Below are 110671 nucleotides of genomic sequence, written 5' to 3' on the forward strand. Positions count from 1 at the left end.
GACTTGCCTTCCACTCCCTTTCCTAAGGAACTCATAGTGCCAATATATTTCTTAGCATGCCCCTCGTTCAACAGGCTAGCCTAGCTGAATAACTGCTACTACAATAACATTTAGTGCCTCTTGTGCAGCATTGTTCACATCAAAGGGCATTTAGGCGTATTAAGTTTCTGTAGCTCCAGGTTAGAGACATTTATGATGCTTACAGCTCTATGTTGTAAATAGTTTTTGAAGATGGTGAAATGCATGCAGAAATAAAGACCAGATTATGGGTGTAAAGCCACTGGCAGTTTGTGGAATAATGTAACACATACGCGTCCTCTGAAAGTAGCGGGACAGAAGAGCCTTTGCCACATTTTCAATAAGAAAAGCTTACATGTCTTCGTACAGAAATATCCTTTCACTGCTCTTTTAGAGCATGGATGTGATCACGTTTCATTCATTTCCTCTGCAGACCACAGGGTGGCAAAGATTGCTTGGTGCTTGGCGAGATGACAAGCTGGAAAGCCGTGTCCTCAGCACCCAGACGGGTAGAGCCCTATGAAGCTCCAACTGCCCTTCAGTGAACAGAAACTGCGACGGCAGCACCATGTGCTCCATCGTTTGGATATACAGATTCTATTCCCTTCCCATGGGAGGGACACAGGACGAGGAACAAAACAGAGATTCAGATGCTACAGCAGAAGATGGGCTTCCAGGTGGAGTCCATAAAAGGCCAGCCCTTCATGCATCCCGGGTCTCCAGAGCCTAACATGGACCGATGGCACTTCAAGGCCTCGCTGATGATTCACGCTGCAAATAAACTTCAGAAGGCAGCAGGTGCTGGCGCTCGTCAGAGGACGAAGCGCAATTGTTTTCTAGTGAACAGAGTAATTTGAAAAGTATTTGTGCCATCTTGCCAAAAACACAAACTGTGCCATGTTTAATTTTAGATCCAGATATCCCTCTGGGAAGAAACCACACTGGTTATGTCACACATAAATCAGAGCTACCTGCTGGTCCCATCACAGAGCTCACTACAGTGCTGTTTCGAATGGCTAGCTACCCGAACCTGGGGCTATATTTTTCCTTGCCACATGGTGAGCTAGGATGTGCTATTAGGTATGCAAAATTTAATTTACACCTCCAACTACCTGCTTTCTCAGTGAGCAAAATGCTCACTGGACAGGGAAGAGAGAATATGGGAGAGCGAGGCTGCAACCCTTTCCTCCTCAGCACCTTTCCATGCTGCACTTTCGGCTCCCTGAGGAGTACTTTGTGCTCCCTGATAGAGTGTGATGATGATGATGATGATGACGATTATTATTATTATTATTAACAATAACAACAACAACCACAATAATAATAATAATAATGTTTAACATTTCTCCTGTTGGGTGAATAGTGCTGTGCAGAAGGGAAGGGGATCTATGTGCTGGCCTCAGGGCTATTAAAACACATAATGCAACAGGGAGGATGCAGGAGTATTGGGGATTTAGGTGGATGGATGCTCAATCCTGCCATGGCAATTCTGGGTAGTTGTGTAGCAGGCAGCTCTCATTATCCTCTGTAATGCATTGGCCACTGGAAGGGCACAAATGTCTGCGCTGGGTTGTCCGAATTACGTCTGGTTGTGGCTCGGGTTATTTTTTCTGAGGCTTTTTTTTCCCAATCTGCTCTCAGAACCACACTGTGCTGAGCCCCCTTCTGCTCCAGCTGCTGGGCTCTGGCTTGTCACTGCACTAACATCTGCATTCAACCCTGTTACATTATTCACTCCTGGATCATTAACAAAACCCCAACTTTTCCTATATCAGCAACAAAGCTTGTACTACTCAGCAAACACAGGATTCTTAGAAAAGGATGTGTGAATATATGTGTATAAAAACAGAGAAGGGTTATGCTGAAAGAAATAAGTTTCTGCAAGACTTCCTTAATGTTTTCTCCTTCTTCTTGTGTCATGTTCTATGGACAGTACTGGTTATCCATTGTCTCACATTTCCTGTCTTAAAAGGCTGTTTGACCCTCAGCTGTTTCCTAAAATAATCATGTTATTCATGGTGCAAGGTTGTGCTTTCACTATTCTCACACACACACACACACACACAGAAGTAGCATTTTTCCACATCCTCTTCACTATTTGGAAAATAAGGTCTGCAAATCCAGTGTGACTGAGTGATTTAACTCATCAAGGCAATACGCTTTCTGACTACATAACTAGTTTTGTATACATAATGTATTTTTAATGCTTAATCAAAAGATTAGTTGTAAACCTGTGCATATCAGTGGCTGGCGTTAAGCGTTCCAAGCCATGGTTTAACTCAAGTGTTGCTGAGGTTTAAGAGTTTAGAGCTCTGATGTAATTTTGTCTTCTCATTCCTCCCAATTTTTATCATCACCCTTGCTTTTTATACCTACATAATGAGATAATTACGATGCAATTACTGCACTGACAAAAACTTTTGAAAAACTCATACAAGAGCCCTTGATAGCTGCACAGGTGGTTGGCAACAGCCTTATGGATGAAGTTTGGAGTAGATGATCTCCAGGGACCCCTTCGGACTTCAGCTTTCTTAGGGTGTTTTAACATACACACTTATCTGCCAGCACTTAATATTACCCTTCTGCATGGCAGTTTGTGCAAACAGAAATACCCCCACGGGGCAGACGGGCCTTGGAGGCTGAAATTCCTCTGCTAGATCACCTCCTGCGCCTTGCCAGCCCGAGCTCTGAGGAAAGGCGATATGCCGCTCTCTAAATATCACACGAGCCCCATCCTTGGGGACCTCAGAGGCATCTGGGAGGATGGATGCACACACAGACCGGGCAGCTGTTGGGTTGAAATGACCCACAGAGAGAGGTGGTTCCTCCAAACACTGAGCCTCACTTTCTCCTTGCAGGGCAGGGATCTCTGTGCTGGTGCTGCTGTGCATCCTCACACCCACCCGCAGTGGAATTCTCCAGCATGGGGGGATGCTCGGGGTACCAAGTGCTGAGGAGGGTCTCACCAGCTTCCTTTGCTCCTTCCCATTGTAACTTCTTGTGTCCGCCCTTTGCCTCCCCCACACCTTCAGTGGCCTCCACACCACCCTTCTGATAGAGCCTGAGCATCTCTGGCCCCTTCACGTTTCTGAAATCCTTCATCCTTTTGCTCCAGCCCTTAAAACAACAGACAGAAGCCATTTGCACATCGGCTCATGAGAAAAACAAGAAGGTCACTTCTGTCTGCTAAAAGTGGCTGTTCCTCCAAGATCAGCCCTTCTGCAGCACCTGGAATATTGTGTCCAGTTGTGGCCCCTCAGTTCCAGAAGGACAGGGAACTGCTGGAGAGAGTCCAGTGAAAAGCAACAAAGATGATGAAACATCTCCCGTGTGAGGAAAGGCTGAGGGAGCTGGGGCTCTTGATCTTGGAGAAGAGGAGACTGAGGGGTGACCTCATTAATGGTTACAAATATATAAAGGGTGAGTGTCAGGAGGATGGAGCCAGGCTCTTCTCAGTGACAACCAATGATAGGACAAGGGGCAATGGGTTCAAACTGGAACACAAGAGGTTCCACTTAAATATGAGAAGAAACTTCTTCCCAGTGAGGGTGGCAGAGCCTGGCCCAGGCTGCCCAGGGGGTTGTGGAGTCTCCTTCTGTGCAGACATTCCAACCCGCCTGGACACCTTCCTGTGTAACCTCATCTGGGTGTTCCTGCTCCATGGGGGGATTGCACTGGATGAGCTTTCCAGGTCCCTTCCAACCCCTGACATTCTGGGATTCTGTGATTCAGCGTGACACAGAGAATAGATAGGCACTGGTTTTGTGTTGTGTTAAGCTAATGCCATCCTTGTCATGCTTCCCAACCACGCAAGCAATAAACCTCTGTGTGGTCCTTGTGTTTCCAAGGCACAGTCCATTTGGGACACACAAACTCTAAAACCAACATGTTCCAAATATCCATCAGCTTACTACCTGCCCGGTAGCCAGACAACACCTTGCAGCCAGGCCAATGTGCCTGTAGGTACCTCAAACAGCTTCCCACTGCCCCTGCCCACTGGTGTTTTCCTCCTCTTGGATGCAAGTACAAACACCCACATGGGGACTTGTTGTTATCCAACATCATTTTGTCAGCTACGAATTTGCAGCGGAGGCCCAGTTTCTCTACTGCAGATTGTATATTGCTCCAGAGAGGCTTAGCATTACGATTAAAGAGCTATATCATTTTAATTAAGCCTAAAATGAAGATTTTTATTCTCAATCTAATGAAAATATACAACCTCTCCCGCCATTCTGGAAATGGTATTAACTAATCACTACTCAAAACCAGAAGCAAATCCATCTGATTTTCTTAAGATATAGGTTGCATTAGGAAGCCCCAGATTGACATGTGTCTAGAAATTCCCATTTTATTTTTCTCTCAATGACATTAACCTTGAGGAGGAGCAGATACCATGACCCACAGATACCGAAAGCTATTTAAATATAGTTGAGACAAAGTACTTACTGGGACTACAACTAGCCTCTGGACTTTTGTTTTTGCTCTGTCTCTCACCTCTCCACACTAGGTTTTTAGTTTCTTCCATCACTCCCTCTTCAGCTCTTTTACTTCCTATCTACCCTGTAATTACTCTTTTGCTGTAATTACTCATCTGGCTCCTGCTCATTTGCTTGCGAGTTTGACAGTGCATGCACTATGCTGGAAGAAAATACCCAAACTTTCCCTTGCCCTGACGTGCACCCCCAGCTCACAACCTGCCTCCAGCACCCCAGCCCCCCAAGCAAACTGGTGCATTGCTTCAGCACTTGGGGCTGCTCTTATTCGTCTTTGCTCTGTTGGTGTTACAGAAACACATCTCCAGAGCATCATTTCTCCCCCTCACCTCAGACAGATTTTTCCCAGTGGTATCTAAATGCACAAATCCATCACACATAGTTTTTTCTACCCAACAGTTTCACAATCAGATATGTTTTATCTATTCTAATGTAGCAAGGAACAAAGTACTTTTCTGATGCTTAGTTAAAAAAAGTATGCCATTGCTTGCATTTTTCTTTCAACAATTTTTCTCCTTCACTACTACTTCAAGTGGGCATGGTAAAAGCATTTAAAATACAGTGAAAGAGTTAATCAAGAAGTTAAAAAAGGAGTATGTTCAGAAGAGTATTTTCTGCCCTCACCTCCTGCAATTCCTCTGACGTGACTACTGTTTTCTTAGCGCCACGGAAATACTCAAAGGCTTTGATTTTGTTTTCTTATGCTGTGAATCCACACAAGTGGTGGAGAACACCTTACACTTGGTTCCAAAAGACCTGGGCTCTAGTAGGAGCTCAAAGCACAGCTGGTTTTTAAGGTAGTAGCTGCACCTGCAAGCCAGTGAGGCTGGAGGTGTTTGCAGGGTCTCGGCGAGGTGTAAACCTGCAGGGAATGCAACAGAACCAGTAGGAGGACATTTGGGAGAAAATACTTCAATGCGAAAAAAATGCCCTCTGTGTAGGGGAAACGACTGATTTTTGAAGCTAAAATCCTTTTGATTCCAGTTCCTTCTGCTCTTTCTCTCCAAACACATCCTCCTTCAGCCAGCTTGACCCCGCGGGGCTGCAGGAGTGAAACCTGTAGATGCCAACATGTGCAACCTTTATTGGGGAGCAAGACAAAGAGGCTCCTGCAAGCCCTGCTGACTGGTGGGATGCAACGCGGAAAATCCCACCCTGGCAACCACTCACTGCTCTGGAAGCACCTGTCAGGTAGTTTCTTGTAAGAAAACTTATGTGTGAGAGCAAGAGAGTAATGTATTTCCCCTTCCTCAGCAGAGCTGGTGACTTAGGGTGGCTTGACTCAAAAGGGACACTTTATTCTGCCTTCAGAGAGAAGGTAGAGGTGCAGTCCAGTGCAAACAGGGCTGCTCACCCTTCATTAAAAAGGCAAACCCCATGGATGCGACACCCTGAACGTCTCATTCTTTCCGCTCACCTCCCGCAGGCTGAAGCAAAGGCAGCTCTGAGGTCTGGATGCAAAGTCACGAACAGCATCAGCCACACTCCCTATGTTCAATCTGCAGTATGTGTCCTTTATTTTCTATTCCCGCTCATAAGGTGCTGGGATGAGGCGAAGATGCTACAACATGACAACTGCACAAAGAGCACAACTGCCAGCTGAAATCCCATCTGTGTTTCTCTCCTCATTAAGAAATAAAATAAAAAACCCACCCCAGATTAGGTGATGAGAAAAACTGGGAAACTCCACAGCTGTCAGACAAAGCCGTGTCAAGAAGGATAATTCATTTTTCCACTCCTCTGGGTTGAGATATCCTGTGTTAACCCCACCTGCAGAAATTTAAATCTCTTCTTTAAATTTAGGTGACAGGCCACCTTCATGGCTCATCTGGGCAGCTGCAAGGCAATCCCAATTGGAAAGGAGGGAGGTCAGAGCAATCTCTTAGTAGGTGAGACTTTAGGTACCGCCTGGAAGAGCTTCAGGTCTCTTTCATACCCTCCACAGAAATTACAAACTGTCTTTGCTGCCTCTACTCTTTATTTTATTCCATATAACTATATTAAAATTATACTCAGGATTACTCACAAAATAGTGTCTTCGTTTGTGCATGCAGTATTTACCTTTCTGATTAAAGCTCCCCAAAAGGAGCTCAGAGAACAGAAATTAAAATACCATACTCCAGCTTGCCCCCACAGATGCCCCAGTGCAAAACCAAATGGATTATTTACCCCTGCGCTTTTGCATTTGGCTTAATAATTGAAGCACCAGAAGAAATTTTAGCTTCTTCAACAAATAATTATCCTCACTAAAAATAGCCTCCATTCCTTGCTTGTACTGTGTAATTACTCAACTAAATTAGCAGAACCAATTGAAGAAACTCAGTGATATTGGAGGGGAGAGTGTCAGACCTTTAGCTGATGAAGGAAGAACCAACACCCTGAATTCTTACATTCGACAGGTCTGATGTTGAAACTTTCCTCCAAAATAAACCCAGTGTTTTATATTCACTTCCCTTGGGGATATTTCTGGAGATTTAAAGCGGAACCCTGTATTATTTTTTCTCCTCTAAGTTTTACAAGCTTTCCTATGTAGAGACTCCTAAAGTAGCCCAAGCATTTTGATAAAGCTATTCCAAGTTGTACACATATATCATAATGGAAAAAGATGGTGGGTTTTTTCCCTGGAAAATGAAACCAAATAAGATGAGAAGCTCAGCACGTGTGCAATGTGCACCTTAGACTTATTTAAACTTTCCTGTGCTACCAATCCCTCCATACCCTGAACCCGCCACGTGTGAAAACCAGTGGCTCTGCAGCTAAAAGCAGGGTACCCTCTGCTGAACCCCCTTGTCCTGACCATGACCACCAACACCACCCCTCCAGCAGCCTGTTGTCAGTAAGAAAAGCGGTTTGCCACAAGTTTTTCCCAACCCCTCTCAATGTACGCGCAGGCATAAAGTCCTAAAGAAGTAGCTCTGTGATGGAAGAAGTCGCAATGTCAGAAAGCAGCCCCAAACCCTCCCTTCCACCACAGAAACCCATTGCAAAATGGTATTTGTGCCACTCTCAGTGACAAGAGTGATATATAGCCGTCTAGCAGTATTTATACCACAGCGGCCACTGCAGTATCTGGGGAGCGCAGTATAAATACAGACCGAGCCACAGCCAGGGAAGCCCGAGGGGTGGGCGAGGAGGGCGAGTGGCCAAAGCAGCTGAGAGACGTGCTGATTCAGTGCATCTCCTTCAGCTGTCCTCAGCACCGCGTTGCTGCACAACCGAGGTCGGGGAGGTTAAAAGAACCAATTTTTATTCCCCCCCCCTCTTGCCCCTTTTACAGCCTGTTTCTCATGCTTTCCTTGAGCCCACGAGGTTCTTCGTTTGAGTATCCGATCACTGCATTTTGCATTGTTATATAGAGTGTAATAAACACATAATTATTTCTTCTAGAATTTCTGCAGCACTCAGCAGATGAGGTTGGCGTTGTCATCCCTGTCTTACAGATGGGGAAATGCCACACACAGGGCCTGGCGCTGGGACAGAAATAGGGGAGACCTCTGTGTTCTCACCCCAAAATCCACCCACGGGGCTTTAAAGATGGCATCTCGAAACATACTCCTGTTTACGTGCGAGAGAAATGGAAATAGTTGCTTAAAAAAAACTCCTGGATGTGCATCTCTCAGCTCTATGTTTAGTATTTTCAGCTGACTGAAAAGGGACTTTCAGCAGTGAAATCAGTGAGAATTTGAAATATAAGCTTCGCATGTTGACTTCTTTCTTCTCTATAGATAAATTACAATTCTCTATTCCCAAATGAGACCTTTGAAATAAAATCCAAGCAGGGAAGAACCTCTCATGCAAACTGGGGGTTTGCAAGCCCATAGCTGGTTTAGGAGAGCTTCTTCCCATCTGCTCTGGCAACACTTAGGCACCTCTCCTTGCTAGGGGAGAAAGGCTACTTAGTTCTATGTTTTTCAGAAGAAATGTGAGGACACATCAGCCTACCTACTGCTCTCAAGGGTGAGGTGGGATTTGGAAAGCTAAGATCAGATTTGGGAGCCCCTTTTCGCCTGCAGCAGTGGAAACGGAGGAGTGCGTGCTACCGCACTTACGGTGCAAAAATTACCTTTACAGAATTATTATCATTTGGCTAATTTGGGCTGTTTCTGCTCTTACAAAAGAATCATTCAGTTGGGGTACTGCCTGGAAAGCACTGTAATTACTACTCATCTCTGCACAGCCACTCATTCAGAAGGGCACATGGACACCGCATGTGAACAGCATTTTTCAAGCTGTGCCTCCTGGCTTGATTCACTTAAGGGCCTGGCAAAGGACATTTGGTACTCCAAGCTCTTTAGGAGATGACCAAGGTAGGCAAAATCAAGTCCAGCTTTATATGAGGCCCTTGTTTCTCTGCATATGGACAATTCCCTTACAGTCAGTAAGCTGCCACAGCACCAGCTTTGCCATGGTTTCATGGCAATGCGTGCTCAATATTACTTCGCAAGCACAGGTTATCTTTCAAAAATATCTCCATTCTAGTCATCTTCTCCCCATTTTTGCAGCAGGCTTCAAAGGCCGTTTTCACAGCAACTTTGCTGTGGACTCTATTCCCTCACAAATTAAAAAACTGCAATAAGAAAAATCTATCAGCCTGGCAATACAGGGCTTCCCGAACCCACAGGTTTTGATCCTGAAAGATGTGATGCAGCCTTTACTTTCCTTGCAGTTTTCCTTGTGTACAAGGCTCTGTGTCAGTTTGAAGGACCTCACAGTACCCACTGTAACAGGAATGTGCCAGCTCCTGGATAAGATTTCCTCTTTCCTCCCCTACTGCAGTGTATGCGTTTGTGCTTGGACATCTGCGAGACTGCTCTGCTTCCATGTGTTGTATTTCTATACATTTCTAATGCTAAAGAACAACAGAATTTAAGAGCACGACAGAAAAATGGAATATAAGAGCAGGACAGAAAAATGAAGTGTTTTCTGGTGTCAGGCTGTTTAATTTGCAAAGAGGACAGTTTATACTCCCAGTGCTTTAAATCCTAAAGGAGGCTGGTAGCACAGAGCAGCCAGTCGAGCCTGCTCCTCGCAGTGCAGAGCAGCACAAAAATGTGAGCAGAACCTATCGCTTTTAACCCCGAAAATCAGTTTTCACCTTGAATCCCAAACAAGCAAAAGCTTGTTTTTCAACATGCTCACCGGCTGCTGCTGCTGAGGTTATTTCTTGTAACCATGATAGCAGACAAAGAATCAAAGTGACATTTTCCTTCTTGGCATCAACAAAACTGCCCCCACCTCCGCCCCCACATCTGACTCCACAGGTTTTTTTCTGGAGATGCTGAGTGTGATCCCTATTTGCGCACTGGTGAGACATCTCCAAGGTATGCTGGATGTGCAGCTCTCCCTTGACAAACGTGATTACGAACATGCATCTGTTATTAAAATGGATTTTTATCACTTGCAAAATATGCCACAGATTAAATGCTCTCCAGCTTCTTGGGGCTCTACTTTGTTACACTCAGATTGAATTGCTGTGATTTCTTTCTCTGCAGCTTTGCCAGGAACACTCTGACATGACTTTCAACCAATAGAGAAGTCAAAATAATTCTCACTACCTGAAGCAGATAAATATCTTGCTCTGTTCTGTAATGTCTACATAGATTCTGCATTTTTTTATAGAGAATTGTTTTGTTCAATGGACTTTTCACGTACAGAGCTTCAATTTATTTCTGTCTGCTGTTAAACCTGCACTAAAACAACTATGAATTTCAGGAACATTTCCTAAACAACTGACCTTGACTTTTGCAGTTTAAAAATAGTTTCATTCTCATTAATACTTGCCATTACCACACCATTTCCTTCCAAGATGCCAGGAATTTGCTCTGCTTCACCAAACCACACAACTCGTCCAGATTTCCGACCGTGTGTCTTCAATAATTTGGTGCAATTTTGTGCACCACAAGCACAACCCTCTATATTTTTACACTATTTAGTAAAATGCTTTCTATGGGTATAACACATTTACTGTGGCCAGCACTGGCTGAAGTGACAATCTGTGGTTCTTTTAAGGCTGCAAAGATCTGGGTTATTATAGACAAGACATATGGTTTAAATAACAAAAAGTTGCTGGATATAGAGTTTTTTTGCCTTTATGCATGATTACACTTTTCAGTACATTACAGACCATGGGCTTTTGTTTTCATTGCACCTCTGGCAAACAGACTCCTGAACTGTCAAATGCTTTCAAAGCAAGGAAGTTAATTAAATTTTAACATTCATAAGAATAGTGATGTTGAGAGCGAGCACCTCAAGAACTTCTTGTCTCCAATTTAGGATCTCCTGGGAGCACCCACATAATCCACTCCCCCTCTAATTCGTGTCATAGACTATGTGCAAAAACTGGAGAAATGCCAAGAAATTGGCCAACAAGAGGTCCCAAATTCTGGTTCCAGGTATGATGATCTTAGGTTCTGTCAGCACTGAGAAAGCTAGCAGGCTTGTTGATTGAATACATGTGCAAAGTGAATTTCTGAGTTCAAAAGAGGAGATTCTTAACTTCCTGAAATCAAACTAGGCCATAATGACAACACAACCCCCACATTTCTAGGAGTCTCCTCCGTTTTCTGTACAGTATCAGCTCCCTGTCTCGAATCTCAATTTCCTTAATTCTTTCTCTTCAACCAGAAAAATCCTCACTGGTTTATTCTCAGGTCACAGGCAAATTCTCTCTTTGTTCAATCACAGCTTCTGTTTCAGTCATCTGTCTTGTGGGATACAACTGTCTTTTAATTAGTTTTGCCTATCTGCAGTGAAATTAGATCGGTGGCCACACTTGGAGCACATCCATAGCATTGACAAGGTCTGAGCTATACCAACTTTGCAAGAGATAAACAGGAATGAGACCTATTCTGCTGTAATGTAACATAATCAAATACAACAACCACTGCTCTGCAAATATACCACATGATATTCCTTTCTTGCACAGCTAATTGTCTTCAGTTTAACCAAGGGGTTAAGCGAAAAGTGCTGCAAAGTGAAATCACTATATGAAAGTTGTATTTCCTTCAAAAAAGAGCTGGACCACTATGCCAAAGTCATGCTGGCAAGGACACATCAAACCCAAACTCCTCAGCTCCTCGCTACCTTACTTGTTTATGTCAATCAGTTTGGGGATTTTTAACATTTGAGTTATGTTTATCTGAACTGGTTTTCAAGGTCTAATTATAACATGTGAAGCAGGGTGAGATTGCTGCTATGAAAGTCGCAATATAAATAAGAGGACTTGACGAGCTGACTGATATGTTGGCACAGACCAGACATGTATGTCACGTGGGGGCCCAGCGCAGCTGTTGTAGCCCGTGGTACAATAAATAGCTATGGGGAAGCGGCGCGGTCATGCGGGATTTTTTAATACCACCTACTGTGCTACTTGGCCGAATGCACTTGCCTGCAATGGGCAGCATCTGCAGTTTAAACACAGCAAAAACAACAGAGCAAGGCTGGTGCACTTTGCAAGAGAACATGGCATGGTTGTCTACCTCCCCTGCCCATCCTCCTTTCACACAGTCCTCCAAAGATGACCCAAGCACAACATCCCGCCCAGCAAAACCAACTGAACACGTGCTCTCGGCTCTTTGAGCTGGGAGAGCGTGCTGTGCACAATAACGTTGTAGGAAAGATCCACCGTGACCATGGGCACGCAAGGATCATGCCTGGTGGTGCTTGCAGATGGGTGTCCCAGGTACGACTCGGCTTCTGGAGAGGATCCCTATTTATAACCCGGACCTCGGCTGGTCTCGGGTGTTAATGTGACAAAGTGTTGGTTTTTAGAGTCGCTGAAATGCCTCAACACAAATGGAAGGTGAAACCGCAGCTGGCTGGCAAATGGTCATTCATACCATGTGCTGGTAAGAGAAGAAGCCATCAATACCAGGCATTTAAAGTGCAGTGGAAACCGATTAAACCAATTAAGGCCCATTAAATATTAATTATAAAGCACCTGCACCCTTTCTAAGGTTTGGTTCTTATCCTTTTTAGAAAAAATCGTCCTGCTGTGGGGCATATATACCTTTAAATCGGCAACTGACAATGAACTGACAAGGCTCTGGAAAATGCCTGGCATCCATAATTCCAGCAAAATGCCTTCTGAGTCTCTGTTACACAGATGTGAGCAGCGTATTAACCCATGTTTCCCCAGCAAGTAAAAGGCATGATGATCACAATCATTGTCCTCACAATTTAATTTACAACCCCTTTTTGACCCAGATTCTCAGTATCCTGCTCATGCAGCAATAGCACCATAAAACACAAATTGATGCAACATTCAAAGGTTTTCGGAGCTACTGACATAACGTTATTTTATTGGACTAAATAGTTTTTTCTCCCTAGCTCCTTTCTCCTCGGTTCTCAGTGTTACTCCTAAAATTTATCCCTGTATCCATAAATAGTTGCACAAAGTGACAGGGCTATCGAGTTTGATCGTGCATGCATGCATTTCAGATGCTATTTGAACCTAGACTTCGAAGCTACAAAAAGCCAAGGTGGCAAATTTCCAAATGAAAAGGAAAAAAAAAAAAGGAAAATACAAAGCTTAAGTAAATGAGCTATATTAAGATCACAAGATAAACCAAGTATCACCAAACAGCAAGTAGAACTATTCTCCTCCACCTCCCCACACGTGCTGCCGCTAACAGCCACTGAAACTCATGTATTTTCATTTAAAGATAATTCCTAGATGTTTGGGTTTATTTCTTGAGGTTGGGCTGGATAGAAGAAAGCATTTGCAACACACACCATCTATTTAGACTGAACAACATTGCTCTAAGGTGGGAAGTTTTAAAGACACTTTGTGTCTGAGGAGACCTGAAGAACATGTTGAAGGCTTTGAGCACACCCATGCATTGAACAGTGGATTGAGAAAGTTTCCTTGTAGAACTAAACCAGGGAATGCACAATCTTTACATTGTTATCCACAATTAAATGTGTAAAAACCAAACCAGGTGAAACAACACAGATGGCCTAACTAGAAGCATTTAATCTCCCACTATCACCCCAAAATATACGTGCTCCAGCTCTTGGTTATGCACACAGCGAGCAAGAAGTAGAAAAAATGAACAAGCACCAAGCGAGATTTCTCGTACTAATTTCTATGTCGCTGTTTAAGCTCACAAATCAGAAAAAAAATCCTCTTTTATTTGCCCCTAAAGGGGTAGCTGAATTCCCTAGGGCTGAACAAACAAGGAGAAAGCGTTACATGGCTAGAAACACTAACTGTGTCTGGTCCCAAATGTCGCATCTTTCAGAGTCTGGGGAATATGAAGTTTTCTACTAAGAGCAGAGTTAAGAGAATTTAAAAGCTGAATTCTTAAATACACAGAATCGACTGCGTTGGAAAAGACCTCAGAGATCATCCAGTCCAACCCTTGGTCCAACTCCAGTCCATTGACTAGATCATGGCACTAAGTGCCATGCCCAATCTCAGTTTAAGAACCTCCAGGGCCGGTGAGTCCAGCACCTCCCTGGGCAGCCATTCCAATCCTGACCACTCTCTCTGCACAGAATTGCTTTCTAATCTCCAGCCTCAATTTCCCCTGGCAGAGTTGAAGCCCATGGCCCCTTGTCCTATTGCTGACTGCCTGGGAGAAGAGACCAATCCCCACCTGGCTAGAACTGCCCTTCAGGTAGTTCTAGAGAGTGCTGAGCTCAGCTCTGAGCCTCCTCTTGTCCAGACTAAACAAGCCCAGCTCCCTCAGCCTCTCCCCATAGCTCTTGTGTTCAAGTCCCTTCACCAGTCTTGTTGCTTAAATACATATCTCCAGGATCCCACACGTAATTGTATTTGCATGTGGCATGGCTGTGCCCATCCTGTTTGGCAGGAAACACTACAAAGGTTTGTGAGGACACAGCTGCTGCATCTCTTGCCGTACCCCAGTGAAGATGTGGTCCTAACCCAAATCTGGGGAATGGGAGCAACACAACCACGGTGATCTCCAGGTACGGAGGCACTGCCCAGCCCAAACCAGAGGAGAAAATGAGGGAGGAACAACCCTTCCTTTTGCCCAGCTTATCTTCAAGCTGCTTTTCCATAACAACCTGGGTAATTTCACATCCCTTTTCTCACCTCTGTTGTGTGTTTCCTGTCTGAATAGATTGCAGACAACACAGGGTTAGCTGTTGTGCTTTGAAAGCGCGTTGACAACAGAGATTTGGAGTGCACCAAATAAACATGCCTCAGGCACCTCAAAATCTGCAAAGAAAACTTATACTTTTCCGCATAGTGCTGATACCCAAAGTGTCAAGTGTTTGCCAACAACAACAAATTGTTTTCAATAAACACTCCAATCTGTGACACATTCAGAAGTGATGAAAAAGGCTTTAATTGCAGAAGATTATATTAGTGTGTATACGGTGTGTGAACACAGTGGAAGGATTTCTGTGGTTGTTTTAGTGGGTTTCATGGCATTCCCTTGGATCACACCTGAGTGTAACAGGGAGTAGACCTGTTTCATTTGGATGAAACCACTCCCTTTGGGTTTGGTTTGGTTGGTTCACAGCTACCTCTAATCTATTCAGACTATCAAAAGGTGAGGTGAAACAGGAAAAAGAAAGAAATTACAGTTTAAATTATTTCCTGCCAAGTAACTGGAGTTATTTAATCACATTTTTGAGGCAGTCGTGCCTCTTTACCAGCTTTATTAGCCACACAGCTATCTAAGCCAAATTCTCCCTTATTACATTAGTGTATCTGGAAACCCAAGTACCAAATTACACCTATCTGAACAAAACTGAATTTTTCAAATAGTTTTAAGCAGTTGCTCTGTAGAAACTTGAAAATCTGTAAGAACCATTGTGATCCTGGAATATGACCACTTGCAGGACACGCAATACAACCTGCCTAGCGATCCCACAATTTCTGCCCAAAGACAAGTGCATCATCTCCAAATCACTGTCCTAAAAGAAAATACCTGCTAGTCTGAGGGACCTGGTGGCTGCAAGGTAAAGCATTTATGGGAGTTTGGCAGTCAGGGAGAGCACAATTAGAAGCTAAACCAGTCTGATGTGACATATGGAAACTCTGTGCAGCTTTTCCCATTTGGGAAGTTTGAAAAGCTCTTCCAAAATTGATTTTCAGGCTTTTTATGAGACTCTTCCAAATTACTCTTAGCTCCACATTGAGCTTGCTGGTAATTACAGCATTCTGTAATAGCCTCGCATGACACACAAGACAAGGGATAATTACATATATATTGATCATTATTGGCCCTCCCCTTCTGTTATTAATGATCTGTGAAGTTAAAACAGAAGGGTTTGGTGTTTGATTTTGTGTTTCATGAGATGGGGCAGTTATTCAAGCAAGACTTCAAGGCTTTTTCTTTTGGTCAAATCACACTTTGGTTCATAATGACTGACAGATGTGAGGACACGAGCAGAAACCCAAACTATCCACTGATCCTCAAAAAGGCGCCTTATTCTGCTGTTTCTTTGCATGCTGCTCTGTGCTCAGCAGCGCTGGGGCCGAGCGGCAAGCACAAGAGCGCTGCTGCTATCTACAGGTCTGCTCCGCACAGTGCTCAACCCAGACGTGGAACACGGTCCTGAGACGGGGATGCTCGCTCTTGGAAAAGTGAAATGGAAAAAGAAACTTAGCAGCAGAGGCAATTATACTGCTAAGTGGTGTTCTTCTATTGACAGTGCCGGGAAACATCTGTAAGTGCTCCAAAGACTGGATGCTCTTGCGTTGCTTATATTCATATAATTATTACATTACAATTTTTGAAAATTTTGACATACATCTATACTAAGACGTTAGTTATAATTGTTCATTTTCTTACAATACATCTATTAATTATTAGTTAAATACAAACTAAGCACTCTGCTTCTAAACAATATATGACTTAATCTTCTGTCTCTCTCTTGTCATGCAGAAGTATCTAAAACTTGAAAAATATCCCCTTGTTTTGCTGCTGGTCAGAAAGCGTTTATCATGTTAACTGGTTAATGATGGGCATGTCTTTTGTAACTTAATCACAGCATACATTAATTTAGCAGCTTCTCTTCAAAACGAACCAAAACCCTGGCACTAAAGTATGTGGGGTTTGGGGAAACGTGAGCTGGAAATCTGCAGCCTTTTTGTCCTGTAGCTAATGCATGTAAAAAACAACAAAAAACCCCACACAAAATCAAGCAGAATTGGTCAAAAGGAAGGCTGAGCTGTGCTGCACGAGAGCACAATTTCTGCTTTTGTTTCTTTTTTTCTGCGAACAAAGAGGAAACGTCGTGCTCTCAGGTGCAGAGTAAGAGGAACTGGGAACCCTCCCATTGCAACACACTGGTGCACAAAACACGGTGCGGTACCCAGGGGCTGGAAACCCCCTTTGAGCCTGCAATGCTGAGCATTTAAGGCAATTTGTGATGTCATTAAGATTCACTAAAATTTAGTTGTGGCTATTCATCGTTTGGAATTTGCTTGATTTTTCTTTCTCTGCTTTTTCCCAGGAATGTTGATAACAGCTTTTCTGTGTCTTTCAGTAAAGCAGACAAACCTAGGAATAGGTTCAGCGCTGCTGAGAACAAACAAAGCAGCTTTCAGAAGAGGAGAACAATAATACATAAATCTATCCAGCAAATACAAGCAAACCGTGGAGATGTCAAAAGCACCTATTTAACCAAAGATTGTGGATTTGGGGATCAGTTTACCAAAGACAATATGAGACCACGCACTTCCAGCAAGCAGCAGAGGAAGAGACAAACTCAGAAAGAAGATTTTGTTTTTCCTAACCAAAAACAAGTAGTTTTTTTGAGATGAACAGTCAAGTACAGGTCAGAGCACCTGGTGGTCAGGGAGAGCACAATTAGAAGCTAAACCAGTAGGACAGTCTGATGTGACATATGGAAACTCTGTGCAGCTTTTCCCATTTGGGAGGTTAGAAAAGCTCTTCAAAATTGATTTTCAGGCTTTTCATGAGACTCTTCCAAATTACTCTTGGCTCCACATTGAGCCTGCTGTTCATATGATTGCTTATGAGAAAATAATAGCTGTTCTGGCCTCTTTAAAAATCAATTATTCTGGAAACAACTTATTTCCAATACCGGATACCTGGTGAAAACTTCAGTGTCACTGAAAAACACAGTTCCGCCACTTATTTGTTTTCTACATTGGAGTTTTATCTTTTTATAAAAGAAGTTTAGTAAAGAATTTGCCAGACCTATAATAATTACTGCCCATGAAATACTGGGGAATACAAATAACCTCTAGCATGCTGCAGATCGTTTAAGCATTTGGATGGACAGGCACCTGTCAATGCTCGGAAATTTCTCATCCACAGAGCTCATTCCTCTGACACAACTTAATTCCCTGTTTGATAGCATCTTTTTGGCAATCTTTTACATTATGTTCCTATTGCTATTTTTGGAAGATGGTGTTTAAAGTCTGCATGGAGAGGGATGAGGGATGACCACAGAAACTGGTCAGTCGAGATGCCAGATGCCATGGTGAGGCAGGGCCAGTGGCTTCCATGGCAAAGCCATCCCCAGCGATGGTACCACACCTGGGAGACCTGCGCTGCAAACCCCACGGGTCACTCGGCATTGGGGATGTGCAGTATTTAACACCTGACGCTCACAGAATAAATACAGATTTCACATAGACAAGGTCCTCAGGCACATGGTTTAGTGCTAGAGTTAGGTTACGGTTGGACTCGATGATCTTGAGGATCTCTTCCAACCAAAATGATTCTGTGATTCACCTTAATCCAGAAACCTCCACGGATTTCCTCAGTGAGTACTCTGGCTGACACAGAAGGGTTGAGGCGCATCCATTGCAAGAGAAAAAGGAATATACATGAAAAGCTGCAGAATATGAACTTCTGGGACGCACGGATTAAAGTAATAGGAAATATTCGTGCCAGGAGAGGTTTACATTGGATATTAGGAAACATGTTGTGCCTTGGCTGAACGCTTGCTTCTTGACATATGTCTGATGAGGAGCGGAATGAGGGAGCTGGGGCTGTTCAGCCTGAGAACAGGAGCTGAGGGGAGACCTGATCGCTGTCTGAACTGCCTGAAAGGAGGTTGGAGCATGGAGGGGTTGGGCTCTGCTCCCAAGTAGCAAGTGATGGGACAAGAGGAAATGGCCTCAAGTTGCGCCAGGAGAGGTTTAGATTGGATATTAAGAGAAAATTCTTCATGGAAAGGGTTGTCAGGCATTGGAACAGGCTGCCCAGGGCAGTGGTGGAGTCACCATCCCTGGAGGGGTTTAAAAGGCGTTTAGACGAGGTTCTTAGGGACATGGTTAGTGCTGGAGTTCGGTTTGGTTATGGTTGGACTCGATGACCCTGAGGGTCTCTTCCAACCCAAATGATTCTATTGCTAATTGTTCAGGGAATAATGCATTTCCAGTACGGGAGACACACATGGCACACACCGGGCACCTCCAGCTTCCCCGGATGGGCTCTGGCCAGCGCTACTGAGTGGCCCCGAGGATCCCCGGGTCAGTTCCCTTCCTCCCCCCGGCAGCGATGCGGGGCGGCCCCTCCCGGGGCGGTGCGGTCGGTCCCGCTGCCACGGCCCCGCCCGCTCCCTCACTTCCTCAGCGGCCCGCGGGGGCGGCCGCCGGCAGCCGCGTCCCTCGGCGGGGCGGGGGCCGGGACGAGAACCGGGGGGGGACCATGAGCCAGCGCCGGGAGCCGCGTCCCGCCGAGCCGCCGGGAGAGGAGCTGGAGGCGCTCGGGTAAGCGGTGGTCGGGGGTCCCAACCCCGGGGGGTCCCTACGCGAAGTAGCCGGGCTGCCCGACGGGGCAGGAGATGCTAGTTCTTGATGATTCTATGAAATGAAACGAGGTGTAAGATAAACTGGGGTTTGTTTTAACGAGGCCACTGAAGGGCTCTGTGAGCCCAGGAGGGGGTGCAGCCCCTCGGGGAAGCCCAGCGACTCGCCCCTGGGGGTTGTTTGAGAGGCCGGCAGGCTCCTGTGCACAGAGGATGCTGCGGATGGGTCGGAGAAATAAATTCTTCCCGAAAAGGGCTGTCAGGCATTGGAACCGGTTGCACAGGGCAGTGGTGGAGTCACCATCCCTGGAGGGGCTCAAAAGCCATTTAGACAAGGTTCTTAAGGACATGGCTTAGGGCTAGAATTCAGTTATGGTTGGACTCTATGATCCCAAGTTTCTATTCCAACTGAAATGGCTCTGTGATTCTATGAAATTAAAGCTCAGGCAGGTGTTTCAAATGTAGTGGACCGTTAGAGGGCTACAGCTTCCCCCAGAGAAGCTCTGCCATGTTGAAACCTCCTGAGTTGTGTGTCCCGGGTTGTGCCATGTTGTTTACCTGCCTCTCAAGGCATCACCAAACCCAGAGCTTGTCCTCAGAGCTGCACTGTCCCCTTGGCCATCTCCCCACAGCGATCTCCCACATCCCAGCTGTGATAAGGGTATGGCCCTCACTCAAAAGCAAAACCCGAGGAGCGAAAGAAGGAAGGCGGAAGGTTTCAACAGAACTCGTTCCCCATCCAGTGTGACTTGTGCGTTGCCTGCCAGTTAGCTTTGGGTTTTACAGGAGGAAGGTTTGGGTTGTGTTCTCACCAGCAGCATTGCCATGGGTGAGGAGAAACACGGGCTGGAGGAGCAGCAGAGGTGGCACTGGGAGGCCAGGGAGGGAAGGGTCGGTGGCAGCAAAGCAAAGGGAAGACAAAGCATAAGAAAGGACAGTGAAGATACTGGAAAAGCAAAATGTCTCTGATGTAATTTCTGCATTCAAAAAAAAAATAAATAGAAAATTAAATGTTTATTGGTTCCTGAGTACTTACAGATAAGGACCAAATCATGGGGGGTGAAGGGAGGGGTGTGATTAATTCACGTAGTGAAGAAATTGGAGCGTAATAAAGAGACTTGAAATTAATATCTCCACACTGCTGATATTTTCCCATATTTAGAAGAACCTGTTATTTAAGTGCCTGTTTCTGAAGCATATAACAAATATGAAATGGAAGTAATTTTGCAATGGTACCCAGTGGCCATTGTATACTTTTATTTTACATCTGTAAGATAACACTCATCCTAAAAAAGTATCTACGGGGGGGAGAAAGAAAAGGGGGAAAAAAAAAAAAAAAGAGCTGCAGCTGCTGTAGGAAGGATGATTCCTAATTGCCAGACTTTTATTCATTTAGACTATAGAGTCTGAGTTGATTTATGCCAGTAACCTGTGCTTATGAACAGCCTCCCTGGTTGGCAATGAGTTCAACCTCCTAGATGATCTTGTAGGACTGCAGCTTGACGTGCTGCCTGGTGTGGTACCAGTACGGATGAGAAGGCTACAAACATGCATTTTTTAAAGCTGTCACTTCTTTATTTTAATTACACTTGTATTGAAAACCCAGACTTTTCACCCTGCCACAAAATACTAAGCATCTCCGTCAGTTGAGTTAAACGCACTAAAGAAGAATAAGCAATGCCAAGCACAGATCTCCTTCAGATTATTAAACAAACAATTATTTTTGGCTAATACTAAAGCCACTTTTTTTTTTTTTTTCAAATAGAAGTCCTGACACACCAAACATCCTGGTAGCAGAGTCTAAAAGATCTCTTAATGTAAATACTTCCTTGGCTGTGAGAAGTCAGTGTGTCACTCTCCTGACCATAACATTCAATTCTTAGCCACCACAATGTTGCTTTTACCCTAAACTTAGTCCCTGGTGCTGTCACAGTGCTGAGTTCCCCTTAGACCTGACACAGTATCTAGCACAACTGAGACCAATTCTGGTGAGGAATATATGTCATTGCCACAGTAAAGACCAACAGACAAGTATCATTCAAATGAGCAGCTTTGACATTCACATTCCTTTGGGGAGGAATCCGAAACAGGTTATTTTAGAGCTTCTGCTTTACTGTTCAAAAATTAAAGTAGCTAAAGGTTTGAAGAAGTGTAAAATGGGAAGTGCTGCTTTACTTTTAAGAGAAAGGAGAGTGGGTAGCAGGATATCCTTGTAGTTTACTCAGAAAACTGGTCATCAAAACAGAAAGTTGACTGCAATGTAGATGGACATAGAGCATAAAAATCTCCCTGCTGGGTACCTGACCTGGTATTTGCTGGGCTGTTCTAGATTAATACTCCTATAATTAGACTGAGCATATCAGAGCTGGAGGAAGGGAGAAGAGGAAAAGAAAAAGTCAATGGATACAAACTACAGCTTTATTTTAGCCCACTCTAGAGATATCCCATGTGTCACAGGAAAAACAATCAAGAAATAAGATTTGAGCATCCCACTTATAATTTAGATTACACAGTCACTGAAAGATCTAGACATATCTACAGCTGTTTCTCAGATTGGATTGTTTTTCTCCAGAGCCTCAGTATTTGTAAGGATGAACTTTTTGATCTTTTACATCACAACAAAGGAAATCAAGAGTGATGGGTTTGGCATTGCTTAAAAAAACCCAACCAAACAACAAAAAACCCCAACAAAACACAGAAACCAAACCAAACACAACCAAACCAAACAAACACAACCAAACCAAACAAACACAACCAAACCAAACAAACCCCAATCAACTCACCCCCCCCCCCAAACCAAACCAAACAACCACCAAAAAACCCAAACTATTTTGTTCAGTCTGAAGTGGCTTGTATTTATTTGGAGAGTTTGGGTGGTCAATCAAGAGTTCAAAGTGGAAATTCACATTCTCTCAGCTTCCTTGTCAATGTGTTTAGAGGTGGAACTAATGGCTAGCAAAAAGCTAGATCAAAATCAGAACACGTTGTTAAAAACGTGTTACCTCATTCATTAACTTCTTCCCTAAATCTACCAAAATACTTAAAAAAGGGGGCACTGAAGTTTCTCAAGGAGATACAAGCATCTTAGCCTAAAGGAAAAGGACATTGTGAATCTTCTTTGAGGGTCTCTCTGGCTATTTCTGAGGCCAATTATTTTCCCAATCACATTATTGCTGTTACTGCTCTAAGGACACCCTGCTCACTGCAGTGGCTGGTCACACATAACCTGAGTCTGGGAAATTCCAGACTGCAATTCACTCTATTTGCACAAGAGACGAGAATGTGGACTATCCCGTCATACGAGTGGTTACGGGCTGGTCTGGTAACACGGCTTCTGTCCCAACATCGGTGACGCTGTTTGTCTTTTGGAGGTGAGAGCGATGGGGCAAGAGGAAACAAGTTTTTGTAACCTCTTTCCTTTCGCAGTTGAAGTGGTTTTTGTCATCCCTTGCAGCACAGTTTTTACCTTCCTCCAGCTCCAGGTTTGACAATACACTGACAGATGGTATTTGGTAAGACTGGACGATACACATTATGCTTAGTTTTAGCAAGAGAAGAGAAATTAGACCACAGGCCTAGACCAGGTGATGATAAAACTGGAGAACTGAGGAACTGATGTGACTGGGACAGGGCAAAATATCCTAAGAATGTTTTTCTTTCATCTATATTTCTCACGGCAACAAGGGCAAAGTTACAACAGCTAGAAAGCGGGCAAAAGAAATGGGTGGAAATCAGAACAAAGGCAGCTGAAAGAAGGGAGTGAGAAAATGGAAGCGAAAAGCAGAAGCTGAACTAGTGAAAGCCAACAGTTAGAAGACATGAAATTTGAGACTGGATACACCGATGTTACTTCCTCATAGTTCTATTTTTAAATTATTTTTCCTGTGAAATGACACCCTTGTATTCCACCAAAGTACTTTGCATAGGTGTATGCTTAAGCGTTTCAGCGTGACACATTGATAGGACGTCTGATAAACACCAATTTCGGTTGCATGCCCCCTATCTTGGCATTCTCACCCTTTTGTTGGTTCCCTCGACCTCTGTCGGGTTGTGTGCCATTAAAAATGTTGCTAAAACTTCATTTTTCCTAATGAAAAAGAGCCCTTTGTGACTTCCAGATGATAGGTTACACTTCCAGGGTTTGATATTAGGAACAAAGTCAAAATGAAATAAAACAAACAAACAAAACACCCACCAGAAACCTTGACAGATCTGATCCAAGATCGAGCATGTTGAGAATAGAGAACTAGGGAGGCTATTTTGTAGGGTCAGTTTTGGAATAAAGCACATGAAAATCATTGTGTCCAGCCAAATGAAATAAGTCAGTGCTTTGTTGGTCACTCCATCAAACAGTGCAGTGTATTTCTCCTTCAAATTAAGACGCGAATACATCCTTGAGGCTCAGTGTTATTCAGAGCAGTTATTTACCCTGGGTGGTTTTCTTATGGTGGTAGATGTTGGCAGGTCTTGCATCTTTTTTTTTAATATTAAAAAAAAAAATCTACCACAATGAGTTTAATTTTCTTACACTTTGAAACTATATATCACTCAACATTCATCCTCTTGTTAACCATAGATGAGTGTTTGTGTTCCTTGTGCATTCGGATACTTTTAAAAGTTAATCCACCTGATGCCAACTGCACGTTTATTCACCAGCTCCTATTTACATAAGCAGAAATGTTTTGCAAAATATCTGTATGGTTTCTTTGTCAACAGCATTAGCAGGAACAGTTGCCATACCTAAGGGCTGTCTGATCTGCAGGCGACGTGGAAATGAAGTTTCATTAACGTTTTTCTTTGAAGGATCTTGAATTGTTAAAGAAAAGAACAAATGAACACTCCAAAAAGCAGGAAAAATAGCGTGGTCCTTCCACAACACAAACACGCTTACAAGTATGGGACAGAGAGATCTAATGTAATTCAGGACAAAGTCAAAGCACCAAGAATGGATGGCAGCAATTATCAACTCTGAAACTGAGATTGCTAGGCAAATCAGCTATAAGGAACCAAAAAAGGGGAGCGTGCGGGGTTTTTTTAATAAGAGAAATGAAATAATTAGAAAAGAAAAGCCTCCCAGAAGTACGTATGTGTACAAGACAGGAAGGTGTGCAAGGCCAAGGGCACCCAGGAGAAGCAGATTTGAAGCAGGGAAGGACTTTCCTCTTTCTCCTTGTGATTCTTCAGAGAAATTTGAATCAGGAGCCCCAGGCAATTTCTACACTACTGGTGGTTTTCAGTCTGTTTTTTGTAATGAATACAAGACTCTCTAAGTTGGGTCAAATGAAGTTGACTTTTGGAAGTACCTTCAGAAAGATATGCAGGATATCTTCTCCCAGGCAGTCAGCAATAGGACAAGGGGCCATGGGCTTCAACTCTGCCAGGGGAAATTGAGGCTGGAGATTAGAAAGCAATTCTGTGCAGAGAGAGTGGTCAGGCATTGGAATGGCTGCCCAGGGAGGTGCTGGACTCACTGGCCCTGAAGGTTTTTAAACTGAGATTGGACATGGCACTTAGTGCCATGATCTAGTCAATGGACTGGAGCTGGACCAAGGGTTGGACTGGATATCTCTGAGGTCTTTTCCAACCCAGTCGATTCTATGATATGCACAGTGGTTCAAAATGAAAGAGTTAAGATAATTCAGCTTTTTGAAGGACTTGCTAGGGGCTTCAAACAGATGCATGTTTGTAACACCTTTTGATTTTATAAATTGCTTGTTTTAAGAAGGCAAGAAGATATAGTATGATGTTTTCTACCAATAGTTTCCTCCACCTCCACACAGAAGATAACCAAAGCTAAAGGCGCCGGCCCTTTACAGCATCTTGCTGAATGAGCTATATCTCCCACCTTGATTTGCCTGCAAATTTCAAAAGAACTGCCTAAAAGATCTTTTTCTAAACAAGATAAATAAAGATAAACCCTCTGGCAAATACTTAAATTCAACTGAAGCGTATGGAGTAGTGTTCTAGTCGGTTTCTTTTTAGTCCTGTTTACTGCTATTTGTGCCATTGGGCAGGCTTGATTGGGAGAGCAGCCTGTTTGCATATCGATTTACCTTCCTGGTAGTCAAACGCTATATTTTCCAAAACATTCTTAAATTTTACCTGTGTTCGTGCAATTGGAACAAAGTTTGAGGGACCATTTTCACAGCGGAATATCCAAGTAACCTGACAGTTGTTACTGATTGAACCATCTGTGACAGTCAGCAGGAGAATAAAATATATATATATATATATATATATATATATATATATATATATAACACAGTGACTTGGGCACTAACATCTGTGTTATTGTCTCACATCCACTTCTACTTTTTAAGCTGAGCAAGAGGAACACGGTAAAATTTGAGGCATTTTTGTCCGAGACAACATATTTAGGCAAGAAGAATGAATGGTACAGCCTGGTCAAAGATTTAAAACTGCACTTTGAAACGTTATTCTCCCAATTAAGTGGGAGTGTGTTTTTTTTGTATAGCAGTAAAATTTTATTAGTCACTGGAATTTTATGTGTAAAGCGAGAGTTTAAACAGAACATTTTTTAAGCTTAATTGACTTCTATTTTAAAATCTCAATAAAAGGCTTTTTGGAAATAAGGTATGTGCTGATATGATCCTCATCGCATCAGGACTCATCTGACCTTTGCCTGTTACTTACTTGGGCAGTTAATCCCAAAGCGGATTTTGGCTGACAGGTGTTTCAGAGGATGACACGTTGATCTTTAAACATTCATTATTTTATTCTACTGTGTAGATGGTCCCTGGAGCACGTTCTGGAGCCAAAGCAGCAACATGCTGCCCGTATTGAGTTTCACGTGGGGCTTGTCTTCCACAGGGTTAACAGCATGGAGTCTCTTATATAGCAATTTATCAGCCAGCTGGCCTTTCAAATAGGCAGCTCAGAGTTAAAACTTTGTGGGAGATGCCAAGTTTAGTGGCGACTTGCAATGAACAGATAAGGAGAAAGAGGGTACAATTGCACCTCCTCGCAGTTTGAAGATTGTCATGATACAAGGGGCAGAAAGAGCTGTGATCACACTATTGCTTTTGGTCAAGCAACATCCCCTTCTGCACCAGAGCTTCTGGTGCATGTATATAATTATCCTTAATATCTGCACGCAGCATCTCTGGCAGGATTTACCATATTAAAATAAATAAATGAAACTAGTTTTAACTGAAGTATAATGAAGCAGGTGTTTAGACGTTCCCCTGCATAGTTCAGACCACCTATAGCCAAGCGGGAACAATGGCAAGATTTCCTAAATTTTCACTTCAAATTCCGTCAGTTAAACTTACTCTATTGCTACTTGCAAAAAGATTATTCTGCACATGAAATTTTTAAGCTTAGGCAAAAAAAGAACGTGTTTGAGTGCAGATCTTAACAGCGCATGTGAACTGAGCTCGGGAAACAGAGTTTGGGAGGAGTTTGCCCCAAAAGAGGAAACGTAGCAAAGCGTGTAGATATGTCAGGAAGTAAAGATTCTGAAAATAGGCAAAAGATCCTGTATACCCCCCCAAATTGCTTTCACCTTATCAGCAGAGACCTGGGTAAATTGTTGCTTTTGCAAGGGTTTTTTTTTAGATAAAGCAAAATGTCAGCTGCTTGCACACAACTTCATAGTTAAAACCAATAAATAAGTTTTCTGAGCTTGTCAAGAGGAGCATGCTGAATGGGGTAGAGTTCTGTGCAATGTGAGAAGGATGGTAACTCAAAATGATGCTTTGCTAATGATGCTCTAACACCTTGTGTCTTCCCAGGTGGTATCACGGTAACCTCACTCGCCACGCAGCAGAAGCGCTGCTGCTTTCCAATGGGCAGGATGGAAGCTACCTCTTGAGGAAGAGCAATGAAAGAGAAGACTTGTACTCCCTCTCTGTACGGTATGGTGTGCACACGAGTCAGTTTATCTAACGGTTTTAAACTCTTCACTTACTCTCAGTTTGTCTCACGCATTGAGATGACGTGCAGATTTCTTACTATGGCTCGAACTGTTTTAAAACATGTTCCTAATGATATAACACAGCTGAATGTTTTTTTGTTAGAAGAGAAATAAAATTGATTTGGTTTGGAAATTGCTCTCATTTTTGCAAACTATGAGTTAATCTTATTGGCAAAAACCATAATTCAATGGGTCTCCTGTAGATGTTCAGTCTGCATGGTAAAAACCTCTACGTCAGTTACAAGAGTTTAAGAAACAGCTGATGGGAATAGAGAAGTTTTATGATGAGTGTTGTAGTAAATATACCACTTAATAGGCAAAAACTTCACCAGTTTCTGGATCACTGTAGAGGAACCATCATCCGAGGGACAATACGATGTTTTCCTGGATTATTTTACTCCTCAGTTTTGAGCTAAGACTCTGTTTTAGCCAGTAACACACAACTAGTTCAAACAACATCTCCCAAGATATCAGGCCCTTGAAATCATCAGAATTACAGCAATTTACATCTGATCAGGATGCAGACATTTTGGAGCACAGGTAGCCTATAGACCTGGGCACTCACAACTCAATCACATTCAAGGAATCTCCCAAGAAGCCACAATATTTTAGAGAGACCATACGAAAGGTGCTTGTATTAGACACACAAGGTAGTTGCTGCACGTCAGCTGGATTGAGGTAACCAGCCCTAAATACATTTTTAGTCTTTGGTAACTGTATGAGATATTAAGCCCCTTCAATGAAAGTTAAAGTTAGTGCCTTTAAGGCCATTTCTGCTTCAAACTGAACAATTAGTGACCACAGCTCAGCTGAATCCCCGTAACTTCTTCAGCTAAAGTCACTTTGATCAATATAATGGTGGTAGTTATTCAATACCTTAATAGATGGTAGCACAGCATACGCCCTTGAAATTGTGACTTTCTGCATGGTCGGTACGGAGAGCTGTTATAATTTGGAAGTGTAGTCACTTGGAAACTGAGGAAAATGCAATTTGCATGTACCCTGTTATAAAAGGCAAATATGACTCACTTCACTCATCTCTGATAAGAAGACCCAGGAGCAAGTGTGCCCATACATACACTGCTGAAATTATTACTGCTATAGGTAGCCATTCATACAAGGAGCTTGGGGGGTGCCTGGTAGATCTGTAGGTGATGCTACAAAATAAGTATTCAGAGTAGCAATCACTGAATTGAATGCAAGTCTTGGGAAAGAGAGTAGTCGCATTTATAAGTAATAACATTCTGTTAAAAAAATATATATTTAAAATGAATAATTGTTTTTCTGGTTAATATTTTTTGACTGTAAAATGTAACTGAATATTATTTAATCTACCTCTAACAATTAAAAAAAAAAAATCTGTCTTGAAGGCAGTTGCCAAGGGCACTCAGGAAACAACCTATTGTAATAAAACAAAATGTGAAGAGCTGTTCTCTTAATAGGAAACAAAAGCTAAAGTGTTAGTTAATGAGAATAAATTTGGTGCTTTAACAAATTATAGCCTTAAAAGACCTGGCAAAGACCTACAGGCCAATTCCAGTCTTTAGTTTGGCTCCCCATGTAGGAACAAGAGTCACTTTCTGCATTACCATGTGAACTGAACGTCCCAAACTGGTGTTTGATCTTTTATTCTCTTACACAAATTTCTGGTGAAGCTGCTCCCTTGAAATACTGAATTAGATTTTAAAATGTTTTAATAATTTGCTACTGTTCTCTTAAGTTTTCCTTTCCATTTTTTTGACTAATATTGAAACTTCATTTTGGAATAAGTCACTCAGTTTTGTTCTGATACTTTTTTGTGTAAACCCTAATTTTAGCAATTTTAGCAGTCATTTTCTTTCCTAAAATTCTACAGCTTTACTTTCTGCCTCACAAGGAACTTCAGTCATTACTATAGGGTTTTTTTTAAAGGCAACAATGCTCAGAGACATCCCTTGAGGGTTTTATTGACAGCTGCAGGGAGATGACACATTGCCTGAAATCCCCTCCCCAGCTGCATTAGCCAACTTTAAAAAGGAACTGGGAAATGGAGTAGAAGTTGCTCTCATTGCAACATGGTGTTTCCCGTGAAATTAAATGAAGAGATTAAAACCCTGCGGCAAAGTCACATCAGCTATTTTGCACCTGGCTTACACATGCGGGAGGTTGATGGAGGCATGTTCTATTATACAATATCAGGAGTACTACATGATGTATACTTGAGTACTGTTGAAATACGTGTTTGAAATGATAATCTCCTGTGGAAGTGACGATAATCATAGAATTATTTCATTTGGAAGAGACCCTCGGGATCACTGAGTCCAACCATAACCCAACCAAACTCCAGCACTAACCCATGTCCCTAAGAACCTCGTCTAAACGCCTTTTAAACCCCTCCAGGGATGGTGACTCCACCACTGCCCTGGGCAGCCTGTTCCAACGTCTGTCAACCCTTTCCATGAAGAATTTTTTCCTAATATCCAATCTAAACCTCCCCTGGAATGAAAGAGACACTATAAACACCTTTCTTCGCTATATTTTCAGTATATTTGCTATGTACACTTTCCCTGAGACAAGGTTTTCTCTGGACTGTTTTGGGTGCTAGTAACATTAACAGAAGTAACGTTTTCACAGGAGAGATACTTGCACTTCACCGACTTCTGAAATCTAAATAATTCCGGGAAGCGAGTCCTTGCACACTTCTCTAAATACCATCAGCTCTCACAAACAGGTGCTGCTACTTCCCTGACAGAAAAAGAACCAAAAAGGACCCTGGTTCATATTGGACAGTGCCCACCATAGAGGAACCATTCGCCTGAGTACAGAGACGAGCAGACAAATCCTAAAGCCTTACGTATCTAAACTTAGGTTATTAAATCTCCATTTGCGTGCAAAAAGGAGGCAGCCTGTTTTTGAAAGAGAAACAGAAGACATTTTTAATGAGAAGAAAAGACACATACAGAGTAATACAGCTACACTATCAAGACTAAGGGCTAGTAAGCAAAGGGATATCATCCTGCTTAGACACAGGGCTGCAAACCTCATTTGTAAGTCTTTTTACTGATAGCCGCAAGAGTTAAGTTAAATTGACCTTTCTAGGCTTTCATCATCTCGTATCTGTAAAGCAACAATTAGATTTTTCTTAATAAACCCAAGTCTCAGATGTGTTGAGTATTAGTGAGGGGCAGCAGTATTTCTGCTAGGACAGAGATTTTCAGCCTGTGACCTGGGCCAGATTTGCTGTAGTGGAAGCTGCTATTTGAGGACTGTACATGCCAAATGCCTTGACAAATTTTCCTTTTTTTGTGTGTGTTTTAGGGGAAAAGATTCTGTGAAACACTTCCACGTTGAACACGTAGGAACCTCATTCAAATTTGGATTTAATGAATTTTCTAGCTTGAAGGAATTAGTCATGCATTTTGCAAATCAGCCTTTAATTGGCAGCGAAACAGGTAAGGAGAGCCATATGTTTGTATGAACATATTTGTAGTCGTGCTTCACGCAGGTCTAAGGATCTTCCCATGTGTTATCAGGTAGATTTACCACTGAAGTGTTCATCCTCAGAAATTCACATTTGTATTAAACTCAATTATCTAAGATGTTCCTCTTCAAAAACTCTTTTGAGTGTTCTGAAGACGAACTACATGTAAGCTTACTGGGTTTTTGCTAATTGGGGCATGAGCTCCTTTTGATTTCTCAGGGTGAGAGAAGGAAGCATTTCAAAATACACATGTACTGGGAGGAGTGCAACTTTCTCAACAAGGGCAAAACCAAAGCAGGGCGTTCAGTGAGGAAATACACGTTCAACTATGAAGCTGAAATCCCCCCAATGAGATAAATGGAAAAGAGACTTGAAATCATTTAGCTCCACTATTCTTCATCCAAGGCAGAAATCTACAGTGGTAGGGGATGTGCCCTGTATTACCTCTCCCTTTCTGTCTACAGTAGATCAACCTACTGGTACCATCTGCCATCACAGGGATTTGTCTTGTTTTTAGGAAAAAGGAAAGCACAGGCTTCTTTAGCAGTCAACGTGCTACCAAAAGATTAAACTTGGTTTGTACAAATGTGTTGAACACCACCAGACCGGAATCCCCAGAGAAGCAGAAGTATATAACCATGACAAGACCAGTTTCAGGTTTAGCTTCAAATGTTAAGAGTTGAAGATGCATCAGCACAAGTTAGCGCCAAAAACTTCAGTATCCTGTGTAGAGAGTATACGCAAATAACTCATAGACTAGTAGTAATTATATATGCAAGCGACCAGTTAAATAATAGCTGGTACATGCAATAACTAATATGCCACACACTAAATACGCACCAGTGCTCTTGTAACGCAAGCATTAAATTCAAGGTTTGCTTCACAATTTTTTTCCCCCTCAAGAAAAACGCAGCAGCACACTCAATATGGCACTTGTATCTTTCAAATCATTCTCTTTTTAAGTTGCTTTTAGGAGCGTTTCAAACACAGAGTTGCTTACATGCGCCTTTTGCACAGTAAGCTATTTTTCCTGTGAAATCAGACATGCACCCCCAGGCCTAACGCTGTGAAGATTATGGTTGACATATAAAACTCGTATTTCCCCATTCCTTCACTGCATGTGTTGCAGACATTAGTACTCAAGGCATTGGTGTTATGTGACCTCTGCGGACAGGATCAGCACTGCTGAATGATGGGCTCACTTGTCGCCTTTAAAGCTCCCTAATCAGATTCTGCTGGCTCTGTGAATCCTCTTTAAGTTGGATGTGGTACAGAACAAGAAAAGCCATTTGAACATCACATCAAGAAACCTCCTGCCCTCCCTTACCGTGGATAGCAGTAGAGAGGAAGACACAGAGACCCACAAGACAGAATATATAATGGTTTCCACTATTTTCCATTTAAGTTCTGTCTCACTGGAGCCAGTTTTGTGTCTGAAGAGACACACCAGACTTGCATCAGCACTTGAACACACAGCAAACGGGTCTATGGGGCACAGCGGTTCCTTCTTACTGGGACAGCTGCAGGTTTGTGCTTCAAGCCCAACAAACCGTGTCTCACTACAGCTTCATTTGACACTCCAAAGGGCTACATGGCCTTGCATCTATTTTTCTGCAGAGTAATACGCACGCTTCCTTCTGAAACACAGATAATTCAAAGGAAATTGTGGCTACTATGTTCTGCGAGATATAACAGCTTATTGAACAGCCAAGCTGAATCTAGTCAGTAACAAGGTTGAAGCAATATACTATCATATTTCTATATTTCTATCTTTTTCCAAAGTGACACAGCCAACGTGTCATTTTTACATGTTTGCTTTGTTCGTTTTTACCTAAAATATTTTGAAAATGTATAAAAACATTAAGTCATTACCCAGACCAAAAAAGCCAAAGTCACTTGAAGCTAACATTTCCAGCAATGGGACTGATTGTCATTCTTCCTTAAAAATAGATATCACACACAAACGTGCAAGAATAATATTGCTACAGTGCAGCTTTTACTAGTTTTTTTTTACAGTAATCAAGTGATTCTGTACAAGTATCTTTTGTGGAGAAAAAACATGGAGAACTTGCTAGGAAACAAAGAGTGTACAAAATGTTGAACTAGTCCTAGTTCTGCAACAGGGCTCTTCGTGCGTGGTGTACAGATGATGCTACTCTGATTCTTTGCAACAGCTTGAGAGTAGTTTGTGTAGACTGGTGACGGGAGTGTTCTCAGTTTCATTTTAAAGGATGACGCATTTTTTTTCTGCAAGGCCAGAGAGAATTAAACTGATTTTGGCTTTTCGATGGCTGCCAGTTGAATAGATCACCTTTGCATACACCCCCGGTGCCTGCAAACAGATTTCAGTTGGGTACTTCAAACACGATTTTTCCACTTCCCTTTGTCCCCCTTGCCATTACAAACTATACTTTAAACGTTATTTCACTTTTAAATTACTCAGTCAGCTGCAGGTTTCAAATCCAAGTTCTTACCAATTCTATCATCCCTTCTCTTTGAAGAGCTGACAGTATCAGCATAAAATGCAAATGGAGCCGTGTCTGGTGTGGCGTGACTTTATTTTTAAAGAGTGACATTAGATGCTGTAGCAATTACTGTTTTAAGAAGGTTCTTCACTATTGTGAATAGCATAATAGATTCACTATTGAGAATCACGCAGAGAACGTGCAATAAACACGACCTTTTTTTGGAGAAAAAGGAAAAGCTATAATCAAAGTGTTATTAACTGGAAAGAGCTACAGTAAAACAGTTAGAGGTGGTGGCAATGTGTGCTTGCTGTTGGGAAGCCTGCATCCGAAGCTCTGACAGATTAAGTGATTTACACAGCAAACAGTGGGTTGTTGGTCTGCATTTCAGCTCTAACTGGGAAACCCGTGGTTGAATTTGTTCTGCGTTACCCACTTAGTCCCAACTGGAAAGCAGGTTCAAGCAGGACACGACACTTGCCTTTAAGGGTTGTCTGATGGTCCTGATCTGTTGTTGTCTTGATTTTTCACCACTTGCCATGCATTGCAGAAGGGGTTTAATTAGGCACTGCTTAGAAGTAGTGAAGAGGGTTTTCAGTCTTGTTTTCAGAGATGTAAGAACAAATTGACCCCCGCTGTACAGGGGTAAGGGAATTAGGCAAGGTACAAGTGTCCCAGCCATTGAGGATGCTGAGCAACACAACAGAGCCAAGAAAGTGAGACTGGGCAAATGAATCCAACTCTGCGGTTTGTGTGGTGGATTTTTGTAGAAAATACCCTTCACAGAGTGTAACCTATTAATATGATATATGTTAGAAATATTCGTCTAGTTTTATCAGGATGGCAGAGTAATTTAGAGCATCTGATTGTTTTCTGGGATGGATGTGGCCCAAGTCCTGCCCCTTTCCAAGGAAAACCCCTTACAGGGAGTGTCACAGAGATCCTGAGGAGTTTAATACCTTTCCCTAGAATTAAAAAGGTGCTAAAGCTAATCCTTTAGAAACAGGCAACTACTACCAGTTATTTTCTAAGACTGTCTTGCCAGATGACTCAACCCTGCTCCTTTTCTCTCCAGGAACCTTAATCGTATTGAAGCATCCCTACCCGCGCAAAGTGGAAGAACCTTCCATTTACGAGTCTGTCCGAGTCCACACGGCGATGCAGACGGGAAGGACAGAAAGCGATCTTGTTCCAAACGCTCCCTCAGTAAGTTGGAATAACAGCAGTAATTCATCCCTTTATGTGTTCATAAACACACAGAGTGTTGCACACCAAGCCCTTGTTTTGCCAAGCATCCTTTACAGCCAGTGGGAAATCTCTCCCTTGCCCCCCACAGGTGAGGGTTACACTAAATAGCAAAATCAAAGCTGCGGAATTTGCCACATTTTGTCTCACTCAGTGAACATGAGGATTAGTTGGCAGGAAACGGATAGTAGTCTTGACAGACAAACTCATTATTTATTAGGGGTTTTTTTGTAGTCTTTTTGGTTTGGTGAAATTGTTGTGCCCAGATAGCAAAATACAGCATCCTTCTTAACTGCAAGGAAAGAAGGAAAGTGCATCTGAATTTCTAAGTCAGTTTAAAAGTGATCTTCTGAAAAAAAATAAAAATAAATATATATACACATATATATTAAAAGATGTGCAAGACAGGCTGAGATGCATTTGGCATAAGAAACTCCAACTGAAGCATGGTACAACCAAGTTAATGACAGTACCTATATCCCAATAGATACATTACTCAAAAGGGTTTTTTGGGCATTTTCACATTTGGACTTTATTACTTCAGACTCACCTCAAAGCTGGAGATGGCATTGCTGTATTCTGACACAGACTTACACCCACAACAGAGCAAAATGACAGAGAAGACCCTCCAGCCTTTCAGCCCTAGTGGTTCTGAGCCCAGTGAAAAGCTGTTTCATGTTAAACGCTACACCGTGCTGGTGCGAGAAACAAGAGAACATCTTCATATCCATTTGGGCCACCTGTTCTGACATCTGTGACTCACGCAGACAGTAATCAGAGACTTTAAATCCCCAGTAATTCATATCTAAGCGAGGCAGGTGGTTTGTCCAGAACAGCGTTGCTCAGAACAGAAAGTTTTAATGACATACTCTATTTTTAGAGAAAAAGAGGAAGAGTTACATTAATACGGGTTAATGAAGTTGATAAAAGAACATCCTCTATGTCTCTCTTCATGGCCAAGTTCCACTTCAATTTCCAAAGGAGCTCTGCTCCCACATACAACCAATAAAAAGGCAATAGTTTATCAAGAGCAAGTAGCAATTAACTTGGGAAGAATTTGGTTTTCAGAGGTCAGCAGCCTCACAATTAAGTCTTTACACAGAGCTTCAGCGAGTATCTGAGAAGTCATAAGGCCACTCATAGGGCAGAGAAACAGTTCAAAACCCAATTTCTCAATATTCAGGCCAGCAGCTTGCTGGGGAGGCATGGTCTGAGAGATTGACTTCAGTGGCGGACCCATCCACGCCGAGTGACAACAAGGCCACAAGAAGGTTCCCCCAGAACAGGCTGCTCTTCCATCTTAGGGGTGTGGGCAAAAGGGGGGACGTGGGAAATAGAAGCAGAACTCAGTCTCTAACCTGCATCCTTTGTTACTTCACAGCTTGGCACAAAAGAAGGATATTTGATAAAACAAGGCAAAATAGTCAAGGTAAGGAAAACTCTCACTCCTTCCACTTTTCCATCACCCGCAGAAGACACAGACAGTGCAGAGCTGAAGCAGCTCCACCTGCAGAGGGGAACAGTGTGTGTTTGGGCAACAACAAAGCACAACTGTAAACCAGAACAAGTCAACAGCTTTAGAGGTTTTTCTTTCCTCAGAGACATTACACTAAATTCTCACAGGACAATTACCATCTGTTCTTGCTCTTTCAGAACTGGAAGACGAGGTGGTTTACACTGCATAGGAATGAACTTAAGTATTTCAAAGACCAGACAGTAAGTAGCAAACATCAATTCTACTCTTAAAACCTCTACAGAGGCAGCTGCAGCCTCCTCGTATCTCTGGCTTCTTGCAGCCACGTCACAGCTTCCCAAGCTAAAGCTCCCACTCTGTCAGAGGGGTTGTACCTTTCCAATGAAGTCAGGGCTTTGCTGATGGCTTCAACAAGAGGAAGTTTTACAGTTGGAAAACATTTACTGTACTCTGTCAGTCTCACCTACTTGATACAGTTGTTGTTAACAGTGTGGTTTTGGTTGCTTTGTTCCATGGATTTTAAGCTACCAGCACAACACAGCTTTCAGCAGCACCTTTGACACACAACCTAACAAGACAGCAGCACTACTAAAACATTGCAAAATATACTACTAGTATTTGCAGAATTACTTGATTGCATCCTTTTATTTCACACAGCATACATGGAAAACCATTCAATTAAAAACCATCCTGGCACTCTGTCATAGATTAACCTGCTGCACTGGGGAAAACAGCGTGTCCTTGCAGTTGCTGTTCCATTTCTGTCTTAAACAAATAAATACCTCTAGAGTTTCTCCACCCTTGCAATACCTCCAGTTCAGGTTCCTTTATAAACACAGCCAAACTGTTTACCTCTGCCAAACCCTGTTTCAAGTCTCTAACACATTTTAATACAACAACATACACAACTGCCCTCTTTCACCAAATATATAAACAGTATTTACAGGATCTTCCATCAGTTTTCATTTCATTTCAAGCCAACTCGCATTAAGTTTCTGGAATAACGTTTCAAAGGGCAGCTATCAAAACATTTGGGCAGCATTTGTGACTTACCAGGCAAGAAGGTGTCATTGTTGGGAACACAGCCGCCTCTTCTGGTGGTTCCTGACACTCCGGTTGTTGCTGTGGGGTTGCAGATACCAACAGATGAGCAACGTGGTGGCCATGAGATGGTGTTTGTTAGCACACCCCAGCACAAGTGACTTTCCTCTGGCTTGGTGGCTGTGAAGTATACACTACACCAGAGGAAAACATTAGGAGAGGGGAGAAAACACCAGGTGCCTCCAAACACCTGATGGAGGACCATGGGAACAGCTGAGAGTGTTTGGGCAGAAAACGAGCTGTTCTGCTTCAGCTGCCTCCTCTGAGGTGCTCAGGAGTGCCAGGCTGAGAGGAACAAATCAAAGGAGGACCCTCACACTTCAGGGAAAAGCAAAATTTTAAGGGAGAGGTGTTGTAGTCAAACACAGTTTATATCCCTGCACCTGAGCACTCTTGGACCTGTCCCAAGAGTCAGATGAACACACACCACTCATACAGCCAGGCTCACCACTCCCACTTCTGCCCCATTTGCCACTACCCAGCTTCATCCTTTTAAAGCACTTGGGAATTAATTAAATGTCCAACAGCTGGCTAGGCCTCATAAGACCTATAACCATCCCCTTGTTTCCTCAACACGATACCAGATTTGCTGCTGTGTCAGGTACATTTGAATGTATTGACCAAACCCTCAACAGTCTGCATCCAGCTCCAACTTTCCTGCAGTAGAGATCTCCTCTGTTGTTTGTCCAGATCTGAACTGACTGTCCTTTTTTTTGTATATATTTACCTCAATTCATCTCATGTCAGGACTGATATTACATTTGCTAGTTTGGATTTATGTCATTAACAGCTATTGTGCCTATCTATGCCTGGAAAAACCTAGTGTGCCTCTAGAAGCATTGAACTGAACCAGCCTTATCTTCTATTTTCATTTGTTCCCGTGTTAAAACTGTTTTATTTCCAAGGCCACAGAACCGATTCGAGCACTTGACTTAACTGAATGCTCAGCCGTGCAATTCGACTATTCCCAGGAAAGAGTCAATTGTTTCTGGTGAGTTGCTGAGCTTTTTCCACCTCACTGGAAAGGTCAGAATAGCCAGGGAAGTTTGCAGTGTAATGACGGGACAATTCTGAAAGCTGCCCTGCAACCCTGATGTTCCTCTAAATCACAAGTGTCCTTCTGTCAGCCAGCCTCTGTCATTTCTGCATGGCTTTGCCAAATTACTGCTGGCAAACGAGTGTTTCCTTGGCAGGGAAGGTGTAGGTCTATATGTAGTGGGCATTTCTTTTCCTAATTCTGTAAGCACGTATAATCATCCCCTAGACCCGTGGAACTTAGGTACGGTCCAGTTCGCAGTTCAGACATGGCTACGGGTCACACAGTAACCACTTCTGTGCCCAAATGTGGGTCTTTTGTCCATATGGGCCTGGGGAAGCACATCCCTGAGCTGTGAGTGACTGTAAACCATTCTTGCCTGTAAACCTGGCGACTGAACAGCAGCGCAGCCTCCCTGCCCTGTCCAAAAAACTGTTGGTGCAGGCCAGCTGCGTTGAGCTTTAGGAAGAGCTACTGTTTTCTTCTAGCAATATAATGAATATTTTTAATGGTTTACTTACAGTTTAGTGTTCCCGCTAAGGACATACTACCTGTGCGCGAAAACTGGAATAGAAGCTGATGAGTGGATTAAAATATTGCGATGGAAACTGGTGAGTGATGTGCACCCTTGATGTGGCCATCATCAACCCCCCAACACTGCAGCTCCCAAGTGCTACAGTTCTCCTTGTCTGCAAGAAGGGAAAAATTGTTCTGGAACATGTAGATTTGCTTAATGTATAAACCGGCAAACGCACTTGAGCATTTTTAGGATGCACTTTTAGCATATATTCATCATGAAGAAGAATTGGCTTCCGTCTTTAAGGATGTCATTGCGTAGATGGTAAACAAGGTGGAACATCAGCACAGACCGCATGTGTCAGGTCACGGAGGAAACAATGAGAAGACAATGTAAAGGCTTGAAAACATTGCTTCCTTAAAAATACTGGTATTTGGGTTGGTCGTGCTTGCCCACATCCACATGCCTGCAGACAAACAGTAACGGGTTGTCTTTCTGTTCTAGGCACAAATCCGGAAGCAAGTGGAGCAGCGTAACTCCGATGTCAGTTCCTAGCGTGCCCGCAGCGCCTCTGCTCCTCTTTGCCAAGGGGAGGGCATCGCTTACAAGAGGATGGTTTCCAATGTCCCCAGTACTCACGGTGGGCACACGCGTGTGTGGATACTGCACACGGACACTTGCTTGCAGCTCTGCACACAAAGGATTCGTACAGCTGAGCGCTCTGGGGCTGTCGAGTCACACATGGAGGCGGTTGCAAAATCAGCGTTGGTTTGATATGCGTGGTCCATGTCTGCAGTGCACTCTTGATTCAAACAGCTGTTAACTCGTCACAGAAGTAGTCACTGTTTAAAACTTTTGTGGTTATTCAGAGCACTCTTGATAACTTATTGCAGGCTCCATCACAACTAACCATTAGCAGAGTAGTCTGTAACCTTGACCCTGTTGTTTAAAACCAGTCCTTTCTGGAAACATTAAATATTCCTTTTGTACTACCTGTTTAGGCTCCAAACCCAAAGAAAAATGACAGCAGTAATTACATCTTTGTAAACAGTATCTGTGTTACAATCCAGAGAGTATTTCAAGGCCCTTTTCAAGCTGATGGATGAGTAACGGTTCTGGTCACGTATGTTTTTTACAGTTCAGAATTATACCGCAGTGATGGCTACAAATGAACAGTTGTTTCAAACAGCATCTATAGGTAACGGTGAGCGGCACCACACGAGCACAGTTGCTTACAAATAGGAACAGGCGCCTGCTTCCCAGCACACGTGTGCCAGAGCTGCCACAGGACTCCAGGGTGGGTGACGGCTCTGCAGAAGCCTGTGGCAGCCACCAGCATTGTTCACAGCTTTACAAGTTGGGCCCCTTACAGTCCCCCTTGAAAATGGGCTGAATTTTGTACTTTTTTGCCACGCAGAGAACTCAAAATGAGGTTTTGTCCAGAACTACGTTCTAGAATTAAGCGCTGCTTGCTTTATATTAAACGAGTAACAGAAAAGCACCACATAAAGATGTGGCAGGGCAGTGTCCAAGAGATGCCTTTACTGTGAGAAGGCTGAAGAGGAGAAAGGGTAAAACTTACTGGAAGAAAAGAAAAACACAGATTTGAACATAAGAATAGCATTTTATTTCAACTTCAAAATATTTGTAAATATTTTTTTTATACAGACTGTTTTCTGAATAAAATGTCATTATAAAACTACCTAATGTGTTCGATATTCCTGTTAAAGCTTTGTCCTCCTTTCTCCCTTAAAGAAGTGGTTTAACAAAGTGGCATCTCATTTAATTAAAAAGCTTTGATGAGTTTGTGTGAGAGAGAGGCAAGATAAAGGGAAGAGAGAGACTATATTCTCCAACAGCATCACTCTTCTATGAAAACGGCTTGGAAATGGAGCTCCAAGTGTAACCACAAAAGCAGCCTTCCCTTTTTCACAAGAACAGGCTGTGCTACAAAATATTAGAAGCAAGTTCAGCACATGGTGTCAGGAACTGAAGCCATCAATAGAAAGTGTGTTTGGCTGCTCTAGGAGGCAGAGTCAGACCGAGGCATTGAACGGAGGCTCAGCAAGAACAGGCCTTAGCTGGAACATGAACGTGTTTTACCAGAAATACACACAGAAGCTCCTTGGGGCTCAGTTTCCAGCTGCTTCTGTAGTGACCAGGAACAAAACGCAACCCAGGAGCTTATTTAAAGGAATACAGGTTGACTGACAAATTTTAATCTCTGAGAGCGCTTTTGAGCCAAGAATTCCCAGTCCTTATTTTCAGCACCACCTTCTCCCCTCATCCTGCCTGATGCTGAAGGTGGTCAAGGTGTGAGCAAGGGAGGATGATGCCCTCTTCCCCAGCCTGAGGCAGAAACCTGCCACGAGCTCTTCCCTCCACCAGCAGTGCTCGGTTTTAGCGCTGGACGTCTACACTGGAGGCATCACGAGGGGAATGTGGAAGGGAACGAGGTGGGGCAGGCAAGGAACAGCGGATCGCAGTCAGCACTAACCTTGCACCGACACGGGACTCTGTGTCCGTATCACCCAACTCCTGCATTTTGTACATTTACAAACACTGAGGCCTGTTCTCGCCACAAAAAAGCTGAAGTGCAGCAGAGTACTACGGTGCAACAGAAGACTGAACCAGGATCTGTCATTTAAAAATACTGTATTTTATTTTTATTTATTTACTTAGGAAAACCTAAGGGTAAATGAGCTGAGAGTGTCACCAGTGATGAACCCACACAAAGACTATGAGGCATGAGATCTTCACAACCGTATTACGCAAAAAACCCATGAAGAAGTGAGACATTTATTGGGTGCTTTTTTCTGGGCATCAGGAAAACCCCTAAAGCAACAGCTTTCATAGAAATAGTTTTCTTCTTAATGGAAGCAGGATGCAGCTAGCATCCATAGTAGCGTTCCTTTGCCAAAGTATCACCCACGTAAGAAAGCTGAGATATTTATTGATTGTACCAACACATCACTGCTTGTAAACTTGCTCTCACAACACTCCTTCAACCACATCTTTCAGAACACCATACAACCCATCTGCTTTCCGACATGTAGTGGTAGCTGGCCTGAGGATAAAGCCCACGCGTGCCTGGTTCCCTGTAAAGCAAGAGATCTGTGGGTTGCTCGTGTGAGCATCATGCACATCTGGCTCAGCTGGCTGAGCTAAACTCCATGGGAGCTATTCCGGTGGTCTCTCCAGTACTGCACAATACAAGAAGCATGGCCTAAAGTAACATCCACCTACAACACACTAGTAGATCATTTCAGATTCAGTACTATGTACAATTTACTCTTACTTAGTATACTAAGGAGCTGTGGTATTTCTTCCGAGACGTGTTATTTGACTGAGGATTATTGAATCTTTCTGTCCACTGGGCTGCAGAGGGATGCTGCACTCCGGCTAGACCATCAGGTTAAGAAACTTCAACAACCTGCCTCAGTTCTTCAAACAGGGGCGTGAGCTCCTTCTCCAAACTCACAATCAGCCCTGGAAAGAGAGAAGAGACAACATCCCATGAAACGACATGACCGAGAAGCCTCTCTCCAAACCACACTGCTCCCTCTCCTTCCAAGTCACGGGCAGAGCTCTCCAAAACACAAAGTCTTTCCCTTGAGCTTCTCACCCTCCACGGGAGGAGCAGCTGGGGCTGTTCAGCCTGGAGAACAGGAGCTGAGGGGAGACCTGATCGCTGTCTGAACTGCCTGAAAGGAGGTTGGAGCATGGAGGGGTTGGGCTCTGCTCCCAAGTGACGGGACAAGAGGAAATGGCCTCAAGTTGCGCCAGGGGAGGTTTAGATTGAATATTAAGAAAAAATTCTTCCCGGGAAAGGTTGTCAGGCATTGGAACAGGCTGCCCAGGGCAGTGGTGGAGTCACCATCCCTGGAGGGGTTTAAAAGCCATTTAGACGAGGTTCTTAGGGACATGGTTTAGTGCTGAGTTCAGTTACATTATGGTTGGACTCACTGATCCTGAGGGTCTCTTCCAACCGAAATGATTCTGTGATTCTATGAATGGTGGGCAGCACCCTGAGGGAAGGTGCCTGCAGCCCCCAGCACCAACACAGGCACAGCCCTGTAACGCAGTTCCCCTCCACGCTGCTGCTTGCTTCCACTATTGCTCCACTGCTTCCTGCAGCTGCTGAGGCCCACACAGCTGTGTGAGAATCAAATCCCTTTTGCTCCAACTCTCATTAACCAACGCCCTCAACCAGCAAGCCCAGGTGTCCTGGTGAAGGATTTCCCCACCCCACAGAACTGAGAAGCTGCATGTTACTGCAGAACATAACTCGGAACTGACAGAAAGAGACCAAACAACTGGTTTGTACAGTACAATAACTGCTGGTGCAGTGAACACTCACACAGCAAAGGGTAAGGTTAAACACAGGAGAAATATATTTCTAACAGAACAACTTCAGCAAGTCACCTAAAAAAATCTATGAATTTTCACTCACACTTTCCCTTCTCCCCTTCACAATACACTGACAAAATTCATAGCAGGAGCAAAGTTAATATTCCTTGATGTAAATTTGGGCAATTGATTTTCAATTATTTAAACACCCGGGCATTAAAATACTGCACTATTTAAAATACGCATTAACACATACCAGTATTGGCGTTGCTGCTGGCAATGAAGCTTACTACCAAAGGTAAGCGATTGAACTGCACCACCTGCAAGGAGAGAGAACAGTGTTCAGCCAGCAGCTAATACACGTTGGATGTCAGAGCTCCAGCACACAAATTCATCCCTTCCAATCCCTAACATTCTGTGGTTCTGTGACTTCTCTGTGTTATCGACTTCATAAAGTTCACAGTTAAGAACACCAGCAGAACTCACACCACAGTACAGGGAGCTGCATGTGGAAAGCCTGGTGTCTCCCTTTGCCCTGTGTCCTGCAGCATCATTCACCTGCAATCACTCCAGAACACCCTGTGGAGAGCACGGTAACGAGAGGGCAGGCAGGTTTTGTCGTTTTAAACTGCTATTCTGTGTACAGCAGTACCTCTTCTTCCATTAACAGGAAACTGGAACCTCGAGCACGACAGTAAGCTGCTAACACCAAGAGAAGCAAAGCAACGTACGCAATGTGTGTCAACTAACTCATTCACCCATTTGTTTCCCAAACAAAGCTAGATACTGTGGACTAAACAGTTGGCCAGTTTACTGCAGTCATAATAAAAAGATCTCAAGACCCCTAGAACTTGATAAGGAGAAGAAACTTAGTAGACGGTGGATTTTGGGACACAAATAACCGGTTTGTAAAAAATGTGAGTGGTATTTCAAAGCTTTCTTACCTCAAAGTCAGACTAACAGCAAGAGGAGCTATGAAGTAGGCTGCATGTACTTATTTAAATTTAGATGTCACTAATTACAAACAATATTGTTTGTAAGAGAACATAAACCCTTTGTAACATCCTGAAGACCACATGAGCAGTACCCGCTGCAAATTCCTGATTACTACCTGTTCATAAAAAGTTCACCCTTTTCAACCAGTACATCTCTGTTTTGAGAAATGTAAGAGAAGCTTGACAAATAGTGCAAAAGTTTAGCTTGGCCATGTAAGCAATATAAGAACTAGAACAAAAATACTTCAATAGCAGTGAAGTGGAAATCCAGCAGAGTTTAAGTCACCTCTCCCTTGCTCAGGAACAGCTCAGGCCACATGGAAGTTACTCACCTGGTACGTATTGTAATAGCAGATGATGCTTTTGTTTTTAGAAAGTCCTAGTTTACTGCCCTGATCTGTGGCAAGGGCAAAGGTGGACAGAAAGCCAGGTCGCAGTGCATGTTCTGGAGCATTATCGTTGGCAACTGGAATAAAACAAGAAAGTATTTTTACATGATATGTCTGGCTGTATCACAGCTCCTTATCCAGCTCAGTGCTGGTGTCGGGGAACCATAACACATCTTACACGCTTCCGCAACAAGTACAGGACAATCTCCATGAGCTATACATCACTTAATATTCTGTACACAACTAGTGCTCATTATCCCAGCGTTCTCCCTAGCACACGTAAGAAACAGGCTTTTCCTTTACGATATTCAGCCTGTGCTGAAGGCACTTTGGTTCTGTGGCCTTTGCTCTTCATACCAGTTCCAGCTTTTGAATTCATTGCTGTCACCAAGTCCCCTGAATGAAAACAGGTGAGGATGTGCAAGTTCTGCTAGGTGTTTAAATACTTTGGGACATTAAAAAAAAAACCCTCCAGGACTTGAACCAGTAGTCTTGAGTACTCTTAAACTAGTTTACCCACAATGTAAAAACATCTTAAACAAAGACTGCAGAGATAGGATAAAAATTACAGTACCAAAAAGGAAAAAAACCCCATAGTATAAAAGTTGGATGCAATTGCGTCTGAGTACATACCAGCCAAGTCAACAAAAAACCTATAAGCTCTCTCTAGGACTTTGTATCAGGCTGCAAGTGACCTAAAGATGCAACCAGTCCAACACTATTCACCAAGGAAAACTTGTCACCTGCAATTATTGAGGACACCGCATACACACAAATAAAAGGATAAATTCAAAGAGATACACAGCCAACTATTGAACTTAAAATAGAAATCTAATTTAATTCCTCAGCTTCGGATATTCAGGTATTGGGCGTAACCAGAGAAGATTCTGTTGTACTTGTCCACCCTCTGCTGTTCAATCAGGATTTCGGTCGCAGGGCACAGTAAGAAGTTGAAGTTACCTTTGATAACAGGGACGCCGTCTCTATCCGAGACCACAATAGCGTGAAGACCTTCAACACTGCGAAAAAACGGGGAGACCGTTTTAAAACCAGAATAACTCGTAGCAAAGATTATTTTGAACAAATAATTAAAGGCGGGGGGGGAATATGGAAAAATGTGATGTGTTCACTGAATTAATATTTTACTGAAATGGACTTGTACTGTTTGGTACAGGTGGTTTCTTGGAGCAGCAGAAAAAGAAATATACAATAAGAATATAGAAAAATAGATAGAAACATAGAAGAGGTATACAGAAATATAGAAGAAATATATAGAAATATAGAAGAGATATAGAAAGACACACGGAACCTTCCACTTCAGAAAGAACTACTAATCAAATGTAATTTCTCAAGGAAGAGCCTCTGAACGTTGTTCTCACTCAGGCAGCGCCCGGTCGGCTGCATTCACACACCAGCCCAGTCCGCGGCTGTTTGAGGGGATGATCCCGGATCACCAGCCGTGTCAGGAGGGATGTTTTGCTCACTCCCCAAGGCGGAACTTCAGTTCTTCCCAAAGGAGCCCCTGCCAGGCTAAGCTGCCTTCACCTCCAGCTCGTTTAATCAACAAAAAGAGCCGCCCCCCCCCCCCAACAAGCCGGACGCGCCGGGCAGGCCCCGCCGCCCCGCACCACTGACCTCGGCAGCTTCTTGTACAGAAACCTCTTCAGGTCCTGCGGGCAGAGACGGCGGCTCGTTACGCGTTCCCACAGCGGGCGGCTCCCCCTGCCCGCCGCCCCGGCCTCCCCGCAGGCCTCCGCCCGCGCCCCAAGCCCCCGCACTTACATCGGCCATGGCTGGGGCCCTGCCGGCGCTCCGCCACCTCCGCGGGCCTGCGAGACGAGAGGGCGCCCGGTCAGCGGCCCCTCGAAGGAGGGGAAAGGCGTAGTGGGGGGGGCGCCTCCCCCCGCCTAGCCGCAGTGGTACAAGCCACCCCCACCCGCCCCAGGAAGGGAGAACGGTTGGGGCGAGACCACCGTCGTACCTGGGGGGGGGGGAAGTCGCTACGCAGAGCCCGCAACCCTGAGCGCCCACCCGCACGGCTCCGCCGCTTCCCCTTTAAGCCTCTGTCACATGACAGCGCAGCCCGGCCGGACCCGGAAGCGCTTCCCCGCCCCGCCCGGTTGGTCGCTGGGCCGGTTTTAAAGCCGGTTTAAAACCCGGTTTAAAACTTGATTCTGGCGAGCCCGTCACGGCGCTTTTTGTCTAAACGCATGCCGAGCAGCCTAAAGTTTTGCTTAAGCAGCAGTCTGAGGGGCAACCTTGGCCGATTTATTAAAATACCCCCTACCACGCACACACAAAATGTTTAAAAATGCAACTTTAAAAGCAAAAAAAATGTAGGTGTGGTGCTCAGTGATGGATTTTACTTGTTTCCCTGCGACACTGGCTAAAAGACATGCAGAAGTATCTGTATTGCTGATATTAAAGGGAACTTTGTCTCCGTTTCCATGCTGGATAACAACATAACTAAATGTATTTTATTATTTCTAAAAATACAGAGAAATCTGACTATTACATTTTCCTTCTCTCTTTGACAGAACAAAGAACAACTGTTTAGGGGATCAATGACATTTCCTTAAAAACTCTATTCTTGCCCTCTCATTTTAAGCCTTTTACAGCATTCATTGCAGAATTATATTTAAAATGTATATAATTTAACCTTGGCGCTGCTGCCTATTTAAATGCATCTGCAACATTTTAGTGATTATGATGTTCAGCCTTTTCTTGGAAACTTGTAGAAGAATCAAGACCGTTTAATACAAACTTAATCGTGTTTAACATAAGCATAAACTTATTTTAACGATAACTTCACCTTCTGAAGAAAGGTCATCCGAGAAGGTTCAAGTGCTCCAACCTCTTCAATTAGCATCTTCCTCACAAGAACATTTGCACTGGACTTCCCAGCAGATTCTTTCAACGAAACCAGGGGAAACAATGACATTTTTGAAGAAAAAAAACCTTCAGACTATCCCAAGTATCAATCCCAAGGAGACAAAAACCCACGTGGAACATTAAAACAATGTTTTCAGGCCATATTTGGAGCAGGTTCATCTTTATACTACAGGAAATAATAACATTCTGCATCTCACTTTTAAACTCCTGGGATGTCTGTGTTGCCATAGGATGCAGCTATAACTGCGTTATTTGTTTGTAGAGATCCTGACAGCAGTTGAACCAACAGCTCCATTATACATTATACACCTTTTTTCTTCTTAACTAAAAGATGGCCTGCAAGCTCAGACTCATTTCTGAATGAGAAGGTCTATGTACTTGTGAAAGCCTTGGAATAATTCTCTTCTATCAAGAAGACACAGGAGTACCAATATGTACTTTGATAGTTTGCTTTCATTAGTATAATTACAATACATTCTGGACAGTTACAAAATCCAGGGAATCACGTTTTCTCCATAAATTTCTATTGCAAACTTCAAACAATCGGGTGCCTTTCCATCACTTCTTCACATTTTTCCCCGTGAGCTTTGTAAGGACACCCAGTACCGCAACCTGGTTTGGTTTGTTTCAATAGCTTTTAGCTCTGCATCATTCCCCAGGCTCTGATGTCCACCCTGAACGCTGGTTTAGCTGCTTGATTCTCGTGTTGCGCCAATTCAATCGAGGACAGTTCAGAAAATGTATGAATGCAAAATGATTTCTGGGTCACTTAAAGCATTTAGTGCATTTCTAAAGTCAAACCCTGCTCTAAATTAGAAGCAGTTCCAATGGAGTCAGTCAAGTATTTAAAATTTCAATTCAGGAGGAGAATTTGGCTTCACATAAACCCATAGTGTTGTTCAAAGACCGCAGTTTTCTCAAGCAAAAAAATACCGCTCGTATTACAAGCCGCCCGGCATTCTCAAACACAAGAAACATTCTCCTGGTAAAATGTACAAACATCAGCTACTGAACCTAAAAACATTTTTAACCCACTTTTGATTGAGTACATTGTACTCAGCCGCTTCAGAACACCTTTGCACCGGCAGGCGCGGCTACGTACCAGTTACGTGACCTCGCAGGTGCGTTTGCTCCTTCCTTGGAGATCAGTGCAGCAAAGTTCTGGTCCAGAGAAGCGCACACCCCCCAATACCGGACTGTGATACTGGAGGAGCACACTGCGAACTAGCAAAGCATTTAAACAGTTGGCAAAAAGGCACATAGTCCTTAGCAATATCTCCCTGTTCCGCTTATGGTGCCCATCGATTGGGACTTAGCTTGAAATAAGAAAAGAGTATGAAAATGGAAACATCTCAGCAAAACAAAAAATTAGGTTGCCTTTTCTTTGTTGAGCTTTAAGATTTTACTATTGCATGTTTTCCTCTACTTTTCCAGCAAAAATTAAGGAAGCTATGGATGCATGTCAGCCATACGTATGGACTTGCTACTACTGGAATACCAAACAGCAGAGCTGCTGTAAACTGTTTCAAGTACTAAAAGCAATGCATATAATGGTCTGTACAGCGTGTGCAAATATTTACTTTGAAAAGAGATCAGTGTAGTTCTTAGTCTTCTCAGCATTGCTTAGAAACGCTAAAAACTACAACAGCAAACTGCTACTCTACACCAGATCAATATACCCAAACAAATATTTAGGAATATATGCCGTTATATTTAAAAGTACCAAATTCCTCTAAGCTGGTAAACCTAGAAGATTTTACATAGAGATAAAATATTAAAAATTCTTATTCCAACTCCACACACTTGACATCTGAATAGGAGTGATGTAATCATACTATTTATTCCATCAGTGAGACAAAATGTTGTATGGAACTAAATTTCTGAGATTTTAAATAGAAAGTAATTTAACTCATATATACACAGTGTTCTTTCCACAGATATTTACATGGCAAATATGTTAGAGGAGAACCACTATGACTAAGTCTCTACAAGTATAGCATCCTTTCTGAGCTATTCTCTCTGCTGAAAGAATTCACAGAAGCTTTGAAGTAAAATCTAGACAATTAAAGTACCTATATTTCACAGTAGGTAAAGAAGCCATTAAATGATATTTCAGCATAAGGTTTCTGGAAACAGCTACACAGTAGAGTTTTACATCCACCCCTCTTCTCCAGCATTCATGGTGAAACTAAATCTCTTCTTAATTTACAAGAGATAAGGGCATATGTAAAGATATATGTCTATAATTGTAGTTCATCCTCCTCGATAGAGGCTGGTCAGCCGTTCTAGTTCTTTGCAGTTGTCCATGGCCATGGAGTCTGCTTTCTTTCGGAGACGGTCATCTCGATATACTTTTGCTGCATAAAGTAACTCTGATTCTTTAACGAACAAAAGAGAAAAGAGATTTTTCAGGTTAGAAACGCGATACTCCGCACATGATACATTCCTGCTCAGAGCTGTCCAAAACACCTCCGGCTTAATCCTCACCCTTTTTTCCTTCTGCTTATTCTAACTACCCACAGACAGCACCTAAACAGCACTGCTACAGCTTCCCCGTGCTGGATCTTCACTGTTTTTGAAGAGTAAAAGTGGTTACAGCTTTCCAGCACCCTCCTATTTCATACAGCAGCATCTGATTAAAAAAAACCCCAACCAAACAAAAAAACTTGTGCCAGACCTCATTAACAACACAAACACAGGCCACGCTCAGTGATCGTGCGTGTTATTGACGGCTCCAGCGCCTTGTTTGTGCCCAAAAATCCACTCTGAATGTTAAGCCCATTACTTCGACTCATGCTGCTTCAGACGGCTGCTGCTCAGAGGCATTAATAAAAGAGCTCTCTGTATTAAACTGGAGCTCAACAGCTTGACATTGCCGAACGTTTTAATTCTATGAAATATTTGTCAGCCCTTCAACTCAAAATGGATTAGCAAGGCATGCTTAAATGTCAGTCAGCACTGGAAAGATTGTGACTGTCAAGGAGATCAAACACACAACAGGTATTTTGAATCCTTAAACCCACAAAATCAGCTGTTTCTATAAATAGAGAAAAATCTATTAAGGGCCGCTTTCTCAAAATCGATGTGGGTAGTTTTCGCAACCTGATAAATTGCAAATAGCAAACAACAAGGCAGTCACCACCTTTGGGTTGTTTTTTTGCTTTATATCGGGGTGAAATGTTTCTCTAGTAATCACATTTTTCCCACTAAACATCTACATATGGAATCGTGGGCCTCTCTACGTTGTCCAGGACTCTGATCAGGCTTAAAGTAGTTCTATCAGGAATAAGTGCTGAAAAATGGGAAGGGTGTTCTTGCTCCTCTTTTCATCCCCAGGTAGAAATTACATATCAACTAAAAATTTTCAAAGGTATTCACACAGTAAATATGTTACAGGAGACACAAACGTAACATGTCAGTAAATCTAAGTGTAACCACTCAGTCAAAAAAGGCAAAATATCCTTCCAGATCTACACTCTGCTGAAAAAATGTATAAAGAATATGTGCTGTTTTATTGTGCTGGATTATATCTTGTCTTTCATTTTTTGTTAACAACCACAATCATTTTTGTAAACTGTTTTATTATAAGATTACTGATGATTCATCTTGCAGCTGAAAAATTAGGTATTGATTTCATTAATAGTAAAAATAAATATTCAAACTTTTCAAGAGGATCAAAGAACAACCTGGCTGGAAAAATACAAGTTTTTGTGTATTTGCTTATGAATTATACCCAAAAATTCTCTGATGCTTTTGCTCTATTTGAAAAATCTGGGGAAAACTATCCTGATAAATCTAGTACTCTTGGCAATAATCTCAGAGTTGTCTCCCAATGTACCGGTGTTTCTCTTGTGTATGTGTGACCAGCAGCACACGTTTCTGCCCACAGTTCTTTCCTGACACTATTCAGCACTCTTGTGCTTTCACACTGAATTTTAGGCTTCTGAAAGAAAATAGCTCCTTGTATAATATTAAATTAAACAGACGGTAAACTAAAAAAAAACCCAACAAACCTGTTTCTGAGGTCTGATAGAGCCAAAGTACCAGGCCCAGGGAGAACAATGATTCAGCATTAGCAAAAGACTAAGCACTGATTTACAGCTTATGCAGTTTTACAGGACATGCTGTGGAAAAGCGGTATTTGTATGTACAGTGGTCCAAGGCAGATTAGTTTTTTCCTTCTCCAGAAACACCTATGTAAGCTTTTTAGCTGAAATGGGTTAATGGGTTAAAGGGTTAAATGGGGTTAATAGCAGTTAATGTGGGTTAATGGGATTGAATGGGGTTAATGGGTCAAATGGGGATAATGGGGGGTAATGAGGATAATGGGGTTAATGGGTGAAATGGTGATAGTGAGATAGTGAGCCTCGGGGGGCAATGGGGCTGCCAAAGAGTGAGCCTTGGGGGGGGGCAATGGGGCTGCCAAAGAGTGAGCCTTGGGGGGGGGCAATGGGGCTGCCAAATAGTGAGCCTTCTGGGGGGGCAATGGGGCTGCCAAATAGTGAGCCTTGGAGGGCTATAGGGCTGCCAAATAGTGAGCTAATGGGGGGCTATGGGGCTGCCAAATAGTGAGCCTCGGGGGCTATGGGGCTGCCAAATAGTGAGCCTTGGGGGGGGGCAATGGGGCTGCCAAATAGTGAGCCTTGGGGGCAATGGGGCTGCCAAATAGTGAGCCTTAGGGGGGGGCAATGGGGCTGCCAAATAGTGAGCCTTGGGGGGCTATGGGGCTGCCAAATAGTGAGCCTTAGGGGGCTATGGGGCTGCCAAATCGTGAGCCTTGGGGGGCAATGGGGCTGCCAAATAGTGAGCTATAGGGGGCTATGGGGCTGCCAAATAGTGAGCCTTGGGGGGCAATGGGGCTGCCAGATAGTGAGCTATAGGGGGCTATGGGGCTGCCAAATAGTGAGCCTTGGGGGGCTATGGGGCTGACACAAAGTGAGCTATATGGGGCAATGGGGCTGCCAAATAGTGAGCCTTGGGGGGCTATGGGGCTGCCAAATAGTGAGCTATAGGGGGCTATGGGGCTGCCAAATAGTGAGCCACGAGAAAATAATGTAGAAGAGATTAGAATTCATAGCTTTCATCCTTAACTTAGAGCAATTTCTTTCTCATTACCAATTCACTGTAGTGTTCAGTTTTCTGAGAAGCAGGTTAAAATTGCTGATGATTTGCAGATGGTTTTTAGGTCACTGAGTAAAATACAGAAATTAAGTGACACTGGGGACACTTATAGAAGTGAGAAACAGTAGGGAACCCTACACTTGCTGTCTTATTCGGGTATTTGAATAATACAAGCACTTTGTTCTTTCCTGAATGAAGAATGCGTGCTTTCATGAAATTACACGTATTACCACACTTACTTTGTTGCCTCTCCTTCCAACAATTATTACGAATGTTGGACACATAATCCTCTTCCACACTCTTTTCCACCTTCTGTAACGAGGCTCCTTTGTATTCATTTCTAAAGTCTTTGTTGACATAATAAACGACGTGCAAGTTTTCTGTCTGCATTTTTATGGTCTGCCCTGTACTTCTGCAAAAAACAAGGGAGGGGGAAAGAGCGACTAAATATTTATTTGATTTTATTTTTACACTACAAATACACTTTTAAAAACATTGCTATTCCAGAGGAATGGCATATCACTGAATTTGCCATTTCAAGGCAAGTAATACAATGAATGGCTATATAATCTGACAGAGAATAGAATTACTACATTTACCTAAACGTTCAACTACTGCTGCTTAAACCTTTGATCTTGCAAAAAAACAACGAAAACCAAAAAACCAAACCAACACTTGTGTAAAACACTTGACTTGTTTCATACCTCTTTAGTTAAATATAAGCTTTGTTAATAGAAAATTACATTCAAACTCAACAGAAAGAAAAAGAGGTCACTATTCTGTAGCAACCCAATACTGGCATCTCCATTCTGAAGTGTTTTCTACCAGCCCTGGCAAATACGTTTTCCTGCTGGCATTCTGTGGATTGAATATCAAATATTGTGTGCAAACATTTTGGCAGAGAAGCGTTTATAAGCATCGTAACAGCTTAGTTGCAGAAGGGAAAACCATCACACTCTGGAAATAAAGAGCTCTGAAAAATAAGAGAGGAGAAAAGAAACCTTTCTGTTGGGGGGCTGAGAGCTCTGTAAGGAACTAAGGCCTTTTAAAGCAGTTGTGGTGAGTTGGTTAAGTCTACTTGCTAGTTGCATGCTTGATTAAAGTTATGTATTTCTCTCAAGAAAATAAGGTTTATATATCCTATTGTACAAACCAGGTGAGTCTCCCTAGTAGAATTCCGTGCTGAAAAATGAAGATAAACTATTTTACCATCACCTGGAAAGAAGCAAAGAACAGACAATTTCCGCAGCCCTCATCTAGTTCAAAACTTAAATAAGGATGAGAAAGTTGCTTTCAAATACTTCACTTCCTACAAGCACAGATGACTCCTAAAAGAATAACGAGGCTTAGCAGGTTTGAGGATTTTATTAAATATGCTGGACATGCAAACACTTTTACACTGCATGGACCCACTCCCTTGTATTAGAAGACCTTCCGAACTCCAGGTATCACTGACCTCTTTTCTCCACAACATTCTCACAGGATGCTCTTAGTACATAACTTTGAAGTTTTGTTATGCTTCATTTCTGCTCCATCTATACCTTTGCTCGCTTCCCTCGCTGTGGGAAATCAAGGACCAACTAATGGAAGCCTCTTTGAACACTTCGAAGTGGGAGAGGGTGATTCCAATATCCTGCCTTGTGTTTGAAGCTGATGTAATTGAGCATTACTTACGATCTTGGGTATAAGGCGTAAGGAGGGTTCGATACCATCAACTGGCTCAACAAGGAGACAAGGATCAACACAATAATAGGCATCAGCTGAATGAACATAGAGAAGCCTCCCTAAGGAACAAAACAGATTCAGATATTTCATAAAAAGCATCGGTAAACAGGTAAATTTGACAAGATTTAATGCTTAGCATGACTTTCTGCTTTAAGTGTCAAAAGCTGTTAGAAAAACTAAAGCCACAAAGCTGCCAACACTGTGATGTTATCTTAACTTTCCAACGCATACACAATATTCACGGAGTGCTCAGACCGCAGGAGCTGACAGGCTGGCATGCACCACAATCAAATTAATAACTGGATTCAGTTACATTAAACACCGTGATTTGGCCTCATCTATGCAGCGATACGTAATTATGCACAACTATATATAATTCATATATATGAATACTGAGCCTTAAGTACAATTTTTTCCTCAGCCCAAATGATTTTTAAACGCAGTCAAGGATTAGTGACGAGAACCAGTTGTCTATTTAGGCTAATACTACCAGTCACTAGTAAGCTAGTGATATACAACAATAGATTTACAAAACCAGGCTATTATAGTTTTGAATTTGCACGTCTATTTACCATCAGTAAGACCCGCCAAAGTTTAAGAATACGTAACTGGCAAGTCCAAATCCTCCTCTACAGCACAGAGCTCCTGGACAATCACATCACTGAAAGCGACTACCAGCAAATTTCACAATCCACAGTTTAAAGACAGTGGTGCTTAAACATACATCACCCCTCTCTTCTTCCCGCTCATGCCCGCTCTGATGGTGCTGATTAGGGTGACTGTAGCCAGCACGACCGTTAGAAAATGAATGTACACTACCTAAGGAAAGAAATATCCACATTTAAGTAACGTAAAAAAATATATTTAGAGGTCACTGTGGAAGCAACGACGTAAAGCATTTAACATTACTGCACAATGACACATAAAGTAACTCCACTTTAAGATATCTTACAATTTCAAAGTTGTTTAAACAAAATATTTAAGCTCCAAGACAACTGGTTTGTTGTTTCACATACTGCAGAATCACCACTCAAAGAACTGAGTTCACATTTTTGGGGTTTAGCAACACTTGGGGCAAAATAAACTGTGAGGCAGCTTGAAGAGTTGAGGCCCGAGGCAGGTTGGAGTAATTTTACTGTTTTATAATGTCACAAAGTCTGATGTTGCTCTGTGCGGTCCCACTGTAACCTGATGGTTATACCAATACCTGTTGGAAAGGCCCCTCCAAAAAACATGTTGAATAGATCCTCTGGAGTGATATCTGCCTCGCAGCCTCTGTGGAAGTTGAATCTGCCGTTGCTTGGGTGGCTGCAGGTCTGCTCTTCGCTGCCCGTCAGGTCGTACTGCTTTCGCTTTTCTGGGTTACTCAACACAGCATATGCGTGTCCGATCTCTGCAGCAAGGGATAAAATACAGCTCCCATAAATGAATGGTATGAATTCCAGTATGAAAATTGCAATTTCAAAGTCAAGAATAGGCAGCAAATTGTGTCCTTTACTGTTACATTACAGCAGTAACACTTGCTCTAGCAGTTTAGCTTAAAGACATCGTAAGACTCAGTAGGTTTTCTCTGGTTTCATTTACTAAGTGGTGACTTCAAATACATCAGCTTTATTGTCTAAAGGAGCATGAGCAATCCTCACTCAGTCAGTTCTTCATTAAACCTGTCCAGGTTTCCTTTTCTTCTCTCTCCTCCAGGCCCCTCCAACAAAAAGCTTCTTCAGCAGCCAACGCAAGGCACAGGGATTGTGTTTTTCAGCATCGAAAAGCCATCAGTCATCAAAATGTTGTGAAAAGTGCAACAGTATAAGCTCAACACGGGCAAATTAGGCTATGACTTCGCATAATTAAGGTTTTCAACATTATCCAATCTAAGAAAAAAATGTCAAGCCTTAGCTTTGTGCCTTTTAAGACGCCCTTAGAAATAATCATTAGCGATCTGAGTGGAGAAGAAAACACAAACGAAGCCTGGTAATTTGCACTGAGAGCATGATGTACACTACTGACACCAAATATTGCTAAAAAACCCTCTGTTACTCAGCACGAGGATAAAATTAGTAGTAAAAATTGAGATTTTTCCCAACAATTAAGAATTTAGAGAGACGTAAATCAGGCAAATGCGCATAAAGTGAAGACATCACACTGGTATGGTACGGTCAGCAATCTTTTTTGACTATCTGCTTTGGATTATGTGATGCCAATTCAAACCAGATTTGATTCAAATATAGTTTTCTTTAAATAAAGGACATAGAGAATGAAAAAAACCCACAAACTTCCCCAAAGTTTCAAATGAAAGATTTCTGATGAAGTTGGTCAAAGAGATTTCAAGAGATTAACAGTGATTATATTTGCACAAACTTTTAAATCCAAAAATATAACTTCTGGGAGAAAACTTAATACAACGGAAGAGTCCAAGGTAGCTTGAGATCTATATAAGTACCTTGCCTAACATCAAACTCAATTCTGTCTTCTAATGGGACCTTTCCTTAAAATAAAAATAATTGTTATGGAATACTATTATTATGAACCTCCTTTTCTCAGCTGGATGTTAGAAACTCATAAGACACCTTTAAAGGCAAACTAAATCATAAAATAAATTTAAAAAATATAAAAATTCAATAATTTCAAGGCAAGAAAAATGCTGAAGTTCATTAATTTTTAGCCAAAAAGATTCCCCTCCAAAATGTTCTGTTCGTTTACCCATCTGGCCAAGAGCCAGAAAATGAAATTAAGCTGAAGAAATCAAACTTGTACAAAGTGCTTGTGCTAAATAAAACATGAAATAGTAAGAAATTGACTTCTTACATGCTCAAGATTATTTAAAATGCTCTTAACAAAGAAGAATTATTCATAGCGCTGGAAATAATTTTGTAAGATTATCTTTTTTAGATAAAGCCATCACATAGCTGTGTTAAAACAATCATTAGCAATCAACTTTCCTGCTGTGTTCTATCTACTTTTCATCTGGAATTAGTGATATATTATTACAATTACCCCTTAAAATCAACAGACTTGCTCAGGACTTTTTTTTTTTTCCCCTTACCCAATTTAAGAGTTTTATCTGATTTATTTATGCATGAATACTTCTTTATTTATGCATGATCGTTTCTTGCAGATTCACCTCTTAATTCATCTGTATCTGAGATAAAGGGGCAGTTTTCTTTAAAAAGCTTTTCCTCAACAATTTTCCTTGTGCAGGGCTAAGCTGAGCAGCCTTAGATCAGGTCAAATCAGGCTGTAAATTTTACCTAAGAAATGGTCAAAGGCAACTATTAATAAGGCCGGGTTTGAAACCAAGTGGTTTTGTATGGAAAAAGGATTAAAGCCACACACATACAAGGAATTCTAAGGAAAAGGTAACGTAGCGTGGCACGTGATTCAGTAAAAACTGCATTCTGCTATCAAGTATTACTCTGGTTTTCTCAAGCTCAAGATAGTAAGATTCAATTGGCTACATTAAGTCAACAACAGTAATAAAATGCAGTTTGGTTTCACAGATTAAGTATTTGCTCCCTGTAACCGAAAATTACAGTTGATCCTCTGAAACTGAACCCTACTGCAAACCCCCGCATTATTTATACTTCTAGGTATATGTTAAGATAATAAAGGTCAAATATTCTATTGGATAAAAATGTCAGTTTAATATTAGCTACGAAGCACCACATTGTTGTAAAAAGACAAGTGATCAACGTGGATGAATTTCTTTTAATCTGACAAAGTTTAACCATAAAAGAAATTGTAAGTAAAACTAGTATTTTACTTTTAAAAGCCTCTGTTGCTCCAGGTGCGTGGTTTTTGTCTGGGTGGAATTTCAAAGCAAGTTTCCTATAGGCCTTCTTGAGGTCTTCTTCACCTGCATCCTTTGACACCCCAAGGACTTTGTAAAAGTTTTTACATTTCTTTATACTGCAAAAGAAAATGAAGCAAAATGTTGTCAACAAGAAGATGTAAAAGTAGCATGTTAGAACACAGCTGCAGATGAGGTAATACATTGTGCTGATGCAACACATTACATCTCTTGCTTTCAATACAAAATATATTTAAATTGCACTCTAGAAACAAAGAATGCAATTTTTCATAATAAACTCGCTATTAAGCACAATAAAATATTGTACTCAAAATTAGTTACTATATACATTTATTATATTTCTTCTACAGTAGAACTACTACAGTTGCAATAAAAGGTGTCAGTTTATGATTACTGTAGCATTTCCTCAGCCCCAATTCTATGAATATTGCTGTTAATAATACATAAAATGAAGATTCCAAATTTACTTCACAAATGCATCTTGGTATGCATGATACAAACCAAACACCAGCTCCCCTTCTCCATTAACACCATTTAAACATTGGCTTTTTAGGGAAATAAGGCAGGTGAGAACACCTCTGCTGCTGGGAGCACACCTGGAGCTTAACAAACCTTCTGTCAGCGTTTAGATAAATCCAGAGAAACAATAACAGCTCCAGCAATTACAGATTCACCTCAAATGTTCAATGTAGCAATTTTAAAAAGTCAGAAATATTCTTCCTCTCATCAGTCTCAGACAGGAAAAGCAAAATCTGGAAGTGAGGTAATAGTTGGGTAAGTTGTTCAATACTCAGAAGAGACAAAGAGCAGTTACAGGGGTGGAAAGAACATTAATTTTATGTGCACGGGAATGCTGACCAAACCAATAAATACACCTTAAAAAGAATTCAGAAACTTAGAAAAATAAGGCCGAATCACAACCTTGCATTGCAGAAATGAGGCACATTGATGCTGGGTGCATCCCAAAAGAAAAGGGCTGGTTTCAGCAAGAAACGGAATTACACCCATGAATACTTTAAAAGCTTTCTGTGAGTTTATTCACATGGCTGTAACTGTGTCCACGTTCTCTGAAATGCACAGATTTCTATGTAAATATGGGTTTAATGTTACAAAAACCATACACAGGGCAGCCAAGTGTCAAAAATAAAAAGGGGTAAGCGAGCTTTTGGCGTTTTCATGAAAGAAGAATGGGTACCCTGTAATTAGGGCAATGCTAACATGAAAAATACAACCCCACCATCGCCTGTGGTCCTTCACAGTTCACAGATTGATCAAATCCACTTGCATTTGAGGGATCCCTTTTCCTGTGTTCAAATAACACGAGCTTTTATGGAAGTCTCGGTGTAATGCTGAAGTGAATGCATGCAGGCAGCTGCCAACACAAACGTCCTGTGAAATAAATATAGCTCATTACATTGAAGCAACATTTAATAAGCTCCAGTTAGGAAACTGATAGAGCTAATTAAAAAGAACACAGTAAATCCATCATCAAGACAGAACGGAAAGAAAATACATGAAATATACTCTGAATACTGGAAAATTTTGTTTGTTAATTTGTACAATAAGAAATATAATTTGATAGTGTAAAAACCCCTTCATCCTTACCCTCAAGCACTGGATTAGTTATGAACTATATTAAGAACAGATAGCTGTATTTAAAAGTGTAACAGTATCAAACTAAGCTTTTATTTCAAGAAATTGCTATCTTGGCAGCCAATCTAAGGTCATCGCCAATAATTCAGCATCTGAATTATCTGTTTGTGGACCAGACTCCTCAGAACTTTAGTTGATATAAAATTAGGTAGTGAGTCATCCATGTTTAGCAAAGTTGTTATTTTGTTAGCATTAGAATCATAGTGTTAAATGTTTGTTCAAGTGTTTTTAAGCACTGTGCGTCCTCAACAACTTTTTTCCCCCAACAGCATATGGTCATTTCTCATGGAAGTAACAAACATGAAAAAAAAAGTTTACTTCTTTGCAGACCTGATATGCATTTATTTACAACTCTAAGATGCAGAATGGAAAATAAAAAATAAAAAAAAAAAAAAAAAGAAAGAAAAAAGAACAACCCAAGAAATGCCAATCTCTTCTTCTAACCCTCAAAAACTCACCCCAGAATTTGTTCCCATTGGCAACCAGTGAAAATCCCCCACTGGGAAGCCCTCACGGGAGAAGCGGGAATGGTGGGTATCAAGCAGAAGACATCCAAGTCAGCACATGACCCACCAGCTGGTGACACCAGGATCTGCTCAGAGACAGCGCATCAAATCAAAGCCACGTCCTGGTGGGGACATGCAGGGAGAAACCTGCCTGGTGGGCGCACAGCTCCTGTCCTCCAAAGGGACGAACGTCACCACACATCAGCTGTCCTGGACCTGGGCCACAAACAACCTCTTGCTGTTTCATAGAATCATTTCGGATGGAAGAGACCCTCGGTATCAGCAAGTCCAACCATATCCCAACTGAACTCCAGCACTAACCCATGTCCCTAAGAACCTCGTCTAAATGCCTTTTAAACCCCTCCAGGGATGGTGACTCCACCACTGCCCTGGGCAGCCTGTTCCAATGCCCGACAGCCCTTTCCACTAAGAATTTTTTCCTAATATCCAATTTAAACCTCCCCTGGTGCAACTTGAGGCCATTTCCTCTTGTCCCATCACTTGTCACTTGGGAGCAGAGCCCAACCCCTCCACGCTCCAACCTCCTTTCAGGCAGTTCAGACAGCGATCAGGTCTCCCCTCAGCTCCTGTTCTCCAGGCTGAACAGCCCCAGCTCCCTCAGCCGCTCCTCATCAGACATTTGTCAAGAAGCAAGCGTTCAGCCAAGGCATAACACATTTCTACTTCAGTCTTTGCTAGCAATTGCTTTGATAAACAAAATATTCTACAAACACACATTCCTGACTCTGTACGAAGCTGGGATTCAATATTCCAACCCCCCTCATACCCTGACCTGCTGCCCTAGGCTGAACAGCCAGTCTCTAACACAGAAGCCCCTGTGAATTTATGACGGTCACCCCTGGCTTCTACTCTCCCTCGCGTGTTCTTGTCAGGATGGGCACGCTCAGGGCTCGCTGCCTGCAGACCTGTAACCGATCCTTCAGATCATTTACACTGCCCTCCTTTCTTCTGCACAGGATCAATGCTGAGACACACAATCCCTGCTCGGTGTTCAGCCTTGTTGGCGTCTTCAGATCTCAACCCAAAGCAATGACTGAGCAGCAATGTGAACGTTAGTGACAAAGAGCTGAGCAGGAGGAACCTATGCTGGCTTCTGATCCCAGAGCCGAGCAGAAAAACACACTAAAACGCGCATCAATTTCTATGTAGGCTCAAGTTTCCAATGATGCTAAATGGCATCTTGCAGGTGAACTGGGAAACGTGCCAGTCACAGTTTGGATCACCTAAATGTGTTCTGCAAAAAGTGCTCTAGATTGGCAAGAGTTACAGTATTGTTGAAGAACTCAAGCTGGTACCAGCATACCCACAGTTTCTGAAACAAATGCACCAGAAATGTCAGGTCTCTGTTTTATGGATAGATTCAACAACACATTAGGGTTCTTGGTGTGGTACCTTGCTCTCGGGTGTACCTGGTCAGTTTGTTTCTCCTGTGTGTATTACATGAATTATTCACGGCTGTGTTCACATCAGCATACTGAAGCTTTCATTTCAGCTGTAAGAAGTGTGGATTAAAGACAGGAGCTTTCTGACTAAATCCACTGTATCTTCTGTGCCACTTTTCCATGACAGGTGCCATGACTGTGATTTCCACCTTGACTTTCTCAAGCATTCAACTGAATATTTCAACAGTTCACAGCAGTTCTATCAGCCTAATTAAAGGCACGTCCCCATTTCTTTGCCCCTTTTTTCTCCTCCGTTTTAGCACATGTGGACTGCTCTTAGTAGTCTACTTCCAGTTATTTATCTTCTTGAGACAGGGTTAAAGTAACGATATAACTTCTGCTGAATTTGCAGAAGTCTCAGCAGGAGGCCTGGAAAAATTAATGCAACTGACATTCCTTCTAGTTTGATCCATGAAATGTGTAGAGGCAAATTCTTGGTTTACTCCATCAATTCAAATCAAGCTGCTGATTATTCTTGACCACTACCGGACGACATTTAATCCTGCCTTGCAAGGTTGCTACAGACCTCATGCCTCTATTGGTTTGGTTCTAGCTCAGAGGCCTGAACACAAAATTCCGTTCTTGTGCTCCCTTCCTTGGGGCAGGCCCTGGAAAAGCAGTATTACACCACAGCGTTCATAAGGCAGCAATCCAAGTCCAGCCTGCTACCCATGATGGTGGTTACCTTTCAGATATCCAAAAGGTTATATAGAATTTATGCTATGCTTTATTTACTAAAGAGGTACATCAGACACCACATGAATTTTAAGATCATTTAAAGGGAGTCTGTGTAAAGTGTACAACCTATATCTCCAAAACTATTTTGTTTAATCACGTAGTAAACAACAGATAATACAGCCTTGACAGCATGAAAAGAAGTGGGAAAGATTAATACAAAGCAGGTAACTGATCCTTTTTTAATCTTAATTTCATGCCAATCCACAAAACCTTTCCAAAAGGTCTGCACACTTGGTATGAGAAGGCAGATATGACAAACAGAATTTGTTGGAAATTAAGAACTCTTTAACTATGATACTGATCAGCACTTCTTCAGTTATTTTAAGTGAACTAGAATTAAAAATAAAAAAGCTTAAATTTCCTTTCTTGTACAAATACTTCATTTATCTAGCAAGAAAATGCCAATAACCTACATCAAACAGTGAAGGAATTGCTTTAAAGCAAAGACCACAGAATCCCAAAAGCAAATTCACCATTTTTTGTCGTGCATATGATTCTTGTGCACTTATCTTAAGCTGACATTGCTCAAACAGCATTCAATTGCCTACAGACTACGAGGGCACTTGCTCTGAAGAGACCTAAGTCTACTGTGGGTCCTAACATAGATTTCTGCTGGTGTCCTGTCAATATCTGTGACACACAGGTCACCTGAAGCATTAAGGCAACTTGATCCAGCCTTTGCTGAAAAGATAAGCATAATTAAGAACAGGATGTATGCGCTACAGGTGGTATTTTCAAAGCATTTCCATTCAAAACTAACAAAGTGGTTTTTGATCTCTCAAGCTTCAAAGTGCCACACTGAAATAGCGCTGGTTCCCACAGAGCATCACCCAGCACTTATGCAATCGGTGGAAAGATATTGCATCTCCCACTTCTCCCTGTCGAGCAACTTGTTTGCAAGCTCATGTAATGCTCAACACAAGTGTTATGGTAGCTTGCTAGTGATCACTGTCCCCTGTGTACATGGAAAAAATAAACAGCACAGAGGTGTTGTTTGTACTCAGACCTACCCGCATTACTAGAGTAACCTCGATGAAATTAATGCGGTTAAATTAGTTGTAGCGCTCCAAGTGTGTCTTCACTACGCTTCTTAAATCTGTGGTCAGAAGCAAATTCAAGACAGCTGGACAACTCCAGGAATACTCATGAGTGATCCAAGTCAGAGACCTCTGAGTCAGCCCAACCGCTCACTAGAGCTTATAAAAAAGGGTTGGAAATGGCATGTGTAGTTAGATCAGAAATGTTTTCTCTCAGTCTATATTCAATTACTAATATAGAACCAAAAACTCCTAGAGGGAAGAATACCTGAGGATAATGACCACCTTTCAAATCATAAGCATACAAAGCAACTTAGTCTGACAGAGTCAAATTCATTGTAAGGCTCAGAATGGATTAAAAGCTGTCACTTTTGCTGCCTTGCCATCTAGAAATTTCTTCCCTTATAGGAAAAGAAATCTATTTAAAACCACTGCTTTTCACACAGTATTTCCTTAACCAACTCAAAGGCCTGAAAACCATTCCAGTGTGGTATGGCAGAAGCATATGGTGGTGACAAGCTTTACTCTCTGAAGAATTCCCTCCCCAGAGGGTGCGTTTCATTTAATCGGAAAAGCCTGAAGCAGTAACACATGCAGCCCGTCGTATTTCCAACTACAAAGCTCATTCTCACTGTGGTTTAAACACTGAATATGTAATATTTTTCCATTAAGTTTTAGCCCACTGTTTGTATTATATTTAATCCTATTCTCCTTGGCAAGGCGCATGTGCTTTTAATTCCTAACTGCACATTTTCTAAGTAGCGTGTTGATGTCACTAACTGACATCACGACGAACTTCACAAAAGTTCCAATAAGAACTGGGGACTTGTGCTGATTACTGCACATCTAACCCAAAATTCAGTCTCTCCAAAGGTTTATAAACCGATATACCAAAGGACTGCAGAATCACTCAAGCTAAAGTCAAGATATTAACAGCTGGTTTTCTAAATGGTGTGTAAATTACAAACAAATAAGCAATTGTAATAGCCTGCATAACAATCCATATTTGCAAAAATGTGGGTACTTTTTAAAAACTCAAATTTTGTACCCACAAAGCAGATCATTGAAATAGGTACTAAGAAGCACTGTCGCATTGAGTTTATCCTTAATATGCAACTTCCATGAATAACCCTAATTCTGTTTCTGATCTCAACAAACTGGATTAATTTTATAATATCTGGTATCTAGTGAATTCCTTCAAGGAAGCAACACCCCATACCAGGAAAGCATACCATGGAGAAAAGTTGGCTCTACAACATCATTTTACTCATGAGAAAAGTAGGCAACACGACTTTCTGGTAAAAGAAGAACAACAACAACAAAGAACTTGCAGGGAGCCTGATGTGAAAGCAGACTGCGGCTCGGAATGGCACGTCACGGGCGAGCAAACACTGGCACTCATACAAACCTGCCTTATATAGCAGCTTTCTGGGAATGCATTACATGTCTTAATTCGATCTAAGCCTCGTTTTACAGAGGACTTCTTTCTGGATATTTTGTCTCACACAAGCGTGCACACACATTTTGCGTTCGCTTCAACAGCTAATACTTCAAGGTGGCGAAAAAATGTACACGCTTATTCAGGTTTTACTTCAGATATATCACAAAGGGCAATAACGTTAAGCAGAGATGATGGCAAATGACAAGCTCTACTAAATAACACCATGGAAAGGATAACCGTGTCAGAGATGCTGCTGTCTACCTGCCTGAATGCAGAGCTGCTGTATCAACACAGAAAAGCTGCTTTTTCCTCACTGTTAGCACAGATGAACAGATTACTCAAGTTCAGGAAAGGATCCCAAGATAATATGAACAGTAACGAATATTTCACACAAGAAAAACCCCACACAATTTTCTGTTTGGCACAACAGTTCACCCATCCTACACAACCGAGGAGACGAGGATCTCTTGAGTTCCACTTCTTTGAGCTCCCTTGAAAATATTTGGGCTAGGTTTATCTGAAGATGCGGGCAGATTTTGAGGTGTGCAGTTTTAAAGTGGCTGTATTCATATTTCTTTAGCAGAAATCAGGGCACATACCAAACAATATTTTTCTCACTCCTTCAGCCCAATAGTTTGTAATGATAACATAAGAGTTTCTCGCCTCAAAAGGACATTTTTATCCATCTTTGTTTCTTTTTGCACATCCTCCTTTTCCTGATATTACCCCATCTTAATACTACCATGCTGCACGAAGTCCAGACAGAGTTTTAACGCAACTTAGACTATGTGCTTTGGTGCTTCTCAGATACCTGTATGTCTAGAATGAAATAATTTTAACGTTGGTCTAAGACCAGCCTGTACAGCAAGATTAGCTTGAAAATAACTTCAGGAGTAAGCATGTAAACTCAGATTTCACAAATACAAAAATATTTCAGAAAAGAAATACTGTCCTGCAAGTTGTGCTGCAGAATTTTCACCACTTCTTCTATTTAAAAGAAGATGTACTTAATAATTATTTTTGAGTACTTTATTTTTAAACCACCGAGGTTACTTTATATAAAGCCGAATATCCTTGTTCTAGCAGAAGGCGACAGTCTCATAGTGTGCTTAAACACAGCATAACTCTCCTCCTCCTTGCAGTCACAGCTCAGTACAAATAAGCCCTCTCAGCTAACCTTGAATTTTCCGTTGCTTCTTTAGTTGCCAGAGCTGAAAGCATAAGCACATGATACACAGAACAAAAAGCAGTGATGTATTTAAGCAAGTCCATACCTGAATACTCCTTCCATTTGGTCTTTGGTGTAGCCTTTTCCACTTTCACCTGCAGCAGATGCATTGCTCTCCTTCGTGCTATTGGGCTTACTTTGATCATTGCTACTGGCTGGTTTTCGGCAGTAAGCGCCTCCCCCAGCAGTACTTCCATTCTTCATAATAGCTTCCAACAAAACTATAAAACAACAGTATATCATAGTATCATTATAGGCATTAGCGATTAAGTTGGGGCTCGCAAGTGTTTTAAATGGGAGCACCACATTGTAAAAGACTATCTGCTACCTTCTCCTTCCCTGTTGAGCGCCGCTTTGTAACACAAATGTTTCTGAAGCCAGCCTAGAAACTCCTTCTCGTGGCAAAACAACGGAAAAACGTTTCAAAATTAGTGGCTGGACTCCCCTCCATCTCTGCCAACGTAATTTAATACTGGAGAGAATTTGTCCGGGTCCTTCATTTCTACATAATTTTTAGAGGCACTGAATCCATTCTTTGGGGTGAAAACATCAGAATACCCGAATAAGCAACTGTAAATAGAAAATAAGAACTGAACTAACACTCTAAAGAACCTACAAATTATTCCATACGGAGACGCAGCACTTTTAGGTTGCTACAGTACATCACTATTTGCAACCTGAGCCATTAGTGGACACAAACTGATGCTCTATACCCCTTGCAGGCAACACCAGTTGAAATTCAAACTGCTGTTAAACGTCACAGATAAGTCAGGACCAGCCAACTACACCCAACTCTGGAGACTTGGATATTGAAAACCAGCAGGCGTTCGCTAGATCTTGAAAGCATCTTTCCTTCCATGTTCCAACGAATCTCAAAGTTAGCAGTTTTAATACAGCATCAAACACTCATTTGTATTTTTCTTTGGGGATATAGGCCTGTATTTTGGGGTATGTGTCTTACTGATAAATAAGAAACAGTACCATTCTATCTTAAGAGACTGCACACGAAGCATAATGTGGATCAAAGATTATTAAATAGTCTATCCTTCCTGAAGAGAGATCCCTCTGGAGCAAGGTGGCAAAATACACAGGCCAAATTTGCTTCATAAACAACTGAGAGTTACCATCTGCATTAAAAAATGCCTGAATAAGGACTCCCAAAGAAAAATGTCCCACTCACTGTGAAAGCATGTTACAGTTTACTGATAAAAAACCACATTTTATTCTAGAAGTTAGTGAGATGCAGCCTGAAAGTTCTTCTCCTAAATGTAATTTTAAAATGTCTCCTCTGACTATCGTGGTTTCCTGCAGAGCAGCAGAAAACCAGGATCCTACACATCACATCTCACAGAAGCACAGGCAAGAAAAGAAAGCGGAGCTTTGTTTAAGAGGAGAAGAACCACTTCCCTAAGATGCGCTTCTTAAAAACCCTCCAGTATTTGCTTTTACTTATTAATTCACTTATTACCCGCCGACCACAGCAGTCTGAAGTGCTGCAGATGAAAAGCTACACTCGGCCTGAACAAGAAAGTCATGAGACTTCAGTGCTGGTCCCGTGCTCGCGCCTGCCTCGGCAAGATTCCCCAGTTGATCAGACCAGGCTTTTTACTGCAGAAACAAAGAAAAGGCTAACATTTAGTCACTGGGATGTACACCGAGGGGATGTTTTCACCACAAATGAAGCTCCTGAAAACAGGAGAGCTTCTAGTTGCATTATGGGTTACAGCTGAAGCACATCCAAGTATTTGCAACAGTTTATTCTGATGTTATCCATTATGGCATTTAAAGTTCTGAGGTAAATGAAGTATTAACTCCGACAAGGTGACTGTGTGTGCAGGCTAAGAACTGAGCAAGAACAGGGATATGAACAGACAGTGCCCTCAGAATGAAGCATTTTCAGTGTGAACGTGCTCCAGACAAGTGATAACAGAAACCAAAATTACTCCTTTTCTGTTCTGTGACATTAGATATTTAACCACAGTATCATGTGGGATCCTATCAAACATGTGACTCTGACTTCTCCTCTAGAAATGCTTACTTGACAGTTTTGCAAATCCTGCTCTAGAAATTCCACATCCCTGCACTAAAGCTTGTGCAAAATCAGTAGTAGCAATAATGGTAGAAACACAGGTATAGGCAACAATTCACATTTTTTCCACCCAGTGTCTCGTTTACAGCAAGCTTAGCTGGGAAGTCTTTTAATGAATTGGTTTGGCTGCACTATACTGTTAAATTACTACTTCCTAATCACCTTCCGAGACCTCCTGTCCCCGTAACAGAGCTGCACTGCTGAGAAGACAGGGCAGGACGCTTGCAAAAAATAAATTCAAATCCGTAAGTGTTAACTTCTTAAGATAGCAAGACACAGCACATACAAACGTGCTATCGTTCTGTGTTGAAAAAGAAAACCATATAAAGGCTCAGGGGCCATTGTTTTTTTTTCAAATAAAAGATCCAGTTCAGGTATTCAGAAAGAGCTCTGACTCTTCCATGAACTGCTGGTGCTAAAACCAGCTGTTAGAACTGTAGTAAAGAAAACTTTACCTGTTCATCTAGGTATTTAAAATAGCACATACAGGAACCAAAGACTAATGTTGTTAGGAGGTAAGACAATGGATGTTATCTCCAAATGTGTCCAAAGGCTCTCTTGTGTGCATTGTTAACCTGCTGATGAATGAAAGATCCTTGCAGTGCATTTAATTCCATTATGCATTGAACATGACCCCACTTTCACTAATGGAAGAACTGCTGAATTCGGAATTCACACCGGCATGACACCCTAAAAACTAAGCTCATGTACTACTGAAAAGCTTGGTTTTACAGGCAGCATCATAAATAATGCAAGAAATTCTTAAGAAACACTGAAAAATAAAATTGTCCTTAACGTCATTTTCTGCCTTGAATATCAGAAAGAACAGCACCTAATTTTTAAACTGAGATCTTGGTCATTTGTTATCTTTAAATCCACACTTACAAATCCTTTCCAGACAAGCCATTAGCTTCCATTCAGTCGCAAGATGAATCATTAGGAGAAATCACAATCAAACGATATTTTGAACAGCTGAATTGTAAAGCTATCTTCTAGCAAAGAATGACGTCAGCATGAACGCTGCTGCTATGAAGTCATTAGCCAAGTGTCATTAAATAAGCACCGACCTCACATTTCACACTAGTAAAGCCTTAAAACAGCAATGCTGCAGTCAGCGTATTTCAGGCTGAAGCTTTGTTTAGCAAAACTAAACTTCACTGATGACTGAACTAGTACTGAATGCACTTCAAATGCAAATATCGCCAACACCAAACCACACATAGTATTGTGTTCGAGACAATAGCTAAAACCTGCTCGCAATCCGCTATAACATCAGGAGGAAGAAGCTCCCATCAGTAGAAGACTGAGTGCTACCGTTCTCATTGCTTTTATCACTAATGGAACATCATTTGTGAAACGGTGGGCAATTGTTCCCAAAATGATAACAAAGATACAACCTATGAAGCATCCCTGACTTCAGTGACAAATAGATACAAACTACCTTCTAATCCATGCCCTGAAGAGAAAAATAAGCAAGCACAGTGACAACTAGGGCTGCACCACATTGTCCTACCACCATATAAAACAAACACATTATGGCTGTAAAATAAGAATTTGTGTCAGAACCAAGAGAGCTCACAAAACCTTAACTGTTTCCTTCTCTTGGGTATGTGCTATGACATATTTTTAATTATCTAATGAATTACTGTTGTGTGGGTTTGTTTTTTTTTCAAGTGTACCCCTCACTTTCGATCTAAAAGACTACAATGACATGCTGAAGCAGTCATTTCATTTGTTCTTCAGTGTAAAATTCCAGTTCTAATTTATCGCACACCTTACAGTTCCTGTCCTGGAAACAGGACATTCTGTGTCCTTGCAACTTACTACACTTTTAATGGGGCTATTTAAGTGGCTCAAGCTTAAAGAAAAAAATAATCAGTGAGTTGGTGTTGTTTTGGGAGGAAATGGGAAGAATTAAAAAGAATTACCAACCTCCACAGCTATAAAACTGAAGTACGGAAACATTAGGAGTTACCTGAGTCTCCTAATTTTTAAGTACCTAGTTCAAATCAGGCCTAGGGCCTGATTTTTTTCAGTGGTACTAGGGCATCTCCAATTCTCATTAGCTTCAGATGGAGCTTTGACTGCCCACCAGTTCCACAAATCAGGCCCTTGTTTCAAGCTGAACACCTGAAAAATGAAGCACAAACTATTAGCCGCCACTGACAGAAACCAAGCGAAGTGACTTACTTAACATCGCAAAGCAATTCTGTGAAGGATTTAGTTTCAGTACACAATTCCCCAGATCACAGTCCACTACCACGCCACCGTTTTTTTCGTGGTATCTGTACCTCATTTGTGACATACTTTGCTAATCTCCACAGTGAATAAAACAAGTGTCCTACAGACAATAGCCTAATTAGCCATCTATTTCTTGCACTGAGTTCTTCACAATGGTGGTTATGTAGTAGCAGTCCTACTTAAGAAGAAAAAAACAAAACAAAACCACTCAAAACATAAATCAGATGGAGACTTTTTTCCTGAGAGCTACTATAACTTATTATCAAGATGTAAGACCAATAAGTTACGTGAAGCAGACAAAACTATTCACTCTCTTTGGTGGAAGAAGATTAATTTAAACCCTCACCTTTCCTGCCTATTGACCAACACAGCTTCCAAAAAGCTGAAAGTATTTTCATTCATGTCATCTTCTTAAGCGAGAAAAATTTCGAGGGATATGGCAAATTTCTGCTCGTTTTTACTTCAGAGAGGTATGCAGCGTGGCAAGAAAACAAACAGTGCCACATTCTTGATCCAAAGCAGTGGTTATTTTCCAGGTGATTTACCAGCAACATCCATCCTGTCTTGCAGAAGGAAAAACTAAAACCACCCAAAAAACTATAAAGAAAAGCACTGATGAGGCCTTTGCTCATTGTTTGCATATAAAGTCAGGAAATAAGAGAGGGCAGAAAATGTTCGCCAAATCGGCTCACCTGACTTAAAGGCTTCACTATAGAATAGAATGGAGCAGAGACCACTTCCAGTCAGGATTTCACCCCAAAGTCACTTTCCCGAAATGGTAAACAAGTCACTGATGTGTCCAAAGGTATTTTGAGATGCCTTGTGACACAGACTCCAAGACGGGTAACAGCTCTACCTTACTATTGTTTCTTTTAAAAAAATCACTTGTAAACACCTTATGCTACAAAGATGCTAATTATTTTTCAAGTCTTAATACAGAAGTGTCCGCAGAGCTGATTAAGTCATAAGAGGAGCCACCAATCCCATTTTCTCCAGGCAACTTAAACCTGTGTGCAATTCTTACATGGCTACTGTACAACCCAATGGGGAACGAAGCTGAATAAACCCACACCACAAGAAAGTTGAGGATCAAGGTGCTGCCCAGTTTGAAGCAGCTCTTACCACAAGCTGTGAGCGAGAGGTAATTCAGAGTGACAGAAAAGAAGCCAACCCAGCATGGCGTGTGCTGCTGTTAATCGGGTCTAAGCCTAGTCTGTTAGGCTACGCTTACAGTGATGGCTAAAGGGGAGGAATTGAGGCGAGGAGCTGGGAAACCCTCTGGTAAGGCAGGACACAATCCCAACCCCAACCCCACCGCCACAGCCACAGTGACACTGAGTCCCCCGCACCCTACTCGCCCCTCCTGGGCCTTTTTCCCCGCCGACCCCGCACAGCGCCGGGGACCCCGGGCCGGGCCGGGGGCAGCGCGGAGGACGCGCCGCTGGGTCCCCTCAGCGCCTCATCCCGGGTAACGGCCGCCCCGGGGGGACACCCCCAGCGGGAAGGGGAGGAGGGGCGGCCGCGGGGTGCGGGAGGGGCCGGGCTTCACCTCGGGCCGTGTCGGTCGGGTAGAGCTTCTGGGCCTTGCCGAGGAAGCGCAGGGCACGGTCGCGGTTCCCGGCCTCCAGCGCCTCCCGCGCGATGCCGATGCACTTCTCGGCCTCGTCCCGGTTCCCCTCCATGGGCTTCTCCTTCCGCCGCCTCCGCCCGCCGCAGCGCAGGGAGAAGGGGCCTGAAGCCAGAGCGGAGCCGGGCGGGGCGGAGAGCGGAGAGCAGCGGGCAGGAGGGCGGGCGGGGGCTCCGCTCACTCCGCAGGGCTCATCCCGCTCCGCTCCGCGCCGCCGCTACCGCAGCCCCGGCAGCCAGCCCGGCCCGCCGCCTGCTTCCGGGCACCGCCGCGCATGCGCCGCCGCCCGCCCCGGGGCTCCGGCGGCTGCCCCGGAAAGGGGCCGTGCCGGGCTGGTCCCGGCCCGGAGCCGCCGCGGTGGAAAAGTACCGGGCGAGCGGGCGCCGCCGGGTGCGAGCGCTGCACTGCGGGCGGGGAGCGCCGCGCCGCCCGGCCTCCCTGCGGGCCGGGCACGGGGGGAGCAGCCCACGCGTTGTCACTTGCAACGGTGCTTCGAGGTATTTGTCAGCACCTTTTAACCACTCACTACAATTAGCAACATCGGGCAAAGAAGGCGTTGCTGGGAGGAAAGCACGCAGGTGCTGCCCCAGTGCAGTTAATACGGGTCTAACCGACACCTCTGATCTAGGTTCCCTGCATCAATCCCACCTTTTCTAAGAGGTTAGTAAATTCTTTCACTAATAGGATGATTCTTTATTTAGTGTCTTTGCAACATACTTACTAGATTCTAACTTCTGATGCTTCTTCAAATTGCTATAAGTATCACCAGTACTCTGGCAACACCACAAGAAACACCTTGTCATTATACAGACCAGTATCCCTAAAACTAATATTCCCACTAAGCTGCAAATAAACATTGTAGCCAAGCTAGGTTGGGAAGCCAGGAAGTGGGCCTTTCCCATACATTTGAGAATTGCCATGATGTATTATCTTGAGTAACTAGAGGAAGGATCTGAGATGGTTCCTGTATCTTTTGAATGTCTGTTTGTACCTGTTTCTCTGATATAGGTCAACACCTTCCAGCCAGAGGGGTGCAGCAGAGATTATCACCTGAAAGAAGCTTTAGAAACAGCCTACTCAATGCAGCAGCTTTATTGGAAGCATTTCACTGCTGGAGGGGCAGTTCTGGATGTTGCTGCTTTACAGCAAAAGTTGAAACTATAACACCCCATTCTTAAATTTTAATTGTGTAGCTGGGCTCCTCATCACTAACAGAAAGCAAGTTCAGATCCCTGCAGCCAACAGAAGTAAAGCCCACCCATGAAAAACCTCACCGAGACAGAGCCATTTGTCTACAACCTTGGAAGCAGTTTTAGACTCTTCTTTAAAGTTCATAACCTACAAGTCAGCAGAGGCTGCTGCAGTACAGACTGGGGTTTTTTTATGTGTGTCTCTGATATTTTCCAAGAAAAAACAGCAAGGAGTCAGGCTCTGCCACAAAGATAATCAAAGTTTTGGCTCTTCAACACCCACTCAGTTTACCTTCCTATTTCCTAACAGACGCCTTCCCTCTGTGAAGGCTGACATCAAGTAAAACTGGCTTTAAACAGCATATCTGCTACTAAAGGCAACTGTCACACAACTGCAGAATAAAACCCCCATACCATTGCACTTGATGGCAGTTACCAAGTACAGTACCCTAGGACTGTGTTTCCAGACAGTCCAAGGACAGCTGGTAGGATTTTTCAAGTTGCATGTTCCTGGAACAACTCCGAGCTGCACAGTCAAGACATTTTTCAGTTAGTGGACAAGAGACCATCAGTCTTGATATAACATTTATTGAATATTTCCACTCTAGTGGATGAAAAGTCTGTACAAAACCAAACATTTCCTTTATTTAAGCCAATCCAAAAGCAGTCAGCTCAACCAAAACCCACTACAAATACAATAGCTTCTCTGAAGCCATGGTAACACTTAAATACAGTTAAGACTTCAATGCAGAAATTTGGTTTGTTAGAAAGCTCAAAGCTTCTCAAAGTTACAAAAAGGCAAAATTGTGTTTCACAGATACAGTCCACTGGAATCACCAACACTGGACAATTAAGTACTTAGAGTCCTGAGATCACAAGGAATCCTGGTATCCTTTAGACAGTTTTCTGTTGTCCTTTCTTCCCAATGAGAGACTTGTGGATATGCGGTATTACACCTAAGAAAGAACAATTAAGACCATGTTAATTCTCTTGAACAATTTTTCTAAACTTTGCACTGCAAACAAATGACAGTATTAAGCAACGTGTGCCTTGTCAGAGTTCTTACCACTCAGCTCTAACAGTTAGAGAGCAATTGACATACCACCACCAGCAATTGTTTTAGAGAGCAATTGACATACCACCACCAGCAATTGTTGCCTTAATGAGAGAGTCCAATTCTTCATCTCCTCTAATTGCAAGCTGCAGGTGACGGGGAGTGATGCGTTTCACCTTCAAGTCTTTGGATGCATTTCCTGCCAGCTCAAGAACCTGAGGACAAGATAATTTTTGAATTGAGTTATAAAAGTCAAGTGAGACCAACTGCATGGCCTTAAGCTATTCTATTCTCTGTGATAAATACACTATTAGCGAAACCAAGTCTGCAAACTGCCTCTTTTGAAAGGGTTCTTCCCTTTCATTTAGTCTTCCCAAAGAGTGTTTACAACAAATATGACATGCTGTAATACCACATTTCATAAAACACTTTACACCTCCCATCTCTCCTGCATGTCACAGCTACCTGATCTGCCCAAAATGCAAAGCAAAATGTCTCACGTGCTTCACAGTCTCCTGATGATGCACAACTTAAAACTAGCTCAAATGAAGTGAATGGTTCACAGCCTAGTCCACATTGGCAAAATACAGCAGGCTCTGGTCATGATGCCATTTCAGAGTTAACCAACTTGCTTGCACCGCTTGCAGGAGCTTTACCTCAGCTGTCAAGTACTCCAGGATTGCAGCACTGTACACAGCGGCGGTGGCTCCTACACGCCCATGGCTGGTAGTCCTAGACTTCAGATGCCTATGGATGCGGCCAACAGGGAACTGGAAAATAACAGAAGTATGAACAGGCTGTGACAGAGACAGAAAAAGAAAGGCACTACTCTAAACCTCACACCAGGCAAGAGAACCCCAGCGGCAGAAGTACAACTAGAACCAGACTACATTTAAACACTCAGGAGTCCAGCTAAGAACACTGTATGCCAATTTGTGTCCAGTTCTGGCCCCTCAGTTCAAGGACCGGGAACTGCTTGAGAGAGTCCAGGGCAGAGCAACAAAGATGCTGAAGGGAGTGGAGCATCTCCTGTGTGAGGAAAGGCTGAGGGAGCTGGGTCTCTTCAGCTTGAAGAGGAGACTGAGGGTCAACCTCATTAATGTTTTTAAATATGTAAAGAGTGAGTGTCACGAGGATGGAGCCAGGCTCTTCTTGGTGGCAACCAATGACAGGACGAGGGGCAATGGGGACAAACTGGAGCACAGAACTTTCACTTCAATAGTAGAAGAAACTTCTCAATGAGGATAACAGACACTGGAACAGGCTGCCCAGGGAGGTTGTGGAGTCTCCTTTTCTGGAGACATTCAAAACCCACCTGGACCCAGCCCTGTGTAACAGCATCTGGGTGTTTCTCCTCCGGCGGGGGGATTGGAGGGGATTTTGAGGTCCCTTCCAATGCCTGACATTCTGTGATACTGTGATTCACATCAGCAACTCCACAGTTCTAACCACCAGCAACAGCCACAAGGGAATTCTCTTCCCTCCCAGCCAGAAGGTCTAAAAGTACTCAAAGCAGACATTAACACACTCGAGGGTCAAACAGATCCTTACAACACTCTGCACAACAGACAAAAGGCAGACTGTGCAGGTTCCACAGGGTACAACCAACGAAGAGATAGAAGGCCAACATGACTTCTCTTTACCCATACCCCGCTCACCTGCAATCCAGCCCGCTGAGAACGGGACACCGCTTTGGTCTTGGTCTTCCCGGAGTCCTTCCCAGCTTTACCCCCGGCCTGGCAGAGAGTTGTGTCAGAGCCGAGGCCCCGGGGGGCAGCGCCGCTCCCGCGCATGCGCTCGCTCCGCCCCGCCCTCCCCTTCCACCGCCCTAGCGCATGCGCGCTACCCGCTGCACCCAGCGCCACATGCGCATGCGCGCCCGCCACTCCCTCTCCCGGCTGCGCTAGTGCGCGTGCGACTCCCCCCCTCCCCCCCTTCTCCCCGCCAGCCGGCAGGTAACGTGCCTACCGGGGCGCGCTGCCCGCTCCCGCGCTCCCGCCTCACCCCAACGGCCGCCATCACCTCAGCCCCTGACACTCCCCGGCGGCACGGCCGGCCGCCCCCCCCGAGCCGAACCCCGGGCCCCAGACGCTCCTCACCATCGCGAACCGCAGCGCAGCGCCGCACAGGTGCAGAGAGAAGAAAAAGAGCGTCCCACACGCACGGCGCCCCTGCGGCAACGCCGACCGGCCCCGACCCGCCGCGATTCAAACTGCGCCCGCTCCCGCCTTCCCCCGGCGCTTTATAACCGCCGAGCGCGCCTGCATCCGGGAACCCCGGCCTCGCCCCCAGCCAATGGCTGCGGGCGGGGGCGGGCCGCTCTCCCCCAGCGACAACCAATGGCAGGGCGGGGCGGTGCCGGCCTCACGATGCGCAGTGCGGGAGAGGCCACGCCCACATTTAAAGGGACAGGCGCCTGGGCGGGGGGGGAGTCAGCGTGACGGCCCAGGAGAGAAAGGGGGGCTGGGGTCCCTGAGTCCCGGTCGGCGGCGGCCCCAGCGCGGGGAGTGTTGACCACGGGCTGCCCCAGTGCCGCAGGCAGCGCCCGGGCTCCGCTTGGCACTCGCTGGTGGAGCTGCCCGGCCCGGCGCCCCCCCGACAGCCCCCGGCCAATACTTCGGTGTCAGAGGTGGTTGGCACAAGTCACCAAGCGCCCCGACTCATTCATAAAGGGTTATCAAGTGCCAGGGCCCATTCCTGCACCGAGCTGAGCTCTGCCTCGCCTTTTACTCCAGTTGCTTTAGGTCCACCATGCTGCCGGTTGAAGCTTTCTCCAATAAAGTTAATTGACTTAGCGTACAAAGCACCTCAGAACCAGCCTGAAGGAGATTATGTTCCGGGCTTGGGATCAGAAACTATCAGACCGTATTAGCAAAAAGGGGAGTCTGCCCAGTGCTGTTTGAATGAGGATGATGTGGCATCTGCTCCTCATGGCGCTGGGTGTGGGGCCAACAACTCCACACACGTGCTCTGGTTTTTATTTTTACCTCCGTCTTACGCAAGAGATGTGTGATTACCAAGGGCAACCCTGCCTCAGACCCATTTCTCTCACTGGACGTGTCACAAACCGTGGTTAAAAACTGCCCGTCATGAATTCAATTCTGCATGTAATGTTTGGTTAGTGCAGTGTAGATGTCCTCAGCTTGAGCACTGCAAATCACTGCCTATATTTCCCTGAAATGAAGCCTTATCTCCGTTTTTTTTTAGGTGCCATTTTCAGTACAGCATTGTTATTTCTACTTCAGAAAAAAATAAAAAAAAAAAGTCAGGCTATCCATTTAACCTCGGAGCTCAGTGAATCTACCTCTTTTGTCTCCAAAAAAGTAACAGTTCATTGTGCTATTCCAGAACTCTATAGATCGTGAGAGACACCCAAGCCATCTGTGAGTATGGAACAAGCTCGGGGGAAACCTTGGCCCTTCTAAGGCTGAATAGCTCTTCAGAGGGAAGACTAGCTCAATCTGTCATGTGTTTTACCAATCTAATCATAAAACCACCACTTTAGTAGGTGTTAATGTATGTGTTTATATTGAAGGGTACCCAGCATGATGACTACTCTTACAGAGAGACGTTTAATGGGCGATAAAGTCGTTGTGAGGAGACTCTCCTCGCTGTAACGTTTTTACTTTCTTCAGGTCAACAACAAGCAAAATGCTCAGAGCTCTAAGATAGGAGGGTACATGCTGATCCCTAGAGCTCCTCTTCAAGGTTTTTTCAGCTGTTTACTAAAACAGTAAAAATGTAAAGCTTTGCGGCTCTTCCACTCCCACGGCTGACCCCAAATCCTTGATCCCCTGGTTACAAAGGACCCTTTGCTTGAGCCCCCAGACAACCCAAGGCCATGTCCTCCAAGCCTTCAACACCCAAGTTCTAGTTCAGGCATTTCGTGGGAGACCCATTTCCAGACACAGGCACCAAATTGAGCGCACACACTCCTACATGCAGGAATCTAGCGGTTTGTTTTTATGTAACTGTCTGGTGCCTCTGTCTGTTTGAAGCATTAGCTGTTTATGCTCTCCTCAGCAAGAAAGAAGAGGGTTTATGGTTTGGGTTTGTTTTTTTTTTTTTTACGGTTTAAAAACAAACCTCTAGATTTTACAGAACCCTGCAGAAGATAAGATTACATTCAACCTGCTATTTTAAAATTTTTTTCCGGCTGAAGTGTCTGCAGCAAGGATACATTTGCCATTTTCCTTACAGGCAAGAGAAACCAAGTTGCAGGCCATGAAGCCCTTTGGGAACAGTATTCAAGATGTAGGAGGAGATAAAGTTATTTCCCCCACCCCCTTTTTTTTTTTTGTCCACAGGAGTGCTAGAAGTGGAACAAAAAGGCCTCCTAGCAGATGGAGTGAATCCCAGACACAGATGTTCCCTGCTGCCCACGTGAGCTTCGGCTGCACGCTTCCAGCTGCTCGGGGCTCCTTAGGCCTGGGATTAGGCGGGCAAGGCAGCCTAACACCAAAGGTTGAACTAACGCAAGGGTGTGTGTTTACCAAATAGATCTGGTTAGGGACGTGGCAGGTACAGACCACAGAACTAGTGCCAGGTCACCCTATGCTGAACAACCCTCTCTAACAGCTACAACCTGGACTACCCCCCTGCCCTGATATTTAAAGACAGACATTTCGGCTGATTTAGGTACAGCAGGAAAAACCCTAAAGCAACTTCAGCCTCAGGCGTGAGCACAAATAACCTCAATCCCACATACATTTTCATCTCTATCTTCCTAATGAAACCAGTACCCCAAGCCTACCACCTCAGTGTATTAACCAGTTTTTATAACGTAACGACCTCATGTGGGAGACGGAAGATATGCTTCAGGGGGACAGAGCACAGTAATTGGCTTTTATGGGTCCAATTAACATTGGTAGCTACCTTTAAGGAGGTGAAAAAATCCCTCTAAAAGGAAAGGTTATGGAGAACCTAGTGAGGAAAGGTGCAGTCATTCAATGCGTCTGAAAAGGGAATTGCTGATAGCTGGGCTTGTGTGATGGTTTTCACACCCTGTTGTCTCAGTGGCAAAGTGTGCTAGGGTATATTTTTATTATCTCAAAGGCCACAGTGATGAAGGTCTAAGCATCATTTACCCAGCCCTTGTGCCACTGCTTTATTACGCTTTTCTGATGCTTCTCATTGCAAGATGCTGTATTTGTACTAAACCATCATCTGCGTTAGGAATCCTGTGACTGACCTCCTTTCGTTGTAGCACATAACAGGCAATCCTGATGTGCTGAGAATTGGGGTGTGGTGCTGTTTTTCCTTTCTGCCCTGTCTACTGCTTAATATGATTTCATTGGAGACTAACACTCATTTTTACTTGCCTCCAAAATACGGACACATTCTCCAAAGCAGAGGCCACTTCTTACCCTTCACTAACTCACAAAACTGGCATTATTTGGACCCTCTTGAATTTATTTTCTGCAGGGTTTTATTTTCTGCAGAAATGGTGGAGATCATCTCCATTAATAGACCAATGTATGAAGTGCTCCCCAAAAGCTTTTTCTAACACATTCCTCAGGGAACATTCTGGATCCTGGACAAGTTTGTATGGGGGATACACACCTGCTGCTCAGCCCTGCCGTGGTATTCCTGGGATACAAACTTGAATATCTTGAATATCAAAGCCACATAGGGGAAGGCATTTGGGAAATTAACTTTTTTTAGGTGACAGCTAAGCAGAGACAGCTTGGTTTTTAGTATACAGTTTTTAGGATGCCTGACTTTGGCCTACCCCCCCCCCCCTTAGGTGAATAATGTAGGTTGGTTTGTTTGTGTTTATTTATTTATTTGCTTGCTTATTTATTTATTTAAAAAAATCTGTAACCACTGCTTGCATTCGTTTAGACTCTATTTTTATGGTGAGATCAATTACAGTACAGGCTTGTATTTGCCCCTGGGGTCCTGCCCCCCTGCTGAGGGCTTCCCTGCTGCCCTTTTGCAGAACCTCTATCAAATAACAGGGTTCTGCTCGGTTGGGTTTCCCTGCCGGCTGCTGTATTTGGGTTCAGGAAGATCACGTCCTCTCCGGTTGCACTGTTGTGCTGCGCGTAGTGATGAATGGATGCAAGTGTTTGGTTTAACAGACACATTTGTTAATCTGGTATCTGGAAACAGCTTTGCACGGCTCTGTAATAGATCTGTGGTTAACACTTGCATACTGATCTCAGAGAGACTTGGGCTGCCCGTATATCTACACTGGTGTCCATTGTACGCTCTTGTATCCGCTATTAAGGGTGTCATAAGGACTAGTCTGAGTGGATTTTTATCTTGCTCTTGTTTAGCCAGCTGTGAAAGGAAGCTATAGCCAGTTAGGCAAAAAGAAACAAAGGTCTGTCAGAGGCCAGAAAGCCTTACCCTCATCCTTCCCACCATCTCATGCAGAAACTCATCTTCCCCCTCTCTCTTGTTGCTGCTTCAGGCCTCAGTCCTCCCTGTTACCCATATTTGAGCTCTGTTCAGTATGGTAACTGAAGTAATATTTATGTAATATTTAGTGTTGTGCTATAAAGCCGTATGCAAGGATCTACTCCAAGGTGGGGAATTCTCGAGGTGGGTCTAATTTGCCCTGTGATACATATGCCCAGAGGACATTGTAATTAAATAGACTTGTACGGTTGTAGCAATTTGGTTATGCCAATTTCTTTTCTTCGTAAAGCAACCTGGAAAAACTTTTTTGGGCCAATCGCTTCTTGTTTAATCCAGCACAAGACCCAGACTAAGCCTACATTCTAAACAGTGTGTGTCTGAGGTGGTGAAGTCGCCGCGTTTGGTTTGAATGGGCAGCGTGCTATGAGCCTGTCTTATTTTGGTTCATTCTTTCAACAATATATACTATATGATTCTTTCAATAATTATGTTTCTTCGATCAGTCTGCTCACTAGAAGATACCAGTTAATTTGGAACAAAGAGTACCAAAAGTGAAGAACCAAATAGGACTATGGCAGTGTTTCGCATCTGTTTTTCAGTGCAATCCTTAGAAAAGAAAATCCTTTCTTTTCTCTGTGGGACTTCAGTCTAATCACCATCTCTCCCAAACAGCAGCTTTGTCCTATTAACTCTTTACATTCTTTTTCCAGCACTCGTCATCCACGAGAGAAAATTCACTGGGGAGCTTGTCCTTGTCTTGCCAAAGTCACTGCAGCTGGAAGGGATCGAATTCTTCTTTGTTGGTAGGAGATGGTTACTACAGCCATAATTTGTCTCTAGATTGACAACCTAGTTTACTTTTTACTTGTGGTGTAAGTTGATTTTTGTGGAGAAGCTGGAAGGGGGCCCTGTACTGCAACCTAGCTTGTAACACAGACGGCACAGCCATCACTGAATAATGCATAATTAATAATAACATTCTCATTTTTAGTCACCTGAAACAAAGAACTGCAAGCCCCAGGGTCTGTTTTATACTGAGAAAAAGTACCAATTTCACAGAGCTAGGCGAGGTGTCAGTATGAATATAACTATTACCAATATGCCTTTACAAACCATGGTAAGAATAACTCAGGAGCTCGCTTCTGCCAAAATTTGGGATTGCAGCTATAGGGTGGTTCATTCCCCAGAAGAAGGACTCACTGAGGGGTTGGTTGTTTTGTTTGAGCATTTTTTGTTGGTTTATTTTTTCCCCTTTATATTCTAATGATTGTAGCTAAAAAAAAGCAAGGTAAGTGGGTATTAGACTCCTCACCTTCCTTCATCTCTTCTTTGCTGCACTGAAGATCCTTCTGCTTTGGACTAGTTTTAAAGATTTCTGAGTTATTTTAGTTTCCTTAATGCAGAGATTGGCACTTGGAAGCAATTGGTCCTGCAATCTGACTATTAACGAGCAATTAAATATGATACACTGTGAAAACGGTTCGCACTTTGACCAGGGGCATGAGGATGGATCTCTTAAATGGTAACAGGGCTGTGACTGAGCGAATGAAATGGGTCCAATGGTGGCAGCACAACATAAGAAATAAAAACCTTATCTGAAAGATGAAAGGTTTTCTCTTGTGTGGTTTTTAGGCTGAGTCATCACTGCCAAAGAGATATCCTTGTTCTAGGGGGGTGGTGGTGCCTTGCCTTTAAAACCAAAGCACAGCACTTATCTTGCTGTAAAATTGGAAAGAAAAAAACAAGCATTTTATTTTTTACTGTCAGGCAACCAGGCAGGGTCAGACTTTTGCACAAGATAGACCTTGAGCGACAGGCATCTGGTTGAGATCCTCTGCTAGGCCTTCAGAGCAGGAAAAATAACGTGCATTAGGGATCCTGTGCTAAAAACAGATGTTTTCCCAGATGTGAAGACAAAATAGAATTTAGTGTCTGAAAGTCACTAGATGGAGTTGCTGCAGATTAATAGAGGAATAATTATACAGCTATAAAATGACTGCCTTTAACAAGTAAGCTCTTTTCTAGCTTAAAAAAAAAAATAATCCCATCCTGTAATATTTTGTGGGGGTTTTATATGTTATGATAATTTCCTGGTTAAACATCATTGCACGTTTTCTAATTTTCTCACCTTGTGTTTGTCCAAAATCCAACACATCAGATCCCATGTGCCTGTGGAGGCCACACAATTGAAATATCAAGACACTGAACACTTGCAGAGGTGAGCAGAATTATCATAGCTTGTGAAGCACTTTCCTTCTTATGCAAAAAGCAGAAATGAAAAAACTTCATCAAATTTGTCAAATACAATGATTTGCTGGCGGGGCCTTGCAACACCTGGGAGCAGCCTGAAGGAAAATAAATATTCAGCACAGAGAGAGTTAAACATTGATGGTTTGAAAGGGCTCCAGCAGGAGCATCTTCTTTTCTGTGACTTCCAGAGGATGAGTATCCATCCCTTTTATCTCAGTGAAGCAGCTGGGCTGCTGCTACAATAAATCAGGAGCAAAACTAAGGGACGGTGATGGGGAAGACTTACGGCAGGGTGGTGACAGCGCCTGGCGAGACAGAGAGCAGACCGGGTTAAAACGAGGTGCTCAGAGCTCCTGTGGGAGGGAGAGATGGGGGACATGAAGCTTGCAGCACGACGGCGACGGGAGCGAAGGGGCAGCGCCGATACCTGCCGGGCAAATCCTTCTCCAGGGGGTGGGAATCCCCCCGGCTTGGCGTGGAGCAGGTGGGAGGTAAGTGTGGGTCTTGGGGAGGGAGCTCTGGTGTTTGACGATGCCCTGGACCCCTCACAGCTGTCCGGGAAGCAATGCCAGCCCCTGAAAGCCATGGGTACCAGGTGGGGTGAAGCCACAGCGAGCTGCTTGCAAACAACAGCCTCTCAAACGTGAGTCTTGCGGTGTCTTTCTCAGCCCCACGGCCTTGCCCAGACCTGATGGCAATGTCACCGAAGCCTCTGCAGCTTCCCTGGGGCTTTCTGCTCACCAGCACAGAGAACACAGGGCAGGACTTGTCAATGTGGCATCTTCCAGCGCAGTCATTACAGGCAGGACTTTTAGGCATTCCTCTTGATCACTTTTAAACCCATCTCCTGGCTTTGGCACACGGGCAATGGTGCAGGTAAGATGGCCAAAGCTGCAGTAGGAACCGGGTTGCTTAAATACACCTGCACAGCCTGGTTTGGCTCCCTCACTGCCTGGCTTGCCAGCATAGTCCTGATGCATCTGAGCTTCCTCTCGCTTTAGAGCAGCCACAACCATGCAAAGTCAATGTGCAAAGTAGTTTCCAAATGAGTCACCACGGAAGAAAAGGGTGGTGATGAGCAACTGAGAGCTCCGCCCCAAGATTATGAATGTGGTTTCAAGGCAAGTCGTCCACTTCACACCGCTGCTTGGGGTGATACAACGAGCTCCCTACATTCTTTTGTTTGAGGTGGACTAATGCTTGTTGCCTGGCTGGGACCTCTTCTTGAGAAACATCATTATCCTTCCCCTCTCTTCTGGTCTTGCAGACATTTCAAACAGCACAACATTTACCTGAACACAGGTGTAGCCACGGGAGAGGGCAAAGGGGTATTTTTGCTAACCGATGATGAAAACGTGTGCTAATGTCTCTGCTTGCTGCGGGACTCGTTGTGTGCTTTAAGATGCCTCTTCCAATGCTGATGTGCAGCCAAGCAAGGACCATTCATGGTGCCACCTCCCAGAGCTGGCATCAGTGTGCTCCGGCACTCTGTGCACCTGCCTTTTACTGTTGTGTGTGATGGATGTACCAGACCCACAACAGGAACAGCTGCCCCCAAACACCACACTTCCCACTCCTGAGACTTCAGGCAGGCCCGTGTGGATCATGAAGGAGACACCACACCCCTGAGCATCTTGCAGCCCCCCAGTCTTCACCCACAAAAGCACCGTCACCACCTCTTTCAGCGTTGTGCACCCTGTCTCCTGCAACCCCCCGAAACATTCCCTGACATATTCCAGCCTCAGCAAAAGCGACAAAATAGCACAGTGACAGCATTAAGCAGCACACGGTCACTGTGTAAAACCAGCCTCTTACTCAGCTCTTCTTCAGAAACACTTCACCAGAGTTCTGTGCTCAGCTTTGCCTCAGCTGGACCCTTAACATCAGCCATGTCTCCAGCAAGGAGCACTTCTTACTGTATTTCCAGCCATCATAGTTTTTTTCAGAAGTAGCATTTCCTCCTCTTAAATAAAAGCAAAAGTGCTCAGCAGCAGCTGGATCGATCTATGACTTACATTTCCCCTTAGACTTGAGACTGGCTTACATAGATTTACATACCCATCAGTGCTTTCAGTCCCCACAGGTCTTCCCTGTGTTACAGGAGAGGGTTTTTCTGTGTGTCAAAAGGACTGGGAATCACCCCATCTGAATGGTGGCATCACATGGACTGAATAGGAGGTCCTCAAACAAAACAGCAACATTTCCTACATCCCTAAGCTCATCAGCCAGGAAATCAAATATTGGGGCATTTGCATGTCATTATTGGCTACCTATTTTATCTAGTTAGCCTAATTAGCTAACTAGGCTCATTGAATCCTCAGTGATCACTAATCACAATTAGAGATGGGCCTGAATCAAGACCTGGGTCCAAATTAGGAGATAACAAGCTTTTGACAACCCACTATCTCCAGCATTCACTGTAGCTGATCACGGGAGTGCGGGATCCCCCAGAAAACAACAAGGAGATGCCAGACCCACACCATTTCTGCCCTTAAAGTCTCCAGGCAGCTGAGAAGCAGATCAGGAGCTAAATGAACCATTTTCTTTGCAATCCTCTGCATATACCTCATGTGCCCCAAAAAGTGAGGGGGAGTTTTTTTTTGCACCCGTCTGTATCAGTTGCATCAAACCATCCGCAGTGGCCAGAGGAGCCCCTGGGTGCTAAAGCTCTTACATCTCATCATCCTTTCTTGTTCTCTTGGCACATTTTGAGCATGACATGGTAACAAAGCCATATCTGTGCTGCAGTTGCTATTCACAAGTATCTGTAGCAATACCTTATGCACAGTTGAAAAAGTCCGCTTGTCCTGCCGGGGTCCTCTGACCCCAGCAAAGTGCGGTTGCTCAAGCAGCCATCTCCTTCTCACTGGAAACAAATAGGTACCTCACTGAACAAAGAAAATCCAATTTGGTGTCAAAAAGCAACAAGCCAAATCCTGGTCTCCCATTTTTGATTCCTGCTGGTGCAGCACATCAGGCTTTTCGCTGATTTATACCTTGGATGCAAGAAGAGTTTCAGACTCAAGGTTATTCTCCTGTCAGGTGTGTGATGTGTCCTCACTGTAACACGGGATGAAAGGCTCTGTGAACCAGGGACCATCTGTACTGCAGCGCTGAGGTCGGTGGTGGGCAGCAGTGGGCCAAGGACTAGAATGGGGCTCCTTCTGGCAAACCCCCTTGATGAATTGGTCATAAAAACCTGATGCTGCTCTGTGATCTTTTTTTTTCTTCAAGAGGACGACTAGAAAATGAAATTAATGTAGTTTGCTGTAGCAGAGCTTAAGGGGGATATTAACTCAGAAGCCGATCCACTGCTCACCCAAGTTGGCGGTGCCTTTTCTGCCGGCTTCAGTGGGTGCTGGAGCTGGCTCTCTATCAAAGGTGACTTTGATTTTCTGTGCTTGTGTGAGCCTTTGCTCCCATTTCTCTTTGGGGAATAGTTTTGCGAGGCTTCAGAGCTCAGATGAAATATTTGCTGTGGCTGGTCCTCAGCTTTTCCTCCTTGCACCATGGTTGCTCCTCTGTTTCACAGCTGGCAGCCGTAATCACCGCTGGCCTCCTCCTGCTGTACATCCCACTGTGCTACGAGGACTTCCATTTCCATGTGGCTCACGTGTACGCTCGCCTGGGCTACCCCAGCGCCCAGCACATCCTGGGACAGAGGTATTTGCAAGGTAACGTGTCTTCCAAACTAACTTGCTGCCGGAGTATATATGGGTATAAGCCAGAAGCACAAACGTGGCTGCGCACTATGGAGTAGACTGCTAGATTTTGGACACCGTATTATATATCTTAATAATTACTTTGCTACCTTGTCTCACATCCAGGAGCCGGAGTGGAAAAAAGTGAGGACATGGCCATGCACTGGTTCAGGTGAGGTACAAAAAAGCACAAACTCCAACTTTCTGCTGTGGGAAATCGCCCATTCCTGGCGAAAATCTACTATGGTGTGGGAGGAGGATAAAGGAAAAAGAGCCAGCAGTGATTTTTGGGGGGGAATCACTCTGAACCGTCCTGTGCTGGCAGGGGGGAGATGCATGGAGTGGCAGTGGGGACACCAGGAGCTCCCAACTTCTGGCTGTTGGTCGGATGCTTCTCTCCACTTTCCCCACCTGCTGTTGTTGTTATTTAAATCACTGGGAGGGATGTAAGTATCTCGACAGCGAGAGCGCAGAGTGATGCCGGCACTGATGTACAGGATTTTGGGGAGGTTTGAGCTGCAGGTGGGCAGCGGGAAGAAAGCACAGGAGAAGAGGAGAGGACCAGGAACTGCAGAGGCAAGCGAAAATCAAGTTACAGCAGTGTATTAATTTCCTGCGCTCAGCACACGCTCCCATGAGGTTTCTGCCACGTAAGCCGGGCAGCTGTGCCCGGTGTGTGCATTTGCTGTGGTACCTGCTGTGGTTACACACTCAGCTGTGTCCCCCAAAACCCTCCCACTCCTACTGAGAAACGGGAAGGATGAGGGATGGGGAAATTTACTGTGCTACCCAAAAAAAAGTGTGGGGAGAAAGGGCATATGTTGGATGTTTTCTGTGTGTTTTCTCAAGGCAAAGAGCAGCACCACACTGCAGGATTTTTGGAGTTAAAATAACTTTGCGTCTGACAGCAGGGTTTGTGAACCAAGAAAGCATCTGTGAGGACATCTGTACTTGAACACTGCAGCCTTGGTACCTTTCTGAATAAGGATGTTTCCCAAATCAGAGCCTGAAAATTTTAAAGGGGTCACATTTCAGGACGCCAATTTATAAGTACTTTTGTCCTCCTTTGCTCTTACCTCACTTTAAAACATTCAAACTCAGGTTTTTCTTCTGTACTTTCTCTTACCATTTCCTTTGCTTGTCCCTCCCCCTGTAGGCAGGCGGCGGGGCAGGGCCATCCCCACTCCTCCTTCAACCTGGCGCTGGGGGCACTCAGAAACATGACGGTGGCACTTGAAGAAGGGTAACCTGAGCTATTCCTTTCCATCACAGTATCATAGTATGTTTGGGATTGGAAGGGACCTCAAAAGATCATCTAGTCCAATCCCCCTGCTGGAGCAGGAACGCCCAGGTGAGGTCGCACAGGAACATGTCCAGGTGGGTTTTGAATGTCTGCAGAGGAGACTCCACAACCCCCCTGGGCAGCCTGTTCCAGTGCTCTGTCACCCTCACTGAGAAGAAGTTTTTTCTCAAATTTAAGTGGAACCTCTTGTGTTCCAGCTTGATCCCATTACCCCTTGTCCTATCATTGTTTGCCACCGAGAAGAGCCTGGCTCCATCCTCATGGCACTCACCCTTTATATATTTATAAACATTGATAAGGTCACCCCTCAGTCTCCTCTTCTCCAAACTAAAGAGCCCCAGCTCCCTCAGCCTTTCCTCACACGGATGATGCTCCACTCCCTTAATCATCTTTGTTGCCCTGCGCTGGACTCTCTCCAGCAGTTCCCTGTCCTTCCGGAACTGAGGGGCCCAGAACTGGACACAATATTCCAGGTGTGGTCTCCCCAGGGCAGAGTAGAGGGGCAGGAGAACCTCTCTCGATCTACTAACCACCCCCCATGGAATACACCCCAGGATGCCATTGGCCTTCCTGGCCACAAGGGCCCAGTGCTGGCTCATGGTCATCCTGTTGTCCACCAGGACCCCCAGGTCCCTTTCCCCTACACTGCTCTCTAATATGTAATTTCCCAACCTATACTGGAACCTGGGGTTGTTCCTGCCCAGATGCAGGACTCTACACTTTCCCGTGTTAAATTTCATTAGGTTATTCCCTGCCCAACTCTCCAGCCTGTCCAGGTCCCGCTGGATGGCAGCACAGCTGCATTCCCAGCTCCTCCTGGGGGATATGGGGACCTGATGCTGTAGATACTCCATGCATGAAGCTACTCCAACTTTTCTAATACCCTCTCCTTGCATAGTCAGTAATGCAGCCCAAACTGTGGCAAGAAAACTGGAAAACTCAGCCCAACAAGATTATAAAAATCAGGTGACACAGTACCTAAAATGCCTGTGGTCTGATTACGTATGTATTTCCATCAGCGATTTCCCTATCAAGGCAAGAGACACACACTGGTACAGTAAGAGCTATTTAAGTGACATTAATTTTCTACTAGAAAGACCTGTCTTTCTCTTTTGGGGAGCCCCCTTTTCTCTTTCCTTCCCATCCAGTGAGGTCAATGAGAAGGTTCCTGTTGACCACCTGCAGGTTGGGTTGAAACCATTCGGAATGTGTTTCTGTCCCTGATGTTCTCGCACACACTACACACCAGTGTTCCCAGCAAGACCCACAGCCAAAGAAAACTTGCCTTGTTTACATTTGCTCCAAGTCTGAAAAATAATTAAGGTTGGGGAGATCAGTCATGAAACTAAAAAAAACAATGTTTGGGCAAATCCTGTGAGATGAAAACAGCGTGTTTCATTTCGATCTCCACTGTATAATCAACTCAACTAAGACAAGAAGGTCACCAAACCAAACTCATAGGTGCTCAGGCTACAGGGGAAAGCAGAAAGAAAATCAGATTGTTTTCTGACAGAGGAGAGCTGACTTTACAGATGCTTTCAGATCCAGTATTTGTGGTCCTCTTATAAAAGTTTGGGTAAATAATGGTCAGCTAGGAACAAATCAAACCTCCTCCTAGATTTTCTTGATGAAGACTTCATGTCCCTTAGGGAAGTGGAAAAACTCCTTGGTGTGGCTGCAGCCCATGGGCTCCGAGAAGCTCAACAACTTCTGGAAAACATCCTCAAGAGCAGAAACCTTCCCTGAATGACCGCTGCAACACTGATGCTTCTCCAGCTTTCCTTGCTGAGTGCTTAGTCTTTAAGCGTTTGAAATATTAATCAGAAATTATGTTTGCTTCTCACTGGATCGCCACAGATCTATGGTAGTGATGTGTTGCTGCTCCTTCTCCTCTTGCTTCCAAACAGACCTGGAAAGGTGAGGTGGAGCAGACAAAGAGCCTTCAGGGTTACATCAACAATGACCATATGGCCATTCTTAAAAAAGCCCTGGTAGTGTCGCAACAAGGGAGCAAACCAATCCTCCATCAAGAATTAATTGCCAGCTGGTGGTCACACCTTGCACCAGCTGATCTGTGAATACTAAGTTAGATCCAGATATTGATCTGGGCTTGATGTGGTGTTGCTTTTGCATTTGTGCTGTGTGTATTTTGTGCTGTGTGTATTTTATGCTCTGCTTAGGCATTGCAATACATGATCAAGACTGAGGCTTTGTCACTGTAAATCAGCATGACATGCATACATGAAGTCATTTGTAGTAGAAATTATAGTGATTTAATAGAAAATATAAATAATGCCCTAACTTAATAGCTATTGTTCCTTATCAACTTTACCATTGCCATGCCAGTTTCAGGGAAAAATAATTAAATTTAATGGAAACCGCCTTCACTTTCAGGGTGGTCTCGGTTTAAAACCACAGTAGGAGCAATTGCATTTCACGGGAAGTGCACTCACTAAACAATGATCCACAGCGCTTTGCTACCAATAAAACTGTCTCCCAGGGCTGCCTTTGTCGGTGTGCAGTCTTTCCTTTTTTCCTGCTGTGATTATCCGTCTGTATGTTGTGTCACACGAGGCCCGAGGCCGCGCTGGCGAGCCCAAGGCATGGGTGCTGCCACCAAGGAGCAAACGGGACGCTAAGCCCGTGGTGTAGGCCAGGCTTTGGTTTCTGAGAATTACTTTTGCACTGTGACTTGTAGGCGAAGGCGTGAAGGATTTTGCCCAGGCTCTTGTTTCCCTGTCCCCTCTCGGGTGCGAGCCTCAGTATTTTCCTGGAGCGATGCTGATGGCACTTGGGGGACATCCCACAGACACAACGTGTTGGCACCTGGCGCGGCGGGCGCTGGTGGCCACAAATTAGGCAGGGATAGCCAAGCATTGCCTCTTCTCCACCTGCCTGTCCCCAGGGGCTCCTGGGGGCCAGCTCTGGCTGTCCCTTGGCCTCCTGTTTGTCCCCACCATCCCCTTTCAGATCCAGGCTCTGTTCACAGCGCAGCCGCCCGCTCCCCCCGCACGCTCTTCTCCTTTCTCTTTCCCTTCTGCGCTCCCTCCCACGCATCCCTCTATTAAATCTGGTGCCACAAATCCCGCGGCAGAGCAGTGCAGAGCACCAAGCGGGTTTCTCTCTTCCCTCCCCCTCAAGTAGAAAAGCAAGACAGCGTTTGCCAGCTCAAAAAGGAGCTTGTTTCCGTGGCTTCTGCAGCGGCTGTGGACTGGGGCCCCAAGCCAGGACAGGGGAATATTTCCCTTGGCATGAGACTTGCACTGCACCGTGTCTCATATCCACTTTATTGTTTTATTCCTCATACGGTAAACATGCATGAGCTGTAGCTCCTGCTTTGAAACCTAGACCTATACTATACGTCTCATATATAGAGAAGCGCACTGTTTAAGCAGAGCAGTCATCCTTTACAGGCCTGTGGTACCCTCCTTTTTGTGCCCACGAGAAGGAAAACCTCCTATTTCATAGGACTGAAGAAATTGCCTTTTTCTGCCAAAGCAAACGATTGTTTTTTTGTATGCTGATCAATTTTCCCACCTGAACTGTGTCACTGCCCAGCACCTAAATGGGCATTAACACCAACCAGGAGGCTCTGCAGCTACCGGGTGACAAGTCAGCCTTGAGGTTCACGCTGCCTTTGCTTTGGTGGCAATGTGTAAAATCAGCACGTTACTCATTTGCTGGTTATTTTGTTCGCTGTCTCAAAAAAAGCTGGTTTGGAATATGACATTTTTTCTTTATCTCAGCTGTAGTTTCCTCACTGGCACACGTGGCCTCATACAATGGGCGAGTGACTTATCATCCAACGCTTTCCAGGTGGCCTCTTTCTTAACAAGGAGTAGTAAGAACTGAAAAATAAATCACGAGGAACCTCGCACATCAAACAGCCGTGGGAAAGAGCCACCGCGACTCAGCGCCATGCTGAGACTTCACCAAGAAAAGGTGTCCACCGCTTTAACGCAATTTGCAGAATTAGCGCTTGCATTTCTACCCTCGCACCACCTCCCCTGAGACACGAGTGTCTCCCACCCTAACTGCTGCCAGCACGATTTCCCACAGATTCTCTTTCAGTCCAATCCCACGAAAGGCGGTTTGGCAGTTGATGGCCAAGTGTGCACAGTCACATTCCTCCTACCTTCTTTTTCTCCGCCAACCTGCCTCGCTGGGGCTGTGCTGGTTCCCAGTGGGTACAGGCACCTTGTGTCCCCCCCCAGATGAAAAATCCCTGGTCATGGGGTGCTTGTCCTGCATGGTGCCGGCTGGACCTTCCCAGCAGCTGCCAGCCCTCTCCTCCTTGGCACTGCCTGTGCACAGGCAATTAGGAGGATTTTCTTTCCCAAAACACAGCTCTAATTATAATCTAATTCAGCTTATTTGAAGTGCATTTTGGTAGCATTTCCATTATGCAAATATCAATTTATTATCCTCACATTATGTTTTGACTACAGTTGTGTTGCTAATTAGAGGCAATTTAACCGCTTTAAAAAACCCCATCCTTTCCTCTCCGTGCACCCTTACTTCCTCGCAAACCACACAGAACAGACATTTAGCACAGAGTCAGTGATGAAAACCTGCAGTTATCAGCTCCATTTTCATCACTTTAATTGACTTTCATCGTGTTAGAAGCCACTTAGAAAGTACAGATTTTCTAATTTACTTGGATTTGGGGACAGAGGCACGAGAGAGAGGAGGGCGACTTACTCCAGATGTGTTTCTAACACTTTCCTGCCCAACCTTTGGGTGAGTTGGTGTGGCTGCCTGCTCCCAGTACCTGGACACGCTGTTGCCTTTGGTTTGGGGGGGGGAATGATAATGATAATGATGCTCATCTGGAAAAGATGATACATTTCAGGGGTAAGAAGGAGGAAAGCTGACCCTGGGGCTCTGGGTTAAAAAGCCCCTAAAAAGGGTTATGGCAAAGAGGTGAGGCACTGCGAAAATGTGGCAAAACCCCATGAAAGCAGCAATTCCAATCTGCTCTGGCTGAGTGCAACGAGAGGACTGTAGGTTTTGGTTGTGGGGGTTGCCCAGCTCGGTGTGGGACTTATAATATGGGCAATGGAGATTTTTTTGGGGGGAGGGGAGAGGGGGGCAGCCACAGGGAGGTGTGTGGGAATAGAGACTAAGCAGCAGGAGTTTACGGAGGGCTGAGCACTCATCTGTCACCAATGCCATTAAAAAAACCCACAGCGTTTTCCTCCCAGCACCTTTTATGGTGATCGTGACTTCTGATTGCTTTTCTAAACAGACTTTTCTGTTGGGGACATTAGATGTCCTTGGGGCAGGAAGGGACCCTCTGTGTTACAGGGGCAGCAGGAAAGGTTCTGCCTCCCAAAGCATCTCCAGGGACGCCCCTGTTCGATGCTGCTGGTGTGTTTTCCGACTGTAGAAATGCTGTTTCGCCAAACTTCCCGAGGAGCTCTCAGAGCTTCCCAGAAAGATGACTTCTGGTGGGGGGAGGAAGCATTATTGCCTATAATAAAAGCCCATCAGAATAACCAAACCTGTAGATGGTTGAAGAAGCTGTGCAGCCCTGGCTTTGAAGTGTGTGCTTCAGCGGCAGCTGAACATTAGGGGTCCCCAGTGGACTTCGAAAAGCTTTGTAGGAGGAAGAAAAAGAAACAAGAAAAAAACTCAAAGCCTGCCTGAATTTCTCTACAATATAAATCCCAATACCCCACCCACCTACCAGGCAAACTCTGTTGATACCAGGGGCGAAACAACAGCATTAATGCTCTGATGTAAAGCAAAGACAGCAGCCACCGCACTGTGCCTACAGAACCCGGGGTCTCTCAGGGAGGGCCTTTTCTTCCTGCCCAAAGTCAAGCTTCAGAGCTTTCTACCCCATTTTGTTCTTAATTGTAGGTGCTACTGCAGCGCCAAGGGTTCTTTTTGATTTGCTGCTTTCCACACACCCCCTCCTCCCCGCGCGTTTTAATTTCTTTTCCTCAGGAGACATTATCTGTCATTCGTGGAGCGAATTCAGTGTTCCCATAATGGAGATGTAATGGCTGTGGGCAGGCGCGGGGGAAGCGGCACCAAACCTCCTCCGGCCAGTGAGCAGCTGGGCTTCTCCTGGTGGAGAGGAGTTGGTGGTGAGATTGGACAGCGTGTTTGCGCTGGTTGCATCCATCAGATGCGCTAATTGGACGGGACACCCTGGCCATCCCCCTGTCCCGTTCTCCTGCCATGTGGAACACCGTAGGGCCTTCACTAGCACTGCAATGGGAGCACGGTGCAAGGAGAGGCCAAACGTTGGTGTCTGTGTCTGGATGGGAGCAAGCTAGAGGTTTGGGGAGCTAGTGAAACTCTTCCCAGCCCAGCTCAGCACTGGTGGTACTGGGGACGGTGCCCCTTGTTATCACACTGGTGAGCATCCCAGGCCAACACATTGCCAAGCTCCGCAAGGTCTGAGCGCTGTTTGGTGCTGGAGCAGGCAGGGGAGCAGTGGGCTTTGGTTGACAGGAGGGACATGCAGACCCACCAGGCAGAATCCTAGAATAATGTAGGTTGGAAAAGATCTTTAAGATCATGGAGTCCAGCCATAAACAAAACGCTACCAAGTCCACCACTAAACCATGTCCCTAAGCACCACATCTACACATCTTTGAAACCCCTCCAGGGATGGTGACTCCACCACTGCCCTGGGCAGCCTGTTCCAATGCTTGATAACCCTTTTTGGTGAAGAATTTTTTCCTAATATCCAATCTAAACCTCCGCTGCCGCAATTTGAGGCCATTTCCTCTCATCCTGTCACCTGTAACTTGGGAGAAGAGACCAGCCCCCTCCATGCTCCAACCTCCTTTCAGGCAGTTTCAGTTTCAGGTCTCAAGCAAGCACCATGCAATTGCAGAGCATCACACGCAGATTCCCCAAGATCGGCATTTTGTGGAGTGTGCAGGACCTGCAAAAGGCCTTCGTTTCTTGGGACCCCTGCGTAAAGCCCCTGGGTAGGGGGTTAATGTGTCCGTGGCCACTGAGAGAGGAGGAAACTTTACCCACATCACAGTCAGTTTAAAGAAAGCCATTTCATTATGTATCCCACTACTGAACAGCAGTGCTTTAAATTAAGTTGCTCCCCAGAAAGGGAAGACACGGCGAATTTGTCTTCCTGAGGCTAAAATGAGTGTTTTGATACAAGTGTCCAACAAGAAGCTGACAGCACTTTAAAGGGCTGTCATTTCAGTGTCCCGCGGCTGACAGCTCTGTAATTCAGCTCTCAGAGATTATCACACATGATAACCCGCATCGCTTCCCCTCATAGATTATAAAGGGACAAATACTGCAGTGTTGTATCTTTAGCGCGTTAAGAAACTCTTAAGACACAGGCAAGATGAGTTCTGCATTTCTGCTTGGCCAGTGTTCCACGTGGGGCACTTTCCGGCAGCTGCTGCCAGCAGGATTTAGGACCTTTTGCAAACACTGTCTCTGCTAGAACAAGGCTTAACAACCCCCTGTTTCCATTCACAAACCCATTTTTTAACATGGGAAGTGGCAAAGTGGGCATCACATCCCTACAGGCTGTGCAAGATGGGCTGCTGCTGAGACAATTTCAAACCCCTGCATTTTCCGTTCATTTCAGACCTTGCTCAGGTCCCTCAGAAGAAACAGGCTGCAGCTGAAGTACCAGACGTTATTAAAAGGCTAGATGGGGCAGTATTAATTAAAGTCGGGTATCAACTCTCACAGTCTCCCTGGGAATAGCCCCTTGGCATGAGGCTGAGCAGCGCAGGGATGCTGCAGCTCACAGGGCTGGTGAGAGCTCTGGTGCAGTTTGCACCCCTAGTGAGAGCCCTGGTGCAGCCATTGCACCCTTGGTGAGAGCCCTGGGGCAGTTTGCATCCCTGGTGAGAGCCCTGGGGCAGCACTGCATCCCTGGTGAGAGCCCTGGGGCAGTTTGCATCCCTGGTGAGAGCCCTGGGGCAGTTTGCATCCCTGGTGAGAGCCCTGGGGCAGTTTGCATCCCTGGTGAGAGCCCTGGGGCAGCACTGCATCCCTGGTGAGAGCCCTGGGGCAGCACTGCATCCCTGGTGAGAGCCCTGGGGCAGCACTGCATCCCTGGTGAGAGCCCTGGGGCAGCACTGCATCCCTGGTGAGAGCCCTGGGGCAGCACTGCATCCCTGGTGAGAGCCCTGGGGCAGCACTGCATCCCTGGTGAGAGCCCTGGGGCAGCACTGCATCCCTGGTGAGAGCCCTGGGGCAGCACTGCATCCCTGCAACACAAGCCCAGCCTTACAGGGGGACAGCAATGTCTGCCCAGTCTTTGTACCCTGCCCTGCACATAGATGGAAGAAAAACAGTGCGATGCAAAAGCCAAGCTGCATGGATATCTCCATCATAAAATAAACTCCAAGTATTCTCAGGTTGTTTCAGTTTCCCTAATGCTATCAAGATGCCTCTGAGGGAATTTTTCTTCTGCCTCCCTTTTGCAGAAGATTTCAGCTCTTCCCCAGGATGTATAGCCTCACGTGCAGCACGGAGCCCACCACCTCTGAAGGCTGAACTGTCTTTATATTGCTATTGGGCTGCAGTTCTGCCTCGCCAGAAGAAAGATGTGGATCCACACCTGGGGGGGTGAAAGAATTTGCCACTGGACAGTAAAATAAATGATGGATATTAAAGTCAAATGCAATTATCCCTGAGGAACTCCCAAAGGCAGTAAAGCATCTGTGATTCCTCAGCTCTGTGAACTTTATCACTATCAGGTATGTCAATACATACTCCTGAGCATTCAAAGACAAAACCTGTTTGGGAAATGGCTTAAGTTCAGGCAGAAAAAGCATCTTCCAGTGCTACATAGCGTACCTGGGACTTACCAAAAACCTGAAAATATGACATCATCAAGCTTGAAGTTTTGAACCTGGAAACACCTTTTCAAACCCATTTCTGAGCAGCTGCTTCCCTCAGGGCACCCTCACTAGCTGCGAGCTTTACCTCGTCCTACTAAACAAGGATTCACTACTCCTTTTTCCATGCTTGAGGCATTGGGAAGGAAAGACAAGGCGCCTTCCCACCCAAGCCTCCCTTAACACCGTAGATAATTACAATCTATTTTCCAGTTTGCTCGTGGTTAAGCAGGGAGGTTGGATAAAAACCCACGGTATGCCATACAAACTGGCTAGAAAACACCTACCTGCAACAGGTCACTGATACTAATCACCTGTGATCTACTCCCTCCTTTCCACCTGTGGACCCCCCCATCCTGTGGCTGGGGGGCAATGGCATTGGGAATAAACAAGCTGCAGCACAGGAAAAGGTTTCAAAGGGATTTTCAGGAGTTTTTGGGAACATCTCTTGCACTTTTGGGAAGTCCAGACCCTCTCCGGGGGATTTCTGGGGCTTGCTTTGGGCACAGAGTGCCAGGGAAGATAGATGGCCATGGCTAGAAAATCTTAGGGATAGCCACGGCTTAGAAGAAACGTGGTGATGGATCCACAGCGGGTTGTACGGTCAGCAGCACCCCTTAAAAAACAGTCAATGCTAGCACGTATTTTGCTGTCATCTGCCATCCAAACATCCATACATCCCTACCCAGAGGTGGTTTGAGGCTGTGAAGAGGTGAGATGGGCAGGAGGGAATGAAAGGAGGTGGAGGGAGGCCTGGCAAGAGCTGTGGAAAATGTCTTCTCAGCATTCAGGAAAAATAGGCGAATTGGGACGACATCCTCCACCTTTTGCTACCGCACAGCTGATGCTTCTCCCGCTCCCCGTAAAGCGACTGTTTAATTAAGGAGTCAGCTCAACAAAATTAGAATAAACGCTGCCAGAGCTTAATGTTGACCAGATCCCTCTTACTGCCAATTTTCCTTCAAAATGAATAGCCAGCCATCACGGCCTCTGCCACTGCTGGCTCTCGCCCGGCTCCCCTCCTTTTGCCGCTTGCTTCAGCATGGCTGACTGCCTTAAAAAACAGCAAAATCAGCTAATTTCCCTCCTTTCCCATATGGTTTATCCAGCACAATGCTGGATGATCCTCATTTGTTTCCCAAATGCCTGTGCACTGGTGTCCAGGTTATCGCCAACAGTATCTCTGTTAAACGCTTTAAGTAAAATGTCAGTGGCTCTGCCCAAGCTCTGATAAATATCTGCTTAAGATGAACTGAACCTAGCAGGTTCTGCCCCAAAGTCCCAATTCAGCAATGTTGTTAAGTCTGTGCTTAAATTATTTTATATTATATTATTTTATAAAGCAGGATGAACAACTGAGTTGGGGTCTTGAGTCTGTCTATGTGGCACGTTCAGCAGTTACTAAGCTGTTTGCCCAAAACTTGTTCACAAAATAGCAATAACAGCTGCACTGTCACTCAGTTTTTCAGAGGTGGGGAGAAAAACCCAGGCACATACATTTTCCTTCTTATATGAGGTAGGAGCCAGCCAGTAAGTGCTTTCCCAAAACCATTTGTAAGACATGATTTAGGATTTATACATATATATATATATATATATATGATGACTGAAAAGCTATAGAAGGAAAAGCCCCTTGCTCCAGCATTTAGAAAAAGCTAACTAAATTATACTCCTATCACCCAAAGGACTAAAGAAGCCTAAAGAAGAAGCGATGAGGAGGAAGGAGAAGAGAAGAACGCACTGGGGTTTTCTTGCACACATGCACATATCCCACAGAAGTCACGTTACTCACTTAAATTTGAGAAGAAGCCTCTTCTCAGTGAGGGTGACAGAGCCTGGCCCAGGCTGCCCAGGGGGTTGTGGAGTCTCCTTCTGTGCAGACATTCCAACCCGCCCGGACACCTTCCTGTGTAACCTCATCTGGGTGTTCCTGCTCCATGGGGGGATTGCACTGGATGAGCTTTTGAGGTCCCTTCCAATCCCTGACAATCTGGGATTCTGTGATTTAGACAGTACCTAAAACCCCCTGAAGTAATGTCAAGATTTCTGTGGTCTCACATTAGGTTCCTGACTCACGAGGTGGGGCTAAGACCTGCCTTGAGACTGCAAGAGTATGATGGCACTGAAATACCTCTGGGAGCAATATTTAGAGATTAGAGAATAAGAACACCCTTCAGGATGCCAAGCAGCATGCAAATTCCTCCTTACACTCCCTTGTCTTCCTCAAAAATAGCTTTTGGGGAGTTTGTTGTTCCACTTTCAAACCTAGATAATCACCCCCCAATTTGCACTGCAGGGAGGGAAGGCCAAATTCCTGCTGCTCCCCTGTGGAACTGAGGGGTGGATGCCAAGGATGAAGCCACAGGTGTGCATCAAGGCCAGAGGGTTTGTTTCCCCTGCTTAGGAGCTGCCTTGCACTTAGTCCTGCACTTAGGGCATCCCTCTGACACTGTCCCATCAACACCAGGTCCCTCTGCTCCTGGAGATAGCCCATATAGATACTGTTGAGATGGATGGGCAGCTGGAATGACTCCACAAGGACAAAAAATATTAGTCCGTGGCTCATTAACTTGACTGATTACTGCTCATCTGGAGCATAGGAGTCTGCTCCCCCAGGCCAGGAAGAAAAAGAAAGATCCTCATTTTAGGCACCAAAAAGCCTTTCCACAGTGTCCTGCTGGAATAACTGTGGCCGCCGAGCAGATAATCCACTTCCAGGAGAGAACGCTCAGGATTCCACAGGGATTCACAGCTGTATTACGGAGAAATGAGCCTAAAACCCCCACCAACGATGTTGAAAGCTGCAGGTTTTTAGGAAAATAAACAGTTGTTCTGCCTGCCTTTTGGAAAAAAATGAATGTTTATGCAAATAATTATATTATGTTTTTAAAGGCAGCCACGGTGATTTACCTGCAAACATCCACCATGTCCCAGCGGTCTGCCAAAGGTTCCATGTGTGACTCCGGTCCTGGGAACACAAGTGATGGGCAAAAATAGATGCCCAAGGAAGAAAAGCTGAGAGGTTCGGATGTTTAGATGTGCGTGTGTTGTGGTGGTGGGGTTTCGTTTGTTTGTTTCGTTTATCTTACACTTTTCCTTCTATAAGAACAAAAAGCGTTCCTGGTGTTTCACTGGAGTCTGTTGAAGTATTTAAGAGGTTGAAGCGATCAACCAAAATTTCTGACAGTACATTCAAGGCAGGTTAAAGTCTCTCTCTCTATGAAGTGTTGGCTTAGTGAATTATAACAAATGCTGATGCCTCTGGGGGCAATAAAAATAACTCCTGTATGTGACAGAAAATGAATTATAATTCAGAATAATTCTTGGTAAAAAGCATACACTTTTTTAATTAGAATCATAACCGCTTTTTGATTCTGAGATAAGAAGTGGTTACCATAGTGACCCAATCCTTAAAGAAAATTTTTGCCCAGCACTGTATAAAATACTATATGATACCTGCCTTCACAGAGAGCAATTTGGGAAGATGAGTTTTCCAAATATTAGGCTACGAGTATGAAAAAGCAACATATGCTATATCGAAAAATAATACCCTTTTGGTTACCATCTGAAGAGCTGTACACACACATTTCCCTGCAAGTACAATTATAGATGTTGTCTCAGATTTGCTGCAAGCTACAGATCTTGCTTGGCTTTCAAGCCCATGTAGATTCTGTAGGAGAATTTGAAACCCCTGTGGAAATTCAGAAAAACGAAGAGGAGAAATCAGGGACGTGTTTGTCCCGCAGAACAAACCACCCACTATTGCCTACCATCAGAGAAGTTTAAAACATGTTTTTTCTTACTTTGAACAGTCTTAATCTGTATTTCTCTAACAGCACATCTACCAGCACTTCCCTATGAAGATTTCGGGAAACATATTCCGAAGTCACAGCCATTGCTATAGTCAGACAAAGGCATGTTTTGACGTACAAAGTGACGTGCAATTCTTGGCAAGACTAATACAAATTATTATTAGGCTTCTGTTTGCAACCCTTGCCTGCCTGGTGCCTGCATCCTTCATGTCATTGCAGTTTCTCATCACCAGTGATAGCCCTCCAGCAGGCTGCTTTGGTATACAACATCCTACGTTAAATTTACCCTGCTTAAATCACTTTATGACACTCGCTCTGATCCCCAGGGTACCCCTGATTTGGGACAGTACAGAGGTGACCACCCCTGGCTGGTGAACTGTGGGTTTCTCACTTTGAGGTGTCTGCTCCTGCCAACCTTAGTCATCCTGTGAAAATCCTGATGCTGTAGCTCCAGTTGAATATTACACCAAGCCAGCTCAACTGGGGCTTAGTTTAGGTTGTTGGCTTTAATTAACCTTTTATTTTTGGAAGTTAATATATGCAAACTTCTTCCTTCCTGAAACGGCAAGGGGAGGATGGCGTTTCAGAGGTGCTACCACCACCTTGCTTCAAAGCTGGCCCGTGTGGGAGGAGATAAAACAGGTATGTGGCCTTTTCAGCTTCCCTGTGGCATGCATAGAAGATACAGGAAGGTTTCTCTCCTCCCACCACTGGGTGATGAATATTTTCAACAGTGGCTTTAATTAAAAAGTGTGGAGCCTTAGAATAAATGTCTCCCCGTCCCCTGCTGCGATCATCTAGCAGCAATGAGGAAGGTCAAGCCTGATTGCCTTGGAATGCCTGACTTCTTAAAAGCTGCCCCTCATTTTCCTCAGTGCTCCCTCCTCTCTCATCCCCCATAAACCCTCCTGCTAAAAACCATCCAGCCCAAGGGGAACCGAGTCCACCTGGCCAACCTCAGCTGTCCCTGGAGTGTATGTGGATGGGGCTCTTGCCAGGCTTTTAACCCATGGGACATTCCAAACTCGGATAAACCCTCCTGTGCTTCCTCTTAGCTTAAATACCTTTGCTTTCCGAAAATGTTGGGTGCAAAGGGCAGAGGTTTTGATGAGAAAAAGCGTAAAAGAGATTTAACTTGTGACATAAAAATGCTAAGGTGCTAGAGCAATTCCAAATACACATTGATAATAACATATGAATAATTAAGCATCTCATACCCGACAGCTTCCAGGCACTGAATATGAGAAATGAAGGATGTAGATACAACAGCTGAAATGAGCCTTTGCTTCAATTCCCAGACACAGGACTGGGCAAAACAGGAGAGTCCTCCCCACCCATCCTTAAACACTCAATACTTTGCCAATTAGCTAAAAGCAATGGTAGTAATAGGGGAGAAATTTGCAAGAAACCATCCTCCTCACGTAGAGCATGAACTGAAAATATCCTTGTGGAAACTGAATTTTAGCTTCAATTTTTTTTTTGATTCACACCCGATTTGGTAGCAGAGCAGAGGCTCAGGAGGAAGGAAAGGTGTCAGAGCAAACCCCCTCCCAACCCTGCCGGGAAACACGGGCACAACAACAGCCAAACAGCTGGGAACCTCAAGCCTTCAGAGGCTCAAAATAAATGTATAAATCGTTACCTTTTCACCAGTTAGGAAAAAAAAAAATAAATCCTTTTATTTCCATTTAATTGCTATTTACTAGGGTTAAAATTAAAACAGTCTCATGAAAGTTTTCAGCAACGGACTCTAATAAATATTCAGGAGGAGGGACAAGGAAGGGTTAAATTTTCATTTTTTCGGGGAGGATTAGTGTTTATTTTATTTTTATTTTTTTTTTAAGCTACCAAATTAAAATCTTCATGTTTATAAAGCACAAGCCCTTCTAGAAGCCAAATCCTTACATTGAGACCAGCACTGTCAGCTCCTGTGAAGCTCTTCCCCTTCTAACAAGCCCATAAGCTTAAGGGCAGTCACAAGAATATAGTGGTATAAACTGGTGTGTTCAACATTCAGGCTGCAAAACAGAGGAAATTTTAACTAGTGAAGACCTTAATCAACCCGTGGGGGAGCTCACCATCACCATGGTCATTACCATCGCTATCATCTTCATCACCATCTCCCTTTCCTGCTGAAAACCCAAGTTGTCTCCAGAGGGAAGGAGAAACCAGGAGCAGCTTTTAGACCCAGGGGTGGCCAGGAGAGGAGAAACAAAAATGGAAGGTGGTTGCATGATTACCCTGACATTTCTGGTCTATTTGTGTTAAAAGATAGAAATACGCTGCACATTCTATGCAAAAAGCACTGCTTTCTTCTGTAAAACAACTTCTTAATGGGTAGTTTTAGGATAGGTACAGCTTAGTATTCTATTGCTGTTAATGGACTTCATAGTTTGGATATTTGGTGAATTATATATTTAGTTCTTCTGAGAGGTCTCACGGAAGTTCAGCCCAAACTGCTGCTTTGATTTTTGTTTGCTTGTCTTACACCGGCTCCATCAGCAGCTGCCACGCACACAGGCCTTTGTCAAGCCCATTAAACCAAACATAAAGCTGATGTGAATAAAGTCACTTAGATGGGCAGGCGCTAGCAAAACAAACCCAAACAAAACATTTTCAAGCAAGAGCCCAGCAAATACTCCAGCTAAAGAGAAAAAATAATCGTAAGAAATTGCACCCCTGAGACAGCTGTGTTGTGAAACACAGATTGAGGGTTTCACCCCAGAGCATCTCCCAGGTGAAACGACAACAGGGAAAAAACACCCGAACCTCACCCACAAACAGTGGGGTGGAAACAAGACACCCAACTGCCTTAGGCAAGGAGAGCGAGAGCTGAAAGCATTATGGTTTAGGTTGGCATGTTATCGTGAATACAAATAGCCGTTACCTAGCTCGTTTCACATCTGTGTTACAGGGTAACTATGGTAAAATGGATGGATGTAATGTTTTAGTCAAGCCCAGTTGTCTTTGGGAAGATTTTCTGCACGGCAGTAGGTTTATAAATGGCTGTTCGGGAACAGCAATAGTTTCTTTGTGTACCAAAAAGCTCTGCGTGCCTGCTCGCAACTCCCAGTTCAGGGAGTTCAGCTCTTACAATCACGCATCTGCTTCCTCTGTCTCTGCCCCAGGGCTGAGCTCTATTTATGCTTTGGGCTGTTTCCCTTTTCCCATGTCAAGACATCAAATCCCTCTAGAAAAAGAGGCATCTTGATGAGTCTCTTTGCCATCGTGTTCGTATCCAGAACTAACTCGAAGAAAATCCAAAGCGCTCCCTCTCCTCCACCACATCTGCCAAACAAATGACCTGGAAAGACAATACCTCGAGCTGCTTCAGCAGCATTTTTCAGGCAGGTATGGGCTTTGTTCCGAGGGGGCTGGAGGAGCACAGTGACAGCTTTGCCTGCAGAGCCTTGTTTTCTGAGCACCGACACGCAGCTCAGGAACCAGCTATAGACCTGGGATGGATATCTCTTCTGACAGCAGTGATACACAGGGACCTACAGACATCCCTTAAGAGAGCACATTCAGGATACCATTGTTATTTCTGATTGCAAACCCAAAGCAAAGCACCTGCTTGCAAATAGCGCACCGAGCGATACGCTAACACGAGTTTTGCTGTACATCATGTTAGAAGAAACTTTTCATCCCTTCACAGCTGTGCTGGTGTCTGCATAAACTTGAGGCTTTGACACAAGTGAATGTGGATAAGGAAAAATGACAACCAATGGTAGGACAAGGGGCAATGGGTGCAAACTGGAACACTGGAGGTTCCACTTAAATTTGAGAAGAAACTTCTCAGTGAGGGTGGCAGAGCCTGGCCCAGGCTGCCCAGGGGGTTGTGGAGTCTCCTTCTCTGCAGACATTCCAACCCGCCTGGACACCTTCCTGTGTAACCTCATCTGGGTGTTCCTGCTCCATGGGGGGATTGCACTGGATGAGCTTTCCAGGTCCCTTCCAATCCCTGACATTCTGTGTGCAGCCTTCCTGAAGTGCCTTCAAGGCATGGATGGCAGCTGAACTGCTTCAGTGATCCCACATCCTCCTCGTTTTATTACTCTGATAGATCTGGGGACATGTTTTGCCCATGCAAGTGCACAGAGGCTGTCAGGATGGTTTCATATTATCTCTCTGGAAGGAGAGGGAGGATTTGCACCAGAAGGTTTCACTGTTTCTCTGCCACTTCATTATGTTGTGCTGGAAACTGCAAGTCAGCTTTAGTAAAAATAGACCAATATGAATTAGTATGAGAGATGAATGCAAACGGCACAGGACCTTCACGGTGTTGGCCCCATCTCATACTGGCTATTGCCCCAGCAAATGGGGCAGTGATGCTCGGAGGTGGCGAGAGGCAGTTTGGGAGGGCGATGCAACAAGTTTGGCTGCCAGATGTTTCTGGTAAGACAGCTGGTGGCAAATAGCACCAGGTGAGCTGCAAACATCTCTTGGGGGGAACAATTTGGAGGGGAAAAAATAAAATAAAAGGAAAGCAGTTAACATTGTCCTTGTATTATCCTTTAAAAAAGATGACCAGCAGTTGTAATTTCCCTTTCAATTAGAAAACGCAGACTCTAAGTATTGATGTACTCCTTGTGAAGAGAATCTCTGAAAGCCTGGAATTTATTTTATCTATAATAGTTAGGATTTCTTCTTCTTTTTCCCTGAACGCCACCTTGAGTACCTGGAACTCTCACTCCAGTAATTATGAGCATTAACTTTTCCTTATTTTGCTCCATCAGATGTGCTGTTTATAGTTTACACTAATTCCTGCTGCTTCCAACACACATGGGCAAGATAACTAATTCTAGATGTCAGACCCAGCTATGGAAAAGAAAAACATATGTGCCTAATGACCGAGGCTCAGCTAAAGTTAGTGCACTGCCTTTGCATCGCAGCTCAAGCCTAATGATTGTGTTCCTAAAACTGGCACAGCAAACCAGCTGGTTAGGTGCCCTCATTTAATGAAAAAATACATATATATATATAGCCTGGAATATTTTTAATCAATTATTTCTGGATCTAGAAGTTGCCTTCATTCTGCAATCCTTTGCAAGCCTCTGAAAGCTGCAGTTTTTCAGACAAGATTTTTTGCAAGTGCAAGAAAACAAAGATCCTTCCCTCTGCTTTCCAAATCCTTGCAATTCTATCTGCCCTTCTGTCCCTCAGAGAGCACTGTCATATTTTCAGATCATCTGGTATAGTCCAAGAAAATATATAAGGCCACGCACTTGAATTTTATCCTGTTGGAGGATGCATGGGTACCTAAACACACATCTGCTTGCCCCAAGCCAGCTGCAACCCCACTGACCTTTTCAGTGTCAGGATTTCTCCTCCTTATAGTTTGGGTTTAATTTATGACCTGTGTGGGGACAGAAAACTGACCGTGTGGACAAACTGGCTGTGTGGACTGTGTCGAGATGGCCAGCAGCGAGCAAAGCCACCTGGAGAAAGGCAGGGCTGCGTTTTCCAGCCTACAAACAGCTCCAGGATGGCTTCAGTGCATGTTCCTGTGTCCTCCAGAGTATGGTCCTACTGCTTCAGACCAGCAAAGTTGCTAAGAACTGCTGAAATGCTTTTAAAAGTAAGTTTAATAAACAATAACGAGCTGTTTGTACAGGGCAAGTATAATTTCAGATTGTGTCTTTTATAGGTTGTGCACAGCAAGCAGAGTTTTGAGTCGTAGAAAAGTAGTAGAATTGTGTGAACATGATTGGGTGACGTGAGCTTATGGTGTGTGCTTGGAAAAGGAGGAGAGACTGTTGTTTTGGAATACTCTTTGATTGCATGTAGTATAAAGAGTTACTTCCTTACTGTTGATTTATACATTAAAACTGAGTTGTGGGTTTTTTTTTTTCCTCTCCTTGTTCCTCAGATCATTGTGATTTATTTGCAAGTCTTAGAATGTGAACTGCCTGGAGAACTTTAATGCTGAGTTTAAAATGGAGATTTTAAGTGTATTTTTTTAGGTACAGTGGCTGTGCAGAGAGGACCAGCTGGTGCCTGTCCCTGATAGCTCTTCTCAGTACACAGATGCTTTCATGGCTTTGTGAGGGCAGGGGGCACAGCCTGCAGAGACACGGGTGCCTCCCCCCTGTAAACCATGAGTTTGCAGAAGAGGGCAAAAGCAGCAGCTCTCAAAAGGAGAAGAAACACAGCTACAAGATAATAACATGTTTTTCACTCACCTGCTGTAGTTATCCAGCGAGACACCCCGTTGCTGTACTCGAGGGACTGAGAGCTACTCAAATACTGCACAGACCCCCAGCAAACCCCTCTTCCAGTGCTCAGCCTTCCTGCTTGGAACCACAAAGGGCTTGAGTGCCTCCAGGTTTTTGGTGGATGGAAGATGCCCCAGAGTCTCCCTCCTTCACAAACAGCAGCACTTATTGCTATGGATGAGGGTACAAAGCAGCCCCAGCAATAAGAAACCTGCCTGGGAGGGAGGTGGGTGTGTGGGGCCAAATTTCCCTGGTGATCACAAAGTGGTGGCACCTGGAGGAAATGATGGAGGACACATGTTCCTCAGGACCAGCTGCTCTCTGGGGTGAGTGCCTCAGCATTTCTCCAGCCCCTTGGGTGAGCTCAGTGTGGCACAAGAGCATGGAAGCTTGTAAAGCACCCCGCTTAATTGGTACAAAAGCATGGCCTGGTTTTATGCCCCTCTTTCAAACGTCCAGGCTAAATGTGTTGAGCAAAGGTTAAATCACTGTAGTGCAATAAGATTAAGTCATTGCTGTTCGCATCTGCAGTGAATGCCCACAGATTTTGGGATGTGGGAGCTGAAGGTCAGAGATGCTTTTGCCTCCCCTGTGGGTTTTTCTTGGGGATGGATGCAAATAGCAGAGTTCAGCTCTGGCTCTGAACTCCCCTCAGTTAGCTGGGGTGTTTGTCAGGCTTTTCCTCACCCTTCCTCCCTCGCTCCGCCAGCTAAATTCAGACGAGGCGCTCGTATGCATAGGAGCTGTCAAAAGAATAACTTAAAAGTACAGGAGCTAGAAAAGGCTTGAAGTGTAAATCTGGCAGCCCCCGAAGAGCTGCAGGGACTATCCAATCCATCTGGTGCTCCTGGGTGCACAGCAAACAGCCTTTTGACTAGTTCAGAACTGTGGCACACGCGAAAGGCTCAATTATTGCTTCTTAGAAGAAACAAATTATCTCCTGGAGTCGGAGACTGACAGCCACACGCTCTCCACAGCATTATGCATGGCTGAATTTCTGCCGTCTTATTCTCCGCTGTTCTCTACTGGCTGTAATTGCGTTGGAATTTAATTGTTTAGCATCGTCAGAACTTCAGCCCCGTGGGCAGCGGAGGTGGTGAGAGCTCAACACATCAAATTACTACCCAAAGAGCAGCCAGATAAAAAGTGGAGCGGGGAGGGAGGAACGAAGGCAAATGAGCCACGTTCATTAGAAGAACAGAAGCCCTGACCGGGTAAGTGCCCCACTGTTGTAATAGGAAAGCTGAAAGTTGTTAATAATAATAAAGAGCACAATAACACAGTTGCTTTTCTAAAAGGAAGCACCACATCTAGAAGAAATTAATTCACTGTGGAAAGCAGAGATGAAAGAGGAGGGGAAAGAGGCAGAAACCGAGTAGGATGGGTGCGACATGGCCCCCTGTGCTTGCGCAAGTTAGGCAGAAAGTGTGTATTTTCTTTTCCCTCCTCTAAAGTCTGCCCATGGGGACCAAAGGGAGTGGATGAAGAAGTTGGATTACGTGATGTTGACGAAAGAAATTAATTTTGCCACGTGTGAGTGTCCTGAAGCGCATCAGAGGCCACGCTGGGGCCGCCTTGATCAAATAACAGAATGAACTCCATGCAGCACCTGGAGCTGCTTAACAGCCCGGAGTTACAGGAGATCCTCCAGGGAATGGGGCAGCACAACGTGGCAGCCACAGGGCGAAGGGTTGGTTGCCTGCTCGTGGGTCTTTCCCCTGGCTACCTGCAACGCCATGGGTGGACCAGATCAAAGAGTCACAGAGTGGTTTGGGTTGCTATGGACCTTTAGAGGTCATCTAGTCCAGCCATTGAGATGAAGGTGAACAGATGGGCACACCAACAGGTGTAGCTGGCACTTGGAGATGCTGGGGTAGCAGGGAGGTTTCTGCCCCTGGTCCTGGTGCAGCTCGGGTGGGGAAGTGTCTGCCACGGCTCTTCACCCAGGGTGGAAAAGAAGGAGCTGAGAAGATTCTTCAGCTGCCTGTTCGCCGGGGTTAATTAAAGCCTGTGTTTTATAGATTGCCCTTGGCCATAAACTGAAAAGCTGCCTCAGTCGAGAATCAATAGCGTAATCTTTAAGCTCATTTATTTTATTAGATACAGAGTTCTAATTTGAAGAAACTGAGGACCCATAATTAGTGGTGCCAGAGAGGTCTTGATATATATGTCTAAAGCTTCCTGAGGAGAGCGCTTTGTCCGGAGGCGCCGTGTGTTGTATGCACGAGTCCCAGGGAGCGCTCCAGCACTCCCAAAATCCAACAGCAGTGCCATAGCCAGCACGCCATGCTGCTCCCTCACCCCAAAATTGGAAGCCAAGCAGCAATCAGCAGCGTTGCCACCGCGGGGCACAGCAGAAAAGCCAGATCCTGGGGTGCCAGGGGCCAGAATGATTCCTGCCATCCAATAAGCAGAATAACAAACAAAAGACTGACCCGTTCATGAGCAGCTCAATGAGGCCTTCGTTCAAACGTGCAGAAATAAATACTGAAGTACTTAGAAGGTTAATAAGCTCCTTGTGGGGTTTCTAAAAGCACCTACTGCCTACCTCTTCAGCTCCTACTTTTCACGACTTCTTAGAAATAATTCTTTTCATTTATCCATGCTGTTTTCTCATTTCTGTAGCTTTTTTCCTGTAAATAATGATAAAAATCCTTTTCTTTCTGGTATTTTCTCTCTTATGCAAGTCAAATAAGTTGCTTGACAGAGCATTTTAGAGTAGGAAGCCAATAGCCAATACACTGTACAACATCTTTTTTTGTTCCTTTAGTGCCTGCCTATTTTGCTTGGGACTGGGTCCAAATCCCAGTGTGCCACAGTTGGTTACTCCCAAACTATTACAAGTGTTTTAACTGCACAGAGTTAGGTCTCTGGGAAGGGCTCAGGGAAACTTTTCTGTTCTTGAAGACAGTGACTTGTCTTCCCAAGTTTAGCCTGAGATAAACAGGGCTGAAAATGCCTTTCTCCTGGCAAACCTGAGCCCGAGAGGCTTTACTGACTGTGACTAACAACACCCCAACTAAGTCTTTGGCAGCTGGTTCTTTGGTCTTGGATTCTAACACATGGATCAAAATCATACGCTTGACCTAAAAACTTGTTTAACTAGTAACTTGTGAGCTGAACTAATTTGAAAGCAGATCTGTTTCAATCATATTTGCATGGACATGCTCACTCCACACTGAAGTGGGCTTCATTTCTGTAGCACATTTTTGCACAGAAGCTCAGGAACACTCCATTTAAGGGGGACTGTCCACAGAAATTTAGTCAAACTTCAGTAGGAAGTGTCTTACAAATGTAGATCCACTTCCCTTGGTATCCTCATATAGACAAACCTTGCATGTGGAGGAACAGCTTTTACTTCTCTTGGATTTTTTTTTTCTTTTTTGTAGACTAGTGACCACAAAAACTTGAGTGGATCTTTTAGAAATGAGTTACACTGGAGCTGCTAAGCCAGGCAACTGGATTTTTAATTTCTTTCTAATGTGCCTGAGCCATTGCATGCAACTTCTTTAATAACTGAGTTCTCTCTGCGGTCAGCTCATCACCTCCCATTAAAGCCATTTTCAGTATCTCCAGCTTTGCAGAAGAGCCCCAAATATTCTTCCAAATGCTTTCTGTACTTCACAGATATCCCTCAGGCAAATTTGTCTTCTCCATATAAGCATCAGTTCCCTCCTGATCCTTCACAGAATCACAGAATCGACTGGGTTGGAAAAGACCTCAGGGATCATCAAGTCCAACCCTTGGTCCAACTCCAGTGCATTGACTAGATCATGGCACTAAGTGCCATGTCCAGTCTCAGTTTACAAACCTCCAGGGCCGGTGAGTCCAGCACCTCCCTGGGCAGCCATTCCAATGCCTGACCACTCTCTCTGCAAAGAATTGCTTTCTAATCTCCAGCCTCAATTTCCCCTGGCAGAGCTGAAGCCCATGGCCCCTTGTCCTATTGCTGACTGCCTGGGAGAAGAGACCAATCCCCACCTGGCTAGAACTGCCCTTCAGGTAGTTCTAGAGAGTGCTGAGCTCACCTCTAAGCCTCCTCTTCTCCAGACTAAACAAGCCCAGCTCCCTCAGCCTCTCCCCATAGCTCTTGTGTTCAAGTCCCTTCCCCAGTCTTGTTGCTCTTCTCTGGACCCGCTCCAGCACTTCAATCTCTTTCCTGACCTGAGGGGCCCAGAAC

The 110671-nt window shown here is 44.2% G+C and overlaps 4 protein-coding genes across 5 annotated transcripts; 1 reads left to right on the forward strand and 3 right to left on the reverse strand.

The window, feature by feature from the left end:
* The first annotated feature begins 19048 nt into the window (after positions 1-19048).
* DAPP1 (dual adaptor of phosphotyrosine and 3-phosphoinositides 1) lies at positions 19049-40153 on the forward strand. Its single transcript, XM_082051321.1, has 9 exons — positions 19049-19179; positions 26972-27094; positions 30451-30584; positions 34154-34284; positions 35705-35752; positions 35977-36039; positions 37804-37889; positions 38458-38545; positions 38956-40153. The coding sequence occupies exons 1-9, from the start codon at positions 19118-19120 to the stop codon at positions 39004-39006; spliced, it is 786 nt and encodes a 261-aa protein (XP_081907447.1). The 5' UTR covers positions 19049-19117; the 3' UTR covers positions 39007-40153.
* A 936-nt stretch (positions 40154-41089) lies between these two features.
* Positions 41090-46268, reverse strand: LAMTOR3 (late endosomal/lysosomal adaptor, MAPK and MTOR activator 3). Of its 2 annotated transcripts, none has more exons than XM_082051324.1 (7): positions 46159-46268; positions 45968-46014; positions 45821-45855; positions 45146-45204; positions 44129-44262; positions 43058-43121; positions 41090-41940 (listed from the first exon to the last, which is right to left on the reverse strand). In XM_082051324.1, the coding sequence occupies exons 2-7, from the start codon at positions 45974-45976 to the stop codon at positions 41867-41869; spliced, it is 375 nt and encodes a 124-aa protein (XP_081907450.1). In that variant the 5' UTR covers positions 45977-46014; positions 46159-46268; the 3' UTR covers positions 41090-41866. The 2 variants fall into 2 exon arrangements, with proteins under 2 accessions (XP_081907450.1, XP_081907451.1); XM_082051325.1 differs by having other exon boundaries at positions 46167-46230.
* A 459-nt stretch (positions 46269-46727) lies between these two features.
* DNAJB14 (DnaJ heat shock protein family (Hsp40) member B14) lies at positions 46728-71965 on the reverse strand. Its single transcript, XM_082052062.1, has 8 exons — positions 71677-71965; positions 65844-66018; positions 57684-57829; positions 55131-55316; positions 54648-54742; positions 53873-53982; positions 52438-52610; positions 46728-49455 (listed from the first exon to the last, which is right to left on the reverse strand). The coding sequence occupies exons 1-8, from the start codon at positions 71807-71809 to the stop codon at positions 49331-49333; spliced, it is 1143 nt and encodes a 380-aa protein (XP_081908188.1). The 5' UTR covers positions 71810-71965; the 3' UTR covers positions 46728-49330.
* A 1551-nt stretch (positions 71966-73516) lies between these two features.
* On the reverse strand, positions 73517-76257 carry H2AZ1 (H2A.Z variant histone 1). Its single transcript, XM_082050599.1, has 5 exons — positions 76098-76257; positions 75657-75734; positions 74655-74768; positions 74084-74213; positions 73517-73900 (listed from the first exon to the last, which is right to left on the reverse strand). Exons 1-5 carry the CDS (start codon positions 76098-76100, stop codon positions 73839-73841), a joined length of 387 nt encoding a protein of 128 aa, XP_081906725.1. The 5' UTR covers positions 76101-76257; the 3' UTR covers positions 73517-73838.
* Positions 76258-110671: the final 34414 nt, after the last annotated feature.

The sequence above is a fragment of the Streptopelia decaocto genome, assembly GCF_964273445.1.
Source record: "Streptopelia decaocto genome assembly, chromosome: 4".
Classification (NCBI taxonomy): Eukaryota; Metazoa; Chordata; class Aves; order Columbiformes; family Columbidae; genus Streptopelia; species Streptopelia decaocto.

Excerpts from the sequence above, each read along its gene's own strand:
- DAPP1 (XM_082051321.1), top strand. The coding sequence starts at position 19,118 with ATGAGCCAGCGCCGGGAGCCGCGTCCCGCCGAGCCGCCGGGAGAGGAG. Across the intron at positions 19,180-26,971 it reads GAGGAGCTGGAGGCGCTCGG|GTGGTATCACGGTAACCTCA; the intron begins GTAAGCGGTGGT and ends GTGTCTTCCCAG. Across the intron at positions 38,546-38,955 it reads AAATATTGCGATGGAAACTG|GCACAAATCCGGAAGCAAGT; the intron begins GTGAGTGATGTG and ends TTTCTGTTCTAG.
- DNAJB14 (XM_082052062.1), bottom strand. The coding sequence starts at position 71,809 with ATGGAGGGGAACCGGGACGAGGCCGAGAAGTGCATCGGCATCGCGCGG. Across the intron at positions 55,317-57,683 it reads AGCAACAGAGGCTTTTAAAA|AGATCGGACACGCATATGCT; the intron begins GTAAAATACTAG and ends CCCTTGCTGCAG. Across the intron at positions 52,611-53,872 it reads TACGCCTTATACCCAAGATC|AAGTACAGGGCAGACCATAA; the intron begins GTAAGTAATGCT and ends TGTTTTTTGCAG.
- LAMTOR3 (XM_082051324.1), bottom strand. Across the intron at positions 44,263-45,145 it reads CGGCGTCCCTGTTATCAAAG|TTGCCAACGATAATGCTCCA; the intron begins GTAACTTCAACT and ends GTTTTATTCCAG. Across the intron at positions 41,941-43,057 it reads CAGCAGCAACGCCAATACTG|GGCTGATTGTGAGTTTGGAG; the intron begins GTATGTGTTAAT and ends CTCTCTTTCCAG.
- H2AZ1 (XM_082050599.1), bottom strand. Across the intron at positions 74,769-75,656 it reads CTCAGCGGGCTGGATTGCAG|TTCCCTGTTGGCCGCATCCA; the intron begins GTGAGCGGGGTA and ends GTTATTTTCCAG. Across the intron at positions 73,901-74,083 it reads GGCAACAATTGCTGGTGGTG|GTGTAATACCGCATATCCAC; the intron begins GTATGTCAATTG and ends GTTCTTTCTTAG.